This window comes from Pezoporus flaviventris, unplaced genomic scaffold, assembly GCF_033815535.1.
Source record: "Pezoporus flaviventris isolate CSIRO_AGI_PZ_B2104156 unplaced genomic scaffold, CSIRO_AGI_Pfla_v1 ptg000056l, whole genome shotgun sequence".
NCBI classification, from domain to species: Eukaryota; Metazoa; Chordata; class Aves; order Psittaciformes; family Psittacidae; genus Pezoporus; species Pezoporus flaviventris.
The window spans coordinates 703159-813658 of record NW_026892604.1 but is presented as its reverse complement, the minus strand read 5'-3'; the positions used below and the strand labels follow the sequence as shown (position 1 = coordinate 813658).

General features: G+C 41.3%; 5 protein-coding genes across 10 annotated transcripts; 3 read left to right on the top strand and 2 right to left on the bottom strand.

Annotated features, from left to right (window-relative positions):
* Positions 1–951: 951 nt before the first annotated feature.
* Positions 952–14713, top strand: CUNH16orf87 (chromosome unknown C16orf87 homolog). Of its 2 annotated transcripts, XM_061469339.1 has the most exons (5): positions 952–1073; positions 5674–5770; positions 8599–8781; positions 13463–13520; positions 14174–14713. In XM_061469339.1, exons 1-5 carry the CDS (start codon positions 1008–1010, stop codon positions 14193–14195), a joined length of 426 nt encoding a protein of 141 aa, XP_061325323.1. In that variant the 5' UTR covers positions 952–1007; the 3' UTR covers positions 14196–14713. The 2 variants fall into 2 exon arrangements, with proteins under 2 accessions (XP_061325323.1, XP_061325322.1); XM_061469338.1 differs by lacking the exon at positions 13463–13520.
* On the top strand, positions 8644–63612 carry MYLK3 (myosin light chain kinase 3). 5 transcript variants are annotated; one of them, XM_061469328.1, is made up of 13 exons: positions 8644–8781; positions 45016–45106; positions 46086–46512; positions 49143–49660; positions 51108–51213; positions 52292–52385; positions 52686–52795; positions 53508–53649; positions 54639–54709; positions 59114–59242; positions 60284–60436; positions 61718–61850; positions 62831–63612. In XM_061469328.1, exons 1-13 carry the CDS (start codon positions 8767–8769, stop codon positions 62900–62902), a joined length of 2061 nt encoding a protein of 686 aa, XP_061325312.1. In that variant the 5' UTR covers positions 8644–8766; the 3' UTR covers positions 62903–63612. The 5 variants fall into 5 exon arrangements, with proteins under 5 accessions (XP_061325312.1, XP_061325313.1, XP_061325310.1 ...); XM_061469329.1 differs by lacking the exon at positions 8644–8781 and adding an exon at positions 27757–27861; XM_061469326.1 differs by lacking the exon at positions 8644–8781 and adding an exon at positions 29084–29240.
* Positions 63613–65746: 2134 nt separating this feature from the next.
* On the bottom strand, positions 65747–72698 carry ORC6 (origin recognition complex subunit 6). The gene is made up of 7 exons (XM_061469314.1): positions 72557–72698; positions 72048–72177; positions 71095–71258; positions 69899–69988; positions 68115–68227; positions 66850–66924; positions 65747–66469 (listed from the first exon to the last, which is right to left on the bottom strand). The coding sequence occupies exons 1-7, from the start codon at positions 72619–72621 to the stop codon at positions 66297–66299; spliced, it is 810 nt and encodes a 269-aa protein (XP_061325298.1). The 5' UTR covers positions 72622–72698; the 3' UTR covers positions 65747–66296.
* Positions 72699–72768: 70 nt separating this feature from the next.
* On the top strand, positions 72769–97614 carry VPS35 (VPS35 retromer complex component). The gene is made up of 17 exons (XM_061469331.1): positions 72769–72865; positions 79999–80097; positions 80475–80571; positions 81312–81435; positions 82897–83079; positions 84143–84356; positions 85126–85209; positions 85684–85793; positions 88822–88918; positions 89009–89157; positions 89669–89876; positions 90385–90540; positions 92127–92249; positions 93206–93385; positions 94443–94682; positions 95354–95497; positions 96706–97614. Exons 1-17 carry the CDS (start codon positions 72863–72865, stop codon positions 96883–96885), a joined length of 2391 nt encoding a protein of 796 aa, XP_061325315.1. The 5' UTR covers positions 72769–72862; the 3' UTR covers positions 96886–97614.
* Positions 97615–99450: 1836 nt separating this feature from the next.
* LOC133277483 (histamine H3 receptor-like) lies at positions 99451–103249 on the bottom strand. Its single transcript, XM_061469340.1, is given in 5 exon segments — positions 99451–100471; positions 100473–100529; positions 100531–100875; positions 102707–102873; positions 102953–103249. Coding segments are annotated over 5 exon segments (1302 nt in total). The 5' UTR covers positions 103209–103249; the 3' UTR covers positions 99451–99994.
* Positions 103250–110500: the final 7251 nt, after the last annotated feature.

Here is a 110500-nt window from a genome sequence, read left to right as displayed (position 1 = left end):
CCAGGCTGAACAGCCCCAACTTTCTCAGCCTATCTTTATACAGGAGGTGCTCCAGTCCCTGATCATCCTCGTGGTCTCCTCTGGACTTGTTCCAACAGTTCCATGTCCTTTTTATGTTGAGAACACCAGAACTGCACACAATACTCTAAGTGAGGTCCCACGAGAGCAGAGTAGAGGGGCAGGATCACCTCCTTCGACCTGCTGGTCACGCTCCTTTTGATGCAGCCCAGGATACGGTTGGCTTTCCGGGCTGCGAGTGCACACTGAAGCCAGCTTGTGTTCAGTTTCCCATCGACCAGCACCCCCAAGTCCTTCTCTGCAGGGCTGCTCTGAATCTCTTCTCCGCCCAGCCTGTAGCTGTGCCTGGGATTGCTCCCATTCAGGTGTAGGACCTTGCACTTGGCATGGTTAAACTTCATAAGGTTGGCATCAGCCCACCTCACAAGTGTGTCGAGGTCCCTCTGGATGGCATTCCTTCCCTCCAGCGGATCAACCACTACCCATTCGTGACATGGTTTGTGTGAGAAGTTACCTGAAACATCACCTGCTTTTTTTCTCTCCCTATCACGGGACAATCCGGAGCTGAAGCGCTGTGTGCCCCTCGCTGCTGTTCTCCTTCACAAACGCACTTTATGAGGCCCACACGCTCACCGCCCCCGCCTCGAGCCCCCCGCTCTCAGCGGGCTGCTCCATTCCCGGCGCGGGCAGCGCGGGGAACACTCCCGCCCCCCGCGCGCGTCACCAATCCGGCGGCGGAACCGGCCCCTTGGGGGCGGGGGTCGGAGCGCGGGAGCGCGCCCCGCCCCGCCCCTGCCGCACGGGCGCCGCGGTGGGCGGGGCTTGTCCTGCGCCGGGGAGCGGCGCCTTTGTGGAGGGGCTGTGCGGGGGCGGGCGGAGCCCGGTGAGGTTCTGCAGGCTGCGGTCGGCGCCGCGGCCCCGCGCTTTCGCCCGGCGCTCTGGCGGCAGCGGCAGAACCAGCGGCAACAGCAGCAGGAGCAGCAGCGAGCATGTCCTCGAGCAGGGCCAAGAAAGTGAAGATGGCCACCAAGTCCTGCCCGGAGTGCGACCAGCAGGTGAGGCGGCCGCCGGGCCCGCTCCCCGCTCGGGCCGGGGGGAATAGTGACCACGGGGTTCAGAGGGCGGCCCTTCAAGCGGGGAGGGCGCTGCCCCTCACTGCCCCCTGCTTCTGAGTCAGGGCGAGGGAATTGCCCCGCCAGCCCGTGGTCGGGGCTGTCTGTCCCAGGCCGGCGGGCAGCCATGTGGCGGAGGGCTCTCCGGCCGTTTCAGCGGGGACAGGTGTCGGTGCGGCTGACGGGAGGGATGTGAGCCAGTGGAGTCCCGCGTCCCTCGACTGTGGTCGGTGAGGGCTGCGGGGCCGAGCTGAACTCCGGCCGCTCGCAGCCGGCTTCCCGTTCCCGGGGGGCCGGGCCGCACCCCGAGCCAGCGCATCCCGGTGGGCGCCCTGCTTCCTCCTTGCCGTGTGACACCCTCCTCCGCAAAGTAGGCTTCTGTAGCGCTGGGGCGAGGAGCTGTCGGGCGAGCTGCTTGGTTCACTAAAGCGTTTCCGTGCCTCTGAAGCAACGTTTGTATGAGGTAAATGTTGCCTTTGCAGTCTCTGCCTGGAATGTGGGTGAAACACCGTCTTCCTCTTGCAGGGTAGCATGATAGTTATGTTATGCTGAAAGATTTCTGTGTGATGTGCAGAATTATATGTTAGTGTTGTTTAGAAACGATATTAATAATATAATGAACTTGGTAATTTGTGCAGTGCATTTTGCCTTTTGAATGAATAACGAGCCTAAGGCTACCTGGGAGAGCCTTCAGTTTTCTCATGGAGTAGCTCAGAAACAGCAAAATTTAGACCTTTGCTGCCATTTCTGTTGTGCAAATGTAGATGGGATCTGTCGTTTGTGCCTTACTGCGGTTTTGTTATGGGTACAGAATACAGCTGCTTAAAGTTAACAGCAGCTGATTTTCACAGTTACAGTATAGGAGCTGTCTTCATCTGTGCTCTTTGCTGGTGAGGATGTTGCTGTTAAAACCAGGCCGTGTGATGGGGACAGCAGCACACCACTGCAGGAGGCTGCCAGGGGGCTTCTGCGTGTGACCCTGGGGAACAGAGTTCTGTTGTTGGACTTTAGAACTGAGCTGCTGCACACTGTTGCAGCTATACTTAAAAAAAATAAAAGGCTGGGTTTTGTTGTTTTTTTTTTAATTTTTTTTTACTTACGAGGGCTAAAAAGAAGTCATTTGTTCTGACTTGCATAGATTTTATAGCGTTTCTGCTCATTCTGGAGCAGTTTGGAAAGTTAAGCTGTGTAGGGCCATCCTTTAGTGTTTTAAGCAATAGATGAACCCTTGCAAATGCTCATGTGTTGAGCATATCACTGAAGTACTATTCCTGAGAAAAAAGTAGTGTGCCAAGTTCTGCTTGTTCGTTGGTGAAAGAAGAAATTAAAATGAGCAAAGAGTTGAATATGCAAGGGGTGCGGTTTTTTTTTTGAGAATAACTGGAGTGGATGTCAAACTACCAACAGTAGGAAGAGCAAGGAAGCAAGCAGGCTCTCACAGGCTCTTTAATGCTGAGCCTTTCACATTGTTCTGTGCTTTAAAACTGAAATACATGGCATACATGTGTAGATTTAGGACAAGAGGTAACGGCCTCAAGCTGCACCAGGGGATGTTTAGACTGGAAATTAGAGTCAGTTTCTTCCCCTAAGGGCACTCAGGCATTGGAGCAGGCTGGCCAGGACAGTGGTGGAGTCACCATCCCTGGAAGTGTTTACAAACTATGTAGGTGAGGCCCTTTGTGACATGGTTTAGTGATGGCCTTGGCAAATGCTTGGCAGTGCTGGGGAATGGTTGGACTTGATGATCTTAAAGGTCTTTTCCAGCAGAGTTGATTCTACGATTCTAATGTAAATTTTCTGTTAACAGCACTTCCATGGCTAACACAGAATTAATGTTCATTGTATGTGCCCTGCCCTGGCACAAGCATTGCTTGTAGGACCTTGCTGTCCAGTCCCAAAAGTTTGAGGGAAGACAAGAAACTAAACCCACAGTACAAGTCATGTGTGGAAAGGCTCTGTGTGACTCTTTAAGTGGTTGTCCTATGCTAGCATTTCTTAAATTCTTCTAAGAGCTATGCATTTATTTCTGATTTCTTTGCTAGAAGTGGCATGCTTGGAAATATTTAGACAACCACAAATATTGGAGTGTAATATTGAGTAACGCTACTTAGACTGTTGTAATTTAGATCATCTGTAGTTGCCATTTAGGCTTCTTTTTATTAATAAAAAAAAGGGTTTTGATATTTTCACAGTCAAAGCATAGCTCCATTTAACTGGGGAGCATGAAGAACTTGCAGTCAGAAGAAATAATTATCACTTCTTAATTTAGCTTCAGGTAAATTTTCTTGTACAAGGAACTAGTTTTCTTTTGTTTACAGAAATGTTAAACAGAGTAAACCGGTGTTTGTAGGGCTGTGTTGCGCTGTCAGTGTAGGTCTTTGAAGGATAACTGGTATGGTTCACTGAATAAGCCCCTTCCCCCCTAATCTCACACTCCCAAACACACACACACCCCACCTATGTGCTGAACCTGTAACACAAGAACAATCTTGTTCTGTTATGTACAGTTAAGTTCATTGAGAAGTACTGGGTCTGTTCCAACCCCTTTGAGTGATTTTCACCAAATTATTTTAGGCTGACTCTGTGTCCTTGGTTTAGCAGTAGCAGTCATTTTTCTCCTTCTTGGTAGCTGGTGCAGAGCTGTGTTTTGACTTCCAGCCTGGGAACAGTGCTGATACTACTGATGTTTTCAGTTGTTGCTAAGTAATGTTTACCCTGACCAAGGACTTTGTGAGGCTTATGCTCTGCCAGGGAAGAGGGGAAGCCAGGAGGAAGCAGAGACAGGACACCTGACCCAAACTGACCAAAGAGGTGTTCCATACCACCGCACGTCATGCCCAGGATGTAACTGAGTTACCCAGAAGGGCTGGGACTGCAGGGTTGGAGGAGGTATCGTTTGGTGCTTGGTCGGGCTGGGGGGGGGCAAGTTATCAGTCGGCTGGTGCTGAGTATTGTATTCTCTTTCCTTTGAAACATAATTATTGGAGAGACCCTGGTGTTCAAAGCTGGGTTTAAATGGAGACTCCTCTATCACCTTAAAGATACTATCTCTGCTAGATAGTGTTTTCTAGTACTCTTATACTGACATACGAATAAGGAGATAAGCATGTACACAGTCAGCTAAATTCTGAGCTTTAAGGTTCAATAAACCTTGATTAGAGTTTGTTTTTTTTTATTATGTCATTGTCTCCATAAAGTGAATTAAAAGGTCTCTAGTTAGAGAAAACCTGAGTCAAAATCTTATCTGTAAGCTGTTTGTAGGGTGAAGTAGAAGAGTTAAGATGTGCTACAGAAAGCAAAATAACTTGTTTATTCTGAGTAGCAGTTAAGTTCCCCTTTACAAATTCAGGTACTAACTTGGCAGGTCTTTTCATAGCCAGTAGAACACTGGATCTTGGTTCTTGTACGTGTCCAGTAAAACTGAGCAGGTAGTCATGGTTCTGTACTCTGTGGACTCTGGCAAACTTGCAGAGACCTGTCTTAAAGAATTACTTTTCAGAAATTATCTCCTGCTTTTTTTCCCCCCACTGTTGTGCTTCAACACACGTTAACTTTAATGTGTGATGTTAATCTTTTCCAGATCTTTGTTTAAACTTGCTTTGTGTTTTCAGTCTTAAGCCTAATAAAAGGAATATTGTGTATTCTGTACTACTTTAAGAGATCTCAGCTTTAAGTGAAGCTAATGAAGTTTGTTATTTATCAGCATCCCTTTTTTTAATTGCTCAGAGTAAAGTTTTTGTCATTTTTCGTGTAAGTGTGACATTTCCAGCTGTTCTCGTCTTAAGTTGTATTATGCTTGGGGGACTGTACTGCTCCTGACAGCTTTGCTGAGGAGGAGGAGCACTGGAGTCTCAAACCTTTCAGTCTCCAGTCAGCTTTGTCTAGCTGTGATAGGTTGAGTTTTGTGTTAAGCAGGCCCTTGTGTAACCACACAGTCTGTTTGCAGGCTGTTGTGGAGTGTGGTACAGATGCATTTGGTTTGCTTCGGGTCTCTTGTACCTTCTGTTTGAAGCTGCTCCTGCTCTGTAGAGGGGTTGCTTTCAGATGCTTCTCAAAGTAAATGGATTCAGAATGTACTGACACTTTTAACTCACACTTTTTCTTTAATTGTTTTTTAGAAGTAAATGAAGGAAGCAAACCTTGAAATGTCTAACTGATTTGACTGGGGATATTTGAGAGTTTTAAGAGAAACTGTATTTCTGCTCTAATTCAGCCTTGCTTTATTGCTCTCTACTTCACCTTCTTCCTGACAGTCTGGGGAGGAGGGTTTGTAATATAAAGCAGTCACAAACTCTGATTTTCAAACTTGGTTTCTAGCAACTGCATAAAGAAAAGGCTTGCTAGGTGATTCACAGCAGAACCTGTTTTTACTATGCTTAGATACAATTATGTAATAGTACAGGCCAAAGTTTGTAGAACAGACTGAATTTGAAGAGGTATCTCCAAGGACAAAATGCCGGTTACTAGGGTTTTTTTTCTTCATTGGACAGGAATTTTGTCAGAATTTGAAATGAACTGAAATATTTGTCTTTTATTCTCCCAGGTTCCTGTTGCATGTAAATCATGTCCCTGTGGCTACATATTTATTAGTCGAAAACTGTTGCATGCTAAACGTGCTGAGAGATCACCACCCATCACAGGTAATACTTACAGAGGTGGGAAGAAGGGGGAACAATAGTTCTTTCTTCTTACTTGTAGGTAAAAGATATTTTGGTTTTCTATGTAAATTGATTGTTGTCAGTTCACTTTCCCTTGAATGTGTGCATGGTTAATTTGAATATGTTAATTTTTCTTGAATTTTGAGGAGGAAAAAAAAGCTGGTGTTTTCAGTCTTACTTGCTTCATACTTGTAATGTTGGCATTTATTCTGTGTCTAGTCTAGCTACACTCATTGGTCACTATGCAAAATAACTCTGTAGGTTTAAATTTTAAACTTTACAACAGTTTGTGTGCCTTTAATGTAGCAGAATAGAGCAAACTATTCCACCTTACATAGAGAGAAAGGAATGTTCAGCTGATGGGGGAAGGAGCATCAACAACTGATAACAACTATGGAGACAATAAATAAGACTAAGGATGCCAGCCTTCAAAGTAGCCCAGTGTGTAGTGAGACTGGAACAGGACAGAAGCAAGGACATACCAACTGCTAACTCGGCGCTAGGACCTTGCAAGCTTGCGCAAGCACTGAGGTCATTCAGTAAACACAGTGAGGAAGACTATCAGCAACCACCAAAGACCCCCACTCAGCAAGAAAGCACATGCTTAATTAGGATGCAAATATTATAATTAGTTCCTGGAAATATCATGAATACAGAAACAGTTTCCTGGAAAATCTGTGGATATGAATGAGTATGCTAAATATATAGCTGCTGCCAGCAAGTAACAGATGCGCTCACATTTGCAAAGCTATTTGTGTATGTGCCCAGCTCTGCAATAAAGAATGCCTGCCTTCTAAAACTCCAAATTGAGTCTGAGAGTTTTTCTGATCAACTTTTACAGTAACAGTTCCTTACAGAAAGCTTTCTGTTAATCCTGTTTTGAAGCTTAAAGTCTAGAGGTGCTAAAGGAGTCAGATTTCAGACTACATGCAGATTGAAGACAAATTTTATGAAAATAATAGTTGGTCATATGTTTAATCTAGAACCATGTGCATCTGCTTCTCTCTGCATGGGTTAAAGTAAAAAAATAGTGTGGTTCTCTGTCTAACTTACATACCTTTTGTTATAGATGGGCACAGTAAGAAGTTGGTTGAATGTGCATTCTGGCGTGGTTAAGTCTCCTTGTGTTCATTTTTATCACTTCCTCCAGTACTAGTAGGAGTCAGTTAGAACAAGCACCTGTCAGGGAAGAGGAAAAGAAACAACAAACCCAACAACCGAAAGTATCTCATCTATAATGTCTGCTTTTTAAAATTGCTTACCAGGCCTACAAAATGGAAGCTAAGTATTTGGTATTTTACATTACAATTTTGAAGGATGCTTGTAGTTTGCTAGCACATAGGAATTACATACCATTATACCAGATAACCGAGCTTTCAAGGTGGAGGGAGGAGGTTAAGCAATGCCTGTGGTAGTTTGGAAGTATTGGTCAGTTTTCTTTCCCACCCTCCCCTCCCCAGTTGTTAATAAAGTAGTTACCAAATGAAGCTGAAGGCCATAATCTGGTGAACCAGAGCTCCAGGGGGATCTTATCAATGTATATAAATACCTGAAGAAGGGGTGCTTAGAGGACAGAGCCAGGCTATTTTCAGAGGTGCCAAGTGACAGGATAAGAGGCAATGTGTACAAAAATGCAGGCTGTTCTCTCTGAATATCAGGAAACACTTTTTTACTGTGAGAGTGACAAGCACTGGCACAGGTTGTCCAGAGACATTTTGGAGTCTTCGTCCTCGGAGATACTCAGATGCCATCTGGATGTGGTCCTGGGCAGCTGGCTTTTGGTGGCCTTGCTTGAACAGGAGCATTGGAGAGGTTGATCTCCAGAGGTCCCTTGCTACCTCAGCCTTTTTGGGATAATGTGAAATACAGCTTTCGTATTGACATTACTGACACATTATCCTGCTGTCCAGTGTGTACCTTATGTCTACACAAGATTAGTGGGATAATTGCAGCAAAAAAGAAAACATTTCCCACGAAGGTGTAATGGGAGACCATGTATATCTGTATTGTGCTCATAAGTTAACTGCAACTTCCTTTAGAAAACATTATTGTTGAAAATACTGGGACATAGCTACTGCAGAATCATGCTGCAGCCTTGCAAATGTGCATCTAGTCTGTGTTAATAGTGTGCTGTGGGGACTATTTTTGCACCCAAGCTCACTAATCTCTACTTAATTAACAGGTGAAACTCATGTAAATACTCTTTTTTTTTTTTTTTGTCTCTGGCAAGACACGTGGTCAGCATGAAGCATTCTGATGCCTTGTGATAGGCTAGACTTGGTGGGACATATGGACTAGGTAATGTGGCATTTACTGACTGCAGCATTGACTCAGCATTTCGATTTCTGTGAGCAGCAGGAATGATTTCATTGATAGTGTCAAAAAAAGATGGAGTACTTTGATGTTTGCCTGCTGTTTGCCTATATGATAAACTTTTTTCTTTGGTTAGTGGAAACAGATACAATGGGCTGTCTTGGTGTTTGTGATATGTACAGTTTTTTTCATCTTACTATGGGAGACAACTTTTGTGTGCTAGCAAATATTTCATTGCAAAATGCATTTGAAGTAATTAAAGGCTTGGCCTTTGCAATCAAGAAATGAAGTGTCATTGTGGATACGATAGCTTAATTTGTGCATGGGGCAGAAATTTCTGTGCAGATGTAATTGTTCAGTAAAGTCATCTAACTGCTTTTGCTCAGAGAATTAAAGAAGAAAGGGGTTGGGGAAGGGGCAACTGCTAAGAGTAAATTAGTAAAAAAAGTTGAAAACAACCCTAGGTAATACAATATCATCTCTTTTAATTTGCACAGAAAACAAGAATGAGGCCAAAAGGAGACGAACAGAGAGAGTTAAGCGAGAGAAGATAAACTCTACAGTAAATAAAGACTTAGAAAACCGAAAAAGATCCCGGTCTAGCAGCCATTCAGACCATAGCAGACGAGGAAGAGGAAGACCTAAGAGTGCCTCAGCCAAAAAACATGAAGAAGAAAGGGGTATGAGAACTGAAAAAATGTTAATTGTGTTTTCTTTTTGTATAAAGACTTTTTTTATCAATAAATCTTTATACCTTTCAAACCATTTAAGTAAGTAGACTAGTTCAGCCAGTACTTGATATCTTAATATGAGGAAGGGGCTGTTTCACATCTGTAGAAAGCTCTGGTTTTGTTTCAGTGTCTGATTGGAACTAACTCCAGAGAACTAGTTTGTATTTTTAGCCCCTGTATCAAGTTTCAACATCTTTGAAAGCCATTGGACTGTAGTAGGGTTTAGTAGCTTTTTTTGGTTTCTTTTTTATTATTTTTTTAAGTACTGCTGCCCTGTATCACAGGGACAAACAATATGATGATGTCTGTTGTCAGAGTGATTAGGGTGACTGGATTGCTCAAGAAGTTCCTTGAAAGCTTTTGGAGAACCAAAATAAAATTGGCATCTTGAGTCAGTACTCTGACCTGAATTTTTTCCTACAGAATAGTGGTTTCTACAGAGTAATGTTCTAGAGGAAAAAATACCTACTGACTTACTAAGGTTCCTTGGTGACCTGCTGGTTTTAATCTTTATACAATAAAGAGACGGTTACATGCAGTAGAATAGTCTCAGGTCTTCAAGTATGTGACTATCACTTAGGATTCTTTTGTGGGTTTTTTGTGGGTGTTTTTTTTTTTTTTTTTTGAAAGCCTGTTGACACTGTGTTTGCTATATGTGGTTCTGGGGATATTCATTTTAGGCCTGAATAGTGTACCCAAAAGTTAGCATGGACTTAAAAAGGCTGGAAGGCAGACAGGAGGGGAGTAACAAGACTTTATATAAATATTCAGATCTTCTTCTTAAAACTACTGAAATCTTCAAGCATACCTTGCGGCATTAACTCAGAATTGCTTTGTTTTTTCCTGTCACACCTTACTTTTTAACAAAAAATGGGTTTTAAACCATGTTGCAAAGTGAGTTCTTTTAAATTCTAACTTTTCAAAACTAATTTTTGTTGTCTCCGCTGTTTAATGTAAATCTGTTCTTTCTTAAAGTTTCTTTTCTATAAAAACAAAGTACAAATTGGGATTTATTCTTTTTTCAGTGCTTTGGCTGTGGAAGGAGGATATGGAATTTCATTTCTGTATGTTTTTTTGGATGGCAATTGCTTTACTGGAATAGGAATACACTTATAATACCTAATCTCTTCAGTGTTGCATGTGGCTTATTGATGTATGCAGCTTCACAGAATACAGAATTTCCCTATTTGTTATTGATCCAAGCTATACTTTAGCACCAATGGAATCATTTCTAGGCATTTAACTGTGGGTCAAGTTCACACATAGTTTTGGTTTGAAAATTTCTGCAAGCTGGTTGGGTTGTCCTATAAAAATAAATAATCTTTGCTGTCCTCTGAAAAAGAGGAAAGCAATCTAAGCAAACAGAAGATCCATTCTCTTAATGCATGTTTTATAGTCTCCAAACCCCAAGAATTCAAAAACATGAGGGATATTTAAAGAATGTTTGTCTGTCCAAACCTGGGCTAAATGTTTTCAACCTTTTGCTGCCTCCTTTGAAGTGTGGCAATATGCAAGTGTTCTGAGGTAGAAATATGGATGCAGTGAGATCTTTGCATGAGACCTCACTGTATGTTCTTTTCTTGGTGTTTGATATTGTGTTTGGGGTTTTTTTAAGTTGAGTTGCACTTAAGATTGCTTTCGCCTTTTTTGTCCTGTACTACCATCCCATTTACTTGGTGGTGTGACTACTGCTGCTACTTCTGCCTTGGCCTCTTCTGCAGAGCTGATACAGACTTGGGTTTGCACTCACCAGTACAGCACACCTAACTGTATAGAAATAAGTGGGATTAGGATATTTTCTTACTTCTTATTTCTGGGTATGTCAGACTGTAATGTGTAGACCGCTGTGGTGATTATTGGGCAGATTGAAAAAAAAAAACAAACCACAAAACAAAACAGCTGTCATGGCTATAAATTCAGTAGAGAACCCATAATTTTGTAAGTAATTATTATAAAATGAGTTGATGTTGACTCCTGCCTTTTCAAATCACTTCTAAAATTGACCTGACAACTGTGTGTGGAGTAATCACTGGGAATTTTATAAATGTTCTTCCTTTACCAAACCTGCTGCTTTATAGTGGTGTTTACATAAAAGCGTATTAAGCAACTTTAATTCCTCTACTACAACTAAGGTGATTTTTTTGTGTGACTCATTTTATAGTGTTGAAAATTAGGTCTGGAGCGCGGGAAATTAGTTTAGTGTCTCTTGGGCTTCTGCAATGCCTGATGTATCTGTAGATGTAAAAACGGGAGAGCAGGGAATATCTGAATTATAATAGCACGCAAGAGCAGATAATCTGTCAATTTGAAGATCACCCAGTGAAGATTTCCTGCCTAAAGGCACCCATGACATCTGTAGCTTTGTTACTGTGCTTGTCATGCTCTTTTCGTGCATAGCATGGTTGTTCACAGTTAGGTCTGTGCCTTGGACTAACTGTTCTTTTGTATCTTTTGTGAGTGGCTCACATTAGAGCAAAGATCTGCAGGATTCAACAGCAACTAAGAAGAATAGGAAAAGCAAAAAGGCTTTTAAAAATAAGCTATCTTTCCTGCAGATTTAGTAAGAAGGAATGGAGAGGGAGAAAAGAGGAAGGTGACACTGAGGGGATATGACTGAGTGCTGGGACCCAGAGAATCAGCCACGTGATGACCCTGGAAAATAGGAGATTGTCCCTGCAGGCTTGGCTTTTCAGAATTGTCACTTAGTTTCTTTGTCAGAAATGATACAATCTATTTTGAAAATACCTTCATAATAATTCAATTGTGATTTTGTTGTGGAGATGGTATAATTTTTGTTGTAGTGTGTGGGACTGCAATACCAACCAGGCTTGTTCCCAGGCTGCCTTGTTACCTACACAACAGCCTTGATTATATTAAAACAAACAAAAAACCTCTCAGATGGTGGAGGAAGTGGTATTGGTTGTTCAGAAAGAGAAGTGTCAAGTGAGACTAAGTAGGAGTAGCCTGGAGTCTTACTAAAGCATACTTGATACGTAACAAGGGAATAATCTTTATAAAATTATGTACATTTCAGTATCTTGATAATACTTAAGCTGAACTGAAGTTTTCCAGTAATTTCCGACTATATTATTTGTACATTTTCTTGCCCAATGTATGCATTTAGGGTAACTTACTGTCTTGGGTAGTGAATTTCAGGACTTTGGATTTTGAATTAATGCAAAATCTGTGAGGGGGGAGGGTCCATTTTTGATTTATACATAATCATATTTTAAGGGTTGTGGGTCTAGTGGGTTGCAGGAGATCTGGGATGTGAGGCATGCTCCAGAAAGACTGATATTTTCACCTAAATAGCCTCTTAGTTGTATAGCAAAATACCTGGTCTCACAAAAATAGTATTGTAATTCTGTAAGACGTCTTTTCCTAATAACAGAAAAATTAGTCAAAACTACTTCTAGGTAAGACTGAAGTGAAAAGTTTTAATAGTGTCTGTAGAAATCACAGTATCCTATGAGTAGCAAATGATAAAATGTCATGCAGGTGCAAGCTCTTCACTAGGTACTCACAAGAAGGAGGATTGTTTTAAGAATGTTTAAAGCTTGCAAACCTGTGTTAATCCCTGATCCTGTTTGAGATCAAGATTTTAATTCTTCATAGGTGAAGTCTGTCAGAGCAAGCCAGTACTGTGGGAGGACAGGGTGGAGGGGAAACCTGAGAAATCTTTTTTGCTAAGAATTCTACAATCTGTTAACAGTTTTTAACTTTGCTGCGTGCTGACATACTCAGGTGGTGGTTGGATTGTTTGGTTTGGAAAAAATGAAGAAAGGGCAGGGGTTTAGATATGAAAATGGAAAAGGATAATGTGGAATAACCAGTGTGTGTAGTGTCTGTGGTCAGAACCGCTCCCAGTGTTGTTAATTTGTAAATAGGAGGGAGGAAGTAGAGCAATGCAGCCTGGGTGTATGTATAGAAACTGAGTTACCTTAACTTATGTATAGAAACTGAGTTACCCTTACAGGGTAGGAATAGCAAAACTCAGTTTCTTAGCTTTCATTTCAAACTCAGTACACTAGAGAATATTGTCTTGTGTAGCAAGGGATAAGGAAGAAGTCACTTAAGATTCCAAATAACGGACAAGCTTCAATTTGACTTATTTTGCTAAGTAGGTGTCCTGGATTCACATTAAAAACTGATGCATCTTTGTGTGCCCAGGCTCTCACTAAGCAATTTTACTTGCAGGGAAAGTTGAGCTCGTGTGTGATTTAAGTTGTCTAGAAATCTTTAAGTAGAGGTGTTTGTTGCTGTGCTGTGTTCTGATTTAATACTTTTCCGTATTAAATCAGAACATGCTGTGTTCTGATTTAATACTTTTCAGTATTAAATTAGCACACAGTGGTAAAGGATTTTTTCAGGTTTTCCCCCTTTAGTAGTTTAATACAAGCACTTCACAGGGGAGGCAGTCTGTTGGAATGGTGTCTGTAGCGATAACAAATGTGAAGCCAAGTCTAAAAGTTTTGTTATGAATGTGGACCCATGGCGGGGATGACTGTGTGAGAAGGTGGAGATATGAGGTGCTGGGATTCTATGAGTTTGCCGTATGTTACTCTAACTTACTGGCCTTGAGCACTGCAGTATGAAAAGTTCTTGACAGCTTGCTGCTGTGTGTCTGTAGCATTGAAACAAGCCACCATGACCAGAGGGAATGCAGAGGCTTTCACTTGCTCACTGAGGTGTTGGCATTGTTCTGTATCTGGGATAAGATTGAAAGTCTGCAGTATAGAAAATCCAGAAATGTTCAAGGTGAGATATTTGGAACCTGACTTCTGCCATGTATCTGCATGTTAGTTTTGGACACTGTAAATAAACCTTGGGTTTCTGGTACTTAGGTGTAAAATAGGGGGGACAAATGTCATAATTAGTGAGGATATAATAAAGTACCTTTGTTTTCTAGGATGGGAGGTGTTTATGTAAAGGAAAAAAAAAACAAAAAACCCCAAAACCCAAACAAATTTAAAAACCCAACAAAAAACCCCAAATAAACAAAACACACAACCAAAAAAACTATAAACGCCCACCATAAAACCTGGAAGGAAACTTGGATACTCGTTTTTGTCAGGAATCAATATAATGTTAACAACTCATTCTTTCTTCATTGTTAAAGAACAGAAATTCACTCATGCTTTTGGATGACTAATTCTGTGGCTCTTCTAGCACCTTTGTTCATTCCTTCCTCCTCTTTCTCAGTCCTTCCATGCGTAGGAGTTGACTGTTTAACTTCTTTTCAATTCCAGTGCTCCATTCCACGTAATTTATTAAACTTTGTGTAACATGCATTAACTTAAATGGAAAAAGCTTCTAATAGTGACTTTTTTTTCTTCTACAGAGAAACAAGAAAAAGAAGTTGACATGTATGCTAACCTTTCAGATGAAAAGGCCTTTGTATTTTCAGTGGCCTTGGCGGAAATAAACAGAAAAATTATCAATCAAAGACTTATTCTGTAACTTGTAAACACAATCTGATGCATTTATATGCAGAATTGCTAGTGTATTTCCAAGGTGTCATGGGCTCTCGGAAAGTGTTTTGTCTGTACTGACAAGGACCATGGTATTTCTTTTTAAAATTCTGCTGCTGTTCTTGGAAATCTGTCTCTACAAGTCAGAAAGAAAGAGTTCACAAGATTGTGTTATGAAAAATCATAAAGCAGATGTTTTACGCCTTGAAGACAAATGCCCAGAGAGACTGCACCCATTCCAGAGCACTTCTTTTAAATTTCCTGCCAGAAATGCAATATTTTAAATATTTCCAGAAATAAATGGTTTTCCTTTAAAATTATATATTTCAGATTTTTCAGCTATATTCCAGTTTATGTATGTATAGTTCACATAACTTTTTAATAAATTGATACTCCAATATTTTATTGAACTGGGCATTAAGTACATGTGTGGTATTTAGTATGTGTTGGTTTTAATCCTCTTAGAAATCTGGTATTCTTCCTAGCTGTGACTTTAGATTTGCACTTTTTTAAAAGGTGTGATATAATTGATAGAAAACTAAAGTGGTTTCACTTTGGGGGGTTATTCTGCTTGATAACTTCAAATTGTTCATTAATTCTGTCTAGAAAATGATTCCCTGTTACACAGTGTTGTTTAAAAATTGCATAACTTTTGGGGTCAGACCCGGAAGTTTGAGAACTAAGTGCTGTTTTGTAACAACTATTTGCTGGGTGTCAGCCTTGTCCAGGTGGTAAGTATTTCTCCCAAACTCTTAGCCCACTACTGGAGAGGGAGAGAAGCAGGTGTCAGAAATGCAGATCTGCAGCTAGCATCTTCTTACTGGGTATTGCCAAAAGACAAGAGGAATGTTAGTGCCATTTACTGTCAATAGCTTTTCTATCTGTCTTTTGAAAGTAATTCTTAGCAGTATTGTTTTTTTGACTTGTGACTGTAAACATCAAAGCAAAAGCCTACCTGAATGTACAAAATGTGCTATTTTGATAGAAAAAGGTTTGGGGAAGACATTCAACAAAGTCGTCTTTGTATGGTATAGTGCAATTTTGGCCCAAACCCTTACTTTAGTAAATATACAGGGTTTGTCTTGCCAAGGAGAAAGAAAAAAGAGCTCAAGCCCTGTAAAATCCTGGGGAAGCAGGTGCAGGAGGTAATTGCATTCATAAAACCTGTCATACTAGCTTTTTGTCACCTTTCATTCACTCTTTTCTAAGAAGGGGAATGCAACTAAATGTATTTTCTTATGTATTACTCATGCTTTTCAGTATTGCATTACTGAGTACTGAGAATTACCTAATGAGATTATGCTACAGAACTGATCTCTGGGTAGAAGCAGAGGTTTTTATTAATAAAGCTAGGCTATCAGATATTGATTGTTAGTTATTTCTGATGGGGAAGAGCTATGGTAGTTTTGAGTTAAGCCACAAGGGACAGACTGATCAGATGGAAGCTTTGTAAGCAGAATCAGGAAACTTGGAAAGTGATTTCTAATTCTTAACTCTAAAGGAGTAATTGGGTTCCTTTTAAGACTGGATAAGAGGAATGGATGTGAAAACACACTCAAACCACTAATACACACTTGTCTTTATTCCAGTAAGCAAGGAATTGTGAGCGCAAAACCTAACTTCACTACATCATGCAGGTTTCTGCTTTCCACAGCTATAGCCTGTCACAGATACCAGTAGTAAGGACGCATGTGTAACTATTAAGGATAGAGGATATGTTTGCATGGTAAGTTATTAAGTCAGAATGACAAAAGAGAAATTCTGATTTTGACAATTTGAGGATATGATCAGGCTTGTATTGTTTCTGTTGGTAGAATGCAGCCCGTTTGGTGCTCTGACCTGCGTTTCTACAGTAATCGTTTTGTTTCTGCTCTGTACATGGAGTCAGTGATCCTTGGAGACCACTGTTAGATGTGTATTAGATATAGCAAAATTTAAATTAGAATTTTTATATATAGATTGGTGACTTCTCTGATAAGTACACAAAAATACATTCATATCTCTCAAAAGCATAATGCTATTTCTTTCTCTTCCTTGCTGGAGCCTCTTGAAATAGTGGTTGATTTCTGTTTCTGCACTTCCTCCCTTTAACTTCCCCAGGTCTCTTCTGTCAGCTCTTTCCCACTTGTCATAGAATCATAGAATACTTAGGGTTGGATAGGATCTTAAGATCATCAAGTTCCAACCCCCCTGCCATGGACACGGACACCTCATGGTAAACCAAGTCACCCAAGACTCCATCCTGTCTGGTCTTGAGCACTGCCAGGGATGGAGCATTCACAACTTCTTTGGGCAACCCATTCCAGTGCCTCACCACCCTCACAGTAAAGAACTTCTTTGTTATATCTAACCTAAACTTCCCCTGTTCAAGTTTGAACACATTACCCCTTGTCCTGTCTCTGCAGTCCCTAATGAAGAGTCCCTCCCCAGCATCCATATAGGCCCTGTTCAGATACTGAAAAGCTACTATGAGGTCTCCACGCAGCCTTCTCTTCTCCAGGCTGAACAGCCCCAACTTTCTCAGCCTATCTTCATACGGGAGGTGCTCCAGTCCCCTGATGATCATCCTCGTGGCCCTCCTCTGGACTTGTTCCAACAGTTCCATGTCCTTTTTAGGTTGAGGGCACCAGAACTGCGCACAATACTCCAGGTGAGGTCTCAGGAGAACAGAGTAGAGGGGCAGAATCACCTCCTTTGATCTACCGGTCACATTCCTTTGGATGCATCCCAGGATATGGTTGGCTTTCTGGGCTGCGAGTGCACACTGAAGCCAGCTTGCGTTCAGTTTCCCATTGACCCACACCCCGAAGTTCTTCTCCGCAGGGCGGCTCTGAATCTCTTCACTGCCCAACCTGTAGCTGTGCCTGGTATTGCTCTGACCCAGGTGTAGGACCTTGCACTTGGCATGGTTAAACTTCATAAGGTTTGCATCAGCCCACCTCACGAGTGTGTCAAGGTCCCTCTGGATGGCATTCCTTCCCTCCAGCGGATCAGCCGAGCCACACAGCTCGGTGTCATCAGGAAACTTGCTGAGGGTGCACTCAATTCCACTGTCTGTGTCAGCGACAAAGATGTTGAGCAAGACCGATCCCAACACCGACCCCTGAGTAACACCACCCATTACTGGTTTCTTACTGGACATTGACCCATTGACCACAACTCTTTGCATGCAGCCATCCAGCCAGTTCTTCATCCACCGAGTGGTCCACCTATCAAATTGATGTCTCTCCAATTTAAAGACAAGGGGGACAGTGTTGAATGCTTTGCACAAGTCCAGATTGATGACATTTAACTGCTCTACCCCTGTCCATCAGCTCTGTAGCCCCATCAGAGAAGGCCACCAAATTGGTCAGGCAGGATTTCCCCTTAGTGAAGCCATGCTGGCTGTCACCAAGCACCTTGTTGTTTTTCATGTGCCTTAGCATGCCTTCCAGGAGAATCTGCTCCAAGATTTTGCCAGGCACAGAGGTGAGACTGACTGGTCTGTAATTCCCTGGGTCATCCATTTTCCCCTTGAAAATGGGGCTTCTATTTCCCTTTTTCCAGTCGTTGGGAACTTCACCTGACTGCCATGATTTTTCAAATATGATGGACAATGGCTTAGCAACTTCATTCACCAGCTCCTTCAGGACCCGCAGATGGATTTCATCAGGTCCCATGGACTTTTGTACATTCAGGTTCTTAAGATGGTCTTGAACCAGTTCCTCTCCTACAGTGGGCCTAGGGTCTTCATTCTTCCAGTCCCTGTGTCTGCCTTCCAAGACTTGGGTGGTTTAGTCAGAGCATTTGCCAGTGAAGACCGAGGCAAAGAAGTCCTTCAGAACCTCAGCCTTCTCCAAATCCAGGGTAGCCAGTTCTCCCAATAGCTTCCAGAGAGGGCCCACATTGTCCTTAGTCCTTTATTTGCTACATACCCATAGAATCCCTGTTATCTTGCACATCCCTTGTCATGCTGTTTTTCTTCTAGTTGCTTTGAGACAGCTATGGTGGAAGCAGGTGGCCTTGAAAATATTTTAGGCAGAGAGTGGTTGCCAGGGGATCTTGTAAAGTAGGAGTCCTGGCTTTCTTTTCCCACCAACCAGAAACAAATCGTTCTTTCCCATATAGATGGAATACTTCAGCATCTTTCAAAAGCCCTGGTAACTGACTTTGGAACACCAAGACACAGGTTTCTTGGAAGTTAATGACTGAACTGTAAAGTGTATTGTATTCTGCATTGTGTGTAATAGGCAGCAGCATGATGGCATGTGAAGAGCTCTTTCACTGTTAGAAATGATCAATGGATGAAACACTGTGGCAAATCAGTGTAGATTATAGTTGTACAATGTATTGGCACAGCTAGATGAGGAGAGAGTAAAATTGTATTTAATGTAGCTCTGACTTACTCAGAACTGAAAGCATGGTTTCCAAGCATGAATAAATGTGGTAACACTTCAGGAAGCTGCTTATGCAGGTTTTTTTTGTGGTTCCAATTCCAGCATAAGATTTTAGTCCCTGCTATTGAATGTCTTTGTGGTTCAGTCTAACTTAATTTGTTTCACTGCATTTTGTGGCATGAGACCTCACACAGAAAAATGGTGGTCTTTCACAAAAACGTGAATTGGGCTGTGATTTAATTAACTTGAAAGATGATCAAGTATCTCACCATCACAAAAATACCACTCCACCTCCATACTGCCTCTACATGCTGACTTGTCCAACTAGATAATCTTGATATTTTGAACTGAATAGTTTAGAATTGTAGTGGAGAATGGTCTGGTGATAAACCACTATCTAGAAAGTTCTGCTTTCTGTCACTTCTTTTCCTGTTTTTCCTGTCTTTTTTTTTTTCCCAGAAGAGCTATGCTTCCAGTGTTTATAACTGTGTGACAGCAGCGTGCCAGACTGCCCAGCAGGCTCACAGTTCAAATTCTGGCCGGAGGTTTGTATGTATTTACTACGATCTGCTACTAGATGGCAGCCTTATTCCAAAGACACTGGAGTAAGGCTTACTGTCTAGTCAGGCATTCTTACTATTGATATTAAGGTAGAGCAAAGTATTCAGTTTTCAGTGAATGCACACAAAGTTTATTTTTTCTTAGAACATCACTCATAGCATGGAAGCTTAAATCCTGCTAAGGTGTTACTGGCTATCTAGGCTAAAAGTAGGTAGTAGTAGTAGTAGTAGTCGTTGTGTGGGGTGTTAGCTCTTGGGCTATGACAATGGGTAGAGATGAATATTGTGTCAAGACCAAAGAACTCTCAACTTTCAGTTGGCACTTTAATAAAAAATGGCTTAGGAAACTCTTCTTCACCTGCCCTAAAGTCCCATAATATAAGTTTTCTTTGGTGAAATTTTACCGACATCTCTAATTTTCCTATTACTTTTATACTGTTATAGCTGATTTAAAAAAAAAAAAAAAGTTGAAAATGGGGCAAGATATTAGGGAATACTTCACAGATTATCATCACCCTGTGGCTGGCCAGCAGGCTGTACAGAGAAGAAGACTGGAATTAAGATACTTACTTCAAATATCAGGTCCCAGACTAGGTATTTGGGTTGGTTTGACTTAGTGCTTTTTATTTTTATTTCTTCGATTTTTTTAGTGCTTTTTTTTCAGGGTGGAACAGGGATTCATGTAGGCTACTAGCAGCACTGTATCTTTTCTTTGTATCTTGGACTATATTATCAAGAATGCTTAGTATCTCACTGCCTAACAGGACACGGTGGTTGACTTTTTTCTTGAGCGTATTGATAACCTTTCAGGTATTGATAACCTGTAATTAAATAGTGTAACCAGAAAGTCTTACGCCACTTTTTAGCTTAAGCCTTTTTGAATTGCTGTTCTCCAGAATATGGTTTCTCTGCATGCATGAACATGTGCAGGTATTGTTGGTGTGCAATATTGTATCTCTGGGTGTATCTGAAAAAGTATGTTTGGCTTAGAAGTGTGCGTTTCAAGCAAATCTCATAATAGCCTATTACTTCCAGTTTTTATGTTTGCATTTTGGAATGGTCTTGGGGAGCAGGAATAAGGTTTCTTTTACAAAAAACCCTGACCTTGAAGATGTCCTTCAGCTGTTAGCGAGTCCTTGGTCTGTAGGAGCAGGTCTAGCTGTAGCAGGTGTTGGGCCTTGAGTACCAACTGTTTCACTCTACGGATTTCCTGTTGTGCCTCACTTCTTGTTAAAGAAAATACAGCAGAGCAAATTTTAACAAGTTCAACCAATGCTTTCAGGTGAGTCTATAAAATGATTTATCCCTTAAAGTATTAACAATGTCACGAGTGTTTTGTAGTTGACTTTCTAGGGTTTTATTTCACTGTGGATTCTGGCAAATAAACCTCTAGTGAATCTAACCATAGCATTTCAAGTAGTTGCTGTCCCTTTATATATTTGCCTATATATTTGCCTTTATATATTTGCCTTTTTGGAGGTTGCCACATAGATAGCAGTGTGATAGGACATCCCCCTCTCTTGTTTAGGTTGTCATTTTCAAAACTCACTAGCAGTTACAGAATTTGAACAGTCTGGCAGCCCTGAAGTTGTATCTGATTAAGCAGTTTTTCTGTTGAGATGAGGATGATCAAATTTGATGCCTTATGTCTAATCAGGCACTGCAGAAATACACTGCATGATTTCAGTAGATATTGTGAGTTCATAATGAACTGAAAGTATCTGTAAAACAATGTAATAATGTTGGATTGGTTTGGTTTTTTTCCTGCTCTTACTTAAAAAAAAGTTGTTCATAGCTGCTGGCTGTTGATTGGCATGTGCAATCTAAATAAAAAGCAAGAAAATGTATTAGCCATAAAGCAGTGGAAACTGATAAATCTGTGGGTTTGGGTTTGTTTGTTTGTTTGTTTTGCCAGAAAAAAAACTTAAACCTGCTTTCAGTGAAGTTATTTAATTTCAAGCTCATTAATTATTTGGTGTCATCATGCAGCATATCCCCCAGCAAAGAGTCAGGTACCCCTCCCTCATCTTCTCCCCATTCCCTATAAAGTGCTTTTCTTGGTGCTTCTTAGCATTGCACATAGAACCAGAACTCGATTTCAAACACAGCTGTCTTCAATTGTATCATAAGTATTAATAAATACTATAATCCTGGACTGTGTTGAAGACCATAAAATGCTGTTAAGAACAGTGAGTGCTCCAGATACCGGGAGTGCAAATGTTAACAGTCTGGCAATTTTCCAAGGCTCAGTGCTTTTTGTTTTGTCTTGGAATAAACAGCTTTTGAGCTGTACTGAAGATAGCTTGCTAAAAAAAAGAAAAAACTTTAGCTTGAGATCAAAGTTGCTTTATTTGGAGAAATTGTGGAGCAGAATGTGTGTGTGTATGTGTGTAAATGCACATGTGAGCACATGTAATAGTGAGATTCATGGTTGAAGTCTATGTAGGTGGTCTGGACCCCAGGTCCTGATCCTCAGCAGCAGTATATAGTGTTTCATCTAAGGTCACTGAACTAGCTGGAGCAGGAGGTGAACCAGGAGTTCTGATTTTCAGTAAGACAAGTAAATGAGACTGAGTGCTACACTGATTTTACTGGCATTGCACAATAGTTTGTAATGTGTTTGAAAGTAATGTTTGTTTATGGAGTTTACTTCTTTGACAAAGAAATTAATTCTGATGTATTAAAGGACATTTTTGTTTAAGTAAAGGGATATATTTCATGAACAGCATAGTTCATGAATCTTTATATCTAAATATGTCCTAAGAGGTGTAGTAGGTATTAAACCTACCTTGTGAAATCACAGAATGTCCTGAAGGTAGCGCAGGGTTTATCTTAGAACACCAGACAGAAGTCAAAGAAAAGGCATGAATGTAAGAAACTCTTGAATGGCTCTTTATTTTGCCTGAGACTGTCAGCTGGCGGAATGCATTAAAACTAAAAAATGTTGATTTGTGACCTCCAATGAAAGAAGTTAGAAATGCAAGGTTCATTTTTTTTAAAGTTCATTGGGGAAACTGTGTTACTGTAGAATGAGGGTTAAGATATAATTGCTTTTTACTTTAGCCTTCTGAAACAGTGGAGGATAATGATTACTTCCTGTTATTTTGAAAAAGTAACAAATCTCTATTCTTTAAGACAGAGCAATTCCAAAGAATAAATGTTGTGGTTTAAGCCCAGCAGTAACTCCTGCTCTTCTCCCTCCCCTTCTACTCCCTCAGGGTGGGATGGGGAGGAGAATGGAAGGAATGTAAATCCCACAAGTAAAAAACAGTCCAAAAACTAAAGTACAATACAAAACTACTACTACTACCACTAATAATAATGGTAAGGGAAATAACAAGGGGGGAGAATATAAAACTAAAAGGGGAAAGGGAAAAAAATAACCCAGCCTCCAAAAATGCAATAAACACTAGTGATGCACAATATAATTCCTCAGTATCCACCTACTGATACCTAGCCCGATTTGAGCAGTGATCCGGGCTTTCTGGGTAACAGTTTATATACTGAGCATGACGTGCTGTGCTGTGTTACAGAATACTGCTTTGGCTAGTTTAGGTCAGGTGTCCTGTCTCTACTTCCTCCCAGCTTCATGTGCCTCTCCTCACTGACAGAGCAGGAGAGACTGAAATGTCTTTGATCAGGGTAAGCACTACTGAGCAATAACTAAAACATTGGTGTATTATCAGTGTTATTCTCATACTACAGCCAAAACGCACCACTGCACCAGCTACTAGGAAGGAGAAAAATAACTGTTAAAGCTGAACCCTGTTACAGCTGAACCCAGCTGAACAATACAGTAAATTATGAAATGCTTAAGACATTGAGATATATCAAGTCTTGTCCAAGTCTAGTCTGATTCAGAGCCTGATGCTATAGTTTTACTTTTCAATTCCGTTGAAAAAGAAGAAACTCAGTCATGCAGTTCTCATTATTAGCCAGTGTTTTAGCTGCAGTGGGGTTTCATTATATGGCAAAGGGAGGAAGGTCATTGCAGCTCACTCCAGACGTGGGGACGAGGCAGGAATGGACCAAGCTAGGAATGGTGAGGAGATTAAGAAGAAAAGTTAGACTTTGATAGAGAAAGAAGGGTATAACGATGAGAATTAAAGATGAGTGTGTTAAGGCTGTTTGGAGAGAGACATGGAGACCTCCCGTAGAATATTGTGATGGTGAAGTCGATGCACGTGTGTCAGATTACTGAACATGTGAGAAGGAGCAAAGCAATTCGGAGAACAACAGAGAGGTGAATGGAGAGGTGCTGAATTTGTGGGAAGAGTGAGGATACTGTTACTCAAGCTGTTCTCAGAGTTGAGCCTTTCCTTTTTACCTAAAAATTAGGTAGTTTGAGAAATCAATTCTCCAGAGGCTAGACTCTTTTTTAACTCTGTTGTTTAGGCTTCCCCATGTGTATCCGTAGTTGTGAGTTTACTGGGCTTTTCTTGTGGGAAACATTCAGATGCAATGTGGAAGATAAACAAGATCCCTCTCCACTACTGGGAGAGGGACTGACAGTGTTAATCCTTGTTCTTCAGAGCTGATTGAAAATAAGGAAACATTTTGTAAGGAAGGTTTTTGAGGACTGGAATGAATCTAGTTAGTGAACACTGATTTAAAAAGAAAAAATAAAGCCAGCAATCCAGACTGCCGAAGTTAAACTACATCTAAAATACTTAACCTCTGAATTTCAAACTCAAATGTAAAGTAATCCTATAAATCTGATTTCTATGTATATGTTCATTGGACATACAATTTTGTTGCAGCATTTATATTTTGGGGGGCTTACTCACAGAAATGGTGTTTTCTTAAGTTAATAGACCATTGAAAGAGAGCTTGTAATGCCCAACTGTGCTTTGTGGTTGCCTCAGTCTGGGCAAGAAGGTATGAGTTAGTTCTTTATAAAAATACAGATTGGTGAGTGTGCAAAGTAGGTACTTGATAAAAATCTATCATCCAATGCAAATGACAGTCTGCTTATCGCATCTTCTGGGAAAGATGCTTGATCTGATCTCACAACTGTAGGTTTCTGATGGGTGAGTGGAGGAATGATGTAAAATTTTTCTGTTTTCTGTTTCGTTTTGTTTTGTTTTTTTTTCAGAAGGTTACCTCTCCATGTTAAAAACTAGCAGGCTGTTGAATAGTAAATCTGTTACAAAAGTGCTTTGTAAAAGAGAATATGGCAAAACTAGAATTAATCTTTTTGTTGTTCATTCCTTCACTAGTGGAGACCAGAAGGGTGTCTGCCTTACATCCTGAAGCTGTTGCTGCCTGTAGGGCTCACCTGTGTAACAGTGCTCTGAGCTATCCAAAAGTAAGAGTACTACCCAGAAAGTGGACCCCATCCTTACAGAGAAGGTTTGAATCTGTTCTCCTTTGGACCTTTTTTATGACCATCAAAGCCAGGCTTGCTATGTAAGGTGGTATGCTTTGAATGCATACCATGTTACAAAAGTCCTCTACCCATGCTTGCCAAGAGACAAAGTTGATACTGAGTTACTCTCTTAATTTGTTTTTATGGTGACTGTAATTATTTTTGAAGTGTTCGCTATGTAACCTGCCTTTTTAGTGACTTTGTTCAGCTGCAGATATACCCACCAGCTTTGGCAGCTGGAACAAGAGCAGAATAATGAAAGAATGAAAACCTGCTGACAGTTGTATTTGAGCTTTTCAGGCAGGATTCATTCTAGTGCAGATCTTTGTGAGCTAATGAAGTTAATGCAGAGCTTTAGATACTGTTCTTTTAAACAACAGCAGCCTGCCTAAAGCTGCTAGAGTTTTCCTTCTGAAACAGTGGTAATGAACGCTGCAGGTTTAAAAACTGAATATAATTTGAGGTATCTAGGCTTGGGGATGAGTTCCTGTGTAAATGGGATTTATAGACTGAATATTAATGAGGTGGGGAGGGTGGGGAAGCTTTCAGACCTGGCCTTTAATACTAATCCATTGTGAGTGGAGCAGCTCTAGAAATGCGCTGATACTGGCACAGGGACAACCAGGAATTGACTGCTCCTAGAAATGCCTTGTCAATCAAAGTCTTCACAGACTCCTGAATACTGATCAGATATAGAAAGGGACTTGAGCATTTCTGGTATCAATACCCTGCCTGCTAATTCTGTCTGCATTTCACTGGAGCACTACTGTATGATGGCATTCAGTTCTAGCTTGTTGCATGGATGGAAGCATAATGAAAGGGTAAGTTATTGGTAGAATTTGGAAATCCCTTTTCAAAGAGAACTGTGAATCTTCAGTTAGATGTTTTGGGCATAGTCATGAGTTAAACTGGGTGACATCAGTGTTACTAGCTCCCTGTCTCTGATCACTGGTGACAAAAGGATCTAAAATACTTAAGTAATTTATTAACTTTTAAGTGTGTTTGAAAGTAATGTGCCAGGGGACTAAAGCTTCTCCTTACTTATTCTCAGGAATGTTAATTCTCTGTATTAACAATTTCAGCAAAGGAATGTTGTTTAGATTATAAATTCTCTAAAAATGGAATGTGCTTGTGGAGTGTACCTCCTGTCAATTCACAGAGGCTGATGTTGGGCGATGAGAGAGATCACCCCAAGAATGCTAAGCCCCTTCATTTTGCTCTGTATTTATGCAAGGACTTGGCATAATTGTCAGCAGCAGGCTGGGCAAGCTATTAATAACAGCTAGCCTCTTAATATTACCTTTTTCCTTTTCTTGGTCTTTGAATGAGCTGATCTAGCTGTCAAACACCTCTTTTGGTTTGAAGGAGGAGTTTTGGAGTTTAAGCACAGCAGATTCAAAGAGTTGCTCTAAAAGCTGAATTAGTAACCTTGATCTTTATGTAATTTTTTGGATGTTAGATTTCATGATTTTTTGAAAAACTTTGCATTTACTCTGTAATTAAATAATGTCCTGTGAAATCTGCAAAGCCTGGACTCGCTACCTCTACTCAAAAGAAGCACTTTCGTTGGTTCTAGCTCTTAGTATTATAGGGCAAGGCACCAAACTCTATTTTGACTTGTCTGTAAAATCAAATAGGCTTTTCCTTGGTACTAAAGAAAATGTAGTCCCATGTCCATTGCCTGTTTTCTGTCCACAGCAATACATTTAACTTTCTAGAAAGGAAACTATTTCCTTGTTGTGGATTGGATGTTATATAGTTGCTCCTGATCTGTTGATTTTAATACTCTTCTGAAGAAAACACAGTCCAGAATGGGCATTGTAAGATATGAAATTAAAGTGGGGGAGAGAAAAGCTCCGATTTTATTTTTCTCTGATGTTAAAATGGAGAAAAAGCAGTCAGTGAATCTCATAATCATGATAATTATATTCTTAATACTAATTAATAAAAATACTGCAGGAAGGTGTTGTCTTACACTACAGTCCTGTATTTAGATCTGATAATGGAAGGTTGCAGGCTAAGCATTGCTTGTTCTGGAGTGCTTGTCAAATTTCCTAAAGGATTCTCTTTGTCATGCAAGCTTTCCCCTGTAGCATGGTGCTTACATGATGTACATGCCTTTGCTGCCAGATTGAGTAATAGAGTCTCTTTATTAAACCTGGAGTAACAACATAATTATTTGTGCTATTGGAGTAAGACACAAATGTATTAACAATACCCAGACTCAGGGAGGGCAAAAAAGTATCTCCTGACTCATTTGTTAAGCACTACACCTTTTGAACAGGAGTAATATTTGTTGTTTTCATAGGATCTGGACTAGGGTTCTCTAATTCATACAATCAAGTTACACGTTAATAAAAGCTTACAGCTGAGTTCAAGAGCTTGATGCCCCTGTGGATAGTCTCCTCTCCAGCTGAGAGTGGTTGGATAGTGTTCCTTGTGCAAATGCCAGGAATACTGCTGGAGCTGCTGCCAGAAAGCATCCAGGTGTTTTACCCTGTCCAGGCAAAATGGCTCAGCAGCAGTCTCATTGCTTAATGCCTGGGAGACACCAGTTTTCCTGCACCATTCTATGGAGCTAGCTGATGCATCTTAAAATTTTTGGGACAGTGATCTAGAGTTTATGGACTGGGTTTACCTTTTAAAAGAGGGATATAATAGTAATCTAGTAATAATAGATTGTAAGGCTCTGAAAATGTTCTGTGGGCTAGGGAGAGTTTAACTCCTTTACAGTTGAAAAACCAAGGCACAGAGGTGGAGTCAGAAATTAGGCAGAAGTCTGGCAGTTGAGACTGGCCTCACATTTGTGGAGGTCTACGTGTAATGTCTTGGGCAGCTTAACGTGGCCTGTGTCCCTTTACCAGGACGTTAGACTGCTAACCTCTTGGTAGAGCTCTCACCTCTATGAGCTACTGTCAAATCCCCCTGTACCACTAGGCCACCCCTAGTCTTTTAAGTTGTTTGGTGAATGGCCTGAAAAATATTCCATGCCAGGCAGTAGGAAATACCTGCAGCACAGCAAGCATGGCCATCTTCTCGCTGGCTTTTGCCCTGTAAGAGGTTCTCATTCACCTTAACTCACTGGTTTTGTGTGTACTCACATTGTTTTGTTTGTTTTTTTTTTTTAACAGCATATTAGTTATCTTGCAGAACAAACCCAAGTGGAAACAGAGCACTCATTTTAACTGTGAGAGGGCTAGCCAGACCTATACCCACACCTCTGGACCTGACTCCCTTAGACCATAATGATAAAGGTACAGTATCTTACCTCCATTGCTCCCTTGATTATTTTAGGGGAGAGTGCATGTGCACTCATCTTGTAGTGAAACACGCTTTTGGTTTTGATTTATGCAGTGAAGACATGGCCCATGCTTAGCCCACATACTGCTGTCTGAAGTGCTGGTCCAGCTGCTCAGAGGCCTCTGGTCCCTAGTGAATGGCTGTCATTTTGTGTACCCACACCTGATGTGATTCATGTTAATGTTAGATCAGCTGTAGCTAGTAATCAAATGGCTAATTCTACTGCAGCTTGTTGGCAAAGTGGGACAGGAATGCACAGCACAGATGAAAAGCTGTTTTGCATCTACATCTCCAGAACTTGGTTTCCTTCTTAGATCGTCCAGCCTCTTGGTATCTGTTGTCTTTGTATATTTCTGTTCCACTGACATGATCATTTAGGTAAGAACTCCAAGATGATATGTATTTTACACAGGGCAAAATAAAAAGGAATTCATTAGTTGAGGACCAAATGCATGTGGAGGGACATTATTTAGATACAGTATGCTTGCTTCTTAGGTAGAAAAAACATTAGAAGATTCTCAGTGTAGGCATATATGTGAACCCCTGGATGGACTTTGTAGGAGAGTTGTGTGAAGACTTCTGTTTGATTGAAAGGTATTTTACAAACTGAAGTAAATGGCTCAGTGTGCCTAGCATCAGGCTGTAGAAACAGTGCTTCAAGGCATAAATGGGTATGTGACTTCTGGTGGAGGATGAATATTTGTCCTTTTTTGTTCATTCTTTTGGTCCCTCTGTTCCTATGCTGAAGAAATTGGAAATAAAAGAGATTTAAAATAATCATGTTATGTTAAGGCAAACATTGTACAGCAATAGTCAGTGTCACTGAAAAAAAGAACAGTCAAATGAATGACAGTCTTGTCAGTGCTTGGCTGAAGCAAACATGCTGTCCCTGAGTTACAACTAAAGCAAAGTTAAACTAAGCAAAAATAAGCAAAGGAACAGAGAAATGCAAGAAGGGACTCTTAGTGACTCAAGAGGCTCGGCTGTGGTCTCCCATTGTTTCCACACCTTACAGTAGCTGTTATCACTGGTTCAGGAAGTGAGCTGCTGGGATATAGATAGAGCTTAGTACTGCTGATAAGAAAGTGAAATTATTGAAATGCCTGGTGCAGTGTTAGATAAGATGAAATGCCTGGTTTATCACACAAGCAGAATTCTAGCAAGATCCAGGGAGCCTGTGCAGCTTTACTCAGTAAAAGGCTGCAGGGTACCTGGGTGACCTCTGTACAAGCCAAACAGGATGGGAACTTTATATCAAGAATCTTCCCTGCACAGGTCCCTTCGTTTGAGCATGGGAGGATTTTGTGTTTCTGATTACGTAAAGAGGTTTACGGTAAGGGACTCCGTAGTGTTTTGTTGTGAGCCTACTTAGGAAGTAAAAACTTTGTAGATGGTGCAGTATTGTTTTCTGTGACTTTTGAAAAGAGCTATATGTGTCTGACGTTCTTGGCCAGGTTGAGTAGTCTCTTGGCTTGCAAAGCTCCTGTCGATGTCAGAGGTGTTTCTGAAATGATGAGTGAAGGCTTTGCCTTTATAAACAAATTTATTTTTTGTGAGAGCCTTGGCATATTAAAACTTCTATTCTAAGTGGTGTATTTGTAGTATAGGATGTCAGACAGTCATTTGAATTATGTGGAGGTTGATTCTTACAGCTTCTTACTTTAGTTGTCCTATGTCTGAGAGTTTTAAGAATATGAACTGTTGGGCTGAGTTGATTTAATAAAGAGCCAAATTCTGCATAAGCCATTTGATTTGTGGTAAAAGCAGTGTGATTGACTAGAGCAGTGGGCACTCAGCACCTGAAATGTGTGCTCTTGGCTAAGAATTAAAGTTGTGTGGTCAGAACCCCATTGTGCAAGGGTCTGAGGAAACAGAATGAAAGAGAATGAGTCTGAAAGCTTAACCATTGACCGCAAACTGTGTAAGAGGAAAGAGGCATAGAGACGTCACTGGTGGAACAGGAATAGGAATCTACTTTTCTACTACTGTAAGCTATTCATCAAACCACACTGTGTTTTAAACATGCATTTGGAGTTAAGTTTCAGTTGCTACAGTGGTAGGAAGTCTGGGGAAATGTGATTTCTCTTTTCTTTGGTTTGTTTGCATTTGCCTACTTTTTGAGTTGCTGAAAAGACAGAATGCCATGTGGATATAATAGTGTTTAAGTAATAAAAAAAAAAAGCTGTAGGAATTGTATTTTAAATGGGAGTGTATCAGATTGTCGTTTTAAGACCATTCACTTTCAAAATTTTGAATAAAGTATTTCCATATGTATTTTCTTCAACAGTAGTGTATATTTGTAATCATCTTTGTCCTTTAAAGGGCCAGTGGAGTAGATGAACTAAGCCAACAGTAATAAACCCAATTCTGGCCCAGCTGAAGAAAAGGACGAAATTTCTACTAATTTCAAGAAGTAGGATATTGTTCCAAAGCCTTAAATTCATCTAATGTCATGTCATGTACTGGATTTAAATATAGCCAAGAGTACAACATTATTTTTTTGTTATAATTTATCACATAAGAAACAGCAGACTAGCAATGTTTCATACCCTTGTGGCCACATGATTTATTGTCAATTTATGGCAGCATAGCAGAAAAACATTTTGGTCTATTAATTTTAATATACTACTAAACTGTTGTTTGTGCTAAACAGATGATGTGTTTAAATTGTTGATGTTCAGGTTTTCGTTAAAGATATTAAAGCCAGATTAAAGCCTGAAATAGGCTTTTTTGCTCTTCTGCTTTTTGCTGGAGGAGTGCAAATGAAGGATATCTTGGGTGATATGATTTAGTGTAAGGTGTCCCTGCCCACGGCAGGGGGGTTGGAACTAGATGATCTTAAGGTCCTTTCCAACCCTAACAATTCTATGATTCTATGATTCTATATTTCAAGAAGGACTACAGAAGGTAGCTTTAGCAAATGAGCCAGGGTTTTTTTTCCATTTTTTTTTTTTCCCTAGTCATGTCTCAGTTATCTGTCTACATGGTATTCTGTGGCTTGGCTTTGTGAGATCAGTTAGTATTTTGTTGTAATATGAAAGCTATAATGAGATTCAGAGTATCTTGTTTCTCTGTAATTGATCTGCTGGGTGACTTAGTAATTCTTTTGTATGCATTGCTTCAATTTCCCTTTCTGTAAAACTAGTGATAATGCTGCTTCTCTTCTGACAACACTTTAAGGTCACCCACAGGTAAAAGCTGTGTTAGATTTAGTTTGATTTATTGGCTTTCTTAGTCCACAGTGAGCTAAGAATCAAAAATAACTTTGTTTTGTATGTCTTGCATTGGATTGCATCACTCCAGCCAGTTTGCCACACCTGTTATGTTTATGTCTTGGAAAATCATTCTTTGTTTTGTTCATAAAGTTAGCACTGAAATTCATGTAACATTATAAAAGGAATGATGCTTTTGCAGGGTAAGACCAGTAGAGAAGCATATAATGATAAATAGTGTCTTGGACCTTGTGTGCAGTTCTTACTAAAATTGATGAGAATTGGTCTAATCTGTAAGTTTAATATTAACCCTAGTGAGAGCTCCCTTCTCCCATGTGGAGTGGGAGCCTGTAAGGTGGGTTTGAGCCTATTCCAGCAGGAGCTGGTGAGTGTATACAATTCTGATGTCAGTGGTTGCAGTGTGGAACGTGTTGTTTGCATGTTTGTTGACCACAGTCTCTTTCCGGTATAGTACTTGATGATCTGGTTGCTTGTACTCATGTAAGTGGCTGGCTCAGCTGATCCTGGTGTTATGGGCGGACTCCTCTAACAGTAGGCAGCTCTGTAAACAGTGGCCTGAGTGTTTTTACAAGTCACTTGGAAGTTTGGTACTGCTCAGATGGTCTGTGAAGGGCATAGTTCATACCTGTAGCTACAGATGAGTTTTTTTTGTGTTTTTCATATTAATTCGACTCTTTGTTAGGAGAGGCAGTCATAGGACTGTTCTAACATGTGCCTGAAGACCAAGTTGCCTGTACTTCCTTCAAGCTTTTCCTTCCCGTGAGCTGAACAGCTTTGGCATTTACCTGGGGATTCACTCCTCTACTCAGCAGACAGATCTGGGATCCCAGGCTCTGGGGCAGGCTGCATACTGCAGAGGCCCAAACTGCCATCGGTGGGTCCAGAGCTTTGGCAGGCTAAGAACAGGCTGCTCCGGAGAGCTAGCAGAAAGGCAGACAACCTGAACAATAAAAAAATATATCAGTGGAAGTAGTAAGCTATTTTAAAGGATTGGGAGTTTTAATAAAATGCAGGGCTGGAAAATTTCTGAGCATCTTGATTGTTAATATTGTCTTCCCAGGCTTTGTGGGAACTCAAGAGAAAGACGTCATATGCACTGCTTTAAATTTTGCACCAGTATATAGTGGTTTGCGGTCTAAATATATTCTGCTGAGTATCCTCTCAGTCAGTTCATATCCCAGAAACTAGAATAGTAAGCTATATATAGTCTCTGACATTACAAACAGGTTTGTTTACACCTTCTCCCCGGGCTGAGTTGTGACAGCAAGAGCTAGCAGGTCCTCCTGCTGTTGTCTTTATATTTGTGGCTCACCTTTCATTTGTGTCCTCATTTTAGTGTTAGGTTTGAGCAGTACATGTGCTTTCTGGCTCATCAAACTTACTTACGTATGCTTCTGACTTAAGTCCTGAATGCTTCTTTTCAGGGACCTGATTCTTTCCAGCACTCTCATTGCATGCTCGGTGGCATTGTCTGGGGCTGGGCAGAATTTAAAAGAAATGCCCCTTTTGTATAAATAGCTTTGTTCTGGATGTTTTCTTGGTAGGTTCCTCTTCCCAGTTCCAGCTGAAGTCCCCCAGAAGCGTGGTGTGGGGAGCTTCAGCTTCAGGGTCCTCCTTAATTCTCAGCACCACTTTACGGAATTGGTACAGCTTGAATTGCTTTTTCCTTGGCTGCTCTTGCTGTAAAAAGAACAGGTTGCTGCAGATTTGATCATGGACTGACCTTGTTCCTGGGTTTGTTTTATGCAGAATTATCAGTCTTAAGGCCTGAAAACATTGGTGCAAGTTGCCAAATGGCTGACTGGGTCACCCTGTTCTGTGAGGAAGTTCTTACTGTGGCTGTCAGTGATTGTTTGTCTCGGTAAGCCAGGTAGAAAGCTGCCATTCTGTACTGAGGGGCCTTGAACTTTTTCCAGTTCACTTTTCAGTGGGTGATGGCCAATGCAGAATTTCATCAGATCTTTTCTTCACTAGATTCATTTCAGAGAAACTTTTGCAAAGTTTTCATGTTCCTGCTTTTGTGGCTGAACAAGAGCCAGGGAGCTCTTTGTTCCCCATTTTCATGGACTGTATGTGGATATTCTTGCCAATTGTATCTTGCTTACCTCTGCAGAATATTTCTTCAGTCTTTTCTGGCATTCAGCCCAGCATTTTAACTACTTTCCTAACTTCTCACGTTCAGAAGATCTTGATGTACATGTGGCTGGCACTGCCTTACTACTCTTCAGTGACAAAATACCCCTGATGTCACCTGATATGAAATCCAAACCATGTATATCCTGGCTCTTTTATCAACAGTATTATTTGCTTACTTTTCTCTGAGTGATTTTTGCTTTACGATGCCAGGACTTGGTGCTGGGCTTTTTTAGTGGAGTGCTTATAATCAGTCTGTCTGGGTTTATACCACAGCTGTCTCTGCAGTGCGTCTGGAGATTAATTTATCACTCACTGAATAGCAGAACTGCAAAATTGATGGGTTTGTATTTTCAATTCTGGAGCTTTTTCTGCATGCAGAGAACCTTCAGTATGGTTATTTAAAATTAACACTCTGGAGTCTTTTGGCTGTTGATTTAGGGTAGCAAGGTGGTTCAGAAGCAAAGCTTCCTGAGTTCTGATAGAAGCTCTGCAGAGAAGCCCTAGGAGTTACTGTTCTGTGAGTGGAAATGGCTGCACCAAGCATCCTCTGGATTTCTATTTTTACTAGAGATTTGTACTAAGATACCAACTTCAGATGGAAAAGAAGGATCACTGTGCTTAGTCATATGACTGGGGTCCTAATGCAAGGCTTCTAATTCACACCCAACTGTTTGCTTTAGAGAGATAGACTTTTAAAAATTGCCTTCTCATTCCTTGTTGTGGACAGCTTTGTGCCTGTTTTTAGCTGCTTTCTGCAATTCCACTGGCATGTGGTAAAATTTTCTTTTAGACAAGCTTTTCTGGTAATGGCATTCTTTTTTTTTCAAGTCCTGCATCTTTCTTCCAACTTGATGAAAACCATTATAAATATAGCTGGAGATCATCCATATAGATGGAGATCTTTTGCATATCTGAAGTGGATGCATTTTTTTGACAGACATTTAAACATTCACCTAAACAAGTGCAAGTGACTTCGCTGAGTATTTGATTACTGAGAAGAGTTTGCAAAACCACCAGCTCTAGTACACAAACTCTTTTACTCTGAGTCCTTTTCCAAGCAGAGTTTGTGTTGATACTAAGCCTGAATGGTTGAAGTTATTCCTGTGTTTGTGAATGACGTCAAAGCAAAATGTCAGAGATCTAAATCAGCAGGTGAATATAGCACATAACAGGCTTTATTGTAGGACAGATGACTATTTACTTCATCTAGAATTTCCTTAATACAGTGTTCTGGTTATTAGTGGGGAATAGCAATGTCAAGGAGTATTCTGACTTAAAAATGTTTTTTTGTTTTTATTTTTTATAGTCCTGTAAAGACTGTTACTAGCAGGGAACAGTGAGCATAGTACTTGGTATTTGTTGTGCTGCAATGGCAACTGTCCACTGAAAATGTGAGGGGAAAATAAAAACCAATAGCTGAGAGTCCAGCTTGCATGAGGCCTGAAATGATGGCAGTGACTGATTTTGCAATTGGAAAAGTTCCCAAGTGTGTGTGTGAGTCGCTGGAGGCTGCTGCTCATGTGACTGTCTGTGAACGTTTCCTTAATTCCAGTGCCATGATTTGAGTTGCCAGCATTTGAGTAAAATGTTTTACCTTTCAAACACTTGAATCAATGTAGTGCAAAATTGTACTGAAAATGATCATATTTCAGTGAGTGACTGTGAAGGGCAGAAGGGTAGCTGAAGGAATGGTGTTATTGCCTTGTAACTTTGGAAACATAAGTGAGGGAGCAAAGAAAAAAGCCAAATATATTCTTACAGCAGCTGTTATTCGTGGTATTTAGAATGGGGAAATTGGAAACAATGGTTACAAATGAACATGTTAGTACAGCTCTGCATGCTCATTTTTGTGGGGATTTTTCAAACTTGAAGCTGAAAAGATTTTCTGAAGCAAAAAGGGAACAAGACGGCGCAAAGCACAGAGCACTTTGGTATTTTCATCTTCTCAAACAAAAACATGTTGCTGGCACAGGAGAGCCTTTTCTGAAGGGTTTGGTTTGAAGCCAGTCCTGTTTCAAGTCAGCAGGGACAATCGTGCTAGTTCCAGTGTGTTTTGGAGCAAACTCTGGATTATGTAAAGTTTGGGGTTTTTCTGAAAAGTAGCCTTTTTAGAAATATCCCTTCCTTCTGCAACAGATCTGTATATATTTCTACTGAGAGGCCTATTGCATCACTTCAGTGACAAGAATTTGATTTTACTGATTTCATTCCTATTGGCATTACAACACAGCCAAGGCTACTCTTCTGCATTATGGCAGATGCCAACTGATTTACAATTGCATCTACCTGAGCAAACTGCTGTAGAGATAAGAGCTTTTGGCAGGTGTAAAAGGTTCCTTAGTGTTCTCTGCTGAGCTCCTAGTAGTAGTGAGAGAGCATCTTGTAAATGAGGAGCTGGAGCTTCTTGAATCCAACGGTAGCTTTTGTGGCTGACTTTTGAAATCAGCAGGCTTTATACAAGGAACTTACTGCATTAGTTGTAAGATCACTGAATTTCAGGGAAAGCAGAGTGAGCAAAATGATTTTTCTATTCAGTTTCCAGAGGAGTCTTTGTTGGAGGCTGTGGAGGAGTGGGAGGGTGCTTGGGTTAAAAACAAAAAAGAAATAAAAATTGAAAGAGTTGAGATTAAAAGTATTGAGACAGCTTCTTGATGTCGTTTCTGTGAGTGACAGGCTTGAGGTGGAGTGAATGATTGTGGACGGGCAACAGGTGCTCTCTTGGCCTCCTGAGAGGCAAAGTAACCTGGAGGAAGGACTTAAAGGTTCCTGTTAAGCCATGTAGACAAATGGTAAACAGTGTTATCTAGAAATCTCATCACTTTGATGTAAATGAAATGTCACAATTGATCTGTTAAAGTATCTGCTGTCAGCTGCTTGACAGAGATGCATTACAATACTACGCATGATCTCAGATTCATTAACCTATCCTTAGCTCAGTGCCACTGCCTGGGAGCATTATCCTTAGAATCAGCTGTTTGGAAAAGAATAAAATAGAAGGGGAGGAAGAAGTCAGGACTTGCAGGAGTGTTTCATAACTTACTGGGTTTAAGTTTTCTGTCATTAAATATATAGAAAAAGGGTGAAAAAGTTCATATAGTGATTGTTAAGATTGAGATGATCTGGTCCTACAGTGATGTTGTGCTGTGTAAGGTAGGTAATACTGAAATGTATCCTGCCATGGTCAGCTGGGGAGACTGAGAGTGCCTTATAGCCCCTTTTATTGTGCAGGTGAGTTTCAACCAAGGTCGAAATGAGTGATGTGTTAAATGTCAGGTTCTCGTCCTTCTAAAGCAGGCATAGGCCAGTTCCTAGTAAGATCTGATCTCAGCAGGAGACTGAAGTGTTGGACTGGATAGACTTATCCAGACTGCATGGCATATCTTGCCCTTGGAAGTTATTCCTCTAAATTAGAGCCAATATCCATTTCAGTGCTTGCCATTTCTCATTAGAATTGTTCTGTAGCTGCACCATTACTCTGTGGACATGATTTATTACCTTTTCTATGTCTAGGAACCATGCTGTTCATGAGGAATTACTCAGTAGTGTAGGGCTTAATTTTTCAAAAGTTCAGGTACCCTAGAGAAGTCTAGTTACCCTTTAATTTGCTGGGGGGAAACTAAAAAGCTCATGTTAATGAGCTGCAGCAATGAGTCGATTTCCAATGTAACTTGAAAAGGTTGATAGCTGTTTTCTAAATACTTAAAAGATACTTTTAGCCTGAGTAGTGTCCAGCAGGTGCAGCCAGATCATTCTGAGTTTATCTGCTGTTTTTTTTTCCTTTATGTAAGCTCCTGATGTTTCACCACATGGAATTCTTCATCTTCTTAGAACTTTGTGCATTGCAGTCACTGCAAAGTTCTCCCAAAGCCCTCAAGTTTTCTATTAAGCTTTGGGTTTGTTTAGGCCATATGAAAGGTTATTTTTTCACTTACCTATTTTTTAACCTCTGTGACATTTCTTGTTTAGTACATTAGTACATGCTGTAGATCTTTTGTTTGTTTTTTTTTTTCATATTTTTATTCACCCCAAATCTTTGTTTTTTTCCTTCCTTTGGGTCAGAGGTAGGAAGGAGGGATCAGAACTGAACTACCATATCATCAGTTCCTTGTGTTGAATGTGAATTTTTCTCTTGTTTTCTGACATCTCTCTTTTGTCACTGCAAGAGTATACGTGGCATTGAAGCCAAAGAAGAATAAACTCTCATTTCCCCCTTGAGAATAGAAGTCTCTTTGGCATCACTGGTTCAAAGTCACTTGTCGTTCTGGTTCTCCAGGGTCTGTGTTCCTTTTCTCTGGCACTCCTGGGATACTTGATACCTTGGAGATTTTAAAGGTATCCAAGAAGTTAATTGCAGTTTATCTCTTCTTGGAATGGAGGCAGTTGCCTGCATGCTCCACATCAAGGTGCTTGGGTTTTTTGTTACCTGAAAGAAACAAGCAGAAATCCACAGGAGACCAATTAGCATCAGAAACTTTAAATTACATCCAGACTATGATGAAGTCTCATGGATCACCAGTTTGTTTTGCCAGTGATAACACAGCAATCTACAGAGCTCCTGCCAGATTCACTGGTATTTGAGCTCATACAAGACTTCACGTTCTTCAGAAGTGATTTCAGGGATGCTGAAGATGAAGCAACATGTGTTTTGCAATATGTAACTGCACAATGTCATTATAAGCAATAGCTCCTGGCAAAAAAAAAAAAAAGTGAATATAATAGGCTATTGCTTTTGCTACTGTATTTCTTTTGATGTCTAAGGGTGGTTATACTGTGATCTGTAATACAGAGTCAAGCAATTAAGGAATTTTTCTCCTATTTTTTTGCTAAGTATTCAAAGGCTTGAGACTGTCGATGGAACTGAATGCTCTCCTCATACTGCTCAAGCAAGATGCAAACTTTGGGCACCAGATTAATGTTCTGAACAAAAATTGCCTTCTATTGTAATTCAAAGCAAAAAGAAGAAAAGATTTTTTCCAGTACTGAAACATATTATCATCCTGAAAACAAAACAATCAGCTAGATCTGTTGGAGCTGTTCTTTCATTCTGTGTTTGCCAGCAGTTCTACAGGGAAGAGAGAGGAGGAAGGAATTAGAAGAAAAAAGAAAAAGTGACCTTAACAACTGTGTGACAGATGTTTAAAACTTCCCACTATGGGCCAAATGAGGCCTCTTTCTTTATACCGCATCCCACCCATAATTTTGTAGTTGCTCATGGATGGACAGTATCATGTAAGTAGTGTTACAAGTTGAATGGCTGTATCTGAGCAGGAGGCAGTCTGGGATGTATCTTCCCTATATGTATATCAGACACACTAGCAAGTATTATTTGCTGCATGTAGCAAGAATTCTTCATAGTGCATTATCTTATACATTTCAGTGTACTGTGTGAGTAGGTATTAGGTGGTGAACACCATTCCATATAGCTGGAATACACTGTGCATGTGGCCAAGTCTGAAGGAGGAGGAGATGGACTGCGCCCTCAAGCTGCAGTCACAATACAAATTCAGAGAGTCCCCTTTGTTTCGTTGGTTTTGTTGTTGTTTTTTTTTACATAGCAATAGCACTTACCATTAGTGTCCGTGGTATGTGAGTAGGACTAAATCATCAGTTACATGAATTACACACTGGTGAATAACAGTGGGGCAACATTAATGCTTTTTGCTCTCAATTGTGAAATGAATAAGAAGCTGGTTCCAGATTTCCAGAGACTCCCATTTGCCCACAAATACACACAGAGGCCACTTGTGCACTTCTATTATACTTGCATTGTTTCATGACCATGCATGCTGTGCCTGTAATAGCACACTGGTGGTGGAAACTGAAGTTCCAAGTACGCAATTGCACATGACTTTGTTTGGATAGGTTTCCTTATTAAAATATTTGCTGCAAGTTGCCTGACTTTAAATATAACAATCTAATGAATCTGCCTTCTTTTTGTCCTAAGAGGGCAACATTCAGCCGGTACTCTCGATTTAATAAAAATGTTGGTTGTTTTATTTATCATTAGGCATGTTTGTAGACTTGAAATAATTAATTACTTACAGGCATTTGTTTATTACTGATTATTTAAATGTATTAGTAGCAATGCAAAGTTTTCGTTGTCAATGTCCTATACTTTCAAGATAGAGCTGTGTATTTTACTGCATTGTATGCTGATTATTGAAATAAGATTATATGTGATATCATAACACTTATGCCATACTATCGCAGACCACTGTGAAAATACCAGTGACTTTAAAACATTTTTTGATCAGGGAGCTGACTCTCATCAGCTTTCACAACCTGAATTTTCTTTTAAAGTCATTGCATGGTATTCAACCATCAACATCACTTCAAGGTGATGAACAGTCCAGGTCTCAAAGATTTTGATATTCTGGAAAGCCAGTTACTGGCCTCTAAATGTCACAGAAGTTGGTTACACTTACTTGTTGGCCTTGGTAGACATAAAAACATTACTTTGTTTTTTTTAGTTGTAAAGGTAAAAAACCATTTTCTTACAGAAGTGGCAAGAATTTAACATCTTGAGAGGGTAATTTTAATGTTGCTACTGCTCTGCAGTGTGTAGAGGTAGGATTTTAATTTCTAGAACATCCTATTTCATACAAGTTCATTCCAAGAACATCACTTTCTTCTCATACGTCTGTTCTAGAAAATGAAGAAAGGATTGAGGCAAAGGGACGTTCTGTATCTCAAAGGGACGTCCTGTATCTCAAAGCCCATGGTTTTGATATGGTATGTTATGTTGCACGAAGACTGCTGCAGCAGGGTTTTCCCCATCCTTTCCCTGCCTTGCTCCACATTCATACAGCAGTGAAAAGAGGAACTAGACATTGTCGTGTCTGGGATGGGACAAATTGCTTTATCTCTTAATGCCACAGTTCATCCCCTTTGGAAGTGTCTGTTATTCTGTTCTGTTTTATGGATGCATTCATTAATGGTTTTGAAGTGATCAGAGCTGGGGCAGACAAGGCAGTGCAAGTGACTACCTTTCTGTTCTGCAGTGACTGATTTCTGTAGCAGACATGCTGGGGTTCAGAAGTGAAAGAGTAACAAAATCCTTTAATATTTATGATTTAATAATTTTGTGGCTAATAGACTAATTCTGTTGTGCCTTCATGAAGATTTTTTTTACTCTTTTAATTTTTATAGGCTGGGTGAAATATTTAATTTTAGACGTTTCAGTTGACAAAAACGTGCTGGTGTTAGATACGCATTTCAGATCCTTGTCATTGTACTCTATTTTTAAATTCAAGTGCCAGCCAACCTAAAGAGCACACTCTGTCTGTCCTGAGTCCTCTGCATTCATGCTGCAAAGCTGAATTCTTCCAAGCCTTAGCACAAGGTCACCAGATTTACTTTTTCATTTTTCCTATTTAATGACAAGAAACACTCTAGCAAGTTCTTTTCACTATCACAGAACTAAAACTGGTCATAAGAACAATCCTCTCCCTCCAGAGGTTTGCTCAGGCACTGGCAGTTGTTAGATGCTTGCCTATCAACAGCCTCTCGAGAAAGAATTTTAAATGGTTTTGTGACGTCAAGGAGGCCCAAGAAAATACACCCTGGTGCCAAATTACTTCCATCTTCGCAAGCATGCGGGAAGAAACAGATAACACAGAAATAAATCTTTAGTGCAGTACCTATCTCATGATACACTCTAGCGACTCCAGTAAGTGAGGATGTCTGGTGCAGGAATAGCTAAAGAAGATGAACTTTCAGATCTTCATTTTCTAATTTATGGTTAATGAAAAGCCAGCCTAATCTATCTGACATCCTGCTGTCTGGACAAAATGTCTGTGAGTAGCTCGGACCTTGCAGAAGGAAATGCCCTGACAAAGTTACAGCCTACAAAAGTGAACAATTTAAGTTTGATGGACAAAAAACTGAACCTCTTGAATGAAAAGATGGACAAACTGTTGCATTTTCAAGAAGATCTGACAGGCAAACTGCAGCGAATTAACAAAGGCATTGATGACATAGAAAAAGGCATTAACAAGCTAACAGTGTCCCAAGCACCTCCTGATGAGACAGATGCAGTGAAAATAGGCCTAAAAGTATCGGACAGTACTCTCCAGACTGACATCCACAGTGTATGCGCAGAAGTGTTGAAATTGGTAAAAGCTGCCCAGCTAGATGCCTCAAAGCATAAGGAGAGGCTGGCAAAAATAGAGAAAAGGGTTGATACACTGGATAAAGTTATTACATTTGTAGAAGAAGTATTAAAAAATTCTAAAGTAGTGGATTTTATTCTCAAAGGCACTGTGCCCTGGAAGAAGGGGAGTCTGCTGGAAATCCTTGTTGAGGTTGGTTTTGTTTTGCTGTTCTTCACATTTTGCTTTGTGCTGTAGTAGGGCTTTAGGCTCTCCTGCTGGCTCCTTGTGCAACATAATAGTTCAGGTTTTCCTTTCAGTATCCTGTTACAGAGTACTGCTGTGACCTGTGAATTGCAAGGCTCTGAAGGCAGAGACCAAGGCTCAAAAGCATGCTTTGATGTCTGAGGTTCCCAAAGTGCTCCAGGCAATCGTGTAACAAGTATGAGTAGATTGTTACTGTAAAGGGAAATTCAGCTTCTACCAGTGATTGAAGATCATCAATGTCATTCAAATTAGTGACTGAATTGAAGCCTTAGTGAAAAGTGTAAGTAACATACTGGAAGCATCTTTTGTTGGAACAAGCTTCTATTTGCTTGATTGATCATGAGTTCTGAACATAACACCAGTTACTAAAACCTATGCTGACTTACGGTCATATTACAGAGCTGATTTATATGTCCTTAGACATCCAAGTTGTCTTTAGCTACATCTTCATGATGAAACTTTGACTTTATCAACTCCATCGACATTGTTCACTTCTCAAATCAAATAGTTCTTGTGTTTGCAAGTTCCTAGACATCAGTTCCTGAAAGTTTCTTAATTATTGAGGACAGTGAGGGAGGAACAGGCAAGACTGGTACATAGTTGGTACAGTGTTTTGGAGTTGATTAATGTAGCTTTTAAAAGTTATGGCCTTCTGGAATTAGATTTAGCTAATGGGAGTTTTCAGTTTTCACTATGGCTTGTATCCTGCAGTAGGAAGAAGGTGAGAGGAAACTGCAAGAGTTGGAATAGGTTTGTTCATTCCAAGAATCTCCTTTTATGTAGAGCTGATTGGAGTAAGGAGAACTTGGCTTAAATGCAAATGTCCATTTGTATCTTAATCCAAGTATTTTTCACCAAAACTGTAAAATATCTTGGTGGAAGGTACACCTAAACTTTTACAAGAATAGGGCAATGCTAGATGCTTGCAAATCTTTTCAGGCTTTGAGTGCTGCTTCCCTTGTCTCCCTTTTTAAGGGCTAGAGGCTGACAAGTGAGTTAGACTGTTACGAGACAAAAGAATTTATAGAGTTTCAGTTATTGTTGAGAACTGTAAATCATACATTAGGTATCTATCTTAGTTCTGGGTAGCGATGATAGCTTCTACCTGCAGTTCAATTTCAGTTCTAGATTTTTGAAGATCTGAAAAATTTTGGTATGTTTTTGGTTAAAGCTGCATTGTTACAAGTCTCTGCCTGGAAACAAAGCGAGCCCTTTACAGGGTTTACACCTTGAGCTGAGCTGCCAGTGCACAGTGTGGCCAGGTGAAGAGGAGCGTAAAGATGACTAATTTTGTTTCCAGACTGCCAATTTCTAAATGAGAAGACCAGTAAGAAGGGATTTAAATGGAGGTGGCGTGAGGGATACTAGAGGAATGTTTCACATGCGTTTCTAGCATGCTGTCAGGATTACCTGTCAACCTAGCACTGCCTCTTCATCTGTGTTTGCAAAAAAGGAGGCTGAAGGAGATCAGACATTCATCCAGGTTTTATGGACAGGGGGATAGCCATAGGTGAAATGACCTGCCGTTGGTGACCTGATAGACTGGGATGGGCTGGAGGTCTGTGTCCCAGGCTCTAACCACTGCCTCAGCTGTAGAACAGGCAATGCGTATTGGACAAGTGGAGAGTTTTATGGCTAACTCATTTTGTAATACAAGTTACTACTTCTATTTTCTTTTCTCCTTTTTCTCCTTTTTTTTTTTGTTTCTGGTCATGAACAGTTTCTGAAATTGAAAATATGGTCAGTTATTATTAGAACTAAAGATATATCAGGCTGCTGAGTGGTATTTGAACTAGGCTTGAATTAATGAGGTAGTAGTGTATGTATGTGACTGAGCTGGAGTAATGTGGAGCAGAGCATGGGTGAATTTAAAAACAAATCAGCTTGCACCAAGCCATGTGCTAACTTTGGTCAGGCTTTTGCAGCCTGTTCTGTGATAGCGATACAGACATGTCCAAAGAGCTCCACAGTTGCATGGGGGTTGCACATGAGCAGAATCTGCTACCTGCTTGTTTGTGTGTTCCAACCTCAGCTGCTTTGTAACAGTGTGCTGCTTGTCACAGACTTGGCTTCATGCAGCGTTACCCAGTATGGGGATGGGAATGGGTAGGTGATGTTTTCATTGCTGGGTGAAGCTGTTTGTTGATGGTATGACAGCATTCCAGGGATGCCATAGGCATGCTTATGGAAGAAGTTTCGTGGGGTTGGAGTCAAATTAATGCAAGACTATGAGCTGAGCTCACAGGATCCAAACCTCTAGCTTTTGACTTAAACAGATGGAAAAAACCCACCAGCATTAGACATTCAGTTATCTGAGGCTTTATTTGCACGTAGGTTTCTGCAGGAATAATGTTCCCCCTGGTTATTGTTGCAGGTTTGCTTAGAGCTGTAATAAAAATGGTAATGACTTTTTTACCACTTTTTGGGTGTCCTGTTTTCTGGGAAGGGGAAATTGGGGGGCTCTGTGGGATCTATATGATTGAAGCATCAGATCCTAAAGTACTTTTACTAACAAATGAAGGGGCTGCTTTGCAGCAGTCTTGTAATCAGTTGTCTGCAGAAATGTTTTAAATGTTACTTATTTGCTTGTACAAATAAGGATAGGGGACTGCTTATTACTGGATTTTTAACTATATACCAGCCAAGAAATATGTTAAGCCTGTTCCTATTTTCGTGTAATGCTTTTTTTTTTTTTTTGCTAAATACTAGTTCTTTACTTTTAATTTTGTTTCAAGTGTATTGCTGTGTGTTTAGTGGGGCTATTACAAAATATCCCTCCTCTGTGCTTTCTTAATTGGAGGAAAACATTTGATTAAAAATCAAAATCGATTTCTGAAAGACAGTAAGTCTGGCTTTAACCATGTCAGAGGTGAAACATGTAATGTCAAGTACATGTACAAGAATTGCCATAAAGCCAGAGTCTCTTTTTTGACATTACCTGTTTCATAGTTGAAACCATGAATCTTCAGATGCGTTGAGACAAACAGTATCTTCAGAGACATTTCTTATCTTTCAGTCACTGATGAAAAAGCAACAGAAATGGCGTATAATTTCTTCTTCTAATCTCTCTCATGTTTTATATATAATGGTTTTTAATGCATATGAGTAAATATGACAGGAGGGAAATCCTGACAGGCAAAATTTCGGAAAGCAGTGAGCTAATGTAGTTTTCTATGTCGTCTTGTTTCAGAAGTATGCCTGTATGAAAAAGTGGGGAGAGGTTGGGAAAAGGGAGTAAACACAATAGTAACCAAAAATTCAGAAAATCAGAGGTGTTGATATCCTTTTACAGAGTCTGAATACCTACACAGCTGGAGGAACCTAGTGGGAAATAAACACTCTTGGCCATAACTACTATTTTTGTGTTCCCCTACCTTTTTAGGCCAAAGATAAGCCTGAGGAGAGTGGTGCAAAACCTAAGCATGTGCTTAATAACAGAGGAACCCAAACTGAAAGCAAGAAGCCTCTGGAAGGTATGTATTACTCCAGGCATGCTCAAGCTTTGACTCTTCAATGTGTAGCAGACAATCTGGAAGTTAATAGCCTGCTATTTCCCACTACCTGAATTACTCAAATATAACTACCTTTGTTGACCAGTACTGGGAAAACAGAATTGTTCTCATCTGCTCAAAGATGATTGTCCCCTGGATCAATTGCCACAAAATGCTGGAAAATCAAGACATTAAAAGCAGCACCTTTGTGTGTATAGTTTTGTGGTTGTTTTGCTTTGTAATTACAATGAGCTAAACTGAGAGCAGTAGTCATTCAGAGATACCATGAAGGTAGTGGCAGTATCATATAGCAAACCTAATAAATTCTTTCCCCTTAACAAATCTGAACCAGCCCTCCCTCCTCCAGTCTCTGAAAAAGGGGTATGTTGGCCCTGGGAATATCCTTTCTTGATCAGCAAGTTTCATTGCCATGTCAGAGCTAGATTCCTGTTTAGGACGCATCTGTCAGGGCACTGCCTTCTTGTCTTTTTGAGGAAAACCGAAGAGGCACTGCCTCAAGACATCCCTTGGAGTCTTGCTCACTCTGTCTCTGCCCTCTAAGCAAATAGAGGGTGTATCAGGGTGAGGAGGGTCCTGGATGGGTCTTCAGTGCCAGAGCTACCCATTGTATTTGCCTGCAGAGTGATTTCAGATTGTAGGTGCAGTGAGCTTGAGCTCTGCAGTTGTTTTTTTTTTTTGCTTGCTTAATGGAAATCCATATTCAATCTGTAACAGTGCTGGAAATCCAACAGAGAATTAAACCTCTGATTAAGCCATGAGCATTAATAGTGGCTGTCTCAAGCTTGTTGATGTAAGGATTTTAAACCTTTTGGGGAATTTCTTGGTACCTTTTCAGATGTGTAACTCTGTAGGTCACTTTGAGTGGTGAGTTACGTTATTCCCTCTCTGTTTTGTTGTCACTTTTATCAAGGATAGTTTATTAATGGCTTATTTTATTCAGAGACAAAAAGTAGGAAAAAACTGGATGACAACAAGGGAGCATGTGAGATGGTGAACGTTTCTAGTGTTGAAACCCACAAAACTGACTCCAAACTCCAAGTTAAGGAGAGAACAGCACAGCAGCAAGTAGTAGAAGGTGCTGGCAAAACACACAGCTCTAAGAGCTGTCAGCAGCAAATGGAACTTGGTGTCAAAGATTTGAATCAACACAACGGTCTTCCCTTCATAAATCAAGATCATGTGGGCAACCAGAATGTTCCTGCTAAAGCACACGATGTGGACCTAGATGAGTGCCACAGACAGCTTGTTCATCAGAAACTTGGAGAGGATGAAAACAGACCTTCATTTTCGAGTGTGGCATCCTGGGAAGCTGTGCCCTCCACATCTCAGGCTATATCTGACACAGGGTGTGAAGTGACACATACCAGGTAATGGCCTTGTTGGTAGCTTTCTGTGTGATCTGAAACCATTTCATGTGCTAGAAGGAAAAAAAGGAAGCCAGATCTAAAGGAGGCAGCTCCTGCCGAGACATGATCCAGGGGATCCAGCCATGCTAGGATAAGAGTGATGACACCTTACAAATGGTTAAGGCAAAAAAATCAAAGCAGCAAGGGTCCAGTGTAAATTCCCATGAAGCCAGTGAGTGCTTAGGTGTATGGGAGATTTTTTTATATGATCGGTGTTCCTGTGTATTAGAGATAAAGGTGACCACCCTAGTAGAGCTCAAGTATTTGGACATTTATAAACCACTCATTGGTTTCCTGTTTCTATAGCCATGGGGGTGAAAGGAATTTGAGGTATTTGGTAGTATATGCCAAAACTAAACTACTTGTTGTGTTTGCTGCCCTCATTGTTTTTATGGGTTTTATATGCCTTGGTCACTTAAAGGTATGACCTTTAATGATCATTTATTAACAATCTCTATTACCGCAATCTTTTCCTCATAAAGGTGTTAGTAATATACCTTTCATAGTCCATTTTATTTTGAACTATTTATTTAGGATTTGATTTTAATTCTATGTATTTAACAAAAAAAAACAAAACAACACAACAAAAAAAACCACAAAACCAAACCAAACCAAACCATAACCCAACCAAATAACATCTTTTCAGAAAGGAACATCAAACCAACAAAAAACACCACACCCAAATTCCACAACCAAAAACGCTACCAACCAAACCCCAACAGATGGAAATGCTGTGGCAAATTTTTACTGCCATACCTTCTCTGTCTGGGCTGGTGGCTATAGAGCTGTTTATAGATGTGAATGTGGGGGTGAGGTGATACACACACTCACACATGCACATAAATATGTATATATGCCACTTTGAGTGTGGAATTTCCCCATTGTTCATGTATACAAACTGGTGTCTGAAGCCCAGATAAGAACATGGCATTACTTTTGTCACACGGATATTTTTCTCCTAAGAGGTAGTGTCAGGATGTGGCATTAGAGCATAGAATCCTTCACCGTTGTGGCTTCTTTGCAAGCATTCAGGAACAAGAGTTTATAGGCAACATTACCTCCAAACTGGTTGTTGTAATGCCACTAAACCCAGAGGGACTCACGGACTCCCTTGTGTTTTCCCTGTGGGATTTAGGCTCTGGTTGGTAGTTGTAGGTGCTGTGCTCTGAGTCTATCCCAGTTGCCCATAGAGCGCTGCCTAGGAGGCTCTGCTTTTTCTGTGCGCGGAGGATGGCCCAAGGTGTTTGGGAAGCAGTGGGGGAACAGCTGCTGTTAGCTGTGGAAGTCGGTGCTCGTTGATTGTGGTGGTGAACTTGAGCAGAGGCAGTAGGTTCTGAAGCAGCTGGTTGGTTTGGGTAGGACAGGGGGTTTATGAGCCCTAAAGACATTGGTCTGGGGAGGGAATCTGCAGCCTTCCTGCACAGGAAACCTGTTGTTTTTTTTTTTGTGGAGGCACATGAGGGTGGTGAATGCTTCTCTAAAATGAATGCAACTTTCAATGAGGTCTGTAAGCCCACGCAGAAGTGTCAGGAGGACATTGTGTTTCCCTGCTTGGAGTAATGAGTCCTGCCGAGTTCAGACTTTACCACATAGCAGTGGAAGTGTTTGCTTGGAGCTGCTCTGATGGCTCATTTGAGTGCAGCTTAGATTCATAGCATAACACAATGGTGTTAAAGTTGCTGAAAATGGGACACTTCAGAATCTTGTTATGTGAAAGCAGTAGCATTTTCTAACATCTTTTGTAGCAACATTGCTGCACCAAAAGAAGCAGTAAGTTTTGTGAAAATGAGTTATGTTCTTTCCCAGACATCGGAAATTTTCTTTACTTGCTGTTGTATAAAATTTGCTTTACAACTTCACAATTTTCCATTCAGCCTCCCTGAAATCAGACTGTTCATGACAGCTGGAGCAGTAACAGTTGACTCAAAAATTGTCACATGAATGTCTTTGGGTTTTAGGAGCATAGGCAATTGGTTTTAACACATACTCTTCTTAGGTAACAGAAGAGGAAAAAAATATTAAACTTTTGCAGTACCTAGAATGGCAAGAAAATAGTATTGATGGAATGAGAGTTTATGGAAGTTACATTTTTAACAGAACGCAATGAAAAAAATGATGTCCCATCAGAAGACACAAGCACAGATGTCTGAGTGTGCAGGTCAGCCAGATGGAAGAGGACTGGAATGGATGCAAACCTCTGGATTCGTAGAACCATATGACCAGTCAGCCATTTAGATGATCAGCCTGTATTTGCGAAATGAATCACTACCCCCTCTCAGCCCAGACTAGTGGCATTTTATTAGACCAACTGTAATAGTCACATAAAGCGGGTAAGCTTTCAAATGTGGGATTAACACTTTTCAGTGTGAGACATCTTGTGTTCAGCAGAAAGCAGACATACACACAGATGAGGACACACACCAGCATACTTTATGGTGCTTTTCCCTTAGTGTTGTATTTTCTAAAAGGATTGGTACAATTTGATTTTTTTAATGCTGTAGAAATCTGTGATTTGGAGCTACAGATTTTTCTTCCCCTCCCCAAAAGCAAGGATAGTCATCCGCATAAAATGTCAACTGTTTGCTCTGCAGGATATCCATCAATGTACATATGACTGAAGTGAAAGAAAAGATTGAGAAGACCAAGGAAGGAAACTTAAACGATCCCAAAGTAAAATCCCCACCCTCCACAACAGCAGAAGTGGAAAGAGTCAAAGAGCTGCCTGACAAATTGAAACTTCAACAGAGTCCTAAAAACATTAGCACTGATCCAAATCAAGAAATGACAATGGTTGATAAGCAAAATGAACCTACACCTCAAAATGGAAAGCAACAGCCATTACTGAGTAAGCCCAAATCAGGTAAAAAGGTTGAAGAGAAATCAGAATTAAAATGCAAGCCCATGACCTCACAGAATACCTCTGCAAAGGACTCTATGAAGGATCTGGAGGTAGGAGGGAAAATCCATCAAGAAACAGCAAAAGCAGAAGAATCCCAAACAGATGCCAGTGTTGAGAAGAGAGAACCCAAGTGTGAAGGAATGACATCAGAGAAAGCTGAGACACTGGAAGCTACCAAAGAGCTGCCCACTCAGGATGAAACGGTCATCGGTAAGTTACTCACAGTTACTCTCAGAAACTTCTACACTGAGGATTTAGTGCTACTCTTGTGTTACATGTACAATAATAGCTGGAGCACTGCTCAGTAGACCACCTGTGTATTACAGTTCAAGGGCATTTTGCCATAGATATCTTTGACTATATAAATAACTGAATTAACTTCTGTACAAATGCGTGTAAGAGTAGTTTTCCTTTTAAAGCGTTTGGGTTTTGGGGGAAAAAAAAGGTTCCATTAAGATAAAGTTGGGTGAAGTGTACATGTGACCAGAAGTATGAGCCATTTTGAAAAAATCCATTTTCTTTAGATTAAAGCATTTATTCCTTATGATAGAATATGCAAACCAGGTATGCTTTAGCAGCTGTGGACTGGAGATCCAGAGACCAGCAAAATATTGCGGGAGGAGTATCTTGCTGTAGTCTTTGCTGTGTTACTGGCTGTAGATCTCAGTTACTGTGTGAACACTCAGCTGCATAGTTTCAGGGAGTACTCTCTCCAGGCAGCATATATATGTCTCAGAATGTACTTCCATGTGTAGATGTCCTGACCTGAAGCTGGCTTTCTCAGCAGTGACTGGAGATTAGATGAATACATGTTGAATTGCAGCCCAAGATATGTGGAGGTTAATTGTAAAATTGTTTTGAATGGGAGACACCAAAAGTGTGTTTATGGAAGCTTCACCCCAGAAAAACTTGGACATGAAGTACATCATGGTTAACTGATTTAGCTTCTCTGTTATAAAACCAGGGTTGAGATTCAGAAGGTGGTATCCTGTTCTCTGGCAGTTTATTCCTCATCTGTAAAAGGTTCTTAGCAGTAAAACTCCTTCACGTGAAGTAACAGGGTAGTTTTGGATCTTTTCAGCACATCCCTTTTTGTAGCTGCTGCAAAAGCAATGGTTGTTTTACTTACATGCCACTCTGAAAATAGTGATGGAATCACGCTTAATGTTATCCAGATACTTCAGTGCGTGTCTGAATTCAAGCAGAAATAATAATGCTGGCATGGTGGAGAGCACAAAGCAAAAAGGAAGTCTGGAAGAGGGCAGTGCACTAGAGTATAAAGTTGTGTTTTGAGTGTTTGCATTGGCAGTGTATTGGCAGCAGTGGCAGGCTGGCTTGTCTGTGTTTGTGTCAGTACTGGAGTTGCTCTCTTAGAGCCCCACAGAAGCACTGAGGGCTGCATCAGGGATTCCAGGCTGACAAACAGGGCTCATCCCCTCAGAAACAGTGAGGGTATAGTTTGGTAGAGCTGTGGATACTGGGAGCACAGGAAGCAGCTGAGAATTCTTATTACATTTAGCAAACACAGCAAGGCAATGTTTGTGTCCTGTGGTAATAGTCACTGGTGTGATGAAGATGGAATCGAGTGCAGTGATACGCGCAGATTCATCTCAATGTATCTGCGCACATCTCAGTGACCAGCTTGTCTCCTCTTTAGATGACAGTCCTTCTCCTCCAGCTCCTTTTGAACACCGCATGGTGAGTGTCAAGCAAACAGAGGTGACAACATGCTACTCAGTGTGTCGGCATGAAGTACTGGGAGGGTAAGTATCCCTCTCCCTAATGCTGCACTGCTGTTGGTAGCTAAGGCATGGAGAAATGCAATGAGCTGGAGAGCTAGACCTTTCTTCTTCAGACAGCCCCAAGGTTTGTGGGTGAGGTGCAATAGGGTCACTGCAGCCAGAGCAAGCAGATTCATCCCTGATACCTTTTAGGCCATTGCAGTTGCTGGGTTCCTTGTATCAACCTTTCACAGTTTGTGGGGAGTATGTGTGGGGTGACCCATAGGTGACTGGTTTTTGCTCCAGGTCCTGTTTCAGATCCCTGGGATGACTGGTTTCGCATTTGTCACAACGATCCTGGCCATACCTGGTGTCAGGAAGAAAACCTGTGCCCTTCAGGCAAACACACTCAGAGCATCTGAAATCAGAGTCCAAATATTTTTTACCCTGCTGAACTGCATGTTAAAGAAAACTAAGGGAGCCATTATTTTGACCTTATGTTTAATTTTCACGGAAAAGAAGTTTGTAGCTCCTTCAGCCTTTGTGTTTTTGTGTCCTTACTTACCTGACAAAGTTTAATTTATGGGTTGATCCAAGTACAAATAGAGCTTAATAATATAAGTGATATGATGCCATAGCAGAGAAGATAATGTTTAGAAATCATCCCAACGGCCATCGACGTGCCTGGGTGACATGGGGAAGAATTTACAGTGCGTAAGAGATGAAGTCTGTGGAGTGGCTGCGGTTACTTGTCTTAAAATCATTTGAAAAGTTAGGAGACGAGGATAAAAATACCCTTGTTAATATACCCACAAATGCATCACTGAAGGACAGGAAGTGGGTACAGTTACAGAGCAAAAAAATATCATCAGGTCATCATACCACAGTGAAATGTGGGAATACAGAAGGGGCATAATATTTTAATGTAAGCACTGAACAACTGGCTGGAAAGATAAAACTAATCCTTCATAAGCTGAGAGAAAAAGGAGATTCATGCTGCTGGCCACCTGATGCCGTTCACTTTGTACCGTGCTATTTTTAATGGACGATAGGACTAGTTGCATGCGTGGTTTCTGGTGAGCTCTGTTAAGCTGTGTTCCCATCTCCTTTGTACCCACAGTGGGCGGTTTGGACAAGTTCACAAGTGCACAGAGATATCGACTGGGCTGAACCTGGCAGCCAAAATCATAAAAGTGAAAGGAGCAAGAGAGAAGGTAACTAACTGAGCTTCTGTGAACTGAAGTGAGCACACTCTAAACCTGCCTCATTGCAGGCACCTTATCACCAGTTCCCTCAATCAGCATTGGGTAGTATCGAATACTGTAAAATCTGTCTTAATAAGTAGAAGCTTGGCCTTTATATGATTCTCATCTCCTCTGTTTGTGATTAAAACATCTGTCCACAGGAGACCTGTGGTATAGCTGTCATTGGGTTTACAAATGATTGTATTTGAATATATTGGAATTTAAGGGGTGTATTTTGCTCATTTTTTTGTTAATTTGCTATTTTTTCAGGAGGAAGTAAAAAATGAAATTAATATCATGAATCAAATAAATCATGTGAATCTGATCCAGCTTTATGATGCTTTTGAAGCCAAAAATAGTATCACCTTGATCATGGAATAGTAAGTTTAAATTATCTCAGGAATTGTTATATGTTTGGTTTTTTTCAGGTCACTAGAGGAAATAGGGAATGATGATTATGAGCTGTGAGAAGATTTGAGTAGGATCCTAGCCAGAGAGTTGAATTCAGTTTTGGAAGGAAAATTAAAAATCATACATGTTTTAAAAGTAACGTCTTCGGGTTAAAAATTGTTTGGCAAGACTACAAGATGACAGGATTACAATAAATTATAAGAAAGGCAACTATCCTCAAAAGTATGACCCAAGTGACAAGATGAACAGAGCTCCACTATGGTTCACTTTTCTTTTAAGTTAGGCTTTCATTTAGTAAATTTTATAGATTGAAGACTTATTTTTTCTAGACTACTAAAATGATCAAATAATAGATACTTTGGAACTTCCTATAGGTTCTTCAGGTCCCCATCAGATCACCAGGTCATCTGGGTTTGGGTTTGACAGGTATATTTCCCCCCCCCCCCCCCCCCCCCCCCCCCCCAGATATTAGCAACAACTTTTCAATTTTAATTTATACTGGTACTTAATCTCACACTCAGAAATAATTTGCTTGAAGTCATTGAGACTACTGATAGACTTTATACTGGATGGGCTGTTAGGACCCTTGCTAAATTAGGGCACCTAAGTTCCCAGCTTGGAAATTAATTGAGCTAATGAGGAATTTCAGGGTTTTAACGCTTTCCTATGGCAAAATTTTAGTCTTGATGGTGGTGAATTATTTGACCGGATCACAGATGAAAACTACAATCTGACTGAGTTGGATGCAATCCTATTTACCAAGCAGATTTGTGAAGGAGTCCATTACCTGCACCAGCATTATATTCTCCATTTGGATCTGAAGGTCAGTACTTCATTCTCTCTGCTCTTTAACTATGCTATGACTTGGACCACCACAGTATCTAATTACAAGAGTAATCTCCCTATTTGTGGACTATGTCGTAAAGGAGTAGACTTACTTAATTCAACAGCCATAATGAATGGAGCTTTAGAGATTCATTGCTTTTTTTTAATGTTTATTTAGTAGCTTGCTGAGAATAGTGAAAAGAACTGGATTCTGTGCTTTTGCCTCTCTCAAATCAGAAGCCTTTAATTCTGTGTGAAATTAAACAATGCCCTTTTGTCATTAATGAAAAGAAACAAACCTCAAACCCTTTTTGGCTAGAAATGCCTTCATTCTTCCCTTCACTTCCCCCTAGCCCCTTGTAGCTGTGTTCAAATATCATCTTCCTAGTGTTTTCCTAATGGCCCCTTAATAACTGGCCTTTTTAAACAGAAATACGAACTAATTTTTTTTCCTGCTTGCTTATATAGTGGCTTACACTATGATATTAGATCTGGTTGGCCTGTAGACAGCGCTGCAGTTGCAATAACTTTGGACACTGTTGCCCCCCACTCCCACCTTGAAAATCATTCTCATTGGAAAAAAAACAAGTTTTTGCCTTCATGGGCAAACCAAAGGATGCATTTGACATGTTTCATGAAGCTTTTTATGGAGTGACTCTTACACTTAGGGAATAAATCCAGTGGGTAAGCCTCAACAGTCTGACTGACTACCATTTTTCACAGAAGGGCCTTTCCATTTTAAAATCTTTGTCATCTATGGAATATTGTTGTACAGGAATAGAAGTTAAACTTCTTTATGGGAGGCTGAAACCCAAACCTGTCACTAACTCTGTATGCCAGTCAAATCCTTCTCTCCCATGATAGGAACAAAAGAAAAGTATTATACTAAAAAGTACCATTAAAATCTGACATGTTTATACTGTTTCGCTAGATCTCTCAAACAATTAGACATTTTTTAACTCAAAATACTCTCTTCTCTTTTTGTAGCCTGAAAATATATTATGTGTAAATCACACAGGAAACCAGATTAAAATTATTGACTTTGGATTAGCAAGGAGGTAAGAGAGTTCAGTTGTGCATTTATTAAAAAAAAACGAAACAACAAAACAAAAATAACCCCACAAACCTCTGATGTGACTTTGATAGTTCTTAGGGGGGCTTTGTACATTTTGGTGGTTCTAATGTAATTCTGCTGTATGAATGAACTAAGCAGTATGTTGCTCTGGGTGTGAGTTTTCTGCTGTGTGCAGTAATTATCTAATTACATTTTCAAATAATATTTCTGTTGGATAAAGCTATACTGCTGTTCTAACTATCTCTAAATGATTCCCCATGTAAAGCTTTTACTCAGGGACTTCAGACAGGCTCTTTGACTTCTTGACTGCTGAGTTTTATGGTGCAAGTTCTACTTGTGGGGATTTTCTACAAAACTGACTATATTAAAAGAAAGCTATAAAAGCATGAGCCAGTTCCCATAAAATAAAAAGGAATGACTCCTGTTAGTATAGCAGTAAGAACAACAGCATTTCTCAATTTCTTTTCTAAACCCTTTGAGGCTTTTCTTAAGCCCAGATCTGGTACATTCATGCATATATCATGGAATCTTAAAAAAGACAGGGTCATAAAAAAGAACAGACCTTAAGACCATCTAGTTCTAACCCCCCTGCCATGGGCAGGGACACCTCTCACTAAACCATGTCACCCAAGGCTCTGTCCAACCTGGCCTTGAACATCACCAGGGATGGAGCATTCACAGCTTTCCTGGGCAACCCATTCCAGTGCCTCACCACCCACACAGGAAAGAATTTCTTCCTTATATCCAATCTAAACTTCCCCTGTTTAAGATTGAACCCATTACCCCTTGTCCTGTCACTACAGTCCCTAAGGAAGAGTCCATCCCTAGCATCCCTATAGCCCCTCTTCAGATACTGGAAGGCTGCTATGAGGTCTCCACACAGCCTTCTCTTCTCCAGGCTGAAGATACACAACTTTCTCAGCTCAGCTTCATATGGGAGGTGCTCCAGTCCCTTGATCATCCTCGTGGCCTCCTCTGGACTTGTTCCAACAGCTCCATGTCCTTTTTATGTTGAGGACACCAGAACTGCACACAATACTCCAGGTGAGGTCTCACAAGAGCAGAGCAGAGGGGCAGGATCACCTCCTTCGACCTGCTGGTCACACTCCTTTTGATGCAGCCCAGGATATGGTTGGCTTTCTGGGCTGCAAGCGCACACTGAAGCCAGCTCATGTTCATTTTCTCATCGACCAACACCCCCAAGTCCTTCTCCGCAGGGCTGCTCTGAATCTCTTCTCTGCCCAACCTGTAGCTGTGCCTGGGATTGCTCCGACCCAGGTGTAGGACCTTGCACTTGGCATGGTTAAACTTCATAAGGTTGGCCTCAGCCCACCTCACAAGCATGTCAAGGTCCCCCTGGATGGCATTCCTTCCCCCCAGCAGATCAACTGAACCACACAGCTTGGTGTCATCAGGAAACTTGCTGAGGGTGCACTCAATCCCACTGTCCGTGTCAATGACAAAGATACTGAACAAGACTGGTCCCAGCACCAATCCCTGAGGAACCCCACCCGTTACTGGTCTCCAACTGGACATTGAGCCATTGACCACAACTCTTTGCATGCGGCCATCCACCCAGTTCTTTATCCACCAAGCGGTCCACCTATCAAATTGATGTCTCTCCAATTTAGAGACAAGGATATCATGTGAGACAGTGTTGAACGCTTTGCACAAGTCCAGATAGATGACATCAACTGCTCTAGCCCTGTCCATTGATTCCGTAGCCCCATCAGAGAAGGCCATCAAATTGGTCAGGCAGGATTTCCCCTTCGTGAAGCCATGCTGGCTGTCACCAAGCACCTTGTTGATTTTCATGTGCCTTAGCATGCCTTCCAGGAGAATCTGCTTCAAGATTTTGCCAGGCACAGAGGTGAGACTGACTGATCTGTAATTCCCCGGGTCATCCATCTTCCCCTTCTTGAAAATGGGGGTTATATTTCCCTTTTTCCAGTCGTTGGGAACTTCACCAGACTGCCATGATTTTTCAAATATGATGGCCAGTGGCTTAGCATCTTCGTTCGCCAGCTCCTTCAGGATCTGTGGATGGATTTCACCAGGTCCCATGGACTTGTGCACGTTCAGATTTTTAAGACGGTCTCGAACTAGATCCTCGCCTACAGTGGGCACAAGGTCTTGATTCTCACAATCCCTGCATCTGCCTTCCAAGACTTGGGTGGTGTGGTCAGAGCATTTGCCAGTGAAGACCAAGGCAAAGAAGTCATTGGGAACCTCAGCCTTCTCCAAATCCTGTGCAACCAGTTCTCCCGATAGCTTTCTGAGGGGGCCTACCTTCTCCCTAGTCTGTTTTTTATTTGCTATGTACCTGTAGAATCCCTTCCTGTTATCCTTAATACCCCTAGCCATATGGGAGGTGCCAATACCCCCATAGCCAATTCTAACTGGGCCTTAGCTTTCCTAACCTGGTCCCTAGCTTCTCGGACAACATCCCTGTACTCTTCCCAGGCTGCCTGTCCTTGCTTCCACCTTTGTAAGCCTCTTTTTTCCCTCTAAGTTTCCTCAGCAGCTCCTTATCCATCCAAGGAGATCTCCTGGCCCTCCTGCTGCACTTCCTTCTAGTTGGGATGCAGCACTCCTGAGCTTGTAGTAGGTGATCCTTGAATATGAACCAACAGTCTTGGCCACCCCTGCCCTCTAGAGCTATATCCCATGGAACCTTACTGAGCAGGTTCCTGAAGAGGCCAAAGTCTGCTCTCTTGAAGTCCAGGGCAGTGAGCTTGCTGCACGCTCTTCTCACTGTCCTGAGGATCTCAAATTCAACCATCTCGTGATGCTGCATCCAGGGCTGCCCTGGAGCATCACATTTCCAATGAGCCCTTCCCTGCTGGTGAGCACGAGGGCAAGCATGGCACCTCTCCTTGTCGGCTCCTCTATTACTTGCAGAAGGAAGTTGTCTTCCACACAATCGAGGAACATCCTGGATTGCTTGCGCTGGGCCGTACTGTCCTTCCAATAGATGTCAGGGTGGTTGAAGTCCCCCATGAGAACAAGGGCCTGTGAGTGTGGGGCTTTTCCTATCTGTATGTAGAGCGCTTCATCCACATCCACAGGTTCCTCTTGATCAGGCAGTCTATAACAGATCCCTACAGTAATGTCTCCCATAGCTATTTTCCCTTTAACCCTGACCCACAAACTCTCTGTTGACTGCTCACCTGTCCCCAGACAGAGTTCCATACTCTCCAGCCAGTCCCTAACTTAAAGGGCAACTCCCCCTCCCCACCTTCCGGGCCTCTCTTTTCTGAAGAGCCTGTAACCTCCCATTCCAACACTCCAGTCATAGAAGCCATCCCACCATGTTTCTGTGATGCCTGTTGATATTACACCCCTGTAGATGTGCACACGCCTCTAATTCCTCTTATTTGTTCCCCATACTACAGGCGTTTGTATAGAGGCATCTGAGCTGAGCTCCATATGAAGCCGGCTCATTGGCTGGAGCGGCTGGAATATCTCTACATTGCTCTGAGCATTTATTATAGGTGTTGGCAACTGACTGGGAGTGCTGGGATGGAATGATGCCCCTTCCCCCAACACAATATATGTACCAAAGTGTGTGCATGTATCTGTCCAAGGACTTCTTCAGAAGTATTTTCTAAAAATACATGGACACATTGAGGGTGGTTTTTGTTTTGTTTTGGGTTTGTTTGGTTTTGGTGTTTTTTTTTAATTGGGAAGTAGACATGCAAACTTCTACTAAAGTAGTTTTGAAAACCAGATCTTCCAGGAAAAAGAGATGTAAAAGCAATGCTTTAATGGTTTGTTCTGTCTGTACACAGATGTAACTGCAGGTACCATCAGCCAGAGTCAACACTGGTTCAGTTTTGTAGTCTTTCTCTTTTAAGCAATAGAACAGAATCATTTTGTCCCTGTATTGCCTCATTGTTAAACTTGGTACCAAGCCCAAGTAATCCTCTTCAGAGTCCCACCTCAGTGGTTATCTTGTGCTCACATCTGTTATGCAGACCTTTAGTCTGAGCTGTAGCTGGGTACATCCCACTAAAGCAAATGCTTTCCAAACCTGTTTCAATGGAAGCTGCTTTATTTGGTTTGTGTTGGACAATATCTGCTGGAAAGGGTCCTGTGGAGCCTGGCAGAGAGTGAATCTGCCAGCAGTAAGTGGGCAGGCCTTTGCAGGTTTTACTTACTTTGGTCTTCCTTTTGGCTTTGCTCTGTCCAAGGGTGTAGTTGATGGTGTATTCACGTGAAGTCAGTTTATTCTTCAAAGACTGTTACGCTGTCCTGATTGCCTGTGGAGTCTGCTATGATTGCTCTGCTGTACTTGCATGGCCAAAAGCTGTGCCTTGATTTTTTACAGATGAGATATGTTTTCTAGCCTGCTCTCGGAACCGATTTCTCTCTCTTTCTGGTAAAGGTACAAACCTCGTGAGAAACTGAAGGTTAATTTTGGAACTCCAGAGTTCTTGGCTCCTGAAGTGGTGAACTATGACTTCGTTTCCTTCCCAACAGACATGTGGAGTGTTGGTGTCATCACGTACATGTTGTGAGTAAACCTGGGGGCTCTGCCAAAGACAGGGGGGCTGTGCCGAGGAAGAATGTGGCTGCCCCTGAGTCCACCTGCCTGTGACTTCGCCTAACTCATTCTGTTAAAAACCCAGCCCTTAATGCAAAGGTACCTTGCTGTGCATACTAAGTCTCTAAACAACAAATAAGCCTTTTGATAAATGTGTACATGCTCTTCTCACCATCTTACTCAGTATGGTAAAATGGATCAGGTCTCTTTTTACTTAGAAAAGTCGCCACAAGCATGTCAGAGTTTTCATTTTTGATAGTGTTCTTGAGGACATGGATTATTTTCAGATTTGCAGTCTGATCATTTTAGTAGCTTGGACTTGGTGTGCGACTGCACAGAGGAATTAGTATTGGGTGTTACGTTGTGAGTCTAAAAAATGTCATGTCACAAATAGGGCTAAAACTTTTCTTTGGTATCTGGGTGGTCGCCATGGACAGCTTGTCTGTCCAAACTGCCTTCTGACGAGCTGACTTTGCATCCCAGAATCTTTCACAGATGCTTTCTGTAAACTGGATACATTTCTGGTTTAAATTTTTGTGTGATCCAAAGCCCAACTGAGTGAATTAATAAGCGACTGAAGCAATAAATCTGGGCTTAGAGGCTAATTGAAAAAAGTATGCTATAGGTCAGAATTGCGTTTAATTCAAGCCATGTAAGGATATGGGCCTTGATTCAGGAAAGCTCTTGAATCCCCCTAGCTGTCCCAGCTGGGAAGGCACTGACGTACATACCTAGATCCCGACTGAATTGATTTCCTTTGGGGTCTCCCTATTATTAATGCTCTCTGACGTAGCTGAGTGAACTGCTAGAGAGTAACACTAACATTTACAATGCTGTGTTGTTCCACACTGTTGGCTTATCTTGGTAGGGACTGAGTGGAACACCCCATAGCCGAGAGTCTTTTCCGCTCCATAAGCTAAGAACAGTTGTAAAGCAGAGGATTCACAGAAGAAAAAACACATCTTACATTTAACAACTACTGATTTCCCTCCCCTTCTTTCTTCTTTTAAGGCTTAGTGGCCTGTCCCCATTCCTGGGAGAAACTGATGCAGAGACAATGAATTATGTACTCAATTGCAGCTGGGATTTTGATGCAGAAGCCTTTGAACAGCTATCGGAGGAAGCTAAAGACTTTATTTCCAGACTACTTGTGAAGGAGAAAAGGTACTTCTTTGTCCAATTGTGAGGACAGTAGCACCTAATGACATCATTAAATTTCTCCTAGCCAATGTGTTCATTGCATGCAGCAATGAGAAGTCACTACCTGACACTTTTTATGCTATATCTGTGCTTGGTGAGCAGTTCCTCAGTGATTCAAAAGCCCCTATTTAAAAGGAAAATGTCTATGTACCTTGACTGAAGAAAGTTGCTTTTCACAATAGCCTCAATATAGGCAGATCAGAGGAAATCTGGGAGGACTTTTCTGTGTAGAAATATGTCTTTAGTATTCCTTCTCTGAGCAAAAGCTGTTTCTATTGTTGCCTTGAATTCTCACAAGCCTGAAACAAATTGCAAAAACGTCTCTGGAATGTCATGGAGGATAAATGGAACCTGCAGCTGCAAAAATGCACATGGTTCTCTTCTAAAGCAGTCTACATACTTTTGGTGGATATTAAGGAGCATTTGGGACTTAACTGCATGTGGCTTCTCAGTCTTTGCTCCACTGAAATAGAAAGTGATTGCACAACGTGAAACAACAGGGGAGAGTGAGGATGACATTGATGTCAGACTGTGGCAATGGGGCTGGGTGAGTGAGGAGAGATATTTTTCTCTTGCTGATAGTGATATAATACTAATTAAGCCAGGAAATGAGGCATACAATAAAACAAATTGAATTCAAAGGAGTGCTTTGAATACTAACAACTTCCATATCATTATGTAAATCAGACAAATCAGTTCTAGTACCACATATGAACAGTAAGTGATCTGAGAAGCATAAAAAGAACATCATCGGGGGAATTCAGGTTGGATATAAGGAAGAAGTTCTTCCTTGTGAGGGTGGTGAGGCACTGGCACAGGTTGTCCAGGAAAGTGAATGCTCCATTCCTGGCAGTGTTCAAGGCCAGGCTGGACAGAGTCTTGAGTGACATGGAGATGTCCCTACCCATGGCAGGGGTTGGAACTAGATGATCTTAAGGTCCCTTCAACCCAAACTCTATGATTCCATATTGCCAGCAAGAGAACACAAAGGGATTTTTCAGACGTAAGAAAAACAAACACACCCAAACCATAAAAAGGCAAAATCCAGCATATAACCACAGCTCAATCAACCCACTGCAGGCTTTTCACACTGCTCACCCCTTGAACTAGAGAGTGCAGGAATTGCCACACACTTGTGTTGGCCCATTTAAGGCAGTTTCTTTATCAGTAATGCTGAGGAGCACAGGGCACTCAGAATGGCAGCTAGGGCAGCTGGGTTTACATGGCAGATTTCCTCTTCCGCAGCTGCCGGATGAGTGCAACGCAGTGTCTGAGGCATGAGTGGTTAAACAACCTACCTGCTAAAGCCAAGAAGTTCAAGCTTCGCCTGAAGTCCCAGTTGTTGCTGCAGAGTTACATGGCTCACAGAAAATGGAAGGTAAATAGATAAACTGGCAAATCTACTTCCAGAGGGAAAATCAGCTCAACACAGGCAGAGCCATTCCTTTGTTTTTTGTACAATGGCTCGCTGCTGTCCACAGGCTTCTTTATTGTAAATATGAGTTTGGAAAGTATATTTTCACTGGTAAACTAAGGGTTTTTCTCCTGCACAGTTATACTGATTATAGTTTTAGCAAGTTTGGTTTTCAAATTTAATCCTGATCGGTGTTTAAAAGTTTTACACCTTTTTTTCTTTACAAGTTCAGAGACTTCAGATACTACTTAGCTTTAAATGTTCTTTGCTTGATATTGGAGACTTTTTTTCCATTGACAACAGTTTCATTGTCTCTTGTCACTATGGAGTAGGGACACAACATAAGGCAGTTTTGTCTCTTGTTACAGCTAGCAGAAGTGTGGGAGAGAGAAAAAGTTAGGCTTATACCCATCCAGAGAACTCTCAGGACCTGCCTGATCACCTCATGCTCCTTCAGAACTAAATGTTGTATGAGGAACTGATAAGAATTTTTACTGAAGTCTCTATTGGACTGTAAGTCATGGATACTGAAAGATGAATACAGTGATCTTTCTTGGTACAAAGAAGCCTGTGGAAATGAGAGGAAAATTCAGTGAGGACCATTTCCTTTTCTTTTGTCACTGGAGAGCTGTAGTTCCTTGCCAAGGAGCTAAACCAGAGGCTTACACATTTTCCACTCCTGCAGCCCAGCCATTTGGTTGCAGATTTCTGCACTTGTGTTTTAAAAAATACATAATCTAAAGACATATCACAGAAGCTTATGGTGCGATCAGTCTTGTTCTGCAGTGGTCATCTCCCAGTACAAAGCTGTTCTGCACTGCAATCCACACAAGGTGTGGGTCACTAGAGGTAAATTCATTTATCAGGAGAAAAAACTGTCAGCTACAGAAAAGGTCCTTTACCTCAGCTGTACTTACATTTGTACTGTTGTGTTCTGTTCACAGAAACATTTTTATGTAGTGGCTGCTGCTAACAGGCTGAAGAGATTTCAAACTATGTCTGTCAAGCTTGCATAAGCTTGTGTGAAGCATCTACTACCCTCAGAGCCATGGAAGACACGACATGAAATCATGGAAAAAGAACTCAGTATCTTCAGTAATTTCTACCCCTTTGTTTTCTAATACAAGGTTTCGGGTCTGTCCTCAAATATTGTGTGTGTACTGCAGAGCTTCCAGAAGTGCCTCCAGGAAGAAGTACTGGAATTATTTCTAAAAGCAGAACCTTGTTTTGTTTTTATAAGTTTTTAGTTGTTGTACGTAGTAATGGAAAAACATGGCTGTTACTGGGGCTGACTTCTTGCTGAAGGCTTTGATTCTGCAGAATGTTGTTGGGATGTTCATCTCATACAACATCTTGTCAGTCTTCTGTTTCTCACAGTGAACATGGGATCTCTGACGACTTTCTTGATGACTGAAGAGCACTGCCACAACAGTGGCACAATTTTTCCTCTGGTGTTTGTTACGTAGAACAAAAGATACCAAGAATCCTTCTGTAATTTTTTTCAAAAAGATTATTTTTTTCCCCCAAACATGATGATGATTCAGTGCAACTACACAGAGCTGAATGCTTTGGGTTTGTTGGCTTTTTTAATTCTACTCTTTAAAAAAAAAAATAGTTGTATCCTGTAACTCCATAGTTAGGGAATGGGAGGAATCCTGGTTTGAAATTACTTAAGTCAGTTGGCCATTGCTGCTGTTTCTTATGGTGGGTTCAGCTGAGCTGAATGGATTGATTTGTGGCAGTTTCATCCATCTCCTTCCAAAAGTTAAAATCACCCAATGACCCCTGGGTCTATGGAAAAAGATCCCATGTTGTCCAGAATAGAAGAGACTGCAGATATCCTTTGTATGTATTTAAACTTGTAAGTGGCTTCAACTGCAGCCATTAGTTCTGTAAGTTTTAGTTTGGGGATTTTATTTTCCTCTCAGACAATTTTAATGAAGTCTGAGAAGTTGATATAGTGTGATGTGCAAAACAGGTTTTATTGCTATTTAGTGCCAGGGACATGGTGTGCTACTGGAATCTGCCTTCAGCCCAGTTAGGAGGTTGAAGCCCTTTCCCCTCCCACTTTGCTCCTGAACATTAAATGTTTTCTTCACAATACTAACTACTTTTGTATTTTAAACTTTTTCCTGATGCATAAAGAGCTGGAGCCACTTGCAGTCTCTCAGCTAAAAGTATAACATTATTTATTAAGCCTCTGGTTTCCTTTATTCCTGTTCTAGATTCTGCAAAACCCTCTGTGAGCTGGATGGACTCCCTATCAAAATGAGAAACTATAGCTCTAAAACCAGCTTTCCAGAAAAGCCGTCAAACCACTGTAAAGTTCCGTTTAATTTTATAGGCTCACATGTCCCTTGAATTAGCAAAAGTACTGGTTGCTAATGAAGAGGGTAACTGACTTACCCTACTGTAGTTATTTTTTCCACTCTAGTGCTTCTCACTCTCCAAAGTCCTGAATTCTGGACTTCAGCATTTCCAGAATTGAGACAGATCATTATTAAAATCAAGAGTAATGATCTTGACAGTGTTATCACCTTCTATGAAGGCCCACTTTTGTCCATGTTTTCCTCCCACACTGGTTCTGCATGCTAAATGTGACTGTATTAATTGGTTTGTATATTTCTGAATTAATACTAATAAATGTCATTAAAGTGGAACAAGCCTATTCCTCAGTTTTGGTTTAATCCGTCCCACCAAAAAATAACCCAAAAATGTCTCTGAGAAGATCTTAATGGCAGAATGCTAATGGTAGTAGGCTGGATTTTCTCCCATCCTGAGGACCCTCTGCTACATATTACCATATTACATCAGCCTTTCAACACCAGACATTTTGCTACAGCTTTTACTCAGTGTGGGTTAATTATCCAATATTTTCTCTGCACATTGAGCATCAGTTTGGAGTCTATTCCCCTAATAGTTACTGTTATATTTCATGACTCTTCTCTGAAATGAAATCAGCTCTTGCTAGTTAAAGTTGGCTTCAAGTGATCTCCTTTTTCATGTATTAGGAGAAGTGAAAGGAGAATGGTAAGTTTTAATTTTCCAATTACTGTGTGCTTCTTCCTGCCTTTCTAAGAGAGTAACACACAGATGCTCTTTGCAGTCTTGTATGTATTTCTTCTCCATTTTCTACAGAACAAAGGAGCATCTGGCCAGCAGAATTACTATTTTGTTTCTAATAAAAATCCCATTAGAGTTGGCAGCCATCCCATGGTTCTGCAGTACAGGGGAACCCACCTCTGCAGCCTTATCAGAGATTTCACCACATCCTATGCATTTTGTTTTGGAGTCTACAAAAAGCTAAAAGGACAAACAACAGGTGACCTGTGAGTCACTGGAACAGTAACTCTGACAAAAAACTAGCCCATAACTAATATCTAAAGCAGTTAACAGCATCAACTACTGCAATCCTGGTGTGGTGCCACCCAGGTAAGCAGGAGGATGCACAGCAGTGTGGCCTTTGGCAAGCCATTAAAATACTGCTGAGGAGAAACTCGGGCAGCATTTCAAATCTAAATGCTCACACATGAGATAATTTATCTTTTTTCTTATGGACACTTTGGTTTTCTGGATTGTTTTGAACAACAAAGCAAGAGAAATGGGCTGAAGACTGATTCATTTCATTATAGTTATGCCAGCCCTGCTGGTGTAACTGTACTGCTAAAAGTAATGCTTTTCCTTCAAAACTGTATTTTTAGTAGCTGGGATGAACGTGCAGGACCACAGAAGTGGCCTCTAAGGACTACAGCACAGGGCACTTGCCTGTTCCCTAAGTTTATGACTGCTAGATGTGAAAACCTGTATTGCCCAGATGAGATGCTTGTCCCCTGGACATCTGCTGCTTTGAAGTGAAGACATCACCTGTTTGTGTTTCATTTTGCATTCTAACAGGTTTATACATGACAAGTGCCAAGAACCTTTTCTTTCTACTGTTTTTATTGTTTATTGGAATATCTGGGACCCCCTACAAGCACAAGAGACTTCAGTCCCATATAGGTCATAAAAAATAAATCAAATTCAGTGACTAAACAATGTTTCTTCAACAGTACAAAATCTAATAAAAATTCATCAGCCTTAATTCCTGTACTAACAAGGCACTTAGTCCCCTCCCTCTTTTTTTTTTCCACTACTTCCAGGAAGGGGCCCAGGTGCATATAACTTAGAACTTACAGCATTAAAACATTACCTGCTTCTTGCAGTGAAAGAATGAGGCTGTCCTACCACCCAATGCCATAGCTGCTCAGGTACCAGCCTGGCAAGTAGTCAGACATGCTCCTTGTAAGATTGCCCTAATTCTGGTGTCATTTACTAAAAATAACATTCTTAAAAACTATCTAATAAATAAGCTGGCTACCAGACAGCCATCGCTTATATGCTACAAGGTCTCTTGTTACAGCAGAGGGAGAGTTAAAATTCTGAACAAGCAGAAGATACATTTCTAAGTGGTGCTACAGACACACTCCTACTTGCCTCTTGTGCCTTAGCAGCATTTTCCAGGATTTTCTTTTTCCATTCTTCATAGTCTTGCTTTGTTTCAGTCTTTGGCCGTTTACATGGCATCTCCTCATCATCTTCAGATCCTACAAGAGAAGGAGAAAGTCAATGACAGGCTACTACGGACAATATGTATGTTGCTGGGAATAACCATGGCGGTGAGCAAAGGGTCTGTCACTGTGTTATGTGGATGGTTTGCTGCTCTTCAGCTGCCAGAACTTCTTCACTTCTTCACCTTTGTGTTTGAATGGAATAGTTGTCCTGAATTCTACTAGGACTACTCAGCATAAACACCACTGTCCTGCTGCTTCTCTTTGTCCTTTCATGAGCTAGTGGTCTGCAGAATGCAGTAAGCTGCCATGAACTGAGTATTATGGCATACTGCACAACTAAAATACTAAGCAGCAATATAGCTCAGAACTGCACTGGTGATGTGAGTTTTAGTTCATAGCTGAACACAACTTACCATCTTCTTTCTCGCAGTGCTTCATATTGATCTGAAAGCTTTCAGGTGTCTCTGCAACCACTGGAACATCTTCTTCTAAAAAAAAATAACAAAGCCGCTTGGTGTTCGGGACCCCAGGGATGGTGCTCTAGATGTAATTCTTTAACAGCAGGGCCACCCTCCAAAAGTACCGTCTCCCATTCAGAGCATTCCCTGGTCCAGACAGATGCTCAAGCTGTACATGCAGAGATGCCAACACACTTCAAGAGCTGCACAGACTGAATGGCTGCTTTAACTAGTATTTCTACTGCATTTGCAATCACAGTGATCCACCATGTTCATATCCCAAGCCCACGCTGCTACCCTTCATTGCTCAGGCAGGATTATTAGTTATTTCTTCTCCTTCTATCCCATTTCCACACTTTGTTTTTCAGATGCCCACAACATGCAGGAGCTGTCCATACATACAGATGCACATTCTTCCCTGAACTGGCCCACAAATTCCCAGCTGTCATTAGCTGCCTCAGTGGTAGAGTAAGGTTTTGCAGTTTCTACAGGGCAGTGCACTATGGAAATGTCCATGCCTAGGGAGAGAGCAGCAGCTTTTGGTTTGGGTTCAGGCAGCATTCTAGGAGACTTCAAGATACGAAGCATGAAGACAGGGTGAAGCAGGAACACTGCCTGTGGGAGAGTAAGAATGAAACCCTCGGAAAGGAAAAAGGAGGCAAGTAGGAAGGACCAGATTCAAGGACAGGAAGATGTGTATCATATTTCAGTCTTCGTCCTCCACAAAAAGGAGTGGAGGGAGCTATGGGTTCAAATGGTGAGAAGTGATGATGACAGGTAATGGATGAATTAGTACCAGGAAAGCAAGGCTTAGGCTTGTTAATCCTGTAGTAGGGGAAGGAAAATGCAGAAGTGAGTCAAAGCAAGAGAGGCAGCAAGATGCTTATGTTAATTTGTATGCCGTGTTGCCATGTTAACAGGATGCAGAAAGCAAGCAAGAAGGAGGAATCTAAGAAGGTCAGGTAGTATGGGAGAAGCAAAGAAATAAATTGCAACAGAAGAGGACATAAGGAGCACTGAGATTTTGATAAGAGAGGAAAATACTTATTTCTGGCCTTGTCACATGCTAAGCTGTTGCGCCATCCCCAGAAGCAATGACTGCAACTGAGACTGTGGGAAATTTTGGAATGGCTGGCAGGGGACAGGTGGGTGATCAGAATGAAATTGCCAGTGGAAAGTAGAGAAAGGGCTGTATTACAGGGATAAGGCTGAAAACTTACTGCTGAGCTGCTGGTTCATCTTCTCCAGCTGATTGCAGAGTCGGTCAAATATTGCTTTTTTCACCCCAGATATAGCCAGCATTTTAGTTTTGTCCACTTTTAGCTTCAAACACCTACAAGAGAAAGTTACCTTTGTAACTCCAGCACCTATTACTCAGGTGAGGAGACATTTACAATACCAACACTGCCTGTGAGAATGATGAAGATGGGCCTGATTTATTTTTTTTTTTGCCCTAATTAATCCTTGTCTGTCCCAAATTTGCTTAAAAAAAAGACCCCTCCACCATGCAATCAATACAGCTCAGGAACTGAGAGTCAGGGTTACTTGAGGTTACATAAGGAAATTCTATTAGGAAAAGTGACTCATCAGATTTTGAAGGAACCTGAATAAAATCCTGCTACTCCAAAAAGCTGAATGGAACCCCTATGTCACAAGAACATTTGTCAGGAGCTGTGCAACTAACAGCTCCTGAATTGCTTCACAAGACTTTCATAAGGTGTAATACTGAAGAGAGAAGACATCTGCATGCAAGAAAATTCTTAAAAAGGGTTGGCTGAGTTATGTGCTCCTGACACCTATCTTCCAAGCTGATACAGGCCTACTATACCTATTACATCCACTGGTCAAAGGTTAGAGCACCCTCAGGGTGTGATGGTGTGGGGCTTAGGGCTTTTTCTTCCTCAGCATGGCTACTTCTTGGTGCTCAGCAGTAAGCTAGCTGCTATCCTTGCACTATAAGCAGCATCTCACCAAAAGCTGTTCAACGTTTTGCTTTGTGCCCACCTCAAAATCTATCCTGACAATGGAAAAAAAAAAAAATATCCCACTTTTCCCAGGTTCAACTGTAAGAGGTATTTTTCTCCTTCTTATCTGGTGCAGTGCTGTGTTTGGGATTTAGTCTGAGAACAACGCTGGTAACACACCAATTATTTAGTTGTTGCTCAGCAGCGCTTACTGTGATCCAGGACATTTCAATCTCTCATGCTCTGCCAGTGAGGAGAGGCATGGGAAGCTGAGAGAAAGCAGAGATAAGACATCTGACCCAAAATAGCCAAAGCGGTATTCCATACCTCAGCACGTCATGCCCAGCAGAGAAACTGGAAGTCACCCAGAAGGCCCAGATCGCTGCTCAGGTTGGCAAGTGGTGAGCAATTGCACTGTGCATCAATTGTGTTTATGGTTTTCTTTTCCTTTTCCCCTTTTAGTTTTATATTCTCTCCCCTTGTTATTTCCCTTATCATTATTATTAGTGGTAGTAGTAGTGGTTTGTATTATACTTGAGTTTTTGGACTGTTCTTATCTCAACCTGTGGGGTTTACATTCTTACCATTCTCTTCCCCATCCTGCCAAGAGCTGGAGAGAAGAAGAGGGGCAGTGAGTGAGCAGCTGCATGGTGCTGAGTTACTGGCTGGGCTTAAACCACAAGACCACTAAATCTGAAAAATGTTACTAAGGGATTATGTTATGCTGGTTAGACTGAGAGGAAGGAGAGTGAAATGCTAAACACTTAAAGTTTTTCAGCCACTGTTATGGATACATGCTAATGGAATTATCACAGCATCAGTTACTTCTGCTTTCTCCCGAAGGCAAATACAGTGTAGGCTGGAGACTTCACTGTAAAGAATGCCTGGTTTGATACAGCTGTCTCCATTTCCAGGAGAATGGGCTAAGCAAGACCCTTCAGATAGACTGAATGAATCAGCTGCTTACATTGTAAGTGTTATTTCTGTTTGGTATCTCACTAAGCATTTAAGCCCATAAAGATCCCTCAAGCGCTACTCACCTGCATGCAGTGAATAGTGCAGCCGTTACAAAAAGTGGTTTTGAGAAATCAAGGTCCATTTGCTGTGCTTCAGAGAGGCTGGATTCGTATCTAAAGAACAATAATACGAGTGATAATTGTATAATGCACTTGCCTCAGATGAAGCTGTTGACATTAATTTGTCATGTGGTTCTCAGGAGTTGAACAGGTCTCCTGTTAGAACACTTAGTCCTTTGCAACACAGTGAAGCAGGAACAGCCACTACTGGATGAGAAGAGCAAAAGAGAATAGAGAAAAGAAGGCCATTGGGACCACCTCCTCTTTTTGAATTAAAGGTACTTTAAATTAGGGATCTGGATCAAGGCATGCCAGTAAAGTCTAATACTTGTACTCCCCATCTACACAGCATCTTTATCTCTACATTACATCTGAAAGTTACAATGAGCTGGTTTGTATTAATCCATCCTATAACAGAGGACAGAATTAGAGTTTCTTTGATTCCTCTGTGCATTACACATATATGAAGACTTAAATGTGGAAATATGGAAAAGGACAAAGTGAATGTGCAGCACCGAAGAATTTAATTTTTTATTGTCCACCTGTCTCCAGGCTATATACTAATTTTGCTTGTATTAAGCACTGACAGGCATACCAGGCCTTTGTTCACTGACCTAACAGCATTTAAACACGTGCAGTCAGGATGACAGCACTCCAGACCAGAGCTCTTCAGTGACTGCTCTTGTTAAAGTACGTATTACAGAGTGCAAAATTTTAGTTAAATCTGTTGGATCTCTGCTGATGTGTAAGAACCTATTGTTTTTACAGTTACAGTAATGTGCATTCTGAGACATTTCCTTCTCCAGAAGGGAAGATTTGTTTCTACTGAGCATTACTTCTCAACTGTGACATGACACAAGTTAAATGGAAGACAGTGTGATGGTACGGAAAAATACAGGGTCTGAGAGTCCAGTATTTTTTAAACTATTCCAAATTGAAGAATTGGGATTCACTCAGACAATGCTAAGATTCACAGACTAAGTCTTTCTAACATGCATTCTAAAAAGTGGCCTAGATAAATGGCTGGACTGTCAGTACTAAGAACTCAACTCACCACTCATCAGCAGGAGATACCTGGCCCTTCCAACTATCAAGATCTTTACACATCTAACAAAGGATTTTACTAGTGGCTACCAGTGTGCTCACGAGTGCTTACTCACCTCTGGAGTATTTTTGAAGCAGTGTTCACTGCCTCTGTGCAACAAAACTGCACAGCCAAGTCTCGCATTCTCAGTCTGGGGTTCACCTCTAGCAAACACTCCAAAGACTTCATGGAGCTCTGGTAGGTAGTCTTGTTCAAGCCAGAGAGTTTAATGAAACAGCTCTTTCAACAAAACAAACCACAAGAATTAGCAAGATTCCTGCCAATATTTTATTCAGGCAACCAAAATAGATTTGGGAGAAACTACACAGTGCCATAAAGTTCAATTGCTACATTAAATAAATTTGTGCAATGATTGATGTAAATTTGACTGTACACAGAAAGATTAACAACCTAGGAATGCCACATCTCTTAATTCAGTCGTATTTTTAGACTGTTTCCCTGGAAGTAAGGTTTGTCTTTTCCATATATTATGTCATGGCCCTCTATCAAACCTTTTATTTGGTTAAAAACAAAGGTAACCAAGATCTAGACAACTTGAAGAGATGACCAGTACTTTCATGCTACTCCTCATTGGTCAGCTTCAATTAAATTCTCCTCTGTCTGTGACTGGACTGTCACAAACAACTTGTACCAGACCATTACCATCTACCTGCAGGTCTGCAGATGGAGGTTTACAGGTACCACTAGAGAGAGGGATTCCTTACAGCCACCGCTCCCCTTTCACAATAAGTGGGACAGATCTTAAATTTAACACCCTTGCTGTGGATTTATTCAGTTAAAACCTCTGAAATTACAGCAAGCAAGCTCAGCTCACAAAATGACTGGGCTCAATTTGCCGTTTCAAAATCTGAGTAGTGAAAGCTCCAGCACTGTCTAACAGCACACTAGAGTAACGTCACTTATCATTACTGACCCCTTTCCTGCTCCCAGAACACACTAAACAGAACAGTGATTTCAGTGCACTTATAGAGAACACACCAGCCAGCCAAGTCACACATTGCAGCTTACTTTGTCAACTGGCTGTTTCATGAAGCTAGCTGCTAGGTCCAGGCACATCACAACACCACTTGTAGCTGTCATCTGAGCCATCAATCCCGTGCATTTCACCTGGGATAGCCGCAGGTACTCTTCTGCTTTTCTGCAAAACACCCAGCATACAAACCAGTGTCAGTCAAGCCAGCTGCAAGCCCGTGAGAGCGACAGGACCGGGGCTGATCCCGGGTCTACCCAGCCCAGAACCGCGGCTGCAGAGCGCGTACAAGGGAAAAGGCTGCTGTAGAGCTCGGCGATCCAGGCTCACGCCGCCCTTCTTCACCACTGGCAGGCCGGGGCCCGCGGCAGCGACTCCATCGACCGCCACACCCTCAAGCCCGTGGCTTTCTCTCACACCGATCGGAGCTACTAAGAAGGCCGAGGTGGCTGCGGCTGCGCGGGGCCGGGATCGACCGGGAATGAGTCCAGCGACGCAGCGCTGCCAGGCCCCGGAGAGCCCCGCTCCTGTTATCCCCCCGCGGTACCTGATGACGCCGGGCTGGGTGAGGCCCAAACGCGCGCCCAACCGCCGCACCTCTCCCTGCTCCATACGGGCGCCGCCACCCCCACTCGCCCGCTGCAGCGCGCAGACCCCTGACGTACAGCAAGGTCCGGCAGGGGACTGGCCGACCCTGCCGCCAATCATCAGTCGCTACTCCAATCGCCCTGAAGCGCTCCGCTTCCTCGGAGAGAACCAATGGGAAGGGCGGGGTGGGGCTGTACAGTCACATGACGGTGCGCGGCTCTGCGGGGTGCTGCTGGCTGGGGTGGTCTGAGGCGGCGGCGCGACCATGGTGAGGGGCGGCGGGGCTGGTGGGGGGGGGCACTGGGTGCGGCGCGGTCGCTGCCGTGTGTACGAGTGGGAAGGGTCGGGCCCACGCCCGCCGGTGCCCGAGGGACAGGCCCGTCTGCTCGGGGTCGGCTGCACCCGGGGGCTCCTGCTGGGGAGAGCCGTCAGCGGCCGCGCCCGGTGGCCGTGAGGGCGCTCCTGGCCGGGTACGGGGACCGGAGTTCGGCCCGGAGGCTGCCGGCCGGGCCGGGCAAGGCTGAGTTGATGGCTGGGCCTGCGATGCCCGCGGTAGCAGTACGCGCCGTGGTGACGGCTGCCTGCGGCCCACCACCGCGGGTCAGAGCCGTCACTGCCGTGCTGGGCCGCACCGAGTTCTCTCGTGGGCCGCAGGGGAGGTCGGTGTGTTGGCTGGGGAATCGCTGCTGCACCTATGGCCGAGTTGTGTGGTGTAGCATGCTGCTCCTGCCGGCTATGTCCTCTCCAGCGCTGGCAGACTTGTTCCTCTTGCCCGCGTCGCAGCCTCCCCCCGAGGCAGTTCCTCTCCCGACCCTCCAAGGCTGCTGTTTCAGACTGTCCTAGCGAATATCTTTTCCGTTCCTGCAGAGAAGGTGGCTTTGCGTTGCTGAGGCCATCTCCATAGAGCTTCTGGAGCACATGATGGTGTTTATTAGAGAGGCAAACCTGAAATTTCAGTATGGAAATAGCTTTTATTGAGAAATGCTTTTCAGCTTCCAGTAAAAATAAGGGGGCAGCCAAGTTTCCTGCTAAAACTGAAGGTCTGCCTGTTTAATGTGTCTTCTGCAGCATTTAATAATCAATCAAACTTTAAGCAGCACTTGCTGTAACTATCACAGCATGTTAATTGACCTAAGTGCAGAGTATAAACAGTAGCAATAGTATGTAGACGGTGGGGGAGAAAGTAAGTGCAAGCTTTATAAAGCAGGAATTGCACAGTTCTTAGGCTTTTGGAACAAACTTTCTTCTTCAAGTTATGTATATGCTGTTATCAGTTTAATACTACATCCTCTAGAGGTAGAGGGGACAAAACCTGAATGTTACTTGAGAGATGAATGGAAAAAAATAAACTAGGTGATGTGAAATGCTAAATCTACGTAGATGCTTAAGTACCTTTAGCAAGACTGATTTTAAGAGGGCGCTGGCTGTTCTTGACCAACCCCTGAATGCAAAGTCCAGCCCCTTGATTCTTGTTAATGTCTTGTGGCTTCCTGTGGCAGTAAGTAGCAGTTTAAACATGTGAAAAATGTTTTCTTCTCTCTGGTTCATCTTTGAGCTCCTATATATATAAAGTTGTGGAGTTGCCTTCAGTATTGAAGAGTAATGCTTCCATGTGATATAAAATGCTTATGCATTTTCGGTGACTTCCAGGCAGCTCAGCGATTTTTACAGAATTGCCTTGTGTGCACCAAGGTTTCATCTGTAGGCTGACAGCTGTCCTGATCTGCTTCTGCAGCTAACCCATCTTCTGTCTTGGGTAGTGTTCATTTGAAATAACTCAAGGGTGACTGGTTGGTAGTAGTCCTAATATATCCAGCTAGGAGGAGGCAGAAAAACTTTGGATAAATTTCATTCATTGTGGAATCATAGAATCATAAAAAAGTTAGGGTTGGAAAGGACCTTAAGATCATCTAGTTTCAATCCCCCTGCCATGGGCGGGAACACCTCTCACTAAACTACGTCATCAAGACTCCGTCCAACCTGGCCTTGAAAACTGCCAGGAATGGAGCGTTCACAACTTCCTTGGGCAACCCATTCCAGTGCCTCACCACCCTTAGAGTAAAGAACTTCTTCCTTATGTCTAACCTGAGCTTCCTCTGTTTAAGTTTGAACCCATCACCTCTTGTCCTGTCACTACAGTCTCTGATGAAGAGTCGCTTTCCAGCATCTTCTGCTACTTTGAGGTCTCCACGCAGCTTCTGTTCTCCAGGCTGAACAGCCCCAGCTTTCTCAGCCTATCTTCATACGGGAGGTGCTCCAGTCCCTAATCATCCTCATGGCCCTCCTCTGAACTTGTTTCAACAGTTCCATGTCCTTTCTTATGTTGAGGACACCAGAACTGTACACAGTACTCCAAGTGAGGTCTCACGAGAGCAGAGTAGAGGGGCAGGATCACCTCCTTCGACCTGGTCGAAGCTGGTCACGCTCCTTTTGATGCAGCCCAGCACACAGTTGGTTTCTGGGCTGTGAGCCCACTGAAGCTGGCTCATGTTAAGTTTCTCATCAGCCACCACCCCCAAGTCCTTCTCCACAGGGCTGCTCTGAATCATTTCTCTGCCCAACCTGTAGCTGCGCCTGGGATTACCCTGACCCAGGTGCAGCATCTTGCAGGTACTAATCAAAAGCATGTGAGTAAACAGAAGGAAAAATCATGCGTGGAACAGGATGTGAGCACATGAGTTATCTAAAGAAAGGTATTTAATTATTTGGAGATTAGATGAAAATGCGCTTTAGAATGGAACAGAAGCAAAACCTTCCACTTGTTTTATTGGTACTCTGTATCCAACTTAACATACCAGTATAGCCAGAATTCAGGCTTTTTGGTAGGCTCGATAAGCTTGCCATGAATTCTGCTGTATTTCAATACTATGTAATTCTTTCTCTTGAGTACTGAAAGTTACCAGATTTGTAAGTGAAATGAGCATTGTAACTAGTCACACATTGACTCAAAATAATAACTATCTACAGAGTGCAGCTAAATCAAGTGTGAAACTAAGTATGGAGTTTATGAAGTCTTCCCAAGGAGCTATTAGAAAATAAGAAAATTCTACACAATAGGTGTAATATTTACTTTGTGTGTTGAAGAATGTTATGTATGTTAAAGCTATTACGAAGAAAGGTGTGGTCCAGAATTATGTTTGCTGCTGTGATAATACACTTTTCTAATTGTTACCTGCAAAATAGCTTGTATTGGCCACTCTGATCAGCCATGCAGTAGACTCCTCCCAGGCTAGTTTGGGTTTAAAAAAAAAAAAAATCTTGTTTTCAAAGTCCAAGGCAACTTGCAGATCACCAGCCTTTATTAAAAAAAAAAAACATAAAACAAACGAACAAGCAAAGAAACAAAAAACCCAAAATTAAAACCAAACCACAAACCTAAACAACAAAGAAACAAACCTGAAAGGGACAAAACCCCTCACACAGCACACACCAAAAACCAGCTCTTCTCAAGAGCTGCTGATGGTGCAGCTAATGATGCAGTTCTCTGTTCTTGTCACTTGTCATGGTTTAAACCTTTTCTCAGAGGAAAAAAGGTTAGGGAGCAAGTAAAGCAGAAAATTGTGTTTACATCAAGTCTTTTTTTTTCAACATTTGCAGTATATCTAATAGGGGTAAGGCTCAGGCATTTCTAAAAGCCTGTAATTTGCTTATCTTGTGTTCATGCAGGAGTTTATGCCTTACTGTATATGTTGTTGACAAGCCAGAACATTCTGTGCTGTAATTATGAAGTACTGCTGCTTTTCTCCAGTGTCAAAATCTGCTTCAAAAGCTTATGTTCCAGATTCTTGTTTGTAGGTTGGCATAGGACTCCACAGCACATTTGCATTGTTTTGATAAAATAGCACTTGAAAATGCCAGGTTTTGTTATTAGGTTCCTAATTTAAAGTGGAAGATAGAGAACGTAAACAGCTTTATTCAACATTGTACCTGACAAAAGAACTAGTTTCCAGTTTGGTGTGTGCCCTGCTAAGTGTGGTTGGTAGGATTTTAATGTGTGTTTTCTTTCCTGCAGCTGTTTTTTGCCACAGCTTCCTCAAACTTCAGGTGCATGTTATCAGGGTTTGTGTATCTTGATATGATCTTGTGTGACAGTTGATAATAACCGTGTGTGGAAATCTCTGTCATTCTGAATCTGAAAGTAGCTTGCTTTCTGAAGTAGAAAAGAAAAAGGTAAGCTGATAAACACTCAAACTTTGAAACCTAAGAAAGAGTTAGAACTTGTTCGGTGTTGCTGCTGTTAAGATGTTTTCATATAGAAGTGAAGCTATTACAAACACCACTTTAGACTGCTTCTTTTATATGCTGGTGGCAGTGGTAGGTTATCTCACGACCTGTGTGACTGTACGATGCCAATACCACCTTCTTTAGACATGAAGTACAATACCCTGTAGTACAGACATCTTTGTTTAGACCAGTCACCTTCTCAGTTGTTATACTGAAACAAATACAAGTGTGATTTTAGTCTTAATCTTGAAGAGATACAGAAGAAAAAAATTGATCGCTTGTGGTATTGTGGAAATGCTTGTCAATGAATTCAGTCATGTACTTTGTATAGTCCCAGCGTTGAATACAGCGTGGGACCTTGCTGCTCAGATTTAGAGCAGAAATGGAAATGGCTTCTGTTGATGCAGGCAGAATTTGATACAAAGCTGGCTGGTTCAGTATAAATGTGAAAGCTAGGTCTGAAAGCAAGACTCTGAAACTCCAATAGTTCCCTAGCTGTTGGTAAAAGGCAGTGGTTAAAGTTGCGTAAGAAAGTATATATCTTCAGTTAGATGTTTCTGGTGAGATTATTATTGGTATCATGTGGGTAAACCCTTAGGGCCTGTGCAGTGGATATTTTAGGTGAGGCACAACGCACACAGAACTGGCCCCACCCTTTACACCTGAGGTTTATCTGCCAGGGGCTAGCGAGCTTGGATGGTGACAGCAAAGTCCCTGGGTCATAGGTTTGTTTAGAGTGTCCTTCTCTTAGATGGGTGGCCTTACAGGGCTATACGAGCTCCATCTGCTCGGGTTTGAAAAAGGTGGTGTCCTTCTCCTAGGATGGTTGCCTGAAGGCTAGCGAGCCCATCCTGCCCATGGACACGCTATGTCTGACCCTTCAGTTGAGACCTGTCTAGCATGGGAGACCCTACCGGAGGCATAAGCCACCACCAGCATAGCTCCCAGCCTCACAAGGGCACGCAAGCTCTTTCCCCATGACAAGGGGGTGTCCGTGAAAGAGTGGTATCATGTAAAGCATAGTGTCAAACTCATAGTAGCCGTTATGCTTTAACCAGTGTTTTTCACACCAAAACTAAGGAAAGTGATGCATGTGTACTCTGCCAACTACTTCTTGGGGCTGTAGCAAACCAGGGTTTCAATAAATGCTTTAACTTGGTGTTGGCCTCAAAAGGCTGCCTTCTCACAGTCCTTCTTGCAATGTTTTATGTGGTTGTAGCATGAACGGTAAACTATGGATCAGCTGGACTAGTCTTCTGGCTTATTTGATGGTTTACAGCCTAAACAGATTTCCCAGCCCTACTGAGCCCTGTGGACAGCTAAGGATGGCGCAGCAGGACTGGTGACTGTGTAAGCTTAATGCCCATTAGAAAAAGGGAACATGGGCAGTTATGGTTAGTGTCAGTGTTACTGTGCTGTTTCTGGCTGTGCTGTAACATAGAGATATCTGATGTGGTTACAGCATATGATACTCAGTAGTGATGTATCTCCTCTAAAACACTAGTGCTAGGTTCAGGAGATGGTAGAGTGTGACAAATGTTCTGTCATAGGCATAATTCAGCAAGTCTGTTACAAGATGTTTTGATATTGTTGCACACCATTCCAGCACTGTCATCTTCTGTTCCTTAAAATTCCAATCTGTTGTGGAATAAATAAAACTTAGGAATTGCAGTGACGTTTGCTGGCAGAACATTTCTTGCTTCACAGATGGAGGTTTTCTAAGAGTTTGTACCTACTGAATGGCCTGGGAAGTAGGGTCATCTAGCCATGGATGCTACTGTTGCCTTATGCTTAAATTCTTTCTTGAAAGAGCTGCACTTTATTAATTACAGAGAGCTTTGTAAGACATGCAGTCACTCTAATTAATATAAGTGGCTTTTTCTGTTGACTAAATAGACTTGTTAATTAGTTATTGTGCATGGTTTGAATATTACTGAGGCACACTGAGTCATGGAAGTGTTGGTTGGAACGAACCTTTATCTCCTATAACTTCCTCCTTGAAGGAGGATTATCATGAATGTTGGTTCAGCCTTGGTTTTGTCTAGCTGGGTGATAGAAAACCTTCAAGGGCAGTTTCACTGCCTATTTGGGTGTGATGGAGGCAATCTGTATGTAGAAAAGGATATGGAGAGAGCAAGGGGGAAATACTGTCTGTGTCTCTTTAGGGAGATTCCAATTGCAGAACAAGAATGTAATTAAGTATGGGAGAAAACAGGGGTGTACTGAGACTGCAGTGCTCTATAACCTGGAAGTTCTGATAAGTTAAAACCTCTTTATTTTAATGAAAACCTCAGTTTTAACCTCAGTGCTCAGAAGACATTTATGGGGACTGCACTTGGGGGCTGTGTGGAGGGAGTTGGTACTGAGGATACTAGCTTTAAGAATGTTAGGATGATGTAGCTCATAGCCTACTAGCTTGTTACTGAGATATAGTGAAAAAGAGGATACTGTCTGAATCATAAAGAATTGCAATATGATCCTTGGAAGGCAAAAGATGTTGAAGGCCTTTGAGGAGAGTTAAGAGGAGGACATCACTGGGATTGGTAGCAGACATGAAGAGTTGTTGCTTCTCTTCAGTTTTCTGTTGCCTTTTGTAAGTCACTTCTACCTTCCAGAAAGCACTGGCTGTACTTTTATCCTTTGCTTATCTGAAGCTTGTCCTTAATAGAGTCCTGTGGCTCAGACAGCAGATAATTGAGAATTGTGAGTACAGGAAAGCATCTGCGCACTTGCAATGTGTGCAGTCTGGGCTTCGCTTTGAAACTCTGTGTAAAGAAGTAACAGTGCTTCCTCTCAGCATAGTGATGTCTGCATTCTCTTGAAGATTTTTCTTGTCAGATCTTGCACTGGATTCCTGACCTCTAAATGTTAGAAGGGAAAAGTTGACCCTGTTCTCTCCTCTTGGCTGTGGACTCCAAGAAGCAATGGTGTTCACAGGCTACTCATAACCAGTCTCACCCCTGACCTGAGGTTTTTGTGAAGTCCTGGGAGATCTCTCACTTACATATCACACAGCTGTTTGATAACTCTTGAGTGGTTACACTGCAGTGTCACTTGCACTGTATTCTAAACTGCAGGAATCTGGTTTGAATCAAGTCATAAACAGCTTCATGAAAATTACTGAGTTCTGTTTGGTTTTGTTTGTTTTATTGTTGGTTGTTTTTTGTTTCCTTCCAGCCAATAACACAGCAATCTCCTCAGGATGAACAGGAAAAACTCCTGGATGAAGCCATACAGGCTGTGAAGGTGCAGTCTTTCCAGATGAAGAGATGCTTGGTAAGAGTGTGATTTTAAAATGCAATGAAGCTTCTTGTCTGCTTGGAGTAAACCAGTAAATCAATACTAATCTCCAGTACTGTGAAGAGAAGTAACCCAAGTATATATAGGTGGTAGATTAGAAGTTTGCCTTATATCATGTGGTGCCAGGTGATTAAATGCATCATAAGTCTAAGTTATATGAAGCCTAATAAACTGTGGCTTTCAGTAGGGTGATGGTGTTGAGCAAGAAGTAGGAAAAGAAGAATTCTTAACAGTGGTCTGCTGGCAGCATGTATCCTCCATCTGCTTTTTTAAAAGGCTGAAAGTGTAGCTTTCTAAAATACTGTGGTTGCCTAGTATTTCTTACAGAGTATTCTCTCTTTCTTCTTCTACAGGACAAAAACAAGCTCATGGATGCTCTGAAACATGCTTCCAACATGCTTGGTGAGCTGCGGACTTCTATGTTATCTCCAAAGAGCTATTATGAGCTCTGTATCCTTTGAAAAGGAAATAAATAGTTGAAGTGCTGAGTGAAATGTTCATCTGCTTTTTTGGTACAATGGAGCTTGTCTATCTCATATTTACTAGCACTTTTTTTCCTCAGTATTTAGTTACCTGAATATATTGTAGGAGAAGATACACGTATTTGCTCACTGTGTAAATTTGTCTTTTCCCTTTGGTATAAGTCTTCCATATATTTTCTGTCTTCTTTTGGGAGCTTTCAGTAGTCTAGTTCCATAAAAAATATCAGCTCTGTAAAACAACTCTGCTTGCACTATGCTACCCCAAAAATCTGTAAAACCAACTTATTTTTTGCCCTTCATTATATTATTAGCTTCTAATCACATGTAGTACCTCAGTGTGTTTACTTGTGCATACTGTGGTATCTGAAGAAATTTATGTGACTTAGGAACAGAATGTGAATATGGATGGATGATGTTCTTCTAAAGACATAGTATGCAGTTACTCTAGATACTCTATTCAGTCACATTCATTTGCTTGCTCTTTTGACTTAGGGTTTTTTTCCCTTTTCTAATATGCTAAAACTGACAGTTGAAGGCTTGGGGTTAGTTCTGCATGTTTATCCCAATAGTGATTATTGTTTCAGAAGTACTGCCTACTTGGGCATGGTTGTACTTGGTACAGCATCTTTCCTTTTTGGTGTGAATGAGCAAATTAGTGTGTAAATCTGTTGTAGATATTTTAAATTAAAATCCTTAACTATGAGAAAGACATGGCAATTTCTGATGAGCTGCACTACTTGGAAGTCTACCTGACAGATGAATTTGCCAAAGGAAGGAAAGTGGCAGACCTTTATGAGCTAGTACAGTACGCTGGAAATATTATTCCAAGACTGTAAGTGTGTATATGTTACCGTGTGTTAAAAGTAGTCAGTAGTGGTCGGACTCTCGGTGCAGATAATGATTGACTCTGTTTGCAATGGTGAGCAGTATTTCTGCATATCTTAAGAGAGGATTGCTGTGAGACTTCTGAGATTTAGGCCAGGAGCGCAGCTTTAGAAGGTCAGTTCTTCCTGCTGGTGTGTTGTTTTGCACATGACCAAGATGGAAGCACATTGATACTGGAAAAAAGTTGGCTTTTGAGTAAAGAGCTGGTCAGTGGAAGATGAGTACCACAGTACTAATGGAAGATTAGTACCACAAAAGTATCACTTTCTGATCACTAAGATTGATTACACATTTATTAACATTTTCAATTATCTGTTAATGAACTTGTACCTGAGGATCCAAGTCTTAGATTCTCACACAGAGCAGGTGCTTCATAACTGTTTGTTTCTTGGAGGATAAGAAATGTGAGAAGGAAGCCGAAAATTTCTGTGACTTAATTTTAAAAAGCTTTGTGGTTCTGAATATGTGCTTTTGGTGTTAGCATGCTAGAGATGATATTGGAAGGCTTATCTTTAAATATATTACCACTGGGCTGGAGTAGATCTAGATAGTCAGACTTAGGACTCGGATTTTGTTTGGTAATGCAGTTTTATTAACTCCTGACATTATGTTCATGCCAGGAAGAGGCTTTGGAGATAACAAGGCTGCATCCTCATGCAGTTTCTGGAGTTTGGCTAATCACTACCATGATGTCTTTACCCCTCTGCATAATCATTTGAGTTGTCTTCTTGCCTGCTTGATATTGACTCTTACTATCCCTCATGACCATTTCTGGTGCTTTCATGAAGGTTCTGTGCACATCCATGCAGGAGACAGAGGTGTCAGAGGCTTGAGGCCTCTAAACAGAATGTGTGAAAGTCCTGAATGTTGTGAGTTTTTTCTCTTAAGCGAAGGGGACTCCAGTACACTGAAGCATGAGTCCTTTGTGTCTTGCATGTCCCTTCTACCTTTCACTTAATAAAGAGATGCTGAAAGAATGAGTACAGGCCTGGGGATTTCTGAAGAGCATAGCACCTCTCCTGCTAGACTAAAGTGTGAAAGAGGCTTAACTGCTTCACCATAACAGATTACTTATCTATATGTGTTGGAGATGTTTTCCAGTTTAGTGGGGTGCTGGAAGTATAGACAAGCTAATCTGAGAGCATTCAGAACTTGATGTATGCTAAGCATTTAAAGATTCAATGTATGAAGTGTTGTGATGAGGCCAGGTGGCTATTCAGACTTTCTGTGCTCTCTGGAAGAGGAAAACAGGAGTTGAAAGCTAATTTAATGTGCAAAATTATGGGACCTAGATGATGTTGTATTGCTTTCTGTGCTTTGGTAATACTGCCAGGAGGGAAGAAAGGAACTGTTACCTTTAAGTATGTTGTTATTTATAATTTATTGTTTGATTCTGTGCCTTTTGCAGATATCTCCTGATAACAGTGGGTGTTGTCTATGTCAAGTCATTTCCACAGTCCAGGAAAGATATTTTGAAAGACCTGGTGGAGATGTGCCGTGGAGTACAGCATCCTCTTAGAGGCCTCTTTCTTAGGAACTATCTCCTGCAGTGTACCAGGAATATCTTACCAGATGAAGGCGAGCAAGCAGAGTAAGATCATAGAATTCCAGACTGATTTGGATGGGAAGGGACCCTAAAGCTCATCCAGTTCCAGTCCCCTGCCATGGGCAGAGACACCTCCCACTAGAGCAGCTTGCTCCAAGCCCCTATGTCCAAGCTGGCCTTGAATACTGCCAGGGATGGGGCAGCCACAGCTTCTCTGGGCACCCTGTGCCAGGGCCTCAGCACCCTCACAGGGAAGAATTTTTAAAAAATTGTTTTAAACATAAACATAAGAATTCTCTTTCAGATTTAAGGTTTCTCACAACACAGGGTATGAACCTGTGTTTAGCTGTAGCAGTTATTTTTCTCCTTCCTAGTAGCTGGTGTAGTGCTGTGTTTTCAGCTCTAGTCTGAGAACAATACTGAGAGCACACCAGTGTTTTTAGTTGTTAAGTGTTGCTTACTCTGATCAAGACTTTTCAGTCTCATGCTCTGCCAGTGAGGAGGGGCATGAGAAGCTGGGAGGAAGCAGAGACAGGACAGGTGACCCAAAGTAGCCAAAGGGGTATTCCATACCACAGCAGGTCATGCCCAGTATAGAAACTGGGGGGAGCTACTCAGGAGGCCCAGATCACTGCTCAGGTTGGGCTCAGGATTGTTTAGCAGGTGGTGAGCAATTGCATTGTGCATCACTTACTGTTTTCCCCTTTTAGTTTTGTATTCTCTCCCCTTGTTATTCCCCTTATCATTATTATTATTGGCGGTAGCAGTAGTGGTTTGTGTTATACCTTAGTTACTGGACTGTTCTTATCTCAACCTGTGGAATTTACATTCTGTCAGTTCTCTTCGCCATTCCTTTTGGAGCTGGTGGGGAGGGAAGTAGAGGGGGAGTGAGCAAGTGGCTGCATGGTTCTGAGTTACTGCCTGGGCTTAAACTGAACAGAATTCTCTTTCAGAACTAAGGTTTCTCACAAGAGAGGGTATGAAACTTTCTTACGAGCCCACTATACACTTCTGTACCCTCTTACCTGCTTAAAATGGGATGTTCACCAGATGGGAGGGATGAATACCTCTGACACACTTCCTTTTCCTAACCTGTCCTCAATTGCAGTGAAGAAACCACTGGAGACATTAGTGATTCAATGGATTTTGTGCTGCTGAACTTTGCTGAAATGAACAAACTTTGGGTGAGAATGCAACACCAGGGCCATAGTCGGGACAGAGAGAAAAGGGAGCGAGAAAGGCAGGAACTCAGGATCCTAGTGGGAACAAACCTGGTTCGCCTCAGTCAGTTGGAAGGTGTCAATGTGGAGCGATACAAGCAGGTAGGATGTCTGTCCTTGCTTTTTGACTTTTTTTACTTTTTCCAAATGAAACCAGTTTGGACTTTCAGATAGGCAGCTTGAAGTGTTACGGCTATGCTGAAAGTTCAGTAATCCTGGTGCTTCTCAAACTCTTCACCTGAGTAAAAGTTCTGAAGGCTAATAAAGCTGTGTTAACATGTTGTGAGGCTGAGGATGACTCATGCATTTTTCATTTAAGTTTGTGTGTAATGTTGATAAGAAGTTTTAAAACTTTCCTTCTTAATTCCCATTTTACTTATCGAATGAGTTGATTTGAAGGGATGTGTATCGCATACAAAGTTCTGTGGTAGACTTTACTACTTAAACAAAGCTATGCTTCCCAAAGCATTCAAGAGAACTGTTACTGCATGAAATGATAGTCAAGCAAATACATTATTTAGAAGTTTGTCCTTTGAAAGTTCTACCATATAGCTTCTAAAAAAATATTTTTAAGCAGTGCTGCTGAGACCGAGTAGTAGTATGTGCCAGCAAAGCTAGTAGCTCTGATATTCTAAATCAGTTTGCAGATTGTACCATGTATGAAAGGGACAGATATCTGAGACCAGGAGATATATTTTTTTTTTTTCTTCTGAAGGATGGAACTGCTGAAAACTGGGACTTTTTATCAGAAAGTAAGGAAAAATTTGAGAAATGTTAGAAGTACTGGTCTGCTTGGATTAAATGTGCAAGTCTGAATATAAACTTAGAAAGTAATTGTCAAATCACTGCAAAACTCTTTCTCCTATTCCAGATTGTTCTTTCTGGAATATTGGAGCAAGTTGTAAACTGTAGAGATGCTTTAGCTCAGGAGTACCTCATGGAGTGTATCATACAGGTGAGCTGCTTAAATTCAATTTCAGTGATGGGACACAGGGACACTTATTCCTTTATTTTTAGTCAGATTCAGGCTTTCACCTCTTCTCATGAAATGGAAAACTTCATCATTCTTACTCTTACCTAGTGCCTTATCCCATATTTTTTAACAGATGAGCAAAGTGGAAATGAATTGATTTTGTGCTCCTTCTGCTGCAGAAGCTTGTAAACATCTGAGCTGCAGTGCCTGCAGTATGAATTATAATAGATAGCTGGTCCCTCAAGTAACCTGTTTGTCTTGCACCTCTTGCTTCATGCATTTACCCAGTCATGGTCAGCTTGGGGAGCTCTAAAGCACTGGTAGGCCAGTCCATATTTACTGTGTGGCTGTCTGCCTTAGAATTACTCTGTTGCATTTTACTGCTGTGTAACAATTGGCAAATTTAATTTGATGTATTTTTTTGGTAACTAATGATGACTGTTGATCTAAAACTAGGTTTTCCCAGATGAATTTCACCTTCAAACCCTGAACCCATTTCTCAGAGCCTGTGCTGAGCTGCACCAAAATGTGAATGTGAAAAATATAATTATTGCTTTAATTGACAGGTGAGTGACCATGGGGGTGGAAACTGGCTCAAAATTAAGTTTGTGTTGTGCACAAGGAGATGATAATTCTTCCAGCATTTGAAAATTTTCCATTTTTGGTATCATGTAACTTCACTGTTTCTGTGTATTTCCATCAGCTGTAATTAAGGCTGTGAATAACATAGCTTCTGCCCTCTGGACTCTGCTTTTACAGCTTCCAACGAAACCTGCTTTAAGGACTGATTAAAACTTGTAAACAGATTAAGTCAGAAAACAACCCATTTAGTATCAACCAATTTCATGTTTCTGAGCTGAAGTGGTAGCAGTGTTCTGCTTTGACAGCCATATCGATCATAAGTATCTCTTGAAACCCTGAAAATCCTCATGGCTAAATCACATATCAAGGATACTTTACCTTGCAGTTTTGATAAGAGCATAACATAACACCTCTTCATAAAAGAGCTAGTAGGAAATGGAACTACATTCTTAATTTCTTAGTTTACCACTAACTTCCTGCCTGTTCTCCCAGAAGTGTTTTTCTTGTGGAGGTACAGCTTAAGACTGCTTGCACTGAATTCAGATATGGGGGAGGAATCATAGAATCATTTAGTTTGGAAAAGACCTTTAAGGTCAAACTGAAGTTTTGATCTGTATCCTGAAAGGAAGCAATACAAATTATCAGTGAATGCCTGTACTTTCGTAGTGTGGAAAGGAAGTGCACTTTCCTGGCTTTTTGAAGCCTCAGAAAAGCTTTGTCCTGGCGTTTGCACACAAGTGTATGTTCCTTTGTGTATTTGGTCCAAGTACCAATATATGGACTTCAGTTGCTATAGGGATCTTGAGTCCTACTGGAATTCAACAATGAGTATAGTTGTGGTTTTGTTTCTTTGTCTTCTCTAATGTCTGAAGATGGAACAGGTATATATTAAGCATGAATGGTATAACTTAGGATCTTATAGTAAAAACAAATCTGTAGTTTGTTTTCTTAAGGTTACATCAGATCTATTTGTTAAGGACTTCAGTCTTACTGGAGTATCTTTCAGTATTTGTGCACTTGGCAGAGAAGCAGTTCTGCCTTCATCCAGAGATGTTCACAGGAATTCATTGGTTTTCTACACTTTGCAGCTGTGATTTTGTGAGGGTTTTCTCAATTTAGTTAGCTTTTTAAAAAAAAAAAAAACACAACAAAAAAAAAACCAACACAAAACCTCCAAATCGCAAAGGCATTGCCTGTAACAGTGTAATTTCTGAAACTGTCTTGTGACTGCTTTCAGCAGGTGTCACAACCTTTTGCTAGCTTCTTACTTAACATTAGTGCATAGCAATGTGATTCTTGCAAGGTTTTTCTCAAGTAGCTTTGCAGTCATGTCTACTTAGAGGACTTAAACAGCTTTGGTATTACCTCCACAGTAAGTTTTCACTATTAAAAACAACAGCAAGCAACTGACTTAAGACTGAGCCTGCTGTCCTCCTAGACTTACCACTACTGTGTTTTGTTGGGGCACTAATAGTGTCTTCCAGAGCTTTCTCATTTGGCTACAGGACAAGGTAAAAGTATGGTGGTGTGATGTTCATCATCTTTGTACTATGGCAAGTTGTGCTTCTGACTGTAGTGTTACTGCAGGTATTGGGGGATGGATCTGTCCCATGCATGTAGGGAAGATGCTCTTGTGTTTAGATTGGAGTTGTTAGGAGCAATTGTTGTGTGTTTCAGTATTGTGTAGTTAAGGTGCGAATCTGCCCCATAGAGGTAGTGCCTGTTGGCATTTCTCATCTTTATTTCAGCTGGTATAGGATAATTGAACATCTGTGACTGCTGAGGAAGCTTGTGAAGCTGTAGTCCCTATTCCCATGGGGCTTTCCTGTTATGCAATCTTTCTGCAAATAGCCTTGCTGCTTTGGGATCTTTCTTGCCTTACTCAGCCATTCACAGCTTTTAATTATGCTGCTGTCTGCCTGCAATTTATCATACTTTGTAGCGTGCTGGCCTTAACTTCTGAACTGTTGCCAAGAAAAGCTGCCTTGTCCCTTTGAGAAAAAGCAGTGATTGTTCCTAGCTTTAGAAAGTCTTCTTGTTACCACCCTAATGAAATACAGTAGTAGTTCAATGTCTGTTTTTAACTGGCAGTGAAGTTTCTTGGTACCTCAGCCTTTTCTTACCTGCCTTTTTGTTTCAGACCCAAAGTTCATTCAAAATTAAAGTTTAATAACTTAAAAATTTTAATCAGGTGCGTTTTCCTAAATACTTTTGTATTTAGTATGTTGGTCTTTCTTTAATTCAGTATAGAATAATCCCTTGGCAATTAGAAAGTAAAGATAGCAATGCTGAGCTTTTTTTATGTTGCAGCCTTGGTAAGTTGCTTGCCTTCCTGTAGTGTTTCTTATGTTGTGTCTGATTTTTGCAGAAACGGTGGTTGGAGTGACTTTCTCTTATTACAGATAGAGACAGGTCTACAGCATCCTTTGGATGCGTGCTGGATAGTGATCTCTTGCTTTGGTTCTCCCCCCCTCCAAAAAAAAAAAAAAAAAGTATTCTTCTCCACTTCAAATTTGCGTTGTAGTTTGCTCTTTGCAAACATCAGAAGTACCAAACATGTTGATCTGTCTTTGGAGACAAAGCATAGTTAAGTCAGCATATTTCTTCTGTTTTTCCTCTAGAGACTGTTTAGCAGAGAATGCTACTGGATATCTGACTTCAGTAATATCACTGAATAGATGCAGGATATTTGCTCTTCCATCAGCTGAGTAGAATATTTCTTTCTCTACTAGAACAGAATATTTGCTCCTAGCTGAAAAACATGGGATAATGAAACGTCCTTCTTGCTCTTTCTTCAGCTCGCCATCTCTGTTAACGCACTTTTCCAGGACTGATATTTACCAGGCTCAGTTGCTCTTGAGATTTCTGACTTCCATTAATTTTCTTTTTTCTTGTAATAGAGCTTGCAAATACACCAAAAGACTTGCTTTGCCTGTCAGTATCTCTTTCTCGCCTGCATCTGAGAAGTTGAAAGACTTCGCTGACCAGCTGCTTTTCTTTATGTGTTACCAGGTTAGCTTTATTTGCACATCGTGAAGATGGACCTGGTATCCCAGCAGATATCAAACTGTTTGACATATTTTCACAGCAGGTGGCTACTGTTATACAGGTATGTTGGGTGTTCTTGCATGCAGTTTTGGGATGGTTTTGCAAGCTATGTGCTTTTTTTTAATCCACTCAGTGCTGTCTTAAATTTCAGTCTCGTCAGGACATGCCCTCAGAGGATGTGGTGTCTTTGCAAGTTTCTCTCATTAACTTGGCTATGAAATGCTACCCAGACCGTGTTGACTATGTTGATAAGGTGTTGGAGACAACCGTGGAAATATTCAACAAACTTAATCTAGAACAGTAAGTAAATATCTCCTGCATTCTCTTTGGTGTGGTGATTAATACTTCAAAATCTTGACTTCTGCATTTCATATTTAGCAAAATAGCAAACATGCTTTGATGTGTAAAATTAGCACCTTTCTTCAAGCTATAAAGGATCATGATACACTGCTGACTCACCAGGACTTGCTCACGTGTGCATAAATCCTACTGTGCCACTCTACAGTACACAATGTGTATGCCAAGCAGTGTGTAGTCGTTATCTGTTCATTCCTTACAGCAGTTGAGTTCTCCCCTTGCTGAATTTACAGCCACAATCTCTGCTTCTGCCATCAGCAACTTAAACCGTGCATTTTCCACTGTACATCCTAAAGAGCAAGATAAAAGTTGGTTTGATACCTTTTCCTTTCTCTGTATCAGCAAGTTGCTTAGATGTTGTGCTATACATCAGAATTGGTCTTGAAACAGACTTTAAATCTGTCTGCATGTGTGAACTATTAATTAATTTTATGTTTTGCATGTTTTTTTTTAGTATTGCAACAAGCAGTGCTGTTTCAAAGGAGCTGACTAGACTTTTGAAAATCCCTGTTGATACTTACAACAACATCCTGACAGTTCTGAAACTAAAACATTTTCACCCACTCTTTGAATATTTTGATTATGAGTCCAGGAAGAGCATGAGTTGTTACGTGCTTAGCAATGTATTGGATTATAACACAGAAATTGTATCCCAAGAACAGGTATGACATAAGTTAATTTGAACTGCTGTTTGATGATATGAAAACAAATACTGAGTGACTTAGAATCATAGACTTCATGCAAGACATGCTTTGTTTCCTAGTGGGCGTACCTCTGTCTTCCCATCTTAGTAGCAGAGCTTTATCCCACATGATAATTCGTCCACCCATGTTCTTAAGTATCTTGTCTTTGCACATCTTACCTAACCTCATCCTAGAGACTGTTTCTGTTAAGTTTGAATGAAGACCCTGAACCCCCTTAAAATTACCTGAGGAAGACTGGATAGTACTTTTGGGATCTGAATTTCCTCTGTGCTGCTATGCTGTCCCACTTGTGCTAGGAGGGACTGTACTTCAGGGAGTAAGGCTAATACCTTCTAAAGCATCACCAACTCAGACTTTGCTCATGCTTCATCAGCTCTGTGAATGGCTGTGAAGATGCCACCAGTTCACTTCAACTTATGCTTATAGGCTGCTTTGGTTTAAACAGAGCTATTATTGCCTTTAACAGGTTGATGCTATCATGAATTTGGTATCCACACTGATCCAGGATCAACCAGATCAGCCTGCTGAAGATCCCGACCCTGAAGACTTTGCTGATGAGCAGAGTCTTGTGGGGAGATTTATTCATCTCTTGCGTTCAGATGACCCTGACCAACAGTATCTGGTATGGCCATCAGTGCTTCGAAATGCTTGTGTTCCCTGAATTGTCAGTTCTTCCTTTATTTGCTGTACAAGACTTCAGTGTAGCTGGGACATCACTGTAGTGTCTGGGACATCAGTGTGTAGCTGGGACATCACAGAGTACTGGGGCATCACTACTCTGGTGCTACATATTTGGTAGAGAACATTGTATGACATGTTTAATGCTAGTATGAAATGGTTTGTATTTGGAAAAAGCAGATAAGGACTTAAAAGCATAAGGTGGCAGTTTTGATGCAACTGTATTAGTTTGTACTTTTGGATAAGCATCACAAATGCTTGTATCAGATTTTCCTGCATTACAGGAACAGTAGGAAAAAATCCAGGACTATGGGATTTTCATAACTCTTTCACAGTATTTCACTTTAAATTATGTGTTCTGTATGGAAGAGGTCTGAAATGCAAATTCATTCACCTTAGTGCACTACAAGCCAAAGTGTCTAATAAAGTGAGTAATGGGTGATGACAGATTTCTGTTTACTCATGTTGTTTACATGAATTCTAGTAACTACAATTCAGGTAACCTAGAAATGTATGTAGGGTTGGACACTGAGCTTCACTTCTAGTGCTTGTTTCAAAGTGGTAATGGACTGCCGTGACTAGACAGCAAGGTAATAAAACCTGGCTGTAGTAACCTAGCCATCATTGTTCTGACACAAAATAAATCTCGCTTTTAAACTCTGATCTCTAGTAGAAATTACCTGAAATTTGGTTTCTGAAGTTTTAGTGTGAAATATGGTACATCTTGAGTTGTGCCCTTTGAAAGGGAGTCAGGTTATTTTAATGTTTAGCTAGCCTTGAATGAATTGAATGATTTCCAATATCTGAGATTCTTGCTATTACCAAGAATTCTGGTTGTGAGAATACATGACTGATTGTATCAATGGATAGAAATAATCCCAAAATAAGGGGAAGCGGAGAAGCTAAGAGTACAAACAAGGAGAGCTCATTAGTCTCTCTCCACTCATTGAGAACAAGGGCAAAAGGCAGAGTATCATGTTCATGTTGTATGTGCAGCTTGTGCTTAAAACTGAGAAATGCAATAAAAGCAGCATTAATGAGCATAATGAAAACGTAAAAGCAGGGGGAAGTGGCAACAGTTGCAGGTGTGGCTATCAGAATGTAGTGCTATAGTCTCTCTCAGAGTATGAGATGCCTTACGGACTTGTGTGTTCAGTTTCATGAAACTTGGCTTCTTACTTTTTTATGTTCTTACAGGCTACTGTAGGGAAAAATAGTCCTTTTGTAGCTTCCATTGCGTTGAGGACAGAATGTATCTGGTGTCATTAAGCTGGATTAAGCTCAGGCAACTTCCATCTTCCTGCACAGTCTGAAATGTATCTGCAATAAGTATAGTACAAGAAAAGTTTGTGGAGATGATACAGACTGCACACATTTAATTCAAGTAAAGCAACTTGTATCTAGTCCTCCCAAAATACTGTCTGATGCTGCCACCATGTCTTTCTGATTCTATAGAGTGCAGACTAAGTTATAGATATGAATAACGCACATTTTGAAGAGTGCTGTAAGCTTACAGTGCTTCTATTCTAGATCCTCAACACTGCCCGGAAGCACTTTGGTGCAGGTGGGAACCAACGTATTCGTTTTACACTGCCACCATTGGTTTTTGCTGCATACCAGCTTGCTTTTCGCTACAAAGAGAACTCCAAAGTGGTAAGCTGACCTCTAGGTAACTCTTGTGTACTTGCATCTTTTGGGCTTTCTTAAAAATGCATTTTGTCTGGCTGTGTCTGTGTGCTAAAACTTGATGTAGAATGCTAAGGTTTTTGTTTGCTTTTTCTTGAGCCAGATTTTTACTAGAGGTAAAAGTAAAGAGCTTTCTAACTTATGGAGGATTTTTATCAATTCATACTAAATTACCTCAGCACTTGAGGAATGCTGAAGCAGAAATTGGCTAGTTGTTTATTCATGAAGGTGACTGATGTGTTTTTATTTGGGGAGACCAGAGAGCTGGGACACTGCAAGTGCTGGCATGAAACCAGTTTAAATCCAGATATTGAAATTAATCAACTTCTAAATCTGCAGCTCTGCTATTTTAATGTTTCTAAAGCAAGTGTTTCTTTGTAGTTTAACTCACACAGTAGTTGCAAAAGTGCACACTAAAACAATCACTGGTCCATCTTGGCCCTTTAATGCTTTCTGATTGAAATACTTAGCTAAAATATTACTTTCCCTTATTTGGAGGATATATTGTGGGGAAATAAGTTAAAATGCTGTTTGTTAAAACACTCCTCAAAATTAATGTTTTAAAATTATCTTCCCTTCCTTATTGATGCTCCAGACTGAATAGAATTTTACTCCATTTAACTGAGCAAAAGCCTCATTAGCTATGTTCTAAGCATAGGTGTGGTAACTGCAGTTACTTGTGAGGAAGGTTTCTATGAGCTGGTAGGAAAAATGGGTGTGAACTTTTTGTAAATGGAAGAAATACTTTTGTGAATGCACACTGAGGTCAACACGGTACTGCTAGGGCACTCAGTACTGCTTCAGTAAGTGCCTGGTGTGGCACGCAGAAGAAAACAGACAAGCATTTGACAGATCTTGTTACAATTCAGATTCTCTTTGTAGCAATAGTCTTCTTCAAGCTTTGGCTTGTTCCTCTTCTCTAGGATGACAAATGGGAAAAGAAATGCCAGAAGATCTTCTCATTTGCTCATCAGACCATCAGTGCTCTGATCAAAGCAGAGCTGGCAGAGCTGCCTCTCCGTCTCTTCCTACAAGGAGCACTGGCTGCAGGAGAGATTGGCTTTGAGAATCATGAAACCGTGGCCTATGAATTCATGTCCCAGGTGAGTGTCCAACTATTACACTCACTGTCCTGTGCTACCTTAAATTTGGCTTGGGTAGGTTTCCTGAACACTAAACCATTCAGTGTAATTAAAATATCTTGAAATGATTGACAGCTAATGCCACTATGTAGAAACTCCTCATCTTAATTCTTGCTTCCCAGGCTGCTGTGGAATTAACCTCCATTGCTACTGATTTGAATACTCAGTTTGACAATATGTGGTATATTGCAGTACTGCCTCCTAGTCGCATAGTTGGCTCACTGGAGGAGTGCAGCTCTCTCAACGTAAAAATGCTCCTTCACTGCTTCCAAGCCTGTCACAGCTCTTGCTGTCAAGCAGGTGTTGTCCTGACCACAAGCCCTCTTTGAAAGTTCTCTAAAATTTGCACTGTTCACACCTGTCATGCTAGGCTTTGCTAATTAAAATCCTTGTATTGAAATCAATTATAAACTAGCATGAAAATCCACTTCAGCCTTTTTCTTGAGGCTGATAACCTCAGCCTTTCCTCACTGTCTAGTATCGGTTGCTTTTATAGCACAATTCTGAAGATGAGAGCAGCATGGCAGTTACATGCCTTCTATTTGAGATGATTCATAGATTCGTAAGATTTTTAGTCTCATATTTTCTCTCAAGGCTTTTCATCCATGTAGCAGCAGTGCCAATGATTTTTACCTACTCTGGTTACTGACCTACCTCTCAACTTTGCTCTACTGTTCTGTGTGTTTCAAAGAACCAAATGCTCTTCAGGGACTACTATTGTTAAGAGGTTCCATATTCAAACAGATGCTTGAAATGAGGAAAAACTCAATCTTCAGGTTATATGCAGAATCACATTTGTTTACTATGACCACTTAAGTATTTTGTGGAAGATTTATTTCCAGTCTGTGTACTTAACGTAATTTTGACACTCTCAGTGAAAGATCTGTTTTCCTGCCTGAAGCTTTTAACTAATGTAAAACTGGACACTTTACTGCCTTGTCACTGGCACGTGTGATTTGGGGTTTTTTGCTGATGTGTTCTAAAGCAGTGATTAAGTCTTGCTTTCTCCTTTGACTAGGCCTTCTCTCTGTATGAAGATGAAATTAGTGATTCAAAAGCACAGCTGGCTGCAATCACCTTGATAATCGGGACATTTGAGAGGATGAAGTGCTTCAGTGAGGAGAACCACGAGCCTTTGAGGACTCAGTGTGCATTGGCGGCCTCTAAGCTCCTTAAGAAGCCAGACCAGTGCCGGGCTGTGAGTACTTGTGCCCATCTCTTTTGGTCTGGCCGAAATACTGACAAGAACGGAGAGGAGGTAAGAATAAAGGGACAGCAGTGTAACACATCCTACCTCTGCCTTCCTTCTCCTTGCTCTGCCTTTCTTCTGAAGGCACTTGAAGTAGATATACCACTTAGTGATGCAGACTTTGTTGAAATGTGTTCTAATGTATAAAGCTGCTAAATCGCACTGCAGTGCAAGCTGCATGCATACCAAAATGGAGACAACTCAATTTTAAGGGTGGAAGTACCATTCAAACTTCGGAGAGGAGTTGGAGACTGGAGTCTGCATTTTGCATGTCTGTTATTGTAGATGTCTTACATGTGAACTACTAAACTTCCAAATTAAAGATACGCATTATTGAAATTAAATGTAAAAAAAAAAAAATTATGTGTTCTTCAGGGGTGGTGACATAAACTGTTGTAATTGTGAAAAACAGTGTTTGAAATCTGTTTCTCAAAATATGCATTAGTGTACATATTACAAGATTGAGTTCATTCATCTCATTATCAAGGGCTATCAACAACTGTTCATGTTTTTGCCTGATTTAACAAGACTTAAACTGTCAATCTTTCAATGACAGCTTGTTTGCGCAGTTTGTGTAGTTTTCTGTTTGTAGTGGACCACCTGGAAATGTGCCAAGGGAAGAGATACTGGAGCTCCCTAAGGTTGTTTTATCTTCTAATCTTTTGTTTTTTTCCTTCTAGCTTCATGGAGGAAAAAGAGTGATGGAATGCCTAAAGAAGGCTCTGAAGATAGCAAATCAGTGCATGGACCCCTCTCTGCAAGTCCAGCTTTTCATAGAAATTCTGAACAGATACATCTACTTTTATGAAAAGGAAAATGAGGCAGTGAGTGGAAATGCACTCTCTCTATTGCATCTTTTTAAAAGAGGATTTCTTTAAGCTCTTCATTCATGCTTATACCCCAAATCATGTGTCTTCAGCTTGCTCTGTAGTTATAAGAGGCACAAGTTCTGGCAGTAAGAGTAGCAAATTCTGGATATGGTAGTAATATTTGGGATAAAGCTTCGTTCTTACATGGGTGAAAACACCAAACGTTTTCTGTCTATGTATGAATTTAAATGTTGTGGGACTTAGATACCAGAAATATTTATTAGATTAAAACTTACTAGGACTTGAAATTTTACTACTTGCTCATCTAACTTTACAGGTACATAACTTAATATGTCCATAAGGGAAAGAAAGTCGTTACTTTCAGGTAGTGATTCAAGGTCACTGCTGAGTGCATCATATGGTTGGTGTAAGCTTTAGTTTTGAGAAACAGATAATGACATCTCATGTACCTGTTTAAATTCTGCATCTGCAATCTGGGATAATTGTTGCATATACTCGCTGTTAGTAAACAGTAAAAAGTAAACTTTTTGAAAAAGCAGATGTTGATGAATACCCTGTACTTCCGAAAGAATGTCTAAAGAGATTTTAGGGATTTGCTGACTTCACAACAACTGAACTGGCTTCCTGCTGTAGTGTTCTAGCATAGGAGATGCAGTATCTGATGGAGATGAAAATAAAATCTTGAATTTCAAAACACTTGGCAGATGTAGAAACAGCCTTTGGATTCAGTGGTGTTCTGTGTATTGCAGGACTCGCCAGGCAAATGTGCTTTCCTAGGCAGTGACTTAGTGACTAAGAACTACTTTAAATCTGGTATGACCATCCTGGCTGACTTCTACAAGAAACAGATTATATTAGAGCACACAGACAATCTGATTATCTGGGTTTTTTATTTAAAGCTTTTTCAATTTATGTTGAATAAGAGAAATGCTGTAGTAAAAGTCATAAATCTATCAGATTAATGACTGATTAAACTCGTTACATTTGCTGGCATGGGGGCAATTTCCACAAAGTTCTGAAATCAGAGTAGCCCTATGAGAAGCAAGAGAAGGCTGTCTCCAGCAGTTTGTCTGCATGCAGCCTTGCCAATATTTCTAAGAACTGTCCAAATACAAACAGTTTAGACACAAGTCTGTTAAAGCCAACGTCAATGCACTTCTATGCGGGTCTTGCTGATGGCTTCTGTTTATGTTCTCCTGTAGGTGACAATTCAGGTTTTGAATCAGCTGATACAGAAGATAAGAGAAGATCTCCCAAACCTTGAGTCTACTGAAGAAACAGAACAAATTAACAAACACTTTCACAACACACTGGAGCACTTGCGTCTGAGGAGGGAATCACCAGAATCCGAGGGGCCAATTTATGAAGGTCTTGTTCTTTAGGAGGATACACACTGTACTTACTTCTTTTCATTTACATACCGTATGGTTTATTTGTTTTTCTTTGTAAGGTAGATTTATAGGTTGAGCCTTTCAGAAATGTCAAGTTAACATTTGTGTGTTCAGTCTGACACTTCAAACACTTGCGTGGGGTACTCTTAACAATTTGAAAGGTTGGACCAGCAACTGCAGGTTTTGTCAGTTAGCATGGCTGAAACTTTCTTTGAAATCCATGTAACATGGTAAGGTTCTTTAGGTTCTGAATTTTCTTGTTTTTTCACTGTTGCTTCTGTAGCACTAGAGTTCTAAATTGGCAGTGACTCATCTGAAACTATGTCTGATCCTTATACAGAGCATCAGATTTTTGGGATTATTGTATGTCAGATTCTGCTTGTGCTTTTCTTTTAATGCAAGTTAAGACTAAGTGTAATATTTTTCCCTAAAAACTAGAATATATTAATGCATGTTTGGAGAATTTTAAAGCACCACATTCAAAACCAGAAGTTATATTTTGCATATTAAGGCTCTGTGACATTCAGTGAGGACCAATACTGTGCACAGGGTATATTTATCAAGATAACTTTGTTCCAAATAGTATAAAAATAGAGAAATTGCAATCTATATAGATATGTATAACCTTCATTACTGTAAATTTAGGGGGAAACACATTACACAAGTTTATTCAGTATCATGATTTTGCACCAGTGAAACAATAAAGTTGCTATTAACGCATGTTGTTTCATGTCTCTTCAGAGCCCACTGTTGAATCCAATGTTAATGTTGAACCTTTTGATAAAACCAAAAGAACTTCTGTTCTATAGGGACAGAAGAAGCAAAGCATAGTTAACCTGGAGAAGCTGGGAGGCTGCTGTGTTTCTGATGTGGAAGTTTATCATTCAAACACAGTATTTTTCCAACTGATGCCAAGATGATGTGTGTTCACATTTCAGAATGCTTTTATGACATCTCTTGAGGGTAGAAAACCCTACTGGATTCTAGGTCTGTGCTAGAGTAATGAGTGGCAATTACATGAAAAGCCACAGGAAACAGAGTGGTAGAACAATTGCCAATGGCAACTCCTTTGAAAACTGGTCTGGTCTGTTAGTTAATGCCAGTTGCTGAAAGCTTTGAAATTTTGTTTTACCTTAACTGAATGTAATGTTCTAAAGTTTAACTGATTGAACTTCCTTATTTCTTCAGTTGACCACTTGTGAAAATTGACCTGGCTTGATTAGATAGTGAATGAGACTCCAATAATTTAGTGTAACATGTTTTATAAAAAAGGCAAATATGATCCTAAGAAACAGGAATTAGGGAGTAGACAACAATTTCATTGATCTACTGATGTGTAAGTCTGTCTTGGAGGGGAGGAGGAATGAGTAGATGATCTAATGGCTTTACTTGCCCAAGTGATGTAATTAATGCTGTTGAAAAACCTTTATGTTGCTCTGTATCTGGATAATGTTCCTCCTAAGAGAACTCTTAAGTTGATTGTTTTATTATAAAACATCCATAGCAGAACATGGTGATCATGTTCATGTAGATCCACTCATGTAGTAGCAATATGCCCTCCTAGTATACAGTATTTGCTAACCATGTTTGTTTAAAGCTCAAGGCTGGCCCTTGCAACTTAGGAACTGTCTTTGAATAACCGTTTTGTGGTGGTTTCAACTGCAGTAACCCAAATGTTGTAGCTAGTGCTTTTTCCCGTGTACCACTTGTTAAGGCTACAAAGCTACGACTCGTCCACAGTTATAATTGCTTTTATTGAAATTTCACAAAGTAAATGATTTCAAAATACTGTCTTTAAACTTTAAAATTGACTGTACTAATATGCATTTTGGCTGTGGCAGTGGACAACTACAGCTGTTCAGTAGCTATCACCTGCCAGTAAAGTGTCTGTTCAGCTATGCAGAAAATGCTTATGATGGTGGAAATAAACTTGAATCACTAATGATGTTCAAACTGATACCTCTTATAGGACAAGTCTAGTCAAAACTTGCGATCTACCTGTTCAAGCTTCTCTAGTGGCAGAGGCAAAATGGCAACAGCAGTATGTAGTTGTTGGTTCTTGATTTTCAAACACACAGTAGCAAGGCTATAAAGTTTAACAGACTTTTCTAAGTTGTGGTTTTCGTGATACATGACTTTGAAAATGTCTGAACACTTCAGATCTTTTTTTTTTTTTTTTCCACTGTGACTTGATCCAATGGATCGGGTAGGGGAAGACAACATTTTTTCAGAACTAGTAGAAGGCTAATTGGAAATGTAAAAATAACTCCAAGCGAAGTTTACCTAAAGTTGTGTCTATAGCAAGATCTGTCTGACATAGATCTCAGACTAATCATGCTTACTCAATACTTACAGCAAAAGATAGAAGAGTAATACCTGTCAGTCTTGTGAGGAGGAGCAGAGGCTTGACTTGAGTAGATTCCTGCCAATGCAGGATCCAGGCAGGGGCAGGGAGGAAATCATAGCTGAGGTGGGAAACTCATCCAGTACATGAACTCTCTCAATTCTCATAGCTTATATCCAGAGCTCAAACACCTTTTTTATTCCTATTGAACTTAGTTCTACAATTCTTAGTCACCTTTTCCACTGAAATCAGTGCTGTCTTACCTGCTACAATTGATCAGCTGCTCTGTTAACCTGACCAGTCCGGTTTCCTCTTGTTCCATGCTTTTCCTAGACACCAGTATTTAGTTTTTTGCATTGGTCATGATCTCATCTGGCTTGTCACTAAATGGAGGGAAAAGCATCCTACATTTAACAGCTGAGACCCTTGGTATCTTAGAGTGGGTTTGGGGGTAAAATGTAACAGGTTCAAGGTTAAGACTTTATGAAATTCCTTACCAACAGGATTTACAATCATGAAAAGTGAAAGAGCCTGAACTTTTATTACTGGCCATAAATGTTGTATTCCCTTTTCAGTACTGTAATGCTAGTGCACCATTACCAGAAAATATACTGTCGGCATAATTCCCAAAGAGCTTTGAGAAATTATCTTTCTCTTCATTGCTGTGATTTCTCCAGCTATGTGGATGATTGTAGTATTTGCAGATCAGTATTAGCCAGTTCATGCTCCCACTGAAAGGAAGATACTTCACGCTTTTCACATAAAAATATGAGGATGAATTTTGGCTTTTCCCGGACACAGGAGTTTTATAAAGGCTCTCCTGAAGTTCATGTGACACAGAGGGTATAGAACAGGGTTAATGGCTGAGTTCACCCACAGAAGCCAAAATGAGGTCTCATAGAGTGAATACTGCACACAGTGGCCATGGCAAGCTGCTCTGATGATCATCAAAAGTGTATATGGGGCCCAACACCAACCAAACACACATACAATAATTGCTAAAGACTTTGCTACTCTTTTATCCCCGGAAAGTCTAAATCTGTTTGCCATGGTGTCAGCCGTGTCCACTCTGCTGATAGTGCTGTATATGCCTTCTGTAGTTTTGTAGAAACCACTCCTATGAGGCTTGGTCTCGACTTCCACCTGGAGTGGTGGAAGGTCTTCACTGACATTCAGATTTTGTGACTGATTGCCATGCATATGTTCGCTAACCCTTGAAGCCTTTTTGTGGGGGAGAAAAGCTACTAGCTCTCTTCTCATGTTTGTGTCTGTCAGCAGATTTTACAAAAAAATATAGTGTGTTCCCTTTTTTCCCCTGGGAAACTCATTTCACAGTCCTCTTGAAGAGGTGGTAGGTTTTCTTTCCTCAGGGATGTGCATTTCCTGATGTTGAGGTAAATACTTAAGTATGTAACAGTGATGAAAGGTGTAAAGAATTCAATAGTAGAGGCAATCATTAGGAAATACCAGTTGTAGAAGAATTCTGCATGACATTCTCTTTCAGGGAGAATGCTCTTTTGGGCAATGTGCTCCCAACTCAGAATGGCTGGACCGTAGAGAAGAAAAGCAGCAATCCATACAGTGATCATCTTCAGCACTGCATTTCTGGTCATCCCCTTCTGAGCCCAGTAACTGACCTGAGAGAGAGAAGTGAAGTCACATACATTACTAGTATCTCAAACATGGTCGTCTGGAGATGGCCCCCTCAGTGATTTGTGAGGGTTGATAATGTATTGGTTTAGGGGTGAGGGGTTATACCAAGCTTACCAGTACCATGGAAAAGCTGTTTCTGAAATAGGAATTCCAACAAACAGTATCAAGGCGGCTGGATACGTTTTGAGAATGTGCATCAGATCTTAAAAGCTGGAAAACCAAGGCTTTTCCAAGGCAAACAACTGCCGCTATTCCTAGAAGTGGTTGTCACCAGTTGCTTGTGTATTCAGTCGCATTACCTGTGACACCAGTTTACATAACGTCTAAAAGAAGCACTTCAGAATCCACTTATTTAGATTTTTTTAAATAGTTTAATTTCAAATACATAAAAGCATGTGAATTCATAGAACATCCATGTAAGTTCTTTTCTTTGTGCTTTGTAGAAAGATAGCCTTTTTTTTCCTTAATGTGAAAATAGCACCACAAGAAACAGCTTTTAATTTTGTTTGGTATGATTAATTTCATTCTTTTATGACTTTCTTTTTTGAAGACTTGCAGAACTCTTCTCTGCAATTAAGATGTATAGATGGAGTGTTGTGGTCCGCAAAGTGCTTTACAAGAAGAGTAACTGATTTCCCTTATTTAGAAAATAAAGAAACTAAGGTACAAAAAAATTGTCAGTAAACCATATGAGCAGTAACATTCAGTAGAATCTTAAAATCAAGATGATGTTCTCAACAGTCTAATTCCCTGGTGTACTGGACAACATTCATATAGTGAATTGGAATTCAGTCTTCAAAGCTTTAATGTGGCCACGCAGTGTTTTGGGTTATGAAGTCCTCAAGCTTGAATTCTGTATAGGATTCATGATTACTGCCCCAGTCTGTGGATCTCACTCTCCAAAGCCAATGCTGTTCTGGTAGAATATCCACAAAGATGAGGAATCCTGAGTTTGTCTGAATCGGGTCTGATTTTGCAATCCCTAAGAAAGCTATGAATGATTTCAGGGGCAGTCTTGTAGGAAGATTAGCATTTTTATTGATATGGAGAATAATTTAGAACTTCAGAAATTCCTGCTTATATGTTATTACACTGCCCTAATCCAACTGGCAGCTTCTGTACTCTTGCCTGGGAAGGCATTTTTATATGGGGATTGATCTGAAGTATGTAAAAGTGGCTAATTATTATAATTTATTATAACCAGTTTTCCTTGCTGAAAGCATCCAGTTTATATTTATACTATTGGGATAGTAATGAGTTTGTTTTATGAAAGCAAAAATCATGGCTAATTCAGAACCTAGAAAATAAAGGAATTCTGTGTGTTGACTGTTTACGAATCTGTTCATTTTTCCCTCTTCAAAAAGAATTTGGTAAAACATCATTGCATATGAATTGTTAAAATTATCTTGCAGCCTCTTTGTGCTGTTTGCCAAAAAGCATAATTGTCTTTTAGTGTGACTTAGAATGAGCAATGAAACTAAAATAACATTTTAAGGAAATGTAGGTGAGGCAGTGGGCTGAAAAATAACTAAGTGAAACCTCTCTAGTACTCAGCTGAAACAGCAGCAGCTAAGGCTGTGCCTGCTGGTAAAGCAGAGTACCTCTTCCAATGTGAAAGTGAGAAGCAAATGTCTTTTGTGCCAAAGTTGATTACTCCCAGAACTATTTCCAGGACCGAGGGGAACTGCCTTGATTCCCCTGTCTGCTGAGCGGTTTGAGTGAGGTGCGATGGGGCTGAGAGCCCGGTGACTGAAGCAAATCCTCCTGCTTGACAGGGCAGCCCACCTAGCCCCCCGACCCCTGCCCAGCCCTTACCGCTCTGGTGACTGAGATGGACCCGTCGAAGCTGATGAGGACGATGTTGAAGACTGAGGCGGTGCACACCAGGTAGTCTACCACCAGCCACAGCTTACCCAAGCCCCTGCCGAGTCTCCACTCGCCCGTCAGCACGTAGGGGATGTACAGTGGGATGCAGAAGCCGCCTGCGGACACAGCTCGGCGGTGACAACGGCAGCCCCGCGGGCCGGTGCCCTCTGCCCCTCCCAGCGCCCCGGAACATACCCACCAGGAGGTCGGCGATGGCCAGGTTAAGGAAGAAGAAGTTGCCCTGTTTACGGAGGCTCCGGTCCACCAGGAAAGCCAGAATGACCAGGGCATTGCCCAGCACGGGGGCCAGCACCAGCAGCCCCATGAAAGCCGCCAGCAGCGCGGCGGTGGCGGCTGCGAAGGGCCCTCCACGCTGCCCGTCCCCCGTACAAGCGCTGCCTGCCGCCCGTGGGCTGCCGGAGTGGTTGAGCCACGGCAACTCCTGGCCCATGGCTCCCGGCGGCGACCCGCACTGCCCCCCACGCCCGGCCGCTGCCCAGCGCAGCTCTGCCCCTGCCACCACCCCGCCACAGCCCGCGCCGGCGGAAGGAGGGGCCAGACACGGCGCGGCGGGCTGGGGGTGGCCGCGGAGTGGCCGCACTTGCGGAGTCTGCGGGCGGGACAGTTCCGCTCCCGCTGCCTGTGGGTGGGCTCCCTCACGAGCCCGTCCTGCGAAGCTCATGCAGTAGCGGTTCCAGCGGCCGCCTGCCCCTCTTCACGGCTCCCCCGTGGCCGCCCGCGCATTCCCCCAACGGCTCTCCCAGTTCCCTCCTCACATGCTGTCCCTGATGGGGTAGTCTCAGTCGCCAGCCCTGTTTCTGTGGCGCGTGCCCGACACCCTACCTGCCGCCCTGTCCTGCGGTCCACAGGGCCCTTGGGTGATCTTTGCTTTCCGCCATGCCCCGCTAAGGTCTGGGCAGCCATCTTGTGCCTCTGGTGATCTCCAGCCTCGAGCCCCCGGCACGGGCCGGACTGCAGTCACCTCGGTCGCTCTGCACCAGGAAGGGCTCTTTGCTGTGCCTAGCCACTCGTGTCCACAAAGCCTGGAGGAACGCGGTATTTCTGAGACCTCACTTTCCAAAACTGACAGTGGATTTATGTGATATTTTAAAGTGTGTTCTAACAAACATGTTGGAGAGCCAGTTTTATCGCAGAAGTCAGGTCTATTCCAGAAACCTGACCTGAGCAGCCACGAACAGGCTAAGGTGTCTTCCAGCTTCTGTCAAGACGGCTGACAGTGCTGAGGCAGAGGAGTGGGGCACAGCAACCCCCGAATGAGCTGCAGAGGCTGCTGAAGCCTGTGGAAGCTGAAGGGTAATTCAAGAGAGGAAATGCTGCTTGCCTCTACTATTATTATTTGGCCGATTGTATCATTATCTGCCTTAAAATATGTCACCACTGATAGGCTTTGACTTCCCTCCCATGAGAGTTCCCTAGAGACTAAGCAGTTTGAGACTTGCTGTCTTCATTACAGCTCCTTTATCATTAAAAGAAAACAGGACTTGCTCAAAACCTATTATGGGATGCACATAATCTTCACTTAATTCTGCCAATGTTTCACATGTGGTAAGCTCTTTTGTAGAAGATTAGTATGAATCTGCAGTTTGAAATAACAAATATCAACCAACAGTCCTGGGCCCTTCTGCCCTCTAGGGCTGTATCCCATGGGACCTTCCGAAGCAGGTTCCTGAAGAGGCCAAAGTCTGCCCTCTTGAAGTCCAGGGCAGTGAGCTTGCTGCACGCTCTTCTCACTGTCTTGAGGATCTCGAATTCAACCATCTCATGATCGCTGCATCCAAGGCTGCCCTGGAGCATCACATTTCCAATGAGCCCTTCCCTGTTGATGAGCACAAGAGGAAGTTTTGGTAGCTTTCTAAAAATCTGTTCAAAGGGACCTCAGGTAAGACAAGTAAGAGTGGCTTAATAACTTGTCTGTTACGTGGCTGAGGGTGAGCATGTATTCTCAGGGTAGCAGTGCCCTTACCCCCAAAAGGACTGTGAGAACGAAGACCTGGGCCCACTGTTGGAGAGGATCTGGTTCGAGACCATCTTAAGAACCTGAATGTATGCAAGTCCATAGGGCCTGGTGAAATCCATCTGCGGGTCCTGAAGGAGCTGGCAAATGAAGTTGCTAAGCCACTGTCCTTCATATTTGAAAAATCATGGCAGTCTGGTGAAGTTCCCGACGACTGGAAAAAGGGAAATAGAAGCCCCATTTTCAAGAAGGGGAAAATGGATGACCCGGGGGATTACAGACCAGTCAGTCCCACCTCTGTGCCTGGCAAAATCTTGGAGCAGTTTCTCCTGGAAGACATGCTAAGGCACATGAAAAACAACAAGGTGCTTGGTGACAGCCAGCATGGCTTCACTAAGGGGAAATCCTGCCTGACCAATTTGGTGGCCTTCTCTGATGGGGCTACAGAGCTGATGGACAGGGGTAGAGCAGTTAATGTCACCTACCTGGACTTATGCAAAGCGTTTGACGCTGTCCCATACAACATCCTTGTCTTTAAATTGGAGAGACATCAGTTTGGTAGGTGGACCACTGGGTGGATAAAGAACTGGCTGGATGGCCACATGCAAAGAGTTGTGGTCAATGGCTCAGTGTCCAGCTGCAGACCAGTAACGGGTGGTGTTCCTCAGGGATTGGTGTTGGGATCAGTCTTGTTCAACATCTTTGTCGCTGACACGGACAGTGGGATTGAGTGCGCCCTCAGCAAGTTTGCCTATGACACCAATCTGTGTGGTTTGGTTGATATGCTGGAGGGAAGGAATGGCATCCAGAGGGACCTTGACACACTTGTGAGGTGGGCTGATGCCAACCTGATAAAGTTTAACCGTGACAAGTGCAAGGTCCTACACCTGGGTCGGAGCAATCCCGGGCACAGGTACAGGTTGGGCAGAGAAAAGATTCAGAGCAGCCCTGTGGAGAAGGACCTGGGGTGTTGGTCGATGAGAAACTTAACATGAGCCAGCTTCAGTGTGTGCTCGCAGCCCAGAAACCAACTGTGTGCTGGGCTACATCAAAAGGGACGTGACCAGCTGGTTGAAGGAGGTGATCCTGCCCCTCTACTCTGCTCTCGTGAGACCTCACTTGGAGTATTGTGTGCAGTTCTGGTGTCCTCAACATAAAAAGGACATGGAACTGTTGGAACAAGTCCAGCGAAGGGCCATGAGGATGATCGGGGACTGGAGCAGCTCCTGTATGAAGATAGGCTGAGAAAGTTGAGGCTGTTCAGCCTGGAGAAGAGAAGGCTGCGTGGAGGCCTCAGAGCAGCCTTCCGGTATCTGAAGGGGGCCTATACGGATGCTGGAGAGGCACCTTTTGCTAGGGACTGTAGTGACAGGACAAGGGGTAATGGGTTCAAACTTAAACAGGGGAAGTATAGATTGGATGTAAGGAGGAAGTTCTTCACTGTGAGGGTGATGAGGCACTGGAATGGGTTGCCCGGGGAAGTTGTGAACGCTCCATCCCTGGCAGTGTTCAAGGCCAGGTTGGACAAAGCCTTGGGCGACATGGTTTAGTGTGAGGTGTCCCTGCCCATGGCAGGGGAGTGGAAATAGATGATCTTAAGCTCCATTCCAACCCTAACTTCTTTATGATTCCATGATTCGAAGAGAATCATTAACCTAATGTCAATGTTGGAACTACAAATTCCAGGCCAGGTAATCCCTATAAATCAGCAGCTTTACAGCGTAGATTTTACAATTTACACTGCTGATGATATGGCCTCTCTATTTACATCAGAAATGGCAGCTGCATGTCTGATGTGGATGAGCAAAATACTCTTTTTACATGCCCCCATATCATCATCTCCCTAAGGCAAATAAAGCCACACAAAGCACAGTTGACAGGAACACTGAAGCCTTATCTTATTATCACGAGGATTATTGTTCTTCCTTAATTTGGGGACCCATTTTCACTTCCCTTTGAGCACAATTATCAGTGTTACTCCAGTTTGGGCAGGATCAAGCTTGTTAATGATTACTGCTATCTGGTGGTGTTGCCGAATATAAAAGATAAAAGAGGCAGCCAAGAGTGACAAAAATATATATATATATATCTCCATCAATCATCAGGAAAACGTGGCAGGATTCATTTATTCTTTCACAAATAATTACTATATTCTTTAACTCCTTTAATGTAAGGTACTTTCACCGCAGCTCAGTGAGTTTGGAGCATGTATGCTTATGTACTGTATTTGGAGCAGCTTTTGTAGTGTGTTACCTCATGGCAGATTTTGAGATTCTCAGTAAGTCCCATAATTGCATTTAATGCATTCTGATGCTCCTTTATTACTGCTGGGCAGTATGGCAAGCAGTATGCCAGCATGGCAAGGCATGAGGACTGCAACTCTTAACAGAATTCTGTTCCTAAAAGCATGAACCATCAGTCCATAACTCTACACTTTGAGGAATTACTGCTGAAGACTGCACTTGTGCTGTCCAGAGACCCTTGCAGACAGAAAACCCAAGTGTGCATTAGATGGCCAGCACTGTGAGAACAGCAGGTTTTACAAACCTGGATTTCAAGCTTTTTTTTTTTCCCTCTCCCCTGAAAAAGGATTTTGTCATGTCCCACTAGTTACCATCTTTTTTACTGAACTGTGTTGACTTCTTTTTAAGAACATTAGTTCTTGAGAAAAGAGCTTCACTTTACTTAAAATACACTTTATGGTGGTGTAGGTACATGCACACATGGGGAAAAAAGGCCTTAAAACAAGCACAGGAAAGAGAAGAGAGTTATATCTCATCAGTTTCATTGTCTGAGTGGTCTGTTCTGGAGGGAGAACACTATGATTAATGAATCTATATTTTGTTCCTGATCTTTATCCAACCCTGGAAGCAAGAGACACAATTGATTAGATGTGATAAAGAGAAATTGACAATATCCCAAGAAAATAATGAAAAATGCAACATTTTCCGAGGCATAGCAATACTGATGTGTTCTGAAATTTTAGTTTTTGTTTTCTGTGATTTCTGTAGTGGTAATTGTTTTCATTTCCATAAGACTTCCTTTAGTGATTTTTGAAATGGGGGTCTGAAGCATGCAGTTTCCCATGATTCTAGCATATGTGGGTGAGCAGATCTACATAAATGACGGGAAACCAGAATGTTTTTCCCATACCAGAGATAGATGACACTTTTCCCAGAACAGGCCAAATTCAGCTTCCAAATTGACTTGGGCAACCACATAGTGGGCAGAGTCCAGCTGGATGGAAGATGGAGAAGACCTTCTCATCTAGTACCTTCTTTGAAGTATGATTAAGGAAGGTAGTAAGAAGGTAGTAAGCACACTTACTTTGGATCTTTCCTGAATCTGAACTCAATTCTAAATTGTTTTGGTTTTTACCAAATAACATACTGCATATAATGTTTCTTCCTCTGCTTGTTCTTTTTAAAGATACTTTGTTTTATTTTTAGGATTTCATCTACATGTTAACTCTCAGTGTGCCACAAGCTGTATGGTACCAAAGCTTTACTGAAGGTTTTCTGCCTAGTAGACTGAAGGGCATTTCTTGCACATTTCAGTGAAGTGTACGGAACCTTCCCTTACATGAGGGAAACTATTCACTGGTAGTTTTGCAAATTTACAATAAGATATTTCCTTGCTAATGGCCCTATTTAATATTTATAGGTTGTTGTCAACAGTTCTCTTGCTATGAGTGATTGGTATTTGACAGAGAAAAAGCTTCCTTGGCCAGGAAAAGACTGCCTGAGAAAACATATACATGTTTTTTTCATCTGATAAATCATATTATCATAGAATCATAGAATAGTTAGGATTGGAAAGGACCTTAAGATCATCTAGTTCCAACACCCCTGCCACAGGCAGGGACACCTCACACTAAACCATGCCACCCAAGGCTCTGTCCAACCTGGCCCTTAACACCGCCAGGGATGGAGCATTCACAACTTCCCCGGGCAACCCATTCCAGTGCCTCACCACCCTTTCAGTAAAGAATTTCTTCCTTATATCTAATCTAAACTTCCCCTGTTTAAGTGTTAACCCGTTACCACCATAACGGGTAATCATTACAGGGTTACCATAATTGGGATAACCATATTCTGCTATCAGATAGAGCTGATTATAATAAAATTAACAGGGAAAAATAAATTCTGCCATGATAATTTCCTATTAACCTCATGTACGTTACCAGTCAGGGTTTTGCTTGCATACTGATTTCCCTTCATTTTGTTTAATGTTCTGTAGATCTTTCCATGCATATGATGCAATTCATCTTTTAATTCTTCTTGTTCCTGCACTTGTAGAGAAAAAACACTGATTTGATCTGTGCCAGTGGGAAGACATCTTCTTTAGAGTACACACAGTTACCTACTATTTACTGATGATGCCTTTTATTTTCTTTATTAAAGAAACATTCAGTATCATACAGTCCTGTGCATAATGATTCTTGTGGGATAGCAGGTATTGGTAGCAACAGCTGGTCATAGAATTATCCCACCCTGGTTTTAAGGCACCTGTAAAGGCATGGCGAGACCTTAAAGTCCTTAACAGCACAAAGAAACCAGACTGCTGTCCCCTCAGTTCTTGATGAACCCCATTCTCACCTGTTCAGACATCAATAAACTGGTTTCCATCCTCTTTCAGTGTGATTTGCTGCTTAATGAAGCCCTGTTGTGCTTACTTGTAAACATGAATGTGGTATCAAGGAGGTAATAAGGTGATTCGGAAGATTCGTTTCTGCACCACGTTCTGCAGGAGGCTGCCATCGCCTCTACATCTGTCTTTATTGTTCTAATAACCATTTGTCAAGAAGTAAGACTCGTGATTTTAATGAATATAGATGAGAGATTTGAAATACAATTTAACTAATGAACTTGGATAATTAGACTGCAATAAGGTACCAGAAATAGTCATCCTGTAGACAACTGCCTTAAAGTTACACCAAAATTATATTAGCATTCAGAAGCATCATAATGAAATATGTTATAGGCACTACAAACAGGTTTATTTCCTTTTGTTCCTTCTGGATACATTCAGCAGTTTCACCCATTATTATTAGTACCCTGTATTACCTAGTTTAGTAATGCAACATATTTGGCATTCATATCCTTCCCATCCTGGTGACTTGGCATATCAGTATTTCACTTTCCCAGCATCAAAGGATTTCATCACAATTTTGTCCCTTGGCTGCAGGAGGACTGAATGTTTTGGTTGCACTCAGAGCTGGAAGGGCTTCCAAAAAAGTATCTCTTAACAAGGTATTGGTGATGAGGACATTGAAAAAACCAGAGGTACCCAGACTATTGCCTCTCATTCTTAATTCCTTCTTCCTTAATCCTCGGAAAGTTCCTTTTCTCCCTGGCCTGTCACCTCTTTTGTTTACATGAATAGGGTCCAGATACATAATCTTGCTAATCTGCCACAGTAGTTTTAGAGTAAGTGATACTGGAGTCCTGGGAAACAGTGTTTCTGGCATTTGGATACACTTGCTCATTACCTTTTTTTTCCTCACTACCTTTTTTTCTAGAAATTAACAGGAACAAGCGCATCTGACATCTGCTTTCTTCCTCTTCCTTTAACCCAAGCCAGGAGGGTATTTCCATGGCAAGCTGATAGTAAGTTTCTCTGCTGCCTGTAAGATAACAGTCACACTTACTCTAGTAACCAACCTCATCTTAAGTTAAGGGCAAAATAAATAGGAATTGAGTAGGTAAGGTGTTTTATTGTTCTGCTTATATTTCTGTAGCTATGCAAAGATTTCCTAGGCAAAATAA

Excerpts from the sequence above, each read along its gene's own strand:
- MYLK3 (XM_061469325.1), top strand. The coding sequence starts at position 41,067 with ATGTCTGTGAGTAGCTCGGACCTTGCAGAAGGAAATGCCCTGACAAAG. Across the intron at positions 41,580-45,015 it reads TGCTGGAAATCCTTGTTGAG|GCCAAAGATAAGCCTGAGGA; the intron begins GTTGGTTTTGTT and ends CTACCTTTTTAG. Across the intron at positions 45,107-46,085 it reads AAGCAAGAAGCCTCTGGAAG|AGACAAAAAGTAGGAAAAAA; the intron begins GTATGTATTACT and ends TATTTTATTCAG.
- ORC6 (XM_061469314.1), bottom strand. The coding sequence starts at position 72,621 with ATGGAGCAGGGAGAGGTGCGGCGGTTGGGCGCGCGTTTGGGCCTCACC. Across the intron at positions 72,178-72,556 it reads ACCCAGCCCGGCGTCATCAG|AAAAGCAGAAGAGTACCTGC; the intron begins GTACCGCGGGGG and ends GGTGTTTTGCAG. Across the intron at positions 68,228-69,898 it reads GCACTATTCACTGCATGCAG|GTGTTTGAAGCTAAAAGTGG; the intron begins GTGAGTAGCGCT and ends TTTCTCTTGTAG.
- VPS35 (XM_061469331.1), top strand. Across the intron at positions 80,098-80,474 it reads TCCAGATGAAGAGATGCTTG|GACAAAAACAAGCTCATGGA; the intron begins GTAAGAGTGTGA and ends CTTCTTCTACAG. Across the intron at positions 83,080-84,142 it reads GATGAAGGCGAGCAAGCAGA|TGAAGAAACCACTGGAGACA; the intron begins GTAAGATCATAG and ends CCTCAATTGCAG.
- CUNH16orf87 (XM_061469338.1), top strand. The coding sequence starts at position 1,008 with ATGTCCTCGAGCAGGGCCAAGAAAGTGAAGATGGCCACCAAGTCCTGC. Across the intron at positions 5,771-8,598 it reads GAGATCACCACCCATCACAG|AAAACAAGAATGAGGCCAAA; the intron begins GTAATACTTACA and ends TAATTTGCACAG. Across the intron at positions 8,782-14,173 it reads AAAACATGAAGAAGAAAGGG|AGAAACAAGAAAAAGAAGTT; the intron begins GTATGAGAACTG and ends TTTCTTCTACAG.